The 110,799-nt window shown below is 46.1% G+C and overlaps 1 protein-coding gene across 1 annotated transcript; it reads left to right on the forward strand.

The window, feature by feature from the left end:
* Window positions 1–47,024: 47,024 nt before the first annotated feature.
* Window positions 47,025–89,011, forward strand: ADRA1D (adrenoceptor alpha 1D). The gene is made up of 2 exons (XM_053976827.1): window positions 47,025–47,991; window positions 84,729–89,011. Exons 1-2 carry the CDS (start codon window positions 47,025–47,027, stop codon window positions 85,295–85,297), a joined length of 1,536 nt encoding a protein of 511 aa, XP_053832802.1. The 3' UTR covers window positions 85,298–89,011.
* The last annotated feature ends 21,788 nt before the right edge of the window (window positions 89,012–110,799 follow it).

A 110,799-nucleotide genomic window follows, 5' to 3' on the forward strand; every position in this document is an offset into this window, starting at 1 on the left:
GCACTCCGATTTAATTACTGCTAATCAAGTGAGACAATGTGTAATAAGTCCATCTTGCCAGATGCTTATGTAAAAGCAGTGTTTGCATGCTCTGATGTCAGCCAGGTGTTTTGTGCCATGCATTAAAGAAAAAAAAGAGTAAAATTATTCTCCATCTACTGGAAATGTGCATTTTGTCCACATCTGTTAAAAAGATTAATGATCAGGATCATTAATGAGTCCTCTTGAACTTGGTTTGTGAGAACTCAGATATGTAAATGACAAACATTCTTTTTATTCCCAAATATGTAACAAACAAAAAAAAAATTAGAAGTACTAAAACTAATCAGCATAAAAAAGGAAACCTGCATGAAAGTGAAATTTAACCTCAAAAGAGGTCTTCTAACAATCAAAACTTTTATTTCAAGGGTCACCAGATTAATCTGTGTTTTGATGTTTTCAGCAGTATAATTCAAAAAATGAAAATGTAGGGCATAAACTGGGGGTATAAAAGTAGGGCAGAGGTTTAAAATACTCCTCCAGTTGGGAAAAAAAGTGGGAAAACTTGCATATCAATTCACTTTTCCAGACACTTTTCCAGACACAGCCAGGGCGTCAGTCACCCATGCTTGGACTTCTGCACTTCTTTCACTTCCACCCTTTGTCACTGAGCCTTTCCCAGCAAATAAAAATGTTCCTGCTGGGCTTGCTGGTGTCCCAGAGCTGACCATCCTCCAAGGGCATTGCCCTGTGCTGTTAAATTGTCCTGGAGTTCCTCTGGGCAATGACTCCCAGTGGATCTCAATTATATGAAGATGGAGGGAGGGAGAACTGTTGAGGAGAAACAGCTCTTAGTTATTTAGATTTTCACATGATTTGTCATTTTTGGCTCATGCAACTCTTGCCCATTCAGCTGTGTGGTCTCTGAGTCTTCATTCACCCTCTCGAGCTGTTCTAAATGGAAGGAGCTCATGTCAAGGATTAAATTACATCTTTTTCTATTTTTTCAAATGGTCCAAACAGACTCAGCAGTATAGATACCTCCCACCCCTGTGTTTGGACGCAGAGGTAGGCAAAGCTTTCTGGAGTGAAGCCCAAGTTAGTGGAGAAAGATCTGGTGAGAATCAATAGTGACTTCAGGAAGACAGGCCAGAAGCTGGAGGCAGGTCGTAAACATGAGGCTAAATTAGGAGCTGGCTGTGATTTTATGACCAAATCAGAGAGAATCTGTCTCTCATTTTGCTGCATCTGCCTGGCTGGGTTTTTTTCAGGGGCTTTTCCATGCTCTTGTAAGAAGGCACCCCTGTGGTTACAGGGTGATCAGGGGATCCTGGAACAGGCACAGCTCTGTCCCGAGGGGAGGAGGAAGAGCTTCTCACCAAGCAGAATTAAAAGAGAAACATTCCCTGTCTCTCCTTCCACAGTGAGTAAATCCATGCCTCCCTGCAGTGAGCCAAGTGAGTATTTTGTCAAAGCCACCAGTTGCTAGGTTTTAATTTGCCATGGGAGGCTGTGTCAGATCACAAAGGAAAGCAGGATAACCCCAGCACCAAAGCAGTGCTGCACTGACAGAAAGCAGAGCTGCTCAGCCGCGTGGTAGCAGGAATTTCTGCTGGAATAGGTCATTTGTAGCAGCTTGACACAACACTGGAGACCACACAAATCCTTGTTTTCCATATTCCCAGCATTGCATTCAATTTATTTGCTTTTAATGAGATAAAAGACAGCCCTGGGCTTGAGTCAGCTGGGAGCAGAGCCTAAATGCCTGTCTCAAATCCTCAATGTGCAGCTGAGTGCTGAGACAAAGCTGAGTAATCCTGGAAAATAAGGATGTGAGATTGGGGGTACTTAGGTCTGTTCCAGACTCAGCAGGTGAGTCTGGTGAGAATATGTGAGTTAGTCACCCTTGGATTGCTTTAGCATCCATGAAAAGCTATCCAGACACAATAAAAGGTGATGCATCTCCTCCTAAAGTGGGTTTTCATCAGTGTATCAGGAGAATTCTCCCCTGGAGGCACCAGCTTCTCCCTTTTCCCTCTAATGCAAGGTCACAATAACAGGCTTAGGGCAAGACATCTCATTTTAGATTTCTAAAAGTTAAGGGAGAGGCTCACACCCTGTAACCTCTCCTTGGTGCCACATCTGTCAAACGGGAACAACAGAAAATGAGGATAATGGAAAATGAGAATGATGATTCCGTGCAGCTCAGGGGAGCTTCAGCAGTGAGTGGTTGAAGGCACTAAGGAAGTCTGCTGAAGGTGAGTTGAGTTGCAGTGGGAGAAGGAGGCAGCCCTGCTCCTGGCCAGTCTTGGGCAGCTGTGCTTCAGCTGCCCTCAAATTGAAAAAGAGTAGATTCAGATGGGATGTTGGGAAGGAATTCTTCTCTGTGAGGGTGGGGAGGCCCTGGCACAGGGTGCCCAGAGCAGCTGTGGCTGCCCCTGGATCCCTGGAAATACCCAAGGTCAGGTTGGACAGGGCTTGGAGTACCCTGGGATAGTGGGAGGTGTCCCTGCACATGGCAGAGGGTGGAATGAGATGGGCTTTGAGGTCCCTTCCAGCCCAAACCATTCCATGATTCCATGGAATTCCATCTCTGATTTTCTGCCCACAACAACCTGCAAGGTGCTTTCACTGCCTTGTCCCCTTGGAGGATGCAGCCGTGAGTTTTCTGATTTACAGTGGTTGTTGTTTATGCTGTTGTCAGTACAGAGAGCAGGGATGGTGTGGATGAAGCCCAAGGGAAACCCTCTGCTAATATCCTCCCCTGAAATGACAGGAAGGTCAGAGCCACTTCCCTGCATCTGCCAGAGCCACCCCCCTTTCCCATCCCTCCCCCTGCTCTGGGGACAGGCACAGCACCACTGCCAGAGCCAAACATGTCCCAGGGTTCATCAAAATGCTTCTGAAGGAGTTTGCTGCTGCAAGAAGCCAGATTGCACAAACAGGCAGATGTTTGCAAGCAAATGTCCCAAGGATGATTGAAATCCCAAGGCACTTTTTTTTTTTCATAGCTCGCATCTTAAGTGCTGTCAGGATGCTCTGATCTCTCACTGGAGACAAAATATACAGAAAGGAGCGGCAGAGACAATAAGAGGTGGAAATTTCCAAATGGTGCCTTCTTTCATGATGAGAGAGGGGGTTTGTTTAGAGGGTGCAGCAGTGCTCTGAAATCCCACGGAGACTGGGGCCTTGGTATCTATGGAGGCAAGGAAAGCCTGCTCCTAATCTGATAAAATACGTAAAATATTGTCCTCCAGGGGAGAAAAGGGCCTGGCTGCACTCCTGCACCTGATTTGTGTCAGACAACTCACTCCTGCCATCCAAAGTGGCTGTAGCTTGTTGTGTCCCTCCTGAATAACCTTCTTTTACTCCCACATGCTCCTTCAATCACCACCTTGCTCCTCTCTGCTCAGAGGGAGTCCTAGGACACATTTCAATACATTTATACTGAGCCATCTCTTCCTTGTAACCTCCCCTGCAAAGGATCATCTGGCAATGTCATCTGTCATCTCCGTAATCCAACAGGCATTTCCTGACATCCAGGAAACCAAGGTTGGAATAAGTGGCTTCTTCTAAAAGTCTGTAAGATCCCTGTAAAGGCACAGCTGTCTTCTCCCATCACCCTCAGAAGTGGGATGACTTCTGTAGCTCCTACAGAGAGATCAGCTGCAGGCAAATACAAATTTCCCTCAGTGCCATGTTCATTCCTCCCCTTCTCCTTGGAAATTATTCAGGTTTGTGCATGTTTTCAGGTGCTACAAATCTTTCTTATATCATAGCCCCCCAAACTGCAACAATACTGTGCCAGGGCAGGTTTAGGTTGGATATCAGGGCAAGGTTCCTCATCCAGAGGGTGATGGAGCTTCCCAGGCTCCCCAAGGAATGGGCACGGCCCCAAGGCTGGCAGAGCTCCAGGAGTGATTGGACACTGCTCCCAGGGACAGGGTGGGATTGTTGGGGTGTCAGTGCAGGGCCACGAGCTGGATTTGATGATCCTTGTGGGTCCCTTCCAGATCAGGATATTCCATTATTCCATGGCCTTTCTTCTGCAGAAGTTCTCCACTTCTGTCCTTTCCTAACGTTTCGTCTTTCTTCAACTCCTGTGCAGTTCTTTCCTGTGCCTGGTGCTCCCATCCCTGCAGGGGAATTTTTCCCATGGCTTCATGCAGAAGAAATTGCAAGAATAATTTACCCAGCCTCTGAGGGGACTGGCAAAAATTGCATCCAACAAAGATGGCTTCATAAACAGGGTCAGGGAACTGTTGTGCCCAGCGAGCTGGCCCTGGCGTGGGGATTTATTCCAGCAGATGTGAGCTGGGAGCTCAGCTCTGTGGCCATTGCTGTGTGAGACCCTGCTGAGTCACACTTGGTGTGTTCAGTCACCCCATGATCTCATCCCTTGAAACCACTGCCTAAACAAAACCAGTTTTCATTTTGTTTCATAGAACACAAGTCATCAATGTCACCGGGCTTCACGCTGGCTGAGGGAGCAGCTCCCTGGGAATTTTGGAAGGGACCCTGGACTGCAGCCCTCAGCCTGTCTCTCTACCTGTTGTCTTTCCAAACAAGCCTGGGATAGGCAACCCAGCCAAGCCATCAAGTGTCCAGTTACTGGAGTGAGACTGTCTGGAGCCTCACATGAAATATGCTTGGGAGGAGTCTGAAGCTCGAAGCCAAGGCTGGACAGGGAATTAAAAGGTCCTATTTTGGGTGCTCTTGCTGAACATTCCACTTGAAGGAATTTCCTCCTTTTAACAAGGAACGTGAAATGGACAGACACCATTAAGCGACAATTTTGTATTTCGGTTTTGTGTGTCATCTAAATACAACCAGAAATCTGCAGGGCAGGGTGAGAGGAATGTCCTAAGGACAACTCTTGGAAGACTCTCGACCACATCATCCTTGGGCATTTTTTAGCTTAGGAAAACAGGGTCTCACATCCTGGATAGGCCGGGATGGAGCTTTTTGTTCTTATTTTTTGTACTTCTTTTTAGAATTTTCTTACAGGGTTTTAAAGGTAATCTCTAAAGAGAGGGAGGGAGGGAGGGAGGGAGGGAGGGAGGGAGGGAGGGAGGGAGGGAAGGAAGGAAGGAAGGAAGGAAGGAAGGAAGGAAGGAAGGAAGGAAGGAAGGAAGGAAGGAAGGAAGGAAGGAAGGAAGGAAGGAAGGAAGGAAGGAAGGAAGGAAGGAAGGAAGGAAGGAAGGAAGGAAGGAAGGAAGGAAGGAAGGAAGGAAGGAAGGAAGGAAGGAAGGAAGGAAGGAGGAAGGAAGGAAGGAAGGAAGGAAGGAAGGAAGGAAGGAAGGAAGGAAGGAAGGAGAAGGAAGGAAGGAAGGAAGGAAGGAAGGAAGGAAGGAAGGAAGGAAGGAAGGAAGGAAGGAAGGAAGGAAGGAAGGAAGGAAGGAAGGAAGGAAGGAAGGAAGGAAGGAAGGAAGGAAGGAAGGAAGGAAGGAAGGAAGGAAGGAAGGAAGGAAGGAAGGAAGGAAGGAAGGAAGGAAGGAAGGAAGGAAGGAAGGAAGGAAGGGAAGGAAGGAAGGAAGGAAGGAAGGAAGGAAGGAAGGAGGAAGGAAGGAAGGAAGGAAGGAAGGAAGGAAGGAAGGAAGGAAGGAAGGAAGGAAGGAAGGAAGGAAGGAAGGAAGAAGGAAGGAAGGAAGGAAGGAAGGAAGGAAAGGAAGGAAGGAAGGAAGGAAGGAAGGAAGGAAGGAAGGAAGGAAGAAGGAAGGGAAGGAGGGAAAGGAGGGAAGGAGGGAAGGAGGGAAGGAGGGAAGGAGGGAAGGAGGGAAGGAGGAAGGATGGAAGGTAAGGAAGGAAGGAAGGAAGGAAGGAAGGAAGGAAGGAAGGAAGGAAGGAAGGAAGGAAGGAAGGAAGGAAGGAAGGAAGGAAGGAAGGAAGGAAGGAAGGAAGGAAGGAAGGAAGGAAGGAAGGAAGGAAGGAAGGAAGGAAGGAAGGAAAGGAAGGAAGGAAGGAAGGAAGGAAGGAAGGAAGGAAGGAAGGAAGGAAGGAAGGAGGAAGGAAGGAAGGAAGGAAGGAAGGAAGGAAGGAAGGAAGGAAGGAAGGAAGGAAGGAAGGAAGGAAGGAAGGAAGGAAGGAAGGAAGGAAGGAAGGAAGGAAGGAAGGAAGGAAGGAAGGAAGGAAGGAAGGAAGGTGGAAGGAAGGAAGCGAAGGAAGGAAGGAAGGAAGGAAGGAAGGAAGGAAGGAAGGAGGGAAGGAAGGAAGGAAAGGAAGGAAGGAGAAGGAAGGAATTCCAAGCCTGTGGGACAACAGCAGCTCCTCCTGCCTCAGGTCAGCAGCTTCCTGGGATAATCAGTCTTTTCTGACTGTGTTTTTAGATTTCACACAGCAGCTTCCATCAGCATCACACCAGAGTAGCTAACCAACCATGAGATGTTTGCAGAGACCTTGATATTTTACCTCTTATAATAAAAAATAGAGCCAGACTACTCTGAGAGCCTCCTGCCCCAAAGAAGTTTAGATTTATGCTTTCCCCGGTATTATATGGAGGACTCTTACTCTTCCAAAGACTGAAGATGTGTGGGGAAAACATTAAAAATTAGACTGTCTGGTCAATAATATCATGTTTTTTGGCTCTGTTTGGTTTGTTAGTGGAGACACAGCACTAGGTTTATGCAAGACTTTCTGAGTTTCTCTATGAGACTTTTAAAAAATCAGCTCTTCTTTGTCAACAAACTGGCTTGTAAATTGAAGTTTCAGTTACAGACTCAGTCATCAGCTGAGCACAGATTGTTTCCCTAATCCTCTGCTTTCCCAGCCCATACCAGCAAAGGTCTTTGCCTCTGGATATCTCAGGTTTTTGATACTGCAGAGCACAGCAGGGCAATACAAGCAGCACCACATGAAGGTCCCATGTCCTGCCAAATCTCCCTACACAAGTCAGGTTTGAGGTCGTGGTACTTTTCCATTTCCAGTTCCCTGTGGGAATCCTTCCACATCTCTGGGATGGATATAATTGACATTTCTTCCTTGGTGATCAATAAAACCTCTGTGCTTTGCCTCTCTTTGGACTTTCTCATTCCCTTTCATCATCCTGTTCCCTCCCCATGTTCATATTGGCCTTTGCTGAGACTTTTAGCCATTATCATTCCCAAAGCGTGGACAACTTGTGTGTAATCACCTTTTTTACCTCTCTTGGCTGCCCAGCTGCTCCATGTCCTCACTCTTTCTCTTTTGACACATGGAAGCAAAGAGGCCTTTGCTCCTTGTTCCTCATGTTCTGCAGGATCTGCTTCCCCTGCTGCTCATCCTGGCATCCTGTGACATCTGCTGGAACTCCAGATTTCCATAAAAAAGGACCAGAAAACCACAAAGCCTTGCCTTGCATACCCATGGTGCAAAAATAAACTAAATGCTAACCTTTTGCAGCTCCATGAGGCTGTGAAGAGCAGACCTGCCCACCAAAGCAGGCAGGGAGAACTTTTCCATATCTTTTTATAACTCCCCGCTCTATAATTCGGTGACGCTGCTTAATGTGCTCAAAATTGCACTTTTTCCCTTATAGAAGAAAAGGCTAAATGGCCAGATTCCATCCTGCTTCCCACTTTGACTAGGAAATTGCTCCTTAAGCAGCCTCCTCTGTGCAATCAGGGCTGAAAAAATCAAAGGCACACCCCCTCAGGGTCTATCACATGTGGAGAAATTGATGCCTTGTGAAGGCTGACTTAGAACTGAGACTAGATGGAGTTAAAGAATAAAGCAGGGAATTTTTAAAAGGATCTCCTCCATGGATCCACCTTGGGCAGCACAAGAGCCCAGCCAGGGCTGCACCCAAGATGAACCAAAATGGTCACAAAATGCACGACCGCTCCCGGGGCTCTCACTTTTATAAGTTCTGCTCCATTTTCACATTGCAGTTCATTGTCCCATTCCAGCTTTAGCTTATGATGTCCCATCCTGCTTGTTTTTCTCTCTCCAGCCCACGTTGTTTGTGCTCTTGGGCTGAGATTTGGATCATTTGTCCTTGGTCCCCAGCTGGAGAAGGAATTGTTTTGTCTCCCCACTCTGTGAAGAGAGCTCATCATCCCTTAAAATGAAGCTCAGACCCACACACTAAAGCAGCACAGAATCTGAAAAATAGAAAAGCAAAAAACCTGAGGCATGAAAATCAAGCTCCATGCAGGAATACCTGTCCTGCCTCATCAGTGCTCAGGGAGCAGGTTGTTCTCTGGCAACCAAAAATGATTGCAAAATGCTCTTCTGCCAGCTCATTTCTGCATGCCAGAGGCTGAAGGATCCCCATAAACATGGGTGTCCTCAGGGCAGGATGGAAGAAAGAGACCATCACTTGCTCAGAGTTGTTCCAGTGATGTTCTGTGGCCCTGCAAGTGCTTTTTTGTTGTAGCAGAACTGCTCTTATTAAATTGAAATTTATTTCAATTGGTGAATCAATCTCAGAGAAATTTCAGAGAAATTGATTCATTGGTGTTAAAACAGTGGCTCTCCAAACCAGAGCCCAGTCCAGGACAGAACCAGTAATTAGGGATTACTAAACCAGTAATTACAGTAATTAGAGAACCAGTAATCCCACCCCCAGGATCTGGGGTGCTTCCCGACCAAGAACACCCCAAACACCAACAGGTTTTCAGCCCTGCTTTTCCATGGTTTTTATTTCCTGATGAGGATCAAGCACTCTGGAATGCACTGATGACATGAAAGCAAAAGAAGCAGCAAAACTCCCACAAAATGCTCAATCTGTAAAATGACCAAGAGAATTTAGCACAGACCACACAGAGAAGATTTAGCACAGCTCAAAGAGAGGAACAGGAAACCAACACAGACAAGATCCACCTGGTTCTCCAATAACTAATGGCTTATATAACTTTGAAAATTAGCACAAAATTAAGCAGTGTGTGGTTAAAAGTGATTCCTGATTATGTATCCACATCCATTCCCAAGTGGCAGCATTTTCACCTTGCCATCACTTGTTTATCTCCACAATGCACTGGCATCTTCTCAACCTGAAGGTCCTGAAAAACTGAGGTTGCAAAAAAAAAAAAAAAACCAACCAAAAAAAAAAAAATGTATGGGATGTGGGACTGACAGTGGTGTGAGGCTCTTTGCAGTTTCATGGGCTTGGTTGGTGATATTTTTTGAATCCCAGGCACCGTTTGCAAACAAAGAGAGTTGAAGAAACATCCATCAAAGAGATCAGGCATTTGCACTAATAAATAAGAGGTTTACCTATCAACACCCCCCACAAGGCAGGAAGTAAATAAAATAACAATGCAATAAAACAGTGCTAAGGAGAATATATGTGCTGTGTGGGCGCGTATACAAAATGTTAATGAAAATAAAATTGATGCTCAAAATCAAGGGGAAAAGTATTTCTAAGGTCACTGCAGGTAATTCATAAACTAAGGCAGAAAATCCTACTTTTGGGCTGTTTTTTTGCAGTCATTTTTGTCAGAAGCAAATGATGTTGTGGATAGTTCATCACAGAATGGTTTGGGTGGAATAATCCCCATTTCTCTCCATGAAACCACCAAAAAAAACCCCAAAACCTGACCAGTTTGTACAGCATAGATTAAAACTTCACGTCATTCCCTTCAGCCTTGGGTGCTCTCTCTGGGAATTTGCAATGATTGATGAGGCTTTAGACCCATCCTTCCCACTCCCTTGCTGGGGATCACAGTTTGTACAGCCTGGCCACCCTGGCCAGAGGATGACCTCTGCTAATTACCTCTGCTAATTACCTCTGCTAATTACGTCCCACCCCGTTGTGGGATGGATCACAGCTCACAGGAGCTGTACTGGATGGCAGGGTGAGTGTGGCTGAGCTGAGGACAGGCTTTGTGGGAAGGCTGTTCCTCACATCCTCCCTCATTCCCCAGGATTCAGGGTGAGTTTTCAGACTGGCCTCGGAAGGGTGGAGGGGAAATCAGAGCTACTCCTTGTCCCCACGGGACAGCCCTGCAGGTATTAAAGTTAGCCTGGCCCTTGCCTTTAAATCCAGATGGCTTCAGGATTTAATTGGTAAGTTGTTTGTGCTTTTTCTTTTCTCTATTGAAAACCAAGCCAGCCCCAACCTTATGAGGAATACATTAAGCATTTAATTTATGAAGTTCTGGGACAGCACAAATGGAAGAGGTGGCCAGGAGAACTCTTCAAATGGAAAACCAAAGCAAGAAGTGGCAAAGGGTGTTTTTGCACAGAGAATGCCAGCTGCCTTTATCAGAAATGCACTGGGGTGAGCAGGGATCACTGCAGCCCCCATTTCAGGAAAGGACTGCAACAGGAACCCCTCTGGCTCAGGGAAAGGGAAGCAGCAAACGGGAAATGCCTTTCAGGAGACAGGAGTGAAATGGCTTTGTGATTAGATGCACTGTTAGGCAAATGCCAGCTTGATATCAGCTCTAGGCTGAACCAACTCCCAAAAATCACACACAGAATATCCCATGTAGAAAAGCCTGACAAGTTTTAAAAGGAAATAACTTTTTATTTTACTTTTGAACATTTGGCAAATGTACCCAAGTCTTGCATTTGAACATCTCTTATGAATATTTTTCTCCATAGTCAAGGATTTCTGCTGGCCCTTTGCTTTCCAAAACAAAAAACTTTTCCTTCTGTTTCTCTGCCCAACCCTTCCAAAAGAATTTTTGCCCTGTGACTTCAAAGGGTATCACAGGAGAGGTAGTTTGATTGTGAGGCCAGAAAACCGAGGAATTGTAATGAGATGAACCTGAATAATGGCTCCTGGGAGGACCTGGAACAATTTCTGTGGACACAGAAGGGTATTGAAGCCACCACACAAAAATTATTCACTGATATGTAAACCAAAATGTTCTGAATACAGAACAGTTCAAAGTCTGCATCATCTCCAAAACAACCTCAGGATGATACTCAACTCATTTTTATTTTGCATGAGAGAAAACACAATGGTGGCAGAGCAAGGAAAACCACAACAATTTCAGCCCATACATAAGAACTTCCCTTTGAATAATAAAACTGCCTTTTAAAGTTTAATGCTCAGAGTTCAAAGGATCCAGGCCAAATTCAGATCACCAAGCATGATTAAAGATTTCTTTGACCAGTCAGTTGACATTCTTGTGTGTATTAAAGACCAGCAGATGTAAGGGGGAAGGTTACCTCTGGTGATATTTCATCCCAGGTACAGAAAAAAAAAAAAAAAGCCAACCAAAATGACCCCAGAAAACATAAACCTGTCCTGATTCTGGGAATTGCTACATATTTCTTGGAAAACATACAAGAAATTGTGCATTTCCCCCTCAGCCAGTGGGAGGACACTGTGTGGACAAAGCAGTTTTGAAGTGGTTCACTGTTCTGCCTGTAACTGCAGTAAGATTTGGGGTTTGGTGGGGTTTGGGCTTCTATTTTTTACCCATTAATGATGCTGTTATATGTTCTGGGACCTGTTAAGTGTAAACAGACGTGGGCTTATCAATGCCCCAGCAGTGCTTTCTACTGTTTCAACTCCCTTGAAAAGCAAGCACTTGGGCTCCTGCTTTGTGAGTAATAGACTGGTTTTCCTTTTGAGTTGGAAAATTCACAAGTGGGAATTTATTCTGAGGTGACAGAGGGAGGTTTTGGGTCATGGAGCCCTCAGAACTCCTGCACAGCCTCAGATTCTCTCACCCTAAGTGAAACCCACTTTTCCCCACATCTGTCCCCCCAAACATGCAGGGATATGGTAATTCCTGGAGGAAAAAGAAGAGGGGTGATGGAATAGAAATTCTGCCACTCTGCCTGCAAGGCAGTGGCTGAGGCACCTTGTGGAAAACCATCCCTGCACATTTCCTGCTATGCACCCAAAAATATGCCAAAGATAGGGAGTTTTTTTGGTTTCCAAAAAACTCACCTTGCCTTCCACTCAGCACTAATGCTGGCTTACAAAGCATTTGGCTTAGAAGTAGGGAGGCAAAGAGGTTTTTTGGGTTTTTTTCCCTAAAATTTGTTTCAGACTCTAAATAGCAGATGAACTCTTCTGAAAACCTTGCTTTGATGGTCGGTGATGAGCAGGTGAGCGTTTGGCTGAGTGCTGTAGAAAAATCAAGCCTGTGATGCTGAATAATAGAATATATAGACAGAAAAGAGCTGATCTCTTACTGACATTCCCCTCCAGCACTGCAAAATTGCTCTCAGCGACACATTTTCCTGAATCCATTTCCATGTTAGACAAAGGCTTGTGCTTTCAACCTGCACAGGGGGGAATGGATGAGAGAAAGAGACAGCATCCTGTTTCTTGGGCAAAAGGCTCCTTAATGAGCACAGCCTGAGCTAGCACAAGGATGGGAAGCTGTTTTCCTTCTCCCACCTTCTGACAAAGTCCAAACTGGGAGATTCACATTGCTGGGCACTGCTTGGGGGTCCACCAGAGGATGGTGGGGGTGGTGGTATATTTGGCATAGTGATGGTTGAAGTGCAGGCAATGGCCACAGGGCATAGAGAAGATAAGGTTTGTGCTTGTTTTTAAAGTCAGTTAAAAAAGAAACACACAAATCCCCCACGTTTATGGCCAATAATCCTTTTTCCAGGTCCTGAAAACATCTTTCTCATTAAAGCATCCAGTAAAAGCTGAGGCTGGGGAAAGATGTTATCTCTCACATGAGATGCAGCCTACGGAAATAAGATTCTTTGTTTAGGGCTTGCTAATCTGACATCCTTTCAACCACAGCCCCTGTTCTCTTCATTTATTAAATTCTGTTATCAAACTTATTGGGGTAGAAATCCACAAGTACACTTTTTTTTTTTTTCTTTGCCATTACTAGGAAGATCTTCCCCAAAGAAATGTTGGTTCTGAAATCCTAAACAGGCTCACCGTGCTTGGTTTTTTATCTCCCTCCTGGTTGTGCTTGTGCCAGAGGCAGGGATGCTGCTGCATCCTTTACTGGACCAGCTTCTCCTTCATAAAAGGGCAGAGTACCACCAGCCCCACAAACACACCTGGTTTGCAGTGGTGCAAACAGGATTGGGATTTGCTCCAGGTGCAAAGCACTGGAGAATCTGACACAGAGAGTGGAGCCAGGGACATTCTTTCCCTTTCTTCCTCCACGTGTGCTCCTTGTAACTTTGACCCTCCTTGGCCTGTGCTGGTTCATGCCATAAGCCACGAAATGTTGATGATAAAAAGCCAGGATCAGGTACTCCTGAGAGAAGAGAGCTCCCTTTCAATAGAGCAAATGATTCACTTCATTGCAGGGAGTGAACAATTCACCTCCTGGGTATGAAAGTGCTCCTTAATCTAAATGGAGATCAAAATGAGAGGCTGAATGTGTTCTTACATTAGCAGAGAGAAGGCACCAACCCTACCCATTAACTCTCTGAAGGTGCATAATTAGGGTCTGGAGATAGAACGAGAGCCTTTTGACTGAGAATTAAGGTTGGGCTTCTTTTTTTATAGAGTTAAATGTGAGTTCTGTGGCAAAGATCCTCTTCATCCCTGGAGTCTTGTGATCCCGCCAGAGTGACGTGGTTGAAAATACTCATTTAAGAAAACAAATGACTGGATTTGGTTCAAGAATCAACAGAGGAAGTCCTTTCTCTGCTGTTAGCTGGAGGTTAAGGTAGTTGTGATGCTGCCTGTTGGATTAAACACTGCAAAATTTGCTGTATGTTTGGGGGTAAACAATCACACACTTCCTCTGCCCCTGGCCAGGCTGATGAGGCTGAGGAATTGTGTCATCCCAAAACTGCCCAGCTGCACCAGCATGAACTGATGCTCCTGCTGCAATGCCCCAACCTCCACAGGGACACGAGCAGCACCAGAGTCCCACTGGGCTTATTCAGGAGTAGATGACAGCGGGGGGACAATTTCCTTCCCCTGAGCACATACCCGGTGTCGTTGGGATATTAATAGAGGCTCCAGGGCTTCAAAGTAACAGCAGAATCTTTAATAAACTTACCAGCTGCCTTCAGGCTGTTGTCTACAAATCCCAGAGGGAAACGTGGTCCTTGGACTGCCTCACAGCCCGTGAAAAGTAATTAAGAAATCAAAACTATTGTCAGCGAGCTGAAGTTTGCTATTTGGGGATCTGCTACTCAGCAGAAAGCTCTGAGGTGCCTACAAACCAAAAAAAATGTTGAGAACTTACAGAAAGTGGAACTTACAAAAAATTAGAACTTCTAAAAGAGAATTACCTAAATCAGCATAACCCCCAGCTGAACTGTTAATTCTAACACCTTCGCTTCAGCAGAATATTGCAGGGGGTGGTGCATTTCTTCTTCCTGCAGCACCACAGCTGCAGCAGCTGCACTCCTGCATCTCTTGCCATCAGTGGACAAGCTCTGGCTTTTACCCACTGTGACCTTCTGTGAGAAGCACCCAGCACTTTGCTTTTTCCCTTGGTGGTGTGAAAAATCCCCAGCAGGAATGACGGGTCTGGGACTCAGATTCCAACTCCTGTTGAGAGATTTTCGCTGTCATTTACAGCCTGTGCTGATTTCCATGGGCTACCTGCTATCAGATGTGTCTTTGCTTCTTGCTCTCCCCATTACTATTTCATCTTTACCTTGTAACCAAAATGTCCTCTCCTTTCAAATAGAAGTGCTTTTCTTGCTCCCTCTGTATCAGATATTTTGCTGCTGGAACAGTGAATTTCCCTCCAGTGCCACCTGCCATAAGTTGTGGCCACTCAGCATAAAGTTGGAGTGTTTGTAATGAAAAGAAATTAATTCTCATTTCTTAGAAATGGGTGAAGTTTTATCTGAAATCTCACATCCAGCAAGGAGACATCTCTTCAAGTCAGAAATTAATTGGAGGAACACCAGGGCTCAGCAAGAGTGGCAAGTGTGTTAAAAAGTGACTTTAATGAATTGCTAAGAAAGAAAACAAAGCTTTTTTAATCAAAAAATAAGAAGATTGAAGGGAGGATATAATGGTCTGCCCAGCTTAAAAAAAAACCTAAACCCAAAACAAAACTGGATATAAAAAGACAATTTCTTTGTGTCTAGGAAATACCTTTTGGGGCAGGGCAGAATTAATTAATCTCCTGTGCAGGAAAGCAGATTTTGGTGAGAAACAAAGCCAATTTTACTAACTGTAAAGCATCCAGCCTGTGAGCTGGGGCGTGTGGAAATCCCCAGGAGTGGGTCAGTCACCCCACCTGGACAGATGGACAGATTTCCTGTCCACTTCCCAGCCTGCCTGGCCCCATCATTCCTGCCCTCCCAGCTGCATTCAGAGGCTCACCAGTATTTGATAGTGACACCTCAGCTTTTCTATCAATCTCTCCCAAAATGGCTTGGAAAAAAAAACACCATCTTCAATTTCTCTTTCTCTCTCTTCTAAAGGCCAAAACCTGAGAAATATAACAAATCAAATTAAAACAAACAATAGATCATAGTTAAAATTACTTATTTGAAAGATAGAGTTTTACACCTTAACTAAAATAGCTTTACAAAATAAGTTATATTATAGACATTAATTAATTATTATAGTAACCATATTAGTACTAGTGCCTTGTGTACTGCACTGTACACAGCAATCAATGAACAAGACCATCAAAAAAGATTTTTCTGTTCAGGAGAGAGGGGGAAATGGATTTATAGAAAATTCTTAAAGCCTGACAGAAGGCTCACACAGTGTGCATCTGTATGCAAACCTTGAGATAAGAGATGCTGACTTAGAAATGCCATGGAATAGGACAGACATTGTTGAGAGAAATGGAACCAGGAGCAAGTTTCAAAAAGTAGCCTTGAAATTAGACTAAATACTTTAGAGAAATAGAACTATGAAAGATGCATTGTAATAAGACCCACAAGGGGTAACTTTAGAGGATTGGCTTTAAGGCTTTTACAGCATGGTGTGGCAAAAGCTGATAGGCCAAGAAACGCTTATAATGTGTTGTAATTAAGAAATAGTTAATTTCTGATTATAATGGCGTGAATTATAACATCTGTATTGTCTCACCCTTCACACAAGACTGAAAATAGAATAAAAGTTTTTAAAACACCTCTCAGTTGCCCCATCTCGGAGTCATAAAACAACAACTTCCCCCTCCCCATTCCTGCTTTCTGGTCCCTCAGCCAGCTCTGAACACAATAAGAGGATTTCTCTTCCCATCCAGGTAAGAAGAATTTTAGCAGCACAAAGCCAATTTGCTTTTCTAAGAGTTCTGCTTCCCAGGTGAGATCTATTACAACCTCCAGCAGGACTGTTATTCACCTCTGTATGAGGCTCTGGTTTTGGAAACTGCTTTGAGGGTGTGAGTAGCTTCAGCTCATTGCATTCAGCTGCATGGAAAGTCAATTTTTGCTGTGCTTTCAGAGCATCAGCAGCCACAGCTTGTCTTGGCAACCTGTGCCAGGGTCTCATCGCCCTCACAGGGAAGAAAACAGATTTTCTTCCCCAAATCTATTCCAAAATCTGTGTCAGTGTGGAGCCATTCCCCCTTCTCCTCTGTCTGTTTCTCACCATTGCTAAAGCACTAATAAAATAATTAATAAGAAATTAATACATATATTAATAATTTAATAAATTAATAAAATTGTTAGTGATAAATGAATAAATTAATAGTGATTAATTGTTGGTATTTGGAGGGAATTGAAGGTTCCCATGTGTCTGACAGCATGCAAGGAGTAAGGGACTTTGTGCAGAGGAAAGGGAAAGAAGGACATGAGCAGATCTCAGCTAAAACTGAGCTCATCACACCAGTGATCCATCCACTTGCTGTGATTACTGCAGGAATTATAAGTACCAGAGCCTTAAAACAAATTCTCACAAACAACACTGAAAGTTAGAAGAATGGCATGTTTGTAGTGGGTTTTTTTTTGGAGCCTCAGACACTGTGGCAAAACTTTTTCAGGGCTCTGTGAAGTCCCCAGACCTGTGGCAGGCCAGATGTTCAGTAATTATAAAAAACATCTCGCAGACATATGAAGCAGAATAGCTCCAGTGAGGATACCACTCATCTGCCAAATGAACAAATAAAATCCAGTCAATTTTAATGGTATTGGTTTGTAGTGACATGGGAGTTTCTGTTCACTGCTCTAGAAAATAGAAAACTTTCAGCAGCCCTGTGGAGTAGGGAAACCGAGGAATGAAGCACTCTGAGCAGGTCTCTTCCTTTTAAGCCTCTTTTCCTCAGCAAATCAGGCTGTACAGCCATGCTGTGTGTGTTATCTGCCTTCCTATGCCAACCCTAAAGAAATTTTAGCCCTTTTTAAAGCATTAACCAAATTTGACAAGCAGGGTAAAGCCTGGAAGATATTATGGCACATTAAAGATAAAATTTACATTAAAATACTGGTTGGGAATGATCCCCAGTGCCTTTGTGATGAGAGTGGGGGAGTCTGCAGCTTGTTTCACTTCAGATATTCTCCACTCAAAAGACAAGGACAATATCTGGGCTCCTTCTTTGTGTCCCTCGTCCCTCTGAGCAAGATGCTCTCCAAGCCCATGACCAGTATGGCTCCTAAAGGAAAAAAAGAGCTTTTATTTTCTGCTGATCCTTTTCAGCCCAGAATGGCAAAATGCTGCAGACAGGGTAATGTGAGCTAAAGGCTAAGAAAAAATTAAAGCACAAGTGGGCAAAGAGTGTGGTTTTTATCTTTGCCTTGTTATTCATGCTGCTGTCTTTCTCAGCGCTTCTCTCCCACTTGTCTGGCAGATTAAAAACACAAGGAGATAAAATAAAAGGTTTCATTTCCAAAAGTGGCACTCTTTTTATTTTTTTTTTTTTTTTTTGTGAATGTGTTTCAAGCCCTTTCTGTTCTTCTGTGGATGGGACTCCTGCAGCCACTCTTTCCTTCAAGCATGAAAGGACTTCAGATGCTCAAGAGCTGTGCTAAACATTTGCCACACGATGCGGAAAATCAATAACACCATTTTGGAGAACTCCCAAAACAGAACAATTCTGGTCTACATGCACAGTCCTTGTACCCTGAGATCAGCTCTGTTCTGCTTCTGGGTGAACTGAGGTGCAGAAGCAGCCTGTGAATTTATTGCAGAATAAGCCAATACTCTTAAAATAGTAAATGCAGCTGTAGCTGCCCCAGTGGATGGTCTGCCCTTTTCCAAAACTCAGTTGAGGCTTTTTCCCTTTTCTGTGCTCTGTCCTGCACATCCCAGCTTGGAGATGCCAAGGGATGAGCTGAGAGCCATGAAGTCCAATAAATTTCCATCCACTTGCCCACAGGTGCCAATTTCTGCCTCAGTAGTAAACAAAGAACAAACAGAGATTTCACACATTAATTCTCTACTTTTTGACATGTACAGTGAATAAAAAGATTCAGAGCTTGTTTTCTAGCTGCAAGGCACACATTGCATTCACACCTTTTTTTACTCCCCAAACAGGATTGCCTTCTCTGTTGTCCTGCCTTTTGGGAATGATCCTTGGCAGATGGCATCCCCTGAAACCTCTGTTTAGGAAAGCACCAGCACAGGGTGAAATCACACTCAGGGTGTACAGAATGGTGAACCAGGGCTGGAAACTGTTCCTGGGGCTGTTTGGGGGCATCATTCTGCAGGATGGCACTCCTGAAGCATCCTGAACCAGGGATGCACAGACATGGATTAGCCATGTCCTGAGGGCTGGAACAAGTCCTGCCTGTCTGCAGCCTGTGCTGGCAATGGACCCTTCAATGAGGAGTTTTTTATTAATTAATTCCATCTTTGTCCCCAAAACCTGTGTTGTAAAAACATGCTCAGCCCCAAATGACAGAGGCAGGATTTGCCATTTAGGATTGAAGAGCTGCTGGCAGAGAGCAGAACTTGTCCTGGGGATTTTACACATCTCATTTCCACCTCTGGAGACCACTGAAGCAAGAGAGGCAAAAAAGCAAAACAAAATCACATATTGTCTTTATTTTCTCTTCATGTCCAAGAGAGGAGGAATAATGCAAACACCAATAAACCCAATGGCTCTGCTGGGAGAAAATCCTGTGGTGTTTGGAAGAGGCTGTTGACAGAAAACTGGAAGCATTGAAAGCATCGTTTTGTTGGAGCTATTTATAACCATTGACAGTGCTGCAGTTGGAGGCAGATTAAATGGGAGGCAACTGGAGTTTTAAAGCAAACCCAAGTGTGTTTAGGATGGGAATGGGCTGTGCCCCTGATACCTTAGGTTTTTAAGTTTTTCTGTTCTGTTTTGGTGTGCAGCCTTTAGATTTATATTAAGTGTCACCAGGATCTTTTCACAGGGTGGTGAAGACAAAACAATCCTGTTCTAGCTGGAGACTTGGGGACAATCTCTTCAAACTTCAGGCCCAAAGCACAAACAAGGTGAGAAGAGAGGGTGGGCAAGCAAGCAAGGAGGATGAAACTTCATCATTTGAAGCTATTAATTGGACAGTTAACTCCTTATGCAAATGGGCTGAAGCTTATAAAATGTGAGATCTCATGACCAAGCCCTCTTTTGCTTCCACCTTGGAGCCATCTGGGCAGAGCCACAACTTGGAGCTCCAAGTGGCTCCAGTACTGCCAGGGTGTGGCCTTTGAAGACCCTTCAATAAATATCTACTTTATTGCTCTTAACTCCCTCTAGCCTCTGTTCCAGCTCCTTAAGGCATCACCCCATGCTCTGCTTTAACTGCCCCTGAGCCCTTCTCTGAAGTGAGGCAGAGCCTTTCATGCCAAATTTCAGGCTGATTTTCTTCACTGCTTCCTGCACGGCCAGCTGAGTTGGTCAGGCTTTATCAAGTGTGAAATCAGCAGGAAAGCCCCCCTCAGATATCTGTCAGCAACAGGCTAAAAATACAATAAACTGGGCCATTGGACTGCTGTGCCACACAGCCCAAGAGCAGTGAAGATCCCAATGCCAAAAGCTGTTCCTCAGCCTGTGCTGCAGAGGAACTCATGGGGGAGATGTGCAATGATCCCTCACAAACTTTATGGTCTGTGAAACATTCCCTGTGACCACTTTGGGTGAGCAGCCATCTCCCACAGGCTCTGTGCAGACGTACAAAAATAAGCTCATTTTCAAGCTGCCCTGCCCAAATTCTGCTGCCACTTCTGCTGCCACTTCCTCCCAGATTCTGCTGCCACTTCCAGCTCTGCTGGATGTTGAGATCATTGCATGGGGCAAAGGTTTTTTACATGGAACTATGGCATTGTTAATCACCAAGTGCCAGGAGGGCTTTTCCAGCATAAAAAAAATAATCATTTTTATGTCAATGCATTATGGAGAATTTATTTATAAAGCATTCTGGGGGATTAAAGTATTTTTTTTTCTTTTCTCAGACAGTGGAGCTGAGTGGGCAGAGCAGTGCACAACAGACTCATTTCTATTTCCAGCTCTGACAATGGCATAAAATACATGAGTGAGGCAATTCACTTCTCCAGCTGTTAAATGAGGTAAGGAATCTTGCCTTACTTACTTAAAAAATGTTTTGAGAACCATTGATTTTAAAAAATCTCCAACAGATCAACATAAAAAAATAAAAACCGTCATTACTAAAGCAAGCTGCTTTAAGGCATTCTGCTGATGATTTTCACTCAGAGGCAGCAAGAAAGAGCAAAAGAGTCAGTGGTGACTTTAAAAAACACATAAATGTCATTTCTATCTTTTGTCCTGCTTTCCCTGCTCAGTCCTTCCCTAGATTTCTGCTTTGCACAGAGAAAACTCCCAAGGTGCGACTTTGCCCACAATCAGGTATTTGAAACTAGGCTTGGGAATGATTCTGACTTGTGGAAAAGCAAACACAAGGCTTTTGCAGAGAATCAAACAAAAAACAATAAGCGAAAAATTATCTCTGTTCACATCTGTACTGAAGGAGAGAGGTGCTGGAGGCAGAAGGTGAAGCACAGCCTCTCGAGAGCCTTGGTGGATCCCATTTCTGCATGTTCAGCTAACAGCAGACCCGGGATGGGCTGAATTTTGGGCAACTCTGACTGTGCAGACACTGATGGAAGTGGAAGGGGATGGAGGAGAAAATGGAGAAGGAGTCAGGATGGTCTCTTAGAGACTCCAGGAAGGAAGGGACCTCTGGGGTCATGGAACCTGAATCCCACCACATCTTCCAGACCCCGTCAACACAGCCAGCTCAGCATCCTCCTCAGCCCCCTTAGCCCAGGTGAGATAATGCCCATCTCAAAGAGCCATCTCCCTGCAAAAGAGGAGAACTGAAGCAGTTAAGCTCTTTGACCTGTTTGAGGTTTTTTCCCTCCTTATTTTTCTCCTTTAGGAGTGAGGAGGCTCTTGCCCAGCAGGAAAGGCTGAAACTGAACTGGGTGCAAGCACTGCCCCCTGGAAGTGCCAATATGTAAGAATCCCAGCATGGACTTGCATTAACCACCACCTGCTTTCTCTGGCATGATGAAACACAGATTTCTAATTGGTTTCCTGCAGGTTCTGCCCTTTATTTACCCCTTTCAGAATTTACCCGAACGCATACTAAAATGCTGCTATGATTTTGCTTAAATGAAATTTAACATAATGACTTTCCAAGTTTATATGTAGCTCCGTTTTGGGGACATTTCTGTTGCCTGGCCATTTCCTCGTTTTGTTGTGAAAGTTTAAACTGCTGGAGGGACAGTTGTGATGAGTAACGGGGATGGCTGAGGGAGGGGACAAAATCTTTGGATCCCAAAGCTTTCATAGGACTGGTTGATTCAAACTATTTCAGGGGTATCCAAGGGTATTGATTATCAGCGTATCTGAATAATCAGCCTCATTTTCCAGAAGAAAAGAGCTGCTAAGTTCAGCCCAGTGCTTTGTGGCACACTGCCATTCTCCCAGCTTTTTAAGGTAACCAGTCATTGACCCCACAGGGGTCTGCTCAGGGCTGCTGCAGCCCAGACAGCTCGATCAAATCTCACTGCTTTGGACTCTTCTGGATATGCTACATGGGTGAACTTCTCCAAAATGGATTCCAGTGTGAGTAACATGCCCTGGTGCACAGCTGCTCCATGATATTGGCTCCAATATTTACTCTGGAGCTCCTCAGGGGAGTGAACCTGATTTATTCAAAGCTCATCTGCACAGCTGCTAATGAAAATTGTTGCCAGGCTTGTCAGCATCAAGGGGATAAGTTGAAAACAGAGCACAGCAAGCCTGAGTGATGGTATTTTTTCCACGAGTCCCACCTTATGGGGAATATGAGACTTGTGTGTGTCTTCCCTGCTGGATGCCCAGCGAGGGCCCTGACTCCCCTTTCTACTCCACAAAGGGTAGGAGAATTCTCATTTTTAAATTAAGTCTGGATTTACTAAAAGAGCTCATGAGAGGTTCTGCATCTCCAACCTGTGTTTTAAGTGGCTTCACACTGAAAGAGAGTGGGTTTAGATTAGATAACAGGAAGAATTTATTCCCCATGAGGGTGGGGAGGCCTTGGCACAGGGTGCCCAGAGAAGCTGTGGCTGCCCCTGGATCCCTGGAAATGTCCAAGGCCAGGTTGGACAGGGCTTGGAGCAACCTGGGATGCTGGAAGGTGTCCTTGCCCATGTCAGGCGGGTAGAATGAGATTATATTTATGTTCCCATCCAACCTAAACCATTCTGTCATTGTGTGATTCTACTCCACTGAATTCCTTCTGCTGTGCCCTTTAAAGAGCTGCTTGAAGAATTGGCTGACACAGAGGGAGTTAAAAGTCAGGCACCCACCTTCCAGGCATGTGGCTTTTGCCAGCAGCCCTTTAGATCTTTCCAACTTTCAGTCTTTCAAGTTTTTGAGCAAAAGTCTTATTAAAATGCTATAACTATTGTGCTGGCTGGCATCTTGCTGTTGCTCGGCGTTGCCCACGTGCCCTTTTTCATACAGTTTTTCTCTGTCAGTCTGATAAATAAATTATGCTTTTTTGAAGGCATCTCAGTGTTGACATTGGGCTCCCTAAGTGATCTGTGACCTAACACCTTCTGCATCTTCAGCCCCATCCCAAGGCTATCATTATACACAAGGCAGGGTTTTTTCTGCAAGTTGCTCCCATGGATTTGGCTATTTAAGAGTGATTGGGTGACACTGGAGTGCTCAGATAACACCTCAGTTGTTCTCTGCTGGACTGTGACACTTCACCCTCTGACTCCATGGCCTCTGTGACAGGGCACTCTTTCATCTCCTGTTAATGGCCATAAATCCGTGGTTGAATATTACTGGCACTCCAAGTTTCAGAGCTGGCTCAGCCCATTAGATTGCTAGCAAAATGCACGGATTTTGCAGTGGATTAGGCACAGCTTTCTCCTTGGAGAGCAGAGTCATGAGGCTTATCTCAAATCTGCCCAGGAAAGGATGCTCAGATAAGGAACATGGTTATATCCCTTTGGGCGAAGCCAAGCACGCTGCCACAGGATTCCTAAAATATTTAGGATTACACCCTTATCTTATTTGTCTTAGAGGGAGCTTTGCATAACTTGAAGTCAGCAAGTATATGGTTTATTTTGCTTAATTTCTCATTAATATAAACCTGCTTTCAGTACTAGGAGAGTCGTTGGCTTGATGTCACACCGAAGTCTGAGAAATATTGCAGTTTTGGACAAGTTCAACACAATTGAAAAACTTTGGAATGCTTTGGTTCTGTCACTTGCTTAAGTACACTCTGCTGAAGTAGACACTGATTATTCTCTCTTCCCCTCCCAGCACTGTTACCTCAGTTGCTCTATCACCTTGACATCCTTGATAAATGGATGTAAATGACAAATGCTAATAAATTCCTGTGCCATTCACACAGGTCAAGAAAACAAGCAAACAGAAGATTAATACAACTGAATCAGATACTGCCTGCAGAATAATTAAAGTATTGAAACACAACCTCTTTCTGGTTTTAATAATGGATGTTTGTAAATCACTGTTGCCACATGAGATCATTCAGCATCTCTTCTGCCTTATAACTTTCAGCCTAATTTTAGTAATGAGTGTTTTTCCAGTCAAACAATGTTCCTTAGATTTAAAGTTAGTGCATTAATATGCACATCAAAAATAACTACATCACCTCTAATATCTCCCTTGTGGCCAGGTTTCACTTTGCCTGACTGAATCGTTATGTATAATTAATATTGGTGTGATTACAGTTTGCCAGATTAAACGATGTGCCCGTGGAGTAATAACAGATCTACAGAAGTTCTTTGCAAGCAGGAGGGAGGTAAGAAATCTTGGTGACTTCCTTCTACCTGCTCCAGCCTCCAGATCATGTAATTTTTGTAAAATTTAATCGTTAAGTGGTGTTGGCATCTCTCCAGTTGGTCCATGCCACAGCCGCTAATCAGCACAGGAATTAATCCCTCTCTGGAAGCTGTAGGATGCCACAAGTGTTCTCAGGGTGCCAGATGCTGGGTGAAACTTCACCAGCTCTGGTAGATCCAGAAGTCTTCTGCAGTGTCATTTTTATAAAAATAAAACAAAAACCCTCAAGCTAAATATATTTAAAATCTAATTTTTAGCATTTAGGGTTTTTTTTTTTTATTAAGAGTATTCCTGTTCTACATGCCATAGGAATTGGCAGCAAAGTGTGGTGGCAATATAAGAAATAGTCACAGATTTGATGGAGTCACTATCCCTGGAATTGCTGAAAAAGGTGTGGCTATGCCACTGGAGGATGTGGCTAAGTGGTGAAAAAGGTGGTGGTGCTGGGTTGAAGGCTGGTCTTGATGATCTTCAGGTTTTTACAGCCTTAATGATTTTATGAGTCTGTGATTCTGTGATTTGATTCTGAGAAAAAGCCTTTGAAGCAACCTGTGCCTCAGTTTCCACTCTGATGGACCCCAGTACAGGAACTGAAAGGAATTTGTGGACATAATCCAGCATGTTGGCACTTCACAGGCACTTCTGCCACAGCCTAAGAGTTTCTGTGGGTCAGGTTCATAAATCACAGTCCCAGTGCTCCAGACCATCTGTGCCCTGACCACCACAGGTCCCATTCCTGTTGCTGTAATTCAATAATGTGCATTTTTTTACCACCTCTCTTGGTTTTCAGTTACGCACAATGATCTCTACAAAGATGTGCAGTTTATTTATAGCTTATAAGGGACCCAACAGTCCAAGGCAGACTGCTCCAAAAGAAGCAGCTTGTTATGACTTTCTATTCTCCATCCTTTTGTTTGCTGCACAATCAAACATGTTTTTGCAGCTCTTTTGAATTTTCCAGCCTGTTAACTGCCACAATTGTATTTGCTGAATGAGCCGTGTAACTTCTTTGTAAAAAATTCTACTGTAACTCCTTTTACTTGTACAAAGACATTTTTTCCCTTCACCTCACAGAAAACATCCTAAATTGTGCAAATATGGGAGGTCAAGTGTAAGAGAGATGCTCTGACTGTTCTCACCTTGTTCTTCACCTGCCAAAGAAGAAGTTGGTCTCATCTTCTCCCTCCTCCCTTGTTTTCATCTACACCAATGCAAGCGCAGAATCATGTTTTCTGTTTGTTTTCCATACCCTCTGCCTTTCCCTGTCTCCCTCTATCCAGCTCTAGGAGCTAAGAGCTGCTGAGATCTCTGGATGGTTATAGAGTGGTTTTTTAACTCCTCATGTTCTCAAAAGCCTCATTGCCACAACAGAAACCCAGACCATCATCTTTTATTTTTCTTTGACTCCACTTTCTCCACCACCCCCTACTCTGCTTTCAGCAGGCTACAAACTCAACATCTAAAAATGCCCCCCATGACCAACTCTGGGGTAAAGCAGAAAGCCCTCAAATGAATGTGCTTCACTTTTTTTGTGTGTTCTGACTCAGTGCTCTGACGTTGTCAGCATGCCCCATGTCTGGAAGGCATTTTACCCAGCACAGATGTTTCCCTGCAGTAACTCCATCAGCTTTCTCCTGGTGCTGCTGCAAGTTCTATCAGTGTCAGTGCAGCAGGGCTGGCACTAGGTGATTATGCAAATAGAATCCCAAATTACCAAATTGCAATCACAGTGCAGGTGCTATTAGCACCTGATTCATCCATCACCACCTTATTAACCACTCTGTTTAGTGTGAGCTGTGCCTAAATGCAGCCGTCACTGTGGTGGTTCCATACTGGAGCCACATGGATCATGCAATTGCTTCATAAGTGAAAGCAAAGGGCAGCGTGTCACCTCCTGCAGCATGAGCCAACACAGCAGCAAATAAACAGCCTGGAGGAGCTTTTATTAGCACTGCCACGTTTGGAAACTTTTTTGTCCTGGCTTTTAAGATAAGCACATATTCTATTTGCCATCTGTCGGAGGTGGGGCAGGTATCTTCTGTTGGGCAGTTTTCTTATCTCTTCCAAGAACAATGTCTCCCTCGGGGGAGATATCTGCTGTTAATGGGCCATTGAATGGCTCACTGCATGACTGATAAAGTTACATCATCCCATTGCGAGATGCTCCACCCAGAGGGAGGAGCCAAGCATCCCTACCGGCATAAAATCAGCATTTCTAGAGACAGCAGCTCAGCCTCTTCACTGGATTCCCAGAAGGAGACCAGGCCCATCTACTCTATCACCAGACCTTCAGAGAAAACTGCACCCTTCTACTGGACCATCGCTTCAGCAGCATTTCATCTGCCACTCCAGGAGCAGGAGGAGCAGCCACCATTTAACTGGACTATCACCAACAGCCTGACTCCTCAGGGTGTCAGGTTTCTCACTCTATCAGTAGTTTTGTTTGTACTAATTACAATTTTTTTAATTTCATTTTTTTTCCTAGTAAAGAACTGTTACTCCTATTCCCATATCTTTGCCTGAGAGGCATTTTATTTTGAAATTGTGGTAATTTGGAGGGAGGGGGTTTATCTTTTCCATTTCACAGGAGGCCCTTGCCTTCCTTCACAGACTCCTGTCTTTTCAAACCAAGACATTTCTCTACTCCTAGGTATCATAGAATCAAAGAATCATGGAATGGTTTTGGTTGGAAAGGACATTAAAGATCATCCAATTCCAACCCTCCTGGGCAGGGACACCTTCCACTACCCCAGGCTGCTCCAAGCCCTGTCCAACCTGGCCTTGGGCACTTCCAGGGATCCAGGGGCAGCCACAGCTTCTCTGGGCACCCTGTGCCAGGGCCTGCCCACCCTCACAGGGAAGAATTTCTTCCCAATATCCCATCTAAACCTACTCTCTTTCAGTTTGAACCCATTCCTCCTTGTCCTATCGCTCCATGGTCTTGGAAGAGGTCCCTCTCTATATATGTATAGATACATCTGCTGCAGCTGTAAAATGGGTGACACATCCCAGAAACTAGCTGCTCTTTGGCTTGGGAATATTTAGTGTTCCCAAAATGTGATGTGGCTGCCAGAGTTCTTGATCTCAGTGAATTCCAGTTCCTCTTCTGCCCTTTTGGTTCAGAGTGTCTAAAAAAAATATTTCGCTTGAAGCAATCTATTGCAAATCAATCAGCCCAAACCAATATTTTATTTCTTTTCAATGCACACATAAATATATATTGGTATGTACATAAATATATATAACACATAAATATATATAGGTATGTACATAAGTCTCCTTATATGCTTTGCTGGGACTTTCAGCACGGTGGTGGAAAGCAGGAATGATTCCTATTGAATTCAGGTTCTGCCAAGTTTTCATGATATTTTCTGGATTCCTGGATTAGAAATGGAGGTATGTATGTGGTTCTTGACCAACTCTCTCTGAATCCCAGGCACAAGATTTTCAATAACCATGGAGAAACCTGTTAAAAAAACCAAGAAAAAAAATTGTTTAAAATACTTCTAAATTGTTTGTGGATCAAAAACTATTTCATACAACTCAGGTTGCTTCATCTCCTTTAAAATCCAGAGTATTTATTCCTTCAGGCATAGCATTCTTTTTTCCCTACTGGACAGCTGATCTGTGTGATTTGTGTATCTGGGTTAAGTTGGTTTATCTGAGAATTTTAGAGGGAATCAAAGGGCAAAATGTGTTCTGACGCCTAATTTTACAAGTACATTTGTTCTGCCAAACAATTAATTCTTCAAATTCTTCCAAATGGGAAATCATGCTTTCTGGCCCATGAGCAGACTCGTTATTTCTGACCATAGAGTATGAAAAATAACAGCCCTTTTCTGCAGCTATCAGTCCATGTGACACCTACAATTTACAGCATTTGTAAATACAAATGGAATTAATGCCAGGTGAGGTTTCCAAAGGGCCTGGGAATCGGATACGGTTTGGAAAGGCTGCTGAGGAAGGATCACAGACAATTCTGTTTAAGGGACTTGCCTGGCACAGGGTCTTGAAAACTTTTCCTCGCTGAGGTAGCGGAGCTGGACTCAGCAGTTTCACATGTCTGGGTAAGAGCTGGCAGGATTCACCCCTCCTTAAATTCCTGCGTTTTTACGGAGCTGTCTGGACATGTAGGAACAAGATCTAACTATAGCTGACTTCGTTCTGCTCTTCGTGCCAATCAAAACATTCGAGGACTTGGGACATTAGCACCCTGTTATCTCTTTGTCTGTACATATTGAAATCTGCGCAAAAGGGGAATTAACTCTTTCCCTCTTGCTTCCCATCTTTTTTTTTTTTTTTTTTTTTTTTCATTTTCTTTAATTATTCTGCACTTGCAATTCATTCTCTTTAGCATCTTTAGCTTGTATCATTTGGATTCTTGGCATTGAGGATTATCATAGGATTTAAATGAACTTGATATTCACCCCTTCACCCCCTCTAAAAAACATTGGGAAAACAGCTGATAAAAGCAATTATCCTTCCCTGGAGTTGTTACAGAGCCATCTGGGCATGGCCATGAGCAGCCTGGTGTAGTGAAACCTGTTTTGAGCAGGGTGTTGTATTGGGTGGTCTCTGGAGGCTCCTTCCAACCTAAAACTTGAAGTTGTGGTTCCATGAAATTCTGGTTGAACTCTCACAGCCAACGCCAGTGTGTTGGGCAGACATCCTCATTCCCAGGCAAGTGACTGGGGACCTAAGAAATGTGGTCAGATGAATGTGGCACAGTGCCTAAATTCTAAATCCTTGTTCACCTGGCGTTGTCTGTGGTCCCCTTCATTAGAAGAGTTGCACCACCCAGAATCTGGGAGAGCCATTGGCCAGCCAAAAATTGCTCATGTGTTACCCATTACCATCAACAGCCCTCTGTCATCTCCTTTCTGAATTAACAGAAGAGCTCATCACAAACACAAAACATTCTGTAGACCAAAGTCTCCAGGAGTTCTGTGCCAAAACCAACCATATCAGTAGAAAACCTTCCCATTGTCGCTCTAGGCTCCTTTTTTTTTTTTGTTACTATCCAAATTATACATGTAACAAGAGGTAATAACAATACACCAAGCCCTGAAAAATCATATAATGTGGAAATATTAAAATAATTTCCAGTAGATTCACAGCAATATGATTATACACATTTTAAGAGTGTTATGTCATATTAAAATGGTTTAAGAGAGAAAAAGAGTTGTTGTGAAGTTGATTGATTTTTATTTGCAGCCTGGTGCATTCCCATCTCTGCAGGGCACTTTCCTCTTTCACAGCAGTGAGAATTCCTGACAAATGTTCCTCGTGTGCTGCTGTCATTCATCCATTCTCCCGCATCACCCAGCTGATTATTCCTTCTGGGGCTGGAATTTTACATTATTGAACTTGACTTTATTTTTTTCCAGATGATTTTCCCAATCCAGACAATTTTGGATTTCAGTCTTGTCCTTCTGCGTGTGCACATGGGTTGCAAATGTGATCAGTCTGCAGAATTTCTAACTCATTAATAAAAATTGATGACTGGTTCCTGCCCTATGGAGATTTATGCTTTTGTTTCTTAATACATCATTGTGGTCTGATACTTCTCAGAGAATAGTTATGAATGCTTTGCTATTTTTCAGTCAAATTCCAGTACAACAAATAGCAGCATTATCTGATCTTTAATTCTCAAAATTGCTTAGGACACTATCCAGACCTTAAGTCATATCTAATATCTATGGGGTTTCTTCCCCAATCTTCCAGGCCTACTGTTTTGTCAAAAAAAAAAAAAAACGAAATCAAAATTTTTCAGCACAGGTTGTCCTTAAAAAATTTTAAAAGTTTTGGCTGTTATTCATCCCTCTTCTGTCTTCGTCACACTTACAGACTGAGGATTTATTTCAAGATTATTCTGAAAACTGGAATGATGCTGACTCACAGTATTCTTCTTTCCAAAGACTGGCACCCTGTAACTCTTTTCCCACCTCAGCCCCACCCCATGTTCCCAAAGGTCATTTCCATAACTCAGTGGGTTATTCCAGTTACCATCAATAACACACGCAGGTGAATGGTGTCAAGTCCAGATGCTTTGAAACACCTTCTTGATACAAACATTTTTCCTCCCATTTTAGTCTGACTTATTGTTTCTTTTCAGTAATATTAATTCTGACAAGCTTCTTACAACTTCCTTGAGTTGTTTTCCATGTTGCAATAGTCTGTATATCTTACTTTAACAGAAATTTCCTAAGGCATTGCCAGTTCTCCACAATTTTTCAGCTTAAAATTTTCCCTTCTGGGTCTTAACTTCTTCCATTTGAGCAAATGCATTTTTCTGAAGACCATCATCAATATCTAGCCCTTTTTTCCTAAGGCTCATTCATGCTGATTTAGTCTCATCCAGACTCTCCTCTTTCTTCATGTTCTTAATCTGTTTCTACCTATTCTATTAAAAGCCGTAACATCGTTTTTTCTTTGCTTAGATTTGGTTGGTCGGGCTTATTTTTTTAGCTGCCCATCAAAAATTAGGGCTTATTAACATCCAGATTTTCCCAGGTTCTTTACATACCCTGCTGCACTCTCCTTTCCAGACATGTCAAAGAATTCCTTTCATTACCAATAGGTATCACTGTGATTAATTCAGCTAATTTTCCAGAAATGGATTCAAAGCTGCATTTCACACAGAGTTGGAAGACTGTTTTGGCACTTGATGAAGATGTCATAGAAACACAGAAAGGTTTGTGCTGGGTGAGACTTTAAAAATCATCCAATCCCACCCCCTGCCATGGGCAGGGACACTTTCCACCAGCCCAGGTTGTTCCAAGCCCCATCCAACTTGGCCTTGGACACTTCCAGGGATCCAGGGGCAGCCACAGATTCTCAGGGCACCCTGTGGCCTTACCACCAGTTTTTGTTAAGCAAAGAGCCTGTGACTTTTGAAAAAATCCTGCAGTTTTCTGAGTGTTTCAGGTGAACCATGTTCCTTTCTTCTTGATTTGAATGCATCTAGTTAAAATCATATTCTTTGAGTGGGGTGTCCATAATGATTCATGGCGATTGCCAAGACTTAGAGGCAAGAATACAATACAAATGTACAAAATTAATAAGCCAGCTTGGATGAACATTTGGATGAACATCCCAGTAATCTGAGTTTGTATCATACCCTGGCATGTCCTGCTTTGGCTACACGTCTCAATTCCATGACCATCACTGGGATCTGCCACTGAGGAGCCAACCCAGTTTCTGGAGAGAAGCTCCAATTAGGCAAATCCCTCAGCGGTGTCATTTTTCCTAACAGGAGCAGGCTGCTTTGAGCACATTGTTTGGAAGGATATAACCTTGTTTTGCTGACTTTGGGAAAGTCAGCAGTGCAAGAATCCATCCAAGCTGTCCAGCAGATACTTAGGAATTAAGCATGTCATATGAGGAGGAAGCAACACATTTTCTAATCTTTGCCAACCACAGGCAGATTCATCTCTCTTGCATTTCTTGTCCTGAGATGATGACCACGATAAGAACTGACTTAAATCCCACAGACCTTGTTTTTGCTTGCAAATTGGCTTAAGCTCATCCCCTAATCAGGTAATTGAACCGTTTATGTGTCTTGGCTGAATCCCAGTCCGGGTTCATCTCTTATGAAATTATTCCAGGTCATTAACCAGTCTGGTGATCCTGAACGAGTCATTATGGGAAAATACAATGCTTAGGGCCAGAAAAGCAAAGAGGACGAAGGCAGACTTCAGTTAAGAGCTTTAGAGCCTTTGTCTTAGTCTTGGGACAGATCTGTCAGTCTGCTTCCCAGAAGACGTCCCAGATTCCCCTCCCCTCCTGCAGCCTGGCTTATAGAGCTGAGCACCCACTGAGCCTGCATGGGGTCAGGAGTGGGACCAGGACCATGGCAGGGCCACCTCCCTTCCTGCCAGTCCTGGCACCCACTGAGCCCATCACTCTTGTCCTAGACTATTGTTTGGGGTAGATCAGGGCATGGAAGGGGCAGCACAAGTTAGTGACACACATCAGTCCTAACAGGGCCCTGCTGAGGTGACAATATCCTCAGACCAAAGTTCAGCTCTCTCAGACTTCACAACCTGCAGCCTTGGGCAACTGAGGCTCAACAGAGACCATGGTGGCCCAGGAAATCTAAACGTAGAGACAGAAAATTTGGCTCCTTTCCCTGAAGGATCTTGGTTAATTCCTTTTTTTCTTTGTCTTTAACTGTGGGAAAATATGCAAAATATTTCTGAAATTCTTTACAACCCCTTCCTTCCACGTGCCACCACGTGGCCGGGAGGCATCAAATACGTGCATGTTGTTGAAAAGGGCTCTCCATTGGTGATGTTCCTGGAGCTGACTTTAAAAATTTCTGTCTTATACAGAGTCAGGGAGAGCCAGAACATGGCATGAAAACATGACACATCCTCCAGCCCATTCCCTCAGTCTACCATTGCTTTCAATTCAGAATTTCCTGATTTATGGAGTGCCACAATGGTCTGTGTTTGCTTTTCCACTGCTAACTTTCGTGGTGTTTGTTGTTTTACCCTATTGATCTCTAGGCTGGTGCATAGAAATCCAAGATATTTATGGAATTACCTATTACAGAGAGGAGAGTTTGTGGCATTTTTAGATGTCTTGTGTGACAGGAGATAATTCCTCCAGTCCCTAAACTGACACACCTGAAGGCATTGCTCCAGCTGGACGTATCACACCGTTCTCACCACATTCAGCTTCAGCTTTTCAGGCTGCTGTAAAAAAAAAATCCAAATTAGGTTCTCCTTCATTAATCCAGCTCATTGCTTTTAAAGAATTAGCCAATGCCCATGGAACTATTCAAAAACACTTACCTGAACTATGAACATGAAAGGATTTTTTACACTAAATTTTGCCATCAGGTCCCTTTTTTTGTCAGTTCCGTATGTTTTTAAGCTTCATTGCATCAATACCATAAAAAGAACATAAATTCAGGAAGAATTTCTTCCCAGAGAGGGTAGAACAGGCTGCCCAGGGAGGGGGTGGCTGCTTTCAGCATCCATGGAAGTGTTTGAGAAATGAGCAGTGGCACCCAGTGGTCTGGTTGGCAAGGTGGTGTTTGCTCAAAGGTTGGAGACTTTTTCCAGCCTTTAAGATTCTCTGAAGCCTGGTGGAAACTCAGGAGACCAGAAGTCTGCTCCACATGTTATCTGAGTCCTGCTGCTTGGCCTGTAGCAGGTTGTGGTATCTCTGGTTTTCATCCAACAATTTCATTATTCCATTTTCATGGGAAATTCTGGGCAATGAGATTAGTGAATCATCACATGCAACGGCCTCACTCCTCCTCTTTCCCCAGTATGAGCATGAAGAGTGGCCTTGCTGGGATGACAAAAAAGTCTGGGGAATTTTCTCTGGCAGTGGCAACAGCCTAAGAAAGAACCTAGGAGCAGAGCAGGTAGGTGGTCACACACCTGTATCCTCTGCTGAGCATTTGCCACCTAAACTCTCACCAGAGCATCCAGGCGCATTCTCTTCCTGCAGCTGGAGGCAGAGTTGATATCACAGAATCACAGAATCATAGAAAAGTTTGGTTGGGAAGGATCTTTAAAGACCACCTCATTCCACACCCTGCCACGGGCAGGGAAACCTTCCACTAGTCCAGGTTGCTCCAAAGCCCAGCCTGGCCTAGAACGCTTCCAAGGATGGATCATCCACAACTTGTCCCGTTATTTATCTCTGTCTTTGGTATCCTCACCAGCCCTTTTGCTCTCCTTTAATGCATTTCTTGGCAATTTTGACTGAATTTTGCTTTAACAGCCAATCTGCAGCCAAAAGAATATCCAACCTTAGATAATCATAATTTGGCAGCTGTGCCACAGCCATCACTGTCAAAATGTGTCCACTGTGCAGGAAAATCCAGAATTTCTCACTAGTGCAGTGCTGCACCCAACTGTTTCATAAAATAAGAAGTGATCAGAGGTGGGCCACTGTTCTACAAAGAGATTTTCATATATTGTTGTGCTGAAAATACACAACTTGGTGTTAGAGCTCTCCTAAACAAGTTATTTTCCTAGGATTCAGCAAGCTAATAATTCATGCTAATTTTGCTCACGTTCACCCTCTCTCCTGACCCCTCAGCACTCTTCTAATGTAACCCTAATACATGGAATTATCTGGAATGAGGAAGCATCCCTGGATGGTGAGAAGCTGAATTCTGGTCTGTGTTGGCTCTAGGAACTGGCTGTAATATTCTCCATAAACAAATAGAACTTAAGGCAAACATTTGCTCCTCACACTTTCCCCAGCAAACACGGCTTCAAACATCAGGAGGGAAAAACAAACTCCATGACCAAGCTCTCAGCTTTCCTTAACATCTGTGTTCATTTTTCGTGTTTTATTTTCCCTCATCCTGGAAGCAAAGCAAAGCAGGAGAAAGCATTAGCATCTAACCACAATAATTTCCTGAATTCCAGAGAACTGCTGTCAAAACCAAGGATTCACTCACTGCTGGGACATCTGTGTCAGATTATTGCACTTCCCTGTTCACTCCTGCATTTTGGAAATCAGCTGCTGCTCCAACCCAGAAGCTGGGAAAAAATGTGTCGGGTTCCTACTGTTTTTCTGTGTATTCTTACTAATTTCCCTCTGCCTCACTTCCCAGATTTCTGCCTCTAATCTGTACCATTTTCTCCCACTGGCTGTCAAGCTGCTGCTAACACACAGTTTTCCAGAAATGTATTTTAATTCTTTTCCTCTCTGTATATTTTTATTCTAGTCCCTACCAAAAATGATGATGATATTTTTAATGATGACTGATTCTTTGACCTGATTCAGCTCTTTACGTAGCTGACGCAAGCAGATAATTCACTGTCTTCTCCAAAGCATTTTCCATGAGTCTTTGGGAGTCACATCTTTCGTCTGATTGATTCATTAGATCTCAAGATCCCTGATTACCAAGATCAGGATTCATTTCAATAGGTCCTTCTGGGAGTTTGCTCCTGATTTCTGGATTTCCCTTGAGAAACCCTATGGATTAATAAACAGAAGAAATCATGACCCTTACCAAATGCCCTGAGTTGATTTTTAATGTCCCTTCCAACCCAAACCTCTATGACTTCCAAGGAAATGCTTGACAGGGAAAAAGAGGGAGGTACATGGAATACCCCCAGGCAAAGATGGCCCCTGTTAAATGGTGGCTCTTTGCACATTGGTGTTGTCAAAATATCCTCAGACCAAAGTTCAGCTCTCTCAGACTTCACAACCTGCAGCTTTGGGGGGCAACTGAGCCTGGTTCAACAGGGACCACGGTGGCCCAGGAAATCTAAATGCAGAGACAGAAAATTTGGCTCCTTTCCCTGAAGGATCCTGGTTAATACCTTTGTTTCTTTGTCTTTAACTGTGGGAAAATATGCAAAATATTTCTGAAATTTCTTTCCAACCTCCTCTTTCTACGTGGAACGTATAATTTGAAAGGCACACTCGGTCATTGAGGTTACTTCCTCACTGGTGGGAGATCTGATCCCACTTTGGGGTTTGGATCTAGCTGGTAAGTCAGAAAATAAGGTGTATGCTACAATCACTGTGTGGTTGCTTGAAAACTTTCAGCTTTGTGTTTAAAAGTTCACCCAACAGTACTGCCCAAGGCCCCTTGGAGCAGCAAAAAAGAGGAGGAGGTGACCATCTCCCCTTCTCAGCAGCCATTGGTAAGGCTGCTGCACTTCCATGGGATTTGGGAATCACATGGACGATTCTCAAACCCCATCAAAGTTCATTTGCAGAAACAGGACTTGCACCAAAATGCAAAAGCACCAGTGAAGGAATTTGGAAGCTGCAGCTCCATAACCTTCCCCACCTGAACAGCCATCCTTACACTGGCAAGTCTGACTCAAGGCATCTCATTAAAGCTTTGGAAGCCTTGCTACATCCTTGGACGGGCATTCACCTGGAAAATACATCTGCATGCAGCCCCTGGCTCCCAAAGCAGCTGCTCTTCCAAGCTCCGGAGCCCCAGGCACGTTTTTCTCTCTCTACTGCCCGTTCTCCTCTTGCCAGCAGAAAGCCCTGCCCTGAAAGGCCAAGTTCATGGGCTGCAAGGACAGAGCAGCCTGGGATCACTTGGGAACAGCTAGTAAGAAACTGATGCTGCCATCCAAATACCAGAGCCATTGCAATAAGGTCATTCCTTCAGCAAAACGTCTCGTAATGGGCCCTCTCTGACCCGTTCACCTCCAGACCAGAGAGGTCTCAGTAATGTGGTTTTGCTTTTACTGGCCAGGACAAATCTGTTGTGCCCTTCTGGCTTCTAAAGCTGAACATGCAGCCCTGCAGTTACACGAGAGCCAGGGGAAAGAGAACAAGGCAATCCCACATGTGCCCTGCTAAAAACAAACATCTGGCTAATTCCTTCACATGGCCATTGCTATGTCTGTTGCTAAATTCATTGTTCTTTTAGCTCTGTGGGTTGCAGCACATTCAATATTCGGACCAGCAGCTAGAGACATTATTCAAATACATCTCAAATCTGGATATTTACTCAGGTGCAATCTCTTTGTTGGAAATAATATTCCCAGACTAAGCATTAACATCACTCAAGGGGACATTTGTTGTTGGATTAATAGGGGGATTTGCAGAACATGAGGGTTCAAGTAAAAAAAATCCACAAATGCATTTCTGACTTCCATGGGAACGTCAGGGGAGGCTGAGCTGATCAACAAGGTGCTGAAACAGGGATGAGAAGATGTGCTGCCATGGGATTCCACTTTGCAATGGATTCCATTTGATCAGAAATAAATAAAAAAAAAAAAAAAAGCCAGGCATTACAGAAGAAATGTAACTCTCTCAACCCCTCACTGCCCATGTTACAGAACCAAAGAGGTCCTGAAGATTCTGGTGCAGAGAGATGGCTGAGCTCAGCTCCAAACATTGCTGTGAAAACAAAACAGAGAAACCACCACCAGGAAGTAGGAGACACACAAAGCTGGTGACTGAAGACTTCAGTGCAAGAGAAATTGTCTTGCAGGTGAAGTTTTCACAGGGAGCCACCCTCATGTCGTGGCCGTGCCTCCACCATGTGTCCTTGCCCTCAGGTCATGGGCTTCAAGCACACATTTTATTGGCTCCTAACCCAAGGTGGACTTGAGGTGAGGAGCCCAGTCAGGGGGTGACCTTCCTTAATGCCACAGAAATAAATGAGTCTGAAATTTATTCCTCATCCTTTAGTGTTTTAAGTGGCTTGTTATAAACCCAAAGCCTCACACACACTGAACTTTTTAGTCTGTCACGAGGTAGCTCCTAAAGTAACTCTGGTTAATTCCAACTGAAGGCAAAATTTAAGAACACCACCCAGTTTGCAGTCTAATTTTAGTCTGAGCCTGTGCCACTCATTTTTGTGCCATGTTTTAATATTTGCTATTACTTACTTGTGTTGAATTGAAGTGTGGAAGCCTGCAAGCTCCTTGTGCTCCCTTGAGAAAGCAAACAAGCTCCTGGGAAAAATGACAATGTGACTTGAACTTATAGAAATAGTACATATTTATTTATCTTTATATTTATGCATTGTCGGAGTCCAGAGCATCCCTCTGGCTGCCCTGGCTGTCTCGAGACCCTGGCATGAAGTCAAAAACATCTGTGGCTTCGATTTTAGCCTGTGGAAAGCTGTCCATTTGGTATGGGGAACTGCAAGCCACAAGGGTTTTAGTGGTGTGATATTTGAACTAACACAGGGTGGAAAAGTAGAATTTTGGGATTTTTAGAATGGGGTTCAAGGGGGTACAAGATGGAGGAATCTGGGCGTGTCCTAGCCTTCTTCTTCTTCGTCTTGTCCTCCATGTCTTGGTGTGATGCTGGCATTTTTCTATTGGTTTAAGGTAGAGATTCACTGTCTAACATGGGTTATGGGAATTGGTGAAGAAATTGTAAGCATACACACGTAGTTTTGAGTGTATAATGTGGGAGCCGCCCAGGACTCGAGGCCAGACTCTGCTATGGCTTCTGTACTATCTTCTCAGAGAGAAAGAATATAGATAAGAAGAAATAAACAACCTTGAAAGCACAATCGGAAGCATTCCAGGCTCCTTCTTTGGCTGTGTTCGGGCTAGGGAAGCAAAGACTCTTTACGATCTCTCTTGGGGTCACCCTGACCTAGGAACCTCGAGAGAAATCCACAATGCATCATAAAAAGAGAATTCCAAAAAGGCTTCAGTTGGTGGGGCTTTATCAGAATCAAGATAATTATCTTGTTTCTAAAGCATCCTCCTGGCCTAGACTAAAACTCGTGGTCACCTTTTTGCCCCACTTCTGCCAACAGAGCAGCATCACCCTGGTGCCCTGCAAGTGTCCCCTGCTCCTGATTGCTAAAGGCAAGTCCTCAAGCTAAACACTCAGGATCCTCTTTGCAAATCCTCCTCTCCTCCCAACACCTCCATTTCTCTACCCAACTCCCTGTCCACCAAAAGATCAGCTGTTGGGACAATCAGTGACTTTTTTGAGCTTTCTGGTTATCTTATGACTGGCAGGATGGAACGATGTCGTGACAACTTCATTGTGGGCCATACAAGAAGGATATAAAGCTATTGGAGAGCGTCCAAAAGAGGGATGTGAAGATGGTGAAGGGTCTGGAGGGGCCATATGAGGAGTGGCTGAGGTCCCTTGCTTGGTTTAGCCTGGAGAACAGGAGACTGAGGAGGCTCTGACACTCATCAGAGTCTGCAGCTCCTCCCCAGGGGCAGCTCTGATCTCTGCTCTCTGTGCCAGTGCCAGGGTCCAAGGGAAGGAACAGCTGGAGCTGTCCCAGGGAAGGTTTAGGTTGGATTTTAGGAAAAGGTTCTTCCCCCACAGGGTGCTGGGCACTGCCCAGGCTCCCCAGGGAATGGGCACAGCCCCGAGGCTGCCAGAGCTCCAGGAGAGTTTGGACAGCACTGCCAGGGAGGTACAGGGTGGGATTGTTGGGGTGTCTGTGCAGGGACAGGGGTTGAACTGAATGATCCTTGTGTGTCCCTTCCAGCTCAGGATATTCTCTGATTCTATGAAGTCCCAGTTTGGTGTCCTTTTCCAAAAAAACATTTCTCGGGCTTTTATTTACGAGCCAAAGAATCAACCATGAGAGGCATGACAGAGAGGTGACAAATCAGAGGGGCTTTGGTTCAGGGCTCATTCCATACCTGCCACATGAAGCAGCTGATGGCCTGGATTTCTAACTGGTAGGAAAATACAGAGTAATGGCAAATAAACGCTGACATTTCAGTGAAGTGAAATTTCGCAAAGAAATAAAACTGCCAACAGAAATATTTTTGTGTGATAACAGAGCAATTCTTTGTTGCAATTTTGACCTTTTGTTGCATTTTTATTTATATATTTGGTTCTGCTGTGATTTATCTCTTATGCTGTTATTTATTTCATTCTATACATCAGTGATTGCTTTTTTTACACCATCATTAGCCATTTTTCTGCTAATTGCTAATTCTTCCAGTAATTCTGAAGTAATTTGCCTTATGTTTTGCTCATTCTTCCCTGAAAAAAAAAAAAAAAAAAAGTGTTTTGTAATGTGGGTCTAAAATGCTCTGCCTGGTATTGGAATGGTTTATTATATGGCTTTTAACAGAGCAAAAGGCAAAAAAAAAAAGAACATCCCTGAGGAATGCTTCATTTTGAGCACATCAACATTCCCACTGAAATAACAAACATGTCCCACCAGCCCTATAAACCACACTTATCTGCTTGTTCTATCTACACTCATCCCACCTGCTGTGGCCTCCCAGGCAGCAGCATGGCACTTGGAGCTCTTCCCCTCCCACACAGCAGCTCCAGCCTCTCTCCTTGGCTCCTGCCCACCGGATCAGGCTGGGGCTGAGACCTGCACCTCCTGAGTGCCCACATTCCTTGTGTGTCCATAGGCACTCGTGGCTGATGGTCTGGAAGATGCTTTACCACCTCACTTTATGCCCTGAAAGGTGCTTTGCCACCTCACTTCATCCCCCCCTTTTTTTTTTTTGGAGTTTGGAGGGGCTCCAATTTGCCTCAGCCTCCCTCCTCCACTTGCCCTGTCAGCTCTTGCATCCAGGAAGCCAAAATAATTTCTGGTTCTCAGAGAGCTCGCTGAAAATCACAAGAGGGACCTGCCAAAGCACCTGCCCTGCACTGAGAGCACGGTCAGAAAGGAGTTCATGAGTTTGGTCATTCTTTTCCCAAGGGAGGGCAATGAGACCCCGCCTGCACTGCTGCCTCCAGCTCTGGGCTCCTCTGCACAGGAAAGATGTGCACGTGGTGGAGGGGGACAAAAGGAGGCCACAGAGATTCTCCAAGGGCTGGAGCACCCCTGCTATGGAAACAGCCTGAGAGATTTGGGATTGTTCAGCCTGGAGAGGCTCAGGGCTCCTTCCAAGGCCTAAAGGGGCTCCAGGGGAGCTGGTGATGGACTGCGGACAAGGGATGGAGGGACAGGACACAGGGACTGGCTTCCACTGCCAGAGAGCAGGGATGGATGGGATATTGGGAAGGAATTGTTCCCTGTGAGGGTGCTGAGCCCTGGCACAGGGTGCCCAGAGAAGCTGTGGCTGCCCCTGGATCCCTGGAAATGCCCAAGGCCAGGTTGGATGGGGCTTGGAGCCACCTGGACTGGTGGAAGGTGTCCCTGCCCATGGCAGGGGGTTGGAAAGAGATGGTCTTTGATGTCCCTTCCAACCCAAACCATTCTGTGCTTGTTTTTCCTTTTTTTTTTTCCTATTCAGTTGCTCCAAAATTAAATTTAAAAACTGCAAGAGGAAGGTAATAAATTGCTCTCTTCATCAGCTGGCAAGGAGAAAAGAAAGTTTAGACTAGACCAGAAAGCTTCTAACCCAGAGGACAGGGAGTCCACTGAAGGAGGAGAAAGCCACCATGAAGGGGGGTTTTGGAAAAGAAAAATCCATCTTCAGGAAAGGGGCTTGGACCCGATCTCCACTGTGTGCTCTGGGATCACAGCACTCGAGTAGGGGAGCAAACAGAAAACAAACAAAAAAAAACCAAATCATACCCAGAGCAGCCACATTCAGATGAAAAGGAGAAATCTGGGAAAAAATAGTAAATGTAGTGAGATGTGATAGTGGCTGGGATGGGCTGTGGGAGCAGAAAGCAAAGGGAAAGGGAATTGGAATCCATATCTGAGCATGTTTAGGTAGATATCATTAGGGGATGCTCAAAGTTTCTTTTCCCCCACCTTTATCATTCAGTTAACAAAAACTATTTTCTTCTCCTTCCCGCCTCATTTATTAAGCCATAAACATTCTCAGCATAGCCTGATTTTTCCTAGACTTAAATAAAATTGCGAGAATACAAAAATACCAACAAAACATGCATTAATCACAAAGACTTCACTTACATCAACAAAAATAATTCACCCCAACAAAGTCAAAATAACTTCTTAGAATCATTTAGGTTGAAAAAGAATAACATCACAACACCAACAAAGATGGACAATTTACGCACACCCCATCCCCTCATTCACAATTAAAATCAAAATTCCCCACATTCCTAATGCTCTGCAGCAATTGCCCAGCCCAGGTTTTGCTCATTACATCTCCCAGTTATTGTCCTGATCTCAAATTTCTCCAGATCCCCCATGTTTGGAAACAAAAGGTGCAGCAGAACAGGTTTGGACCATCCCTTGCAATCACTTTTAGCTCATTTTTTTAATGTGCCTGAAGACCTGGGAGCAGCCCAGGAACCAGCAGAGCTGGACAGGACCTCAGAGGGACAAGCAGTGAAGATTGATCCTGGCTTTCCAGAGGATTTTTGGATGCCCTGCCCAAGGCAAGGCAAAGCCATCTTTACAAACACTTAAATATTATGAATTTGCCCCTGCTCTGCATTGGCTGTGAGCAGGATCCATTTCTCCCAGCTCTGGATCCAGGAGATGCTGCAGGCAGGTGCACCATGGATAATCTTCCTTTGCAGAGCAAGGGCAGAGTCACAGAATCATGGTTTGGGTTAGAAAGGACCTTAAAGATCATTTATTTCTAACTCCCTGCCATGGGCAGGGACACCTTCCACCCACTCTCCTTGGTATAAACCCCAGAGTGTTTGCAAAAGTTGATCAAAATCCTTTAAGCTCTGCTGCTTTGAACCAAAAAATTGCCTTTCCTTTCCAAGACTTGGGCATAACATGTAATTACAGCGTGGCAAACACTGTTCATCAGGAGTGTGTGTGTGTCTTTTTATCTATCTGAAGAGCCCTGTTCACATCATCAAATGGCACTACCTCAATCCCAGGATAACCTCTGCCCCAAAAGGATAAAAAAAGAGGGAGGAAAGGGATGAAAGGCATTAAGAGGGAAGAGCTGAACCTCCTGACCGGCAAGATCCCAGGTGCTCACACATCTCTGCATGTGTTTACCTCAAATTCCTCCATGCAGACCTTCCCCAACACCTTTGTTTGGGTTTAAGTGCATCAGCACAAACCTGTTCCTCATTAGTTTAAATTAACCATAATGGCCCTGATTTGGAGAGAAACAGATGAAAAGCAAGGAGGTGACAGGATGGCAGTGAGCTCTGATGTGCTTTAGCTGAGCTGCACTGACAGCACAGGATGTGATCTCTCCCTGCCCTGGTGGGGAGGGCAAAGGCACCAGTGCAACCTCAAGGGTTTTCTGTGTGGTTGGGGCAGATGTGGCAGCCCCCAGGCTCTCACCCCCACCAAAAATTGCCCCTTCCTCTCTCCCATCCTGTCCTTGCACCCCATTCAAGCCCTGCAGTCCATGCCAGCTCCAGCCTCTCAGCAGCAGGGACAAGTTGTGTTTGGAGACATCAGGAGAGGAGGAGAGCTCACCCAGGGAGGGCAGGTGTGGATTCTTTTGCTGCTTTTTTGCCAGGATCGGGATTAAATGTGTGAGATGGTGTTTCCTGTTCAGACTCAGATCTTTATTAGTTCTTATCTCTGTCACAGTCTCACAAACCCTGAGTTCTGCAGCACTTCACTCTTACAAACTAAAAATGGAGCCCTGTCTCTCTCTCTCTACACGGCCTTTTAGGATAAACTGTCCAATTAAGAAATGACACCTAAATTATTTTTACTTTTAACCCAATAACCTAGGACTCATGGCCCACAATGTGGACTTTTTTATCCAATTACACAAAACTACCCAAACCCATGGAGAAGAAGGTGAAGAAGAAGAAGAAGGTGGAGAAGAAGGAGAAGGAGAAGAAGAAGGAGAAGAAAGAAGAAGAAGAAGAAGAAAGAAGAAGAAGAAGAAAGAAGAAGGAGAAGGAAGAAGAAGAAGAAGGAGAATAAGAAGGAGAATAAGGAGAAGAAAGAAGAAGAAGAAAGAAGAAGAAGAAGAAAGAAGAAGGAAGAAGAAAGAAGAAGAAAGAAGAAGAAGAAGAAGAAGAAGAAAAAGAAGAAGAAAGAAAGAAGAAGAAAGAAGAAGAAAGAAGAAGAAGAAGAAGAAGAAGAAGTCGTCTCTGCCCTAAAACATCCATCTTGCTTTATATATATCATTATATTCTACAACCTTAAACTCTTAAGTTTTCCACCCTGTGATATTACACATTTTTATTCAAACTCCTCACCCACAATCCCAGTTCCATCATTCCATTTTGGAAGCCTTCTCCACGGCCTCAGGCCAAATGCAGTGTTCTCCTGGGGGTCAGTGCCTGTCAGCACAGAAAGTCTGGAATTCTCAGCATCCAGGATTCCAACAGGCAGGATCAGGGCAGACACAAAATCTTCACCCCAACGAACCTCTCTTTTCTTCCTACGTGGTTAAAATCCCGCTGTACATGAGAAGCTTCAGTCAAGCCTTCACTTTGGAGTGAGGCACATGTTTTCTTTATCTCTGGGTGTCACTGGATAGATTAGATGAGATAAATATATCTCCACAGCAATCTGTGTTGCTGCAAAGATAGGGCTGCAGAATTCCATGGATGAGATCTTCCCATGCTGAGTTTAGCATCCCAGTAAGAAACAATCCTTCATTTTGGTGGCTGACACGATTTCATCAAAACATAAGGAAAATGAATTTGACCTCAAATGTTGGGTGTTTGGGCTTTTTTTTTAAACTCACATTAAAAAAGCTGTTAAGTGTTTGTTGGGTGGGTTATTTTAAGCAAAGCCATCCTTATGAACACTTTCCTTTTGAAGTATTTGTTCCTATTTTCTTGTATTTTCAAGTTCTCTTGTTCTTAGTAGGGCCAAAAACCCAGCTCAAGGAAATTGGGTGAAATCTTAAGGAAGAAAAAAAGTGCATTAAAGAAATGAAGAAAATAAAAAATGTGTCATTTCCTGCAATGATTATCAAGGGAAATAAAGGAATAAAGAAGCTATAATATTTTTTGTCCACTCTCATACCCGGTAAATCTACAGATCTCTCATGCTCTGACAGCACCAGTTAAATCATCCCACTCTCCACTTGGCCTGCCCTTTAAAACAACTATTTTTTTAAGGAAAAAAAAGTTGAAAAATCATGGATAAACACACTCCAAGGAAATATTTCCTGTGTACAGTAAAAAGAAGCTGAGGGAGAGCCCCTGTTCAGCAGCAGGGCCAGTCCCCATCACAACGTATGGAGGCAGGTCACCGGGAGGAAACCAGTGTAAACAGGATCTGCTTTTATCAGTGGGAAAAAACCTCAGCCCTGTTTAAATTAGCCAGAAATATGTTCCTACATATTATACTTCTATGTTATAGTCACAGGCTGCTGTGTCCCAGCTTTGCTGCAGGGTTCAGTCATGGTAGGGAGCTGTCCCCAAATGCAAGACCATGGCTGTCCCTTCTGCTTTGGGAAGGAGCTCGTGATGGGATGCTTGCATCCTGAGGAGGATGCCTGGGCCGGGGGGTCAGGACAGGGAGAACAGAGTTTGGCATGGGAGGGGTGCTGGATGCAGGACCACAAAGGAAACCTGGCAAGGCATGCTTCTGGTGGGATGCTGGGGGTGAACTGTCAGACTGGCAGGGCATCCTCCTGCTGGGATGCAGTCCCGAGGGTGCCGGTATGGGTGTTTTCCAGTGGGATGGTGGTTCCAGTGGGATGGTTTCCAGTGGGATGGTTTCAGTGGGGTGATGATTTCAGTGGGATGGTGGTTTCAGTGGGATGGTGGTTCCAGTGGGATGGTTTCCAGTGGGATGATGGATCCAGTGGGATGGTTTCCAGTGGGATGGTGGTTCCAGTGGGATGGTGGTTCCAGTGGGATGGTTTCAGTGGGACGGTGGTTTCAGTGAGATGGTGGTTTCAGTGGGATGGTTTCCAGTGAGATGGTGGTTCCAGCGGGATGGTTCCAGCGGGATGGTTCCAGCGGGATGGTTCCAGCGGGATGGTTCCAGTGGGATGGTTTCAGTGGGATGGTTTCAGAGGGATGGTTCCAGCGGGATGGTTCCAGCGGGATGGTTCCAGTGGGATGGTTTCAGTGGGATGGTTCCAGCGGGATGGTTCCAGTGGGATGGTTCCAGCGGGATGGTTCCAGTGGGATGGTTTCAGAGGGATGGTTCCAGCGGGATGGTTCCAGCGGGATGGTTCCAGTGGGATGGTTTCAGAGGGATGGTTTCAGTGGGATGGTTCCAGCGGGATGGTTCCAGCGGGATGGTTTCAGTGGGATGGTTTCAGCGGGATGGTTCCAGCGGGATGGTTTCAGTGGGATGGTTTCAGAGGGATGGTTCCAGCGGGATGGTTCCAGCGGGATGGTTTCAGTGGGATGGTTTCAGAGGGATGGTTTCAGTGGGATGGTTTCAGTGGGATGGTTCCAGCGGGATGGTTCCAGTGGGATGGTTTCAGTGGGATGGTTTCAGTGGGATGGTTCCAGCGGGACGGTGCCTCCCGCGCTGTCCCCGCAGCCGCGGCACCCGCGGGCGGGCGGGACCCGGGCCCGCCGGGCAAACCCTGCGCTCTGCTGCCCTCCGGCGGTGACGGGCGGGAGCGCCGCACCCCGGGACTGCGCCCCGGGACTGAGTGATCCTCCTGGGGCTGCACCCCGGTTCTGAGTGATCCTCCTGGGGCTGCACCCCGGGACTGAGTGACCAGTCCTGGGGCTGCACCCCGGTTCTGAGTGATCCTCCTGGGGGCTAAACCCCAGCTCTGAGTGTTCCTCCTGGGGCTGCACCCCGGTTCTGAGTGCTCCTTCTGGGGCTGCACCCCAGTACTGAGTGATCCTCCTGGGGGCTAAACCCAGGAGCTCTGAATGATCCTTCTGGGGCTGCACCCCACTGTTGAGTGACCATTCCTGGGACTGCACCCTAGTTCTGGGTGCTCCTCCTGGGGCTGCGCCCTGGTACTGAATGATCCTCCTGGGACTGTACCCCACTGCTGAGTGGTCCCTCCCGGGGCTGCACCCCGGTGCTGAGTGATCCTCCTGGGAGCTGAACCCCAGTTCTGAGTGGTCTCTCCTAGGGCTGCACCCCAGTGCTGCGAGACACTTTCTGGAGCTGCACCCTACTGCCGATTGATCCTCCTAGGGATGCACCTCAATGCTGCGAGACTCTCCCGGGGGCTGCCTCCTCCCAGAGCGTGCCTGAACCCCCTCCATCATCATCTTGCCTGGACCCCCTCCATCATCATCTCGCCTGGACCCCCTCCATCATCTCTCCTCTCCCCGCCTGCTCTGCTGCCGGTTTCACTCTGCTCCGGGCTCGCCTCGTCCTGCAAAGCAGCGCTGCCGCCTCCTCCTCCTCCTCCTCCTCCTCCTCCCCGGCGGCACCTGACGCGCGGGGCTCCCGCCCGCCCCCGGCCCGTCCGGCCCCTCCCGCCGCTCCCGGTCCGAGCGCGAAGCCGCGGAGCCGCCGGGCGCTGCCGGCCGTGCCCAGCGCAGCCCCCGGAGCATGCGAGGGCGGCGGGGGGGCTCTGACCGCGCTGCCCCCCCGGGCGGGCCGGCGGCGGGGCTGAGCGGCGGGCACAGCGGGGACGGGGGGCAGCGCGGACGGACGGCGTGAAGCGGGCGGGGGGCGACGGGCAGCGCGTCCTGCCCTCCCTCCCTCTGTCTGTCTCCATCCCTCCCTCCCTCCCTCCATCCCTCCACCCCGGCCGGGGGAGCGAGGTGCGGAGCGCGTCTTGGCGGGGGCTGCCAGCCGGGGATCATGCTGGGGGAGCTGCGCCTCGGCACCGCTTTCTCCTCGCCCTCAATGGAGCCCGGACTTTTTCTACAATGACTTTCCCCGAGCTGAGCAATGGCAGCTTGAGTGGGAACCGGACGGGACAAGGCAGCCAGAGCGCTGCCAACCGGTCCTGGGGGCTGCAAGGGGACGAGACCCCCGAGGGCAACGGCACCACGCTGACTTTTGCCTTGGATGTGCAGGCGGTGGGCGTCGGGGTCTTCCTGGCCGTCTTCATCCTCTCGGCCATCGTGGGGAACATCCTGGTCATCCTCTCGGTGGCTTGCAACCGGCACCTGCAGACGGTCACCAACTACTTCATCGTCAACCTGGCCATCGCCGACCTGCTGCTCAGCACCACCGTGCTGCCCTTCTCGGCCACCCTGGAGGTGTTGGGCTTCTGGGTGTTCGGGCGCATCTTCTGCAACATCTGGGCAGCGGTGGACGTGCTGTGCTGCTCTGCCTCTATCATGAGCCTGTGCATCATCTCCGTGGACAGGTACATCGGCGTCAAGTACTCCCTCAAGTACCCCACCATCATGACCGAGAGGAAGGCGGGGGTCATCCTCGTGGTGGTCTGGCTCTCCTCCATGGTCATCTCCATCGGGCCACTGCTGGGCTGGAAGGAGCCGCCGCCGCCGGATGAGAGCATCTGCAGCATCACGGAGGAGCCGGGCTATGCCCTGTTCTCCTCCCTCTTCTCCTTCTACCTGCCCCTCATGGTCATCCTGGTGATGTACTTCAGGATTTACGTGGTGGCCAGGCGGACCACCCGCAGCCTGGAGGCAGGGGTCAAGAAGGAGAGGAACAAGTCCATGGAGGTGGTGCTGCGCATCCACTGCCGCAGCGTGCTGGAGGAGCCTCTCTCCAGCACCCGGAGCAAGGGGCACAACTTCAGGAGCTCCCTCTCCGTGCGGCTCCTCAAGTTCTCCCGGGAGAAAAAAGCAGCCAAGACTCTCGCCATCGTCGTGGGTGTTTTCATCCTCTGCTGGTTCCCCTTCTTCTTCATCCTGCCTTTTGGTAAGTGACCCCATCCCAGCTCCGCTGCCTGGGGCTGAACCCCTGAGGACCTGCTCCCTGGGACAAACTTTTCAGGACACAACTCATGCATAGAAATGAGGGATAGGTGACTGATAGGTGAATAAACCAGCGATGAATTAATTCAATTAATTAACACTTACTCAATATTTATTAAGCGAAGTCATATAATCAATCAAAGTAGATAGCAAGTGAATAAAATAGCAGCATAATAATTGCTTTAATTAATTCATTCTGCATTCAGCATTTCAACTAAAAAAGTTTAGGCTAAGGAGGAAGCAGCTCTGTTTCAAACAGGCTGTTTCTATGACACAGTGGTCTCCAACAACAGTTTTGCTGTCTTCTCGTTCTCCCAGTTTGGGAACTGCACCTGGATATTCCCCTGTGGGTCCAGGGCTCCCACCTCTGTTGGAGATGAGTGAGGTTTTATTCCTTCAAGGAGTGCATCAGAGCCTGAAGCACAAATCTTAACTTCCTGGCTTGCTGCTGTTGTGCAGGGACCTGGAGCAGGACCGGGTGTTATCCACAAGGGTGATGGGTGAAGATCCCATGTGGTTTTCCAGGGCTGATCCACCACCCCCAGGAGCTGTGGCCCTGCTGTAGTGCCCGTGTGCTGATTTAGGGCTGTCTCTCATGTTGTGCTCTAAAGTTTTGGCAAGTTGGTTGTGAAAAGGATGCTCCCCCCTGCGTGCAGGGGAGGCTGAGCAGGCACAGAGCCCACCAGGGACCTGTGATGTCCAAAGCAACGTCCCCTTCCAGCAGCAGGGACCCAGGATGTGCAGGGAAGCCAGCGCTCCTCATCCTGACAACAGGCACCCAGCTCAGGGGACCTGATTAACCCTCTGGAATGCTGTAGCTAAACCTGGAGCTGGGAAGAGAGAGATTAAAATAATTCCTGAGTACCAGCAGCAGCCTTTGCACAGAGCTCAGCAAAGCAGAGAGGTCTGTCATTCCATCTGCCAGCTGGGACCCACGTGTCCCACAGCCCATGGGGGACTTGTGTCCCACCAACCCTGCAGCCACAGGAACATTCATCACAGCTGGGGCTGCACTTTTTCTCAGGGTTTTTCAGATCCTCTTGCTCGGGGCTGCCTCTCAAGTCAGCGGGAGCAGCATCTGTGACTGCAGGACAGATTTTGACCTGCTGAGGTTTTGAGCTCCCTCCAGCACTGGGGCTGTTTCCCTGGGCCGTGTCCCCAGGCACAGCTGGAGCCCAGGGCTGTGGAATCCCTCCAGTGGGATAATCCCCTGGGATCCATGGTGCCTGGAGAGCTGAGGTGTCCCTGGAGTGGTGAATCAGGGCTGTGCATGTCTGCTCTCACTGTGCTGCTTTCTGGTGCCTCTGCTCCGGGGTCTCCTGTGGGTGAGGGTGGTGTTAGGGGGGTTTGGCTCAGCTCTCCACGGGGGTGAAATCATTGCTGTGAGGAATTTTCACCCTGTGGGAGCGTTGCAGTTGATGGTATAACTCAGGCAGAGAGCAGTAAAACTGCACTGAACTCCTCTCCCTGCAAGACCAGGGATGAATTACCCCATTTGACCGTGCCTCGGTTTCCCTTTCAGTGATCAGGTGTATTGGAGGGAATGGAGGGGAGGTGGTGTAACCTGCAAATAAACAGTTTGGGATTCATGGGGCTCAGGGAGATGCCAGTCCTTGAAGGCTGAGCTCCCTGAGCAGCCCCATTCTGATATTCCCTTTCTTGGCCAACCAGGGCAGGAACCAGCTCCAAACCTCATTTGCACCTTTACACTTTAAAATCACAAAAACTGAATGATTTGGGATGGAAGGGACTTTAAAGATTGTTTAGATCCAACCACCTGACAACCTTCCAGCTGATGGAGCTGGAAATCGGGATCCTGTTCCTCTGAGTTACTCCCACTACTTTGAAATAGAGAAGGAACCTCAGGAAAGTATTTTTCAGTAGGAAAAACTAATTTTATTTTGTTTTACCATATCTGTTCTGCCTTGAGACCCTTGTCCCAGCTTCTCTGCTGATGTAAATCAGAGAAGTCAAAGGAGGCACACTGATTTCCACAGCTAAAAATCCAAACTTCATTCTTTAGGTGCCTCCCACGAACCCATTTGCTTCCTCCGAGCACACAACTGGCCAAGTCCTTTATAAACATGGCTTTGATCTTTGCTTCCTGCCATATTATATGTATAATATAAACACGGCAAAAGTTCATTTATTTTATGACTGCAAAATGTGCTGCCTCTGATTTCCCCTCCCTCCCTTTATTAATGGCAATTTCCTATTCAAATCTGAGAATCATTCAATGCTGTCAAGAAGGGAACAGAAACTTCTAATCTTGGATTTTACAGCTCAGGAGACAGGTCCGAAACTTGCAGAAATCGGTAAATTTTACTGTGAATCCACAGCTGAAACATGCTGGGGCCAACTCTGCTAAAAAAAGAAGGTTGTGAGTGGTAAAGTAGAATGGGTTTTATTTATTTCACAAGACAAAATTAGGTGAAATAATTCAGGGCCAACTGAAAATGATATTGATACACACTTTAAATGAAAGTGAAACTCCTGTGAAAAACAAAATAACTTTCAATTGAAAAGCAATGTATTGTTTCAACTTCAGAGTAAATTGGAATTTATTAAAACTCAGAGAACATTTAAAATTGAGCCTTCAAATTGTATCCAAGTGAAATGAATAAGTGATCTATTTTCTTCTGAAAATATCCAAATGTTTTGACTTCTTGTTTTCTCTCTTTGACATGAATTTGCTGGAAGTCATCATTGAGTCACACTGTTCACTGATGTCTGATTAAAATTTCTAGTGAAATTAAATTTTTCAAGTGACAAAAGACTCTCAGCTCCACTTTAAAGTCCTTCAGCACTCGGAAACTTCCGCACTCGCGCCGTCCTCGGTGTCTCTGAGTCTGCACACATCCTTGCCACTCTGCAGAGTAGCTCCCACATTTGTTACACAGGAGCAATATTCATCACACTGGTGCCAAAAAACTGAAATAACCCAAAATTTCAGATAGCAAGAACTATGTGTGTGCCAAATGCTGTCAGCCATTTCTCCATGCTCAAATAATCTACAATGATTTTTCTTTAAATCAGCTCGAACTCCCCGATACCGCCACAGTCTATTTATCAGCTGAGTAATTTAACTCCCTCTTGGATGTGTGATCGCAGTCCCTGAGCACGGGATGTTGTCACCAGGAGTTTAAATGCAATTAACAGCTTCTGTGGCTAATGAGGATCTTTAGCAGCGAGTTGTTCATCCCAAGATGAAATCCCAGTTTGTAGTTCGTGTTTGGGTCCTGTCTTTGCCGAGTGTGGAGAGCGGTGGAGCTCTCCTGGGCTGCTGGGAGGTGGTTCTGGGTTTGTGGCAGGGTTCCTGTTCCCTGAGCAAACACCTGCCAAGAGAATTTACCTGGAGACTTTTCAGAGATGTAGGGCTAGGAGTTTAAGGCTGGTTTGTAGCACAGAGTTCATGTCCCTGTGGTTGTCTCAGGCCATGGAGATGCTCCAAGGGCTGGGGCTCTGCTCTGGAGCCAGGCTGGGAGAGGAGAAGGCTCCAGGGAGAGCTCAGTGCCTAAAGGAGGCTGATAAAAGGAGGCAGAACAACTTCTTATATGGGCAGAAAGTGATAGGACAAGGGGCAGTGGTTTTGAACTGACAGAGGGCAGGGTTAGATGGGGTATTGAGAAGAAATTCCTCCCTGTGAGGGTGGGGAGGCCCTGGCACAGGCAGTCCAGAGAAGCTGTGGCTGCCCCTGGATTTCTGGAAGTGTCCAAGGCCAGGTTGGAGCAACCTGGGATAGTGGGATTTGTCCCTGCCCATGGCAGGGGTGGTGTTGCTGGTCCCTTCCAACCCAAACCATTCTGTGGTGGTTCTGTGACTACAAAAACATCCAGGCACAGCTAATGAGCTGATGGTGTCTGCACTGCAGGTATTTGCTGAAAAAGTGGGATATATCCTAGTCTGGATTTTTTACTCGATGATCTCCGAGGGCTTTTTCAACTTTAACAATTCTGTGGCTCTATAGATGTTTCACTGGCTCTTCTGATAATGGAAAATCCTGTTAAAAGTTAGGTTCTGGATTTGTCCTTGCAGTAGGACACCTATGCCAGGTGGTCAGGGAACCAGAAACCCCTATAGGTAGATAGTAATCTGCTTTCTCAAACCTGATCCAGGAGGACATAAGTAAGAGTAGGAGGAGGGATGGAGGCCTGATTCCCATCACTCTTCAGCTGGGGAGCACCTGAAGCTCAATGTGAGTTCTCAGGCAGGCCCATAGCAGGAGTGGAGGTCAAGACCTTCTCTATCAGCACCTCAGAAGGATCTAGGAGGAAACAGCCATCCCTTGGGATCAAGGATGGACTAGCTGGTACCCAGGATGGTGATTTATGTACCTCAGTGCCTGTGTTTTTTAAGCATGGTCTAGTCTGGGCTCCCATAGTGGGCTCCCGTGTTTGTTATCCTTTAGATTTGGTCAGAAATCAAGACTGGTGTGAGAAAGAAAGACACGTGGTGAGAAATGAGGAAACACCTTCGTTAGTGCCACACAAGGGTGAAGGGAACAACCTGAGGCTCCCTTCACCCTGTCCATCCACAAGCAGCAGGTTACCCAGACTGGGAATGCCTGAAGAGATCCCTGAGCATGGATAAAACCCTCCAGGCTGACAGTCTAATCTTTCCCTTGGGTTGGTGACCTGCTGTGCTTGCAGTGGAAGCTGCTGCTCATTTCCAGGTGCGTTTCAGAAGAACAGTGAACTGGCTTTTCCACCTGCACCCTGAAGGAAAGGCAGCTGCTACACCAGCCAGGCTCTGAAAGGTCTCCTTCAAGCCAAAATATAAATATATTTTTAGTTGCTGTTTGACATAGGGCAGGAGCCCTTTCACAAAGCTTTTTGCAGAGCTGCAGCAGTGCTCAACTTCAGGAAGAGCCACTTGTAGAATAAATGATGGGGAAAACACTGTGAAAGCACATTTCATGTGATGTGAGACCGTGTTCTGGTAGAAATTGAGAATCTAATTCTACTCTGATAAAAGAGCATTTAGCATGGTTTCCTAATAGAAAAAAAGCTTATGTTATCACTCTGTGCCTGTGATGAACTCACCATCTGGTGAACTCTTTTGTGATTGAATCACAGAATGGTTTGGGTCAGGAGGGACCTGAAAGTTCATCTCATTCCACCCCCTGCCATGGGCAGGGACACCTTCCACCAAAGCAGGTGGCTCCAAGCCCCATCCCCTCTCCTGACCTGGTCACACTGCTCTGGATGGAGCCCATCATCAACCCCTGTCGCATTTAAAGAAGTGCTAAAAGTGCTCTGATATCCCACATTCCTATAAAAATGGACAGATGGGTGAAGGACTGAAAACTCCTATACTCTCCCTCACAGAAGGAAGGTTCAGAGCAAGCTCAGCACGTGGTTAGACATCAGAAAATAATGAAAATCTGCCACAAGACACAATCCCAGGAAAAACCTAAACTTCTTTAGTGTTGTTGTGCACAGGACCTGATTAAAAAAAAAAAAAAAGGTGATTTGAAAGTAGAAGGATAAAAGTACATTTAATTACTTTGATTGTCAGGGCAGTCCTTGTATCACCTGAAACTTTCTGAGTTATGGTGGAAGTGGCAGAACTGATGTGGAGAAAGGAATGCAAATTGCTCTGGAATAATTATCTACGTCCCAGAGCATCAGATCAAACTGGAACAAGAGCAATTGGGATGACCCATGCCATCTGCCACAGGTCCCCCATTGGTCCTGGTCCACAGGAACCATACATTGATTAAAAACACCAGCAAAGACACCAGTGGTGTCAAAAGCTGCTGGTACCAAGCTCTGGTTGCATTTATTGAACATCATCCAGGCAAGAGGCACCACAGGATGTTCCCGTCAAATGGAACATCCAAATTACCATGCCAAATTACCATAAATTTATTAAATTATACAGGATGGATGGATGGATGATGGATGGATGGATGGATGGATGGATGGATGGATGGATGGATGGATGGATGGATGGATCTTCCAGCCCATCTCCCATTCTCAAGAAGAGAACACTTGGCCCCAAACCATTCCTGAAACATTTCAGGACTATTCTTAAAGCATTAAATGAGGGGAAATCCATTGTTTTCCCTGACAGATTTTGCTGTTGCTTCAGCAGCCCCCAAATGTGATTTCTGCTTCTCTTTTTCCCACGCAATAGCATCAGGGCTGTGTAGCAGCCTGCCAGAGTGTCATTCCTGGGGCATGACAGCAGGGATGTGTGCAGTGGGAAAGGCACGAGGACACGTGGGGATGTGCAGCCCTCTGGGGTGGCACTGGGGGAACAGTGGATTCACCTGCAGGGATTGTGTCTGTCTCGAGAAACTCTGTGGAAAAACAGCCTGGGAGCTGGGTTTCCCTCCAGGGAAAACACATTTCCATCCTGCAGGAGGGGCACAGGAGGCAGTTCCAAGTAGGCACATGGATAATGAGCCTATGAGTAAATTATGCAGCCAAAGCATTAGACAGTGTTGATTCCCTCCACGTGCCCGAGTGCAGAAGACACCAGGGTGCAGAAAAACAGGGAAACACTCCATGTTTGTTTGGAAATAATCAGCCAAAAACAATTATTTGGAGCCCAAGTGTTTCCTACCTGTGTGGGAAGCCAGGGGTGGACAGAGGGGCTCTGCACAGTTTCTGCTGTTGTAACAGCAGATGCCTTATTCTGGACCTCAGTTAATGATGTGGGCACCCAAATTTGAACATCCGCTCTGCTTGTGCCTGACCAAAGCAATGCAGTGATTGGAAGCAGGACCCAGATATTCCATGACTTGTGCAAGGGATTATTCTGCTTCCAGTCCACCCACTACACCACCAAATAAAACTATTTAAAGCCAAATGTCCATTTTTATATGGCAGAGTCCTGACGCATCTCGAGGCAGTTGCTATAAGGAGTTGTACCACAAACAGGGAAAAAATAGACCCTGAAAAAACTGAAACTACTGGGATTCAGTGAGCAAAATGTTACAAAATCTCTCAACAGGAGTTTTGGAACCAATACCAGAATACACCGCATAACAGTAAATTCATCTATATTAAGCTGGGTTTGATGGCTTCATTATATTTGACAAAACAGGTGTATTTCTTTGGGAAAGCAACATGAGTTATCTTCTGATGGATTAATAGGAGTTTTACCTGCTGTGATTACTGTGCTGTATTCTAGGTAGGGCTGATTGCACCTTTTAATATTATGGGACCCTTCTGGGATAAAGTCCCAGTTTCTGGTGCCAAACATTATCTGTGAGGCGAAATTTTCCGTTCTCTGTCTCTGTAACAAACTAAGTTTGTTCTGCCAAATGTGAGACAACTTGAGATGAACAAACCTGTGAAAGATGACAGGCAAAACACAGATTTTGGTTCTTTGGGTCTCTATCCTTGCAGGTACAAAGCAGGAGATTTATTTCCATCATTCCTTATGGGATAACTTGCTGTATTGATTCTATGATTGTAGTGAATCAGCTTTGTTCGCTGATTAGGATTTTTTCACTGATATTTAGGAAGAATTCCTTCATGGAAAGGGTTGTCAAACACCAGCAAAGGCTGCCTGGGCAGTGGTGGAATCCCCACCCCTGGAGGGATTTAAAAGCCATGTGGGTGTGGCACTTGGAATGGTTGGATTTTGTGATTTTACAGGGCTTTTCCAACCTTAATGGCTCTGTGATTCCCTGATTCTACTTCTGCCTGCCCTGCGTTCTCTGGTTTGGTGCTCTGTGACACTGTCACATGGAAACAGAAGGCTGCACTTCTCCCTGCACCATAATTTATGGGTGAGATCAGCCCAGGGATGGATTAACTGGAGTGGCTGGAACAGGAGATGGTTTTTAGCTGCTCCTAATGAATAGCCTTTCTTCAAGAGGGCTCATAGCTGATGCCTTTGGAGCCAAGCCCAAGAACCACCAGATCTGGTGGCAGAAAACCAACTGCCAGCTTGATCAAGAGAGGGCATTTCCTCCTCCTGGGCTGTTTCCAACCTGAGGCAATTCACAGCTCAGGCATTAAGGCCCCTGAAATGCATCTTTAATTTTACACCCTCCAGTAGCTGGGGAAAAAAAAAAAAAGGAAAAAAAATTACAAGGGATTCCTGCTGGGAGAAATTCCTGCATTGGACAAATCCAAGCAGCCTTTCCTGTTGTTCACAGTGAGCACATTGATGGCATTCAGTTAAGGAAGATCAACAGGACTGGCCCCAGACAGCTCTTTCCAACACAAATCTGCTCAAGAAGTGTGCCTGGAGCTGTAGGCACATAGGATTGTTGGTGCCACTTGGTTTCAGGACATGGAATCAAACTTGCTCCTCTTGTGTCCAGGAGTTTGTTTATTTGTCATGGTTTATGGGATCTGTATTTCCCACAGTGAGTCAGAGGCTGGAGCAAATCACAGGGGCTTCCCTGTCTTATCTCCTGAATTAAAGAACTCCTGGCTGTATTGCCCTGCAAGGCTCTTGCAATGCAGGACTGAAAGTGCTGAGAAACCCAAGAACAAAGCTGTAAACCTTCCAAAAAAATGTCCATGATGGGGAAAAAAAACAGCCACAATGCAGCCCTGCAAGAGCTCTCCAATTAAAAAATTGCATCAATTATGCAAACACTGAGCAGGGAACAGCCCCCACTGCACAAGAATTTGGCCCCAGACTTTGCTGGAAGGGCTGTGCCAGAGTTCAGTCCAGGAGACAGGGGCAAGACCTTGGTGAAAGTATCTAGGTGGGGAAAAGATAAAAGAGAAACTTGTTTGGAATTGGGGAAAATCATATCCTAAGCCTGAAACTGATGGCTTGTAGCACAGAGACAGTGAGGAATGGGGGTATCTTTGTGGCAATGAGGCAAAAGGGGGTTAGGGCAGCAGGACCAGGAAAGGGACAGGAATTTCCCCTGCAGCAGGAGGATGATGTGGAGCCAGGCGTTGCTGAGGGGAGGATGTCACCAGCACAGTGGGCTTGTGTCACATCTCATCCCTGCCTGTTTTCCAGCTCAAGTTTCCCCAGAGCAACTCCACAAATCACTGAGTAATGACAGGGATCATGGAGGGCACTGACCCCAAAATCCAGGAACTCAGTTTTGAGCCCCTAGGTCACCAGAAGAAGCTGGAAATGGTGTTATTTCCTGCCCTCTCACCTGAGAGCCCGGCAGGAGACCTGACAGCTGTATTCCCTCCCCAGCTGTGTTCTCAGAAAGGGAATTTGGAAGGGCATGGGGCACACAGAAAACAGCAGTGGTGACACCATCAGCTGCCCCTTGTTCTGGTTTGAGAGCAGAGGACTTGGGTTCAGAGCAGCTTCCAGCTTTTGATCCTCAGCCTTTGAAGTCAAGTTCTCTCAAAGACACTTTCCAAACGGCACCAAAAAAGGTTTTCTATGGGGTCTTTCTGTTCCCAGGGTTCCTTCCATAGGAATTATCTGGAAAGTTGTGAGGATACAGTGTGAAGTCCAGCTGGCAGGCTTGTGGGGGTTTGGGGAAACAAAGCGGAGTGACTTTACATCACAGGTTTTGTTTTCTGTGCATTCCTCACTCAGATATTTTCATATAATCACAGGTTGGTTTGGGTTGAATCCCAAATACCATCCAATTCCACCCCCTGCCATGAGCAGGGACACTTTCCACTATCCCAGGTTGCTCCAATCCCTGTCCAATCTGTCCTTGGTCACTTCCAGGGATCCAGGGGCAGCCACAGCTTCTCTGGGCACCCTGTGCCAGGGCCTCACCACCTTCTCAGTAATGAGAAAGAGAATGAAGGAGCAAAGTGGAGGATTTTCCAAATATTGCATCTCTTCCCTCTCTTCTGCCTTGTAAAAGCCAGATTATTTGGGATTAAATCATGCTGTGCTTCACTTCCAGTGACACCCCACAGCTGCAGCACTCCTGGGCTCTTTGCAGACTGATGTATCTGAGATCCTTCATGATGCACAAGTCCATTAGTGACGTGCTTCAGCCTCTTCTGTGTCAGGGGCTGTTCAAACAGAGTTATTTCTAGACTGGAGCAGCTCACACTAGTGGATCCAGATGGAGGTGGGAGGCAGCACAGCACCCTGTAGTATCTGCATGCAGGCAGATTGCAGTTTTGCCAGCATTTAGGCAAAGGAGTGGTGCAGATACTGGCAGAGAGCTTCTGCTCTCCTGGGAAAGCCACCCAGGAGAAGGGAACAATTCCCATCGCACCTGATCACCTCCCTTGCCACCACCCTCCCTTCCTGAGTCCCCTTCCTTGAACACCTCCTTAATCAGTGCTTCCCTTCTCATCCATGGCTTTGGTAGACAAGGAATGTGATAATTTCTGGTGTGCAGGTAGACAGAGAAATTGGGACCAGACTCACAGCTGAAGGTTTCTGTGGAGGGTTGTCTGTGAGCAGGTGGATGTCTCATCTCCCATCATTGTCCATGCTTACCAAGCCTTGATTGCTCACCAGGCTTGGATTGCAATTTCCTTCCCTAAAATATGCCCAGTGCCATCCCTAAGGTAGATGAGGAAACCACGAGAGGTTTTGGTTGCAAAGCAGGATGGAGGGAAGCTCCATGCTCTTCCAGAAGGACAGCCAGGGTCCAGGAGGGACATCCCAGGGCATTTATCTCCAGTGGTACAACATGCATGGGCAACCTCAGTGTCTGCTTTCAGATGACTGGATTGCACCTGGATTGCTTTCCCCAAAAAATTAAAAAGAAAACCAGACACCCTCGTGGGAAATACATCCAGTAACCTCCCCACACTAACATTTCATTATCTGTCCCAAAAACTGGAGTTTAGGATCAGCCCTGCAGCTTGGCACCTTGGCATGTCAACGCCTTTCCCTCAGATGCATCTTTCCACAGGCGGGTTCTGAAGCTGTGCCCTGAAAATTAAAATAAAGGGGTCACTGCTGCCTGCTCAGATGGCCTGAGAGAAGCCAGCCTGGCTTCCTTCACAGTGCTGCCAAGCATTGAAGGGCACACCTTTGCTTCAGTGCAGGAGCTGTAGGAAGTATGTATAAAAGTCTCTGAAGGAAGGGCTTAATTTTTGCTGACAGGCAGAAATAGAGAAGAAAAGTAATTTGTGTGATTTTACTGGTCTGACCTAAGCATTTCTTCTGGAGTCTCCATCACTTGGCCTGTGCTCCAGGAAAGCAGGACCCCACTGACTTTCTCAGCAGATGGAAAACATGGATTTGTCTGCCAGTTTGGCTTCTCCATTTAGGACAGGTAGTGACACTAAGGTCTTGGACAGGGAGGTGGTGCACGCAAAGTTTATCCTTTCACAGCTTTAGGTCTTTGCCCACCTGCTACCACTGAGATGTGAGAACCAGAAACACACAAGGCCAGGTTGGATGGTGCTCAGAGAAACCTGGGAGGTGTCCCTGTCCATGGCAGGGGGCTGGAGCTGGATGATATTAAGGTCCCTCCAACCCAAACCACTCTGCAATTCCATGATTTTCTAACACATGTGATGCTCAGACTCTTCCTGGGATTCGTTAACGACCCCAGTGGGCAGCATGGCTGCTGCTCTCCTGCGGGAAGGGTCCATGAACTTCCCCCAGAGGTCAGGGGAATGAGGACGTGGGCGGTTTCGTTTTCCTGCTGCAAGGACAGGGCAAGGGAAAGTATTTACATTCAAAACAGAACTTTCCCAGTGTCTGTGGCTGCTCGAGTCGAAGGCAGGGAGGGAAGGGGGCTGAGTGGAGAGTGTTTACATTAAATGGGGCCATCAGCCTGTCAGGGTGAATTCCACACGTTCAGCTGGAAAAGGTCTGTTCCTTCCCTGTGTACTCTCACTGCACACCCCTCAGCATGCACTCAGAGAAACCACAGGTGATTAAATTAACAGCCTAATGTATGGAACAGAAATAATTTGCTCCAAAACCGAGCGTTTATTGCTCAAAGCAGAGCTGGGTGACTCACAGCAGAATTCAGATCAGCCATTGGAGAGCAACACTGCAGAAATAGGATCACGTCTGCCACCCCACCAAGTACATTGGCAAACCCTCAGGTGCCTTCTTCCTCATCTTGTATCTCCTCATCTTCTTCTCCCTTTTCCTGATTCTCCTCTTGTCTGTACCCCTCTGTGGCTCTGGTGGCAAATACCATGGGCAGTTGTCACATTTGGAGAAAGGATTGTCTGTCTCTGCAGTTCCCCATGGATCAGCCGTGATCCCATTCAAAACCTCATGGGCTTCATGTGTGTCCCAGTCCCTGAACCTCTGCTGCTGTGCCTTGGGAGAGGCCATTCTGGATCTTACTGCATCCAGTTCTTGGACATTTTATTGTTTGCAGTGGGAACATATCCGTGTCTCCTTGCAAATTCATTAGTTCTGTGTCCGTGACATCTTCTTTAAGTAATTGGATTATTTCCTTAGATTTCACCCTTCTGGCAAAAAACTTCTTAGAGGTCTTCTCCCCCTGTAGCCTCTTTTTGCTGAATCCATCCCAGCTAATGAATTGCTCCTGCCTTTACCACCCATATTCCCCCACTGATCCATCTGGATTTACTCCCCTTTAGGTCACTGATGCTTTGAGTGCTTTGGGAGACCAGCTTTGTACTTTGCACTCAAACTCTTGAAGATACAGCAGAAAAATGGGTGTCTGGGCAAGCAGTTCTGTGTGGTAATAACCCTGATGTCCCTGTTAGCAGTGGTCCTGACAGATCACACTTCCCACCTGGAGAAGAGATGGAGAAGAGAACCACCTGGATTGTGTTGGTGGATGTCCCCTGTGGCTGCCTCTGTCTGGGCTATGCAGTTTGGTGCTCTGCCTGTGAAGCTGGAACTGGGTTTGGACAATTCTGGGTCATGCCACAGAGATCTCCAAGGGAAAGTGTCCAAAAAAATAAGTGGTTGCTCCCTGCCATGCCCAAGCTCATGCTCAGGGTTGTACCACAGGGTTAATTCCATAAGCCCATACTTTTCACAGCTGTTTTTGCTCCATAAGGGATTTTCCATAGGATCCTTCTTCCAAGCTCAGCTGGAGACATCTCCCAGGTCACTGGAGGAGTCACACCTTGAAGCCCTGAGGTCCCCATCTGGCAGTGCTGGAATGGGGATGAAGAAATGCTGCTCGCCTGCCAGATGTGAGTCATCCTCCCTCTCCAACACTGCCTGATGGTCACCATGGGGACCAGGCCAACCACCTCAGCAAAATGGTCTGGGAAAGTCCATTTTTCTGCCTCCCTATTTATTTCTTGACATTTTTAAACACCTTCCTCTCGCTCTTCTCCAGCCCAGGAGTGGCTGCATTTCAGGTTCACGGGGGACTAAGGAACCTTTATTTCATTCCAAACTGCCTCATCATGGAGGCAGCGCTACCACACACGTTTGGAAAAGGTGTCAGAGACCATGAGAAATCACTTTGCTTGTGAAGAGACAGAGGGACTGAGCCAGCTGTAGGTGAGGAAACCCTCTTCAGGGCCTGGCAGGCACCCAGGCAATGCTGTGGGCACTTTTAAGGGCTCTGCAAAGCAAGACACTGAATTTAGCTGTCAGCATTGGGCTCACCACTGTTGTCACCCTGGTACCTGTAGAGATCCTTGTACACAGAGATTTTCTTCCTTCTCAAGGTTAAATCCTTCCTCCTTGAGTGATTGTTGGTCTCCACCCCACTCTGAATGTCTTTTTTGTCCCAATTCTGCTGGTGCTAGGCTGATCACTCAGAAAAGTTTCAGTGCTAGCAGGTTTTCTCTTGTTTTCATCCTCTCCTTGGTTATCCTTTCTGTTTGTTGCTCCATTTTATTCCCTGCAGGAAATAGAAACACTGTGGCAGGTTTTGACAGGTAATCTGGAGTTTGGGCCCTGCAGGTTTCAGCAGAAACCACCAAGTCTGACGTCAGTACTAAGCCATCCATTCCCCCAAATACTGGCACAGAGTAAAACCAATCCCACTAGACAGATGCTTCCATTAAATTTGGGAATGTCCACAAAACCACTCAGAAAAGTCCTACAAATGAAAAGCAAATTGAGCTGTTTATTGCCATTAACAAGCAGGGAAAAAAAAAAAAAAAAACAACACCAACAAAAGAACCCAAACAAACAGCAAAACAACAGAGAATGCAAGAATGTGATCATTTGGGAACAATTCATTATTTGTTATTCCTACTAATAAAATCTATTTAGACTGCAGTTGTGTACAGGAACATGAGGGTAGGAGCTGGAATTCCTATTGTAAAATGATGATTCCTCACTCCAAAGACTTCACTGCTTTGTTTTTGTGAGTTTAACTGTGCAAATTGTTGACCTCTGGGTGCCATTAGGTTGTGGGGCTACCTCGAGTGCTCCACAGGAGATGCACAGAAGAATATCAAGCATTAAAATGTCTATGTTTTCAATGAAAAGTTGGAAAGTGAGGATGTGGAAGCACCCAGGGGAGATCCAGAAGGCTCATAATGGTCCTTTATCAACAGATCTAGAATCTAGTGAGGGAAGAGTTGGGCCAAAAGAAAATTAAACTCTCTTTTTCAAAATGATCCATAATGTCCTATTTCCTCTTGAATTTTGATTAGGTTTGGTTTGTAAACTTAAATGTAAGCAAATTTTAATATAAAGTACTTCCACATGTGTGTTCCTCCCTACCCCAAAAGAAAAGTTTTGCTTAGAAAAGTTTCAATATTGAAACTTTGCCTTTGTTTTCCAAATTCTTTCTTTCTCTCTCATCTAGTTTGGCAAAAATAATTTGACGAGTTTTCTCCACGTGAAAATTTGTTTTTGCCTCCTCCAATATGTGAATGAAAGAGGCCACCAATAAATTTATGGCACTGAGTCAGGATCAGGCACAGGGACAAATCCCTCCCAGTGTTACCTCCAAATCCCTCTCTGGTGCTCTGGGCATGGATGGTATCACCCAAACCTCCTCAAGCTGGCCAGAGCTGGGACAGCAGTGCCCCAGGAGAGCAGGTTCATGACCTGGGAGATTCCCAGGCTGCAGGGCCAGCCCGTAACTTGGGCTGTTTCCTCTCTCTCAGTGGGAACATCCAGGGATTTCTCAGTGCCAGGACATCAAAGAGGAGATTATAACCAGCTGTCTCACAGGCCTAATTGATAGCAGGCCTCTTTATTCCACAAGGAGGTCTCTGAGGGAACCAAGGGAGGTCCAAAAGAACAACAAAGGATCGTGGATGTTCCAGGACGATGTGTGAGGAGGGCAGAGACCACCTTCACCCCAGGGTCTCCTCCAGGGAGCAATCTCCCAGCTGGTCCAACCCCTTCTTCCTTCCCTGAGGGCAGAGTCCTTTAGTGGACTCTGGATTGATTTGTCACCCAGATTTATGCCACCCAACTCCTCCATCTTGTTTGCATAGCCCAGTGCAGGGGCAGGGCAGGATGTCAGTACAGGCTGGGGGATGAAGGGAGAGCAGGGTGCTGGTGGAGGAAGCACTGGACACGACCCAGCAATGTGTGTCCACAGCCTGGGAAGCCAGTGGCATCCTGGGCTGATCCCCCAGCGTGGGCAGCAGGGGAGGGGGGGACTCTGCAGGTGAGACCTGCAGAGCTGCTCCAGCCCTGGGGTCCAACAGCAGGAGAATGTGGAGCTGCTGGAGCAAATCCAGAGGAGGCCAAGGAGATGCTCCAGGGCTGGAAGAGCTGGGTGTGCTCACCTGGAGAAGAGAAGGCTCCAGGAAGGCCCCAGAGCTTCTTCCAGTGCCTAAAGGGGGCTTTTAAGAAATATGGAGAGAGGCTCTTTACAAGGGCTTGTAATGACAGGACAAGGGGCATCAGTTTTAAACTAAAAAAGAGTAGGCTGAGATTGGATTTAAAGGCAAAATTTTTTACAGTGAGGGTGGTGAGGCCCTGGCACAGGCGGCCCAGAGAAGCTGTGGTTTCCCCATCCCTGCAAGTGTCCATTTTCCAAGGCATGATTTGACCATCTCCAATAACTGAAAGACCTTTCTTCCAACAAAAGGTGAAATTGTCTGAGTTGGAAGCATTTTGTCCCCCATTCTCATCAGAGACCAAAAGAATAAGAGACTCAATTTGCCATTGCTTGCAGCATTCCTGTTCTTCCAAATCTGTGGCCAACTTGGTGCCCCATCCAGCCTGGCTGGGGTGGGAAGTGTTGGCTCTTCCAGCAGCCAGGAGTGCAGGGCTGAAATGTCTGATGGCATCCACGCTGCTGCAAAGCACAAACCTGCCTCTATTTGCATTTTCAAACCCTGAAAATGGCTATTCCAGCTCCAAAATTGGTGGTTTAGCTGCCTGCAGGTGATTGATTGCATCTCTTGCATTAAATTGCTGGGAAGTGATGAGTTATATACGTAAAGAAGGAGCTGAGAAAAAAAGAAAAGACCATTAAGCAGAGGTTAAAGTGGGAACAGAGAACAGATCCATCTGTGTAACCTCTCCCTTTCTCCTTCATCGATGAGTTATTCCAGAAGGTCCAGTGCTCCCCAGTGTCAATCCAGAGTCAGCAATAAATGCAAACCGGTCACATTTGATCTCCTTGCTGTAACATCTGGGGCACGGACTCAGCCTCCTGCACATCTGCAAAGCACTTGCCACTCTCCTGAGTGCAGTGGCCCAAAGTGAGTGAAACATTTTTGCAGAATTTACGAGATTCCCAAGTAGCTGGTCTGGATGCTGGCCAGCGAAGGAGGATTCCGTTGGGAAACGCCAGTTGGAAAACCAAGCGGAAACATCCCAGGTTTAACAGCCTCCACTTCAATCACTCCTCGTAGCTCCAGGGCAGCCCTTCCATGCCAAGTTTCCATGGCTTTCTTACCATGCAGCCATCAGAGTGAAACCTTGGCAGCTCCGGGCTAACCCGGGATTGACTCCTGGATCCAGCGCCAGGAACCTGGAAGTCCTGAGCATCCTGGCTCCAGAAAGGATTTCCTCGTGCTTCAAGGCTTCCTGCTACAAGTATGTTAATTTGGAGGACTTTAGGACACTCCAGATAGCCAGATTCATAAATTCCAAGGACTGCAGGATTTCCATTGCCTGAACTCCTGTGTGGTTCAGTCCGGGGAAAGCCCAGGGGATGTGCTTTGCCAAGGACTTTGCATTTTCTGCACTCTGTGGCTATGGAAGCTTGGGAAAGAGGAGACAGCAGGCTGTGCCACAGTGCAGATCCATCTAGTGGTGGTTGACTGTTGCCACAGTTTTCTCCATGGATTTACAAGTGTTTCCATGTCAGCTGGTAGCTGTCAGGTTCTCAGGAACCCCTTTTAAACAACAGTGTGCACTGCAGGGTCTATTAATTTTATTTTTTTTTTTTAAATTCATAGTTCCTCAGAAATTTTCATTGATTTTTTTATTGTTGCTGTGTTGGGGTTTTTTTGAAGTTTTTTTGAAAGGAGACACTGAAATTTCCCCCAAACCACACATCTGGATTTCCAGGTTGCTCTGTTCCTGAGCATGGGCTGACACATTCTGCAAAAGAACCAAGTCTTAACAATTCCATCTCGTCACATTAAAATCACAGGGATTTGGGTCACTGGCTTGGTGGAATTGTGGATGATTCAGGATGGGAACTGTCTTAAAAGATGATCTTATCCCTCTCTTGACCACAGGTCAGAGGAAATAGATCTATAAAATGAGCATGTGGTGGAGTATTTCTGTTACATGGGAATTTCTGGCTGTCCTGATGTTATGAAACTGATTGCAGTGTGCAAATCTGCTTTTGCTGCTTCGTGTAATCCAGGCAGAATCTGCATCACTACAAGTCAGTTCTGAATGAGTTCTCACTGAGTGAAAAGCTTTTCCATCCTACAGCAGTGCAAGTATAGAGTGTGTGACATAAATTCACCCAGAATCCAATTCCTGATTAATACTTCAGCCTCTGCTGCCTCCTCTTTCCCGACAGCCCTATTGCCCCAGTCTCATAAGTGACTTTTTTTTATCCCAGACTCCCATACACACAACACACACCTTTCATCCTTCCAACATCCTCACCCTTCCAACTCTCTGAGAACACAACTGGCATCCCTGGAGCTTATCCCTGTTTTAAATGGGTGTGCTGTTATCAAGGAAGGACTCTGAGCTGACATTGCCATTTCTTTACCAGGTCAGGACTGACATGTCAGCCTTTCACCTGTCCATGTTCTCCCCTGCGCATGGATAAGGCCACACCTGTTCAACAGCTTGCAGCTTTGCTTTCCAGAAGAGATTTTATTTGGATCCAGGATGACTCCAGGCTCAATTTCATGCCTGACAAGGAGCTCCTCCTTTTCTCCTCAGACATGGGCTTAATGGAATTAGGCAGGGTATTGATATTTTGTAGCCACTTTTAAGAGGTATTAAAGATGTTATCAGACACGGGCAAGCACAGCTCAGCTAATCTGAGCCTTTGAGCTGTGAGGACAGTAGAAGAAAAGAAATCTACCTGGAAACACTCATCCCTAGAAATTCATCATTGGGCAGCCACATGGCTGTGTGCAGTTTGGAACTAAATAAGCCCCATGTTCATGGAAAATTCATCTGTGGAGTGAAGGGATTTGGGCCTTCCAAGTGTAACAGGAGGATCCAAAAACACTCAGGGCTGCAAGGGAAAGCATCACCTCCAGATATCCAAGGTTAAAGGCAGAGGTGCCAGGCCTCAAATACTCTCTGATTTGGGGCCCATATACAGCAACAGGAGCCCAGACAAGTTTTTCTTCACCCCAACATGCACAGAGGCACATCCAGGTTTTAAGAGCTTGGTTCAGTAGGAAAAACAATGGATTTCTTTACACAGCAGAAGAGATGTGTGCCTGCAAGCAGTAATTCCTCCTCTGGTCCTTGGGTCATGCACTCTGGAACTCAGACCACAGCATCCCCCTGATGCTGTGTGGCCTGATAAATAACTGGGAGTGGCATCCATTGGCATGTGCAGGTGGAAGAGCTGGGATCAGGGCACTTGTGTGCTCTCCTCTGGAGGCAGGTGGCAGAAGGTTGCTCTGTGTGCCATCAGGCTTAGCCCAACATCCAGGTACACTGATAAAATAAATAAAGTGCATTTATTAAGGGCATTCCCAGCCATGGTGGCTTGGAGACAGCAGGGACACATGGTCAGGCCAGGCTTTGCAAAGCCCCTCAGAGCTGCAGCTGGCTCCTCAGCTCAGCAGTCTGTTGTTGATTAGTTCTTATCTCTGTTACAGTCTCACAAACCCTGAGTTCTACAGCACTTCACTCTAACAAACTAAAAACGGAGCCCTGTCTCTCTCTTTACATGTCCTTTTAGGATAAACTGTCCAATTAAGAAATGACACCTAAATTATTTTTACTTTTAATCCAATAACCAACCACCTGAGCCCACTATGTGGACTTTTGTATCCAATCACACAAAACCACCCAAACCCATGGAGAAGAAGGTGAAGGACCAACCTCTGCCCTAAAACCTCCATCTTGTTTTATATCTATTACTATATTCTAAAACCTTAAACTCTGAGTTTTCCAACCTGTTACACACTTCTAATCAAACTCCACACCCACAATCCCAGTTCTATCATTCCATTTTGGAAGCCTTCTCCACGGCCTCAGGCCAAATGCAGAGTTCTCCTGGGGGTCAGTGCCTGCCAGCACAGAAAGTCTGAAATTCTGAGCATCCAGGGTTCCAACAATCTGTGTGGTTTCTCAGGGCCTCGTGTATCCCCTTTCCAGCCATCCAGGATGAGTCTGGCACTGCAGCTCCAGCTGGAGAGCTGGCACTGAGGAATGTGTGTGTTTGTTGGCCTGCAGTGCTTGTGAAGATATTTCCTGAAAAAGAGCCATCTCTTTCTCTCCTAGCCTTGTGCTGACCTGCTTCCCAGGCACTGCTTTTCCACCTTCACATCCAGGCTTTTAACCCGTCTCTTCTATATCTCATAATTGGCATCCTGGCCAGTTCATCAGAGATACGTTTGTATTTTATTATTTTCTGAATATTAATTTGATTTTGGAAAGTGGAGCAGCTCCAGCTCTCCAGTCTGACCGAGGAGAGCAGCCAGATTTTGAAAGAACCATCCCTCAAGGATTTCCCCTTAACACCTTGCAAGGAGAGTCCCAGGGGATGTTCGCCCCATCCGAGTCACAGGGGGGAACACCTCAGGGAGAGGAATCCTGTGGAGGGAATGGAGAAACAAGGTGATCCCCTACCCACCAGCAGGAGAAGCAGTGCTGGTGATGGCAGCACTGGGATGGAAAAGCTCCTCCCAGCCCCCAGTGCTGGATCTTGCAGGGCTCCAATGCCACTGGCAGAGTTTGCCAACTGCTTGCAGGCAGGGCTGCCCTGGGGTTGATTTTCTTCTTTGGGGCATGGCCAAGGATGAGCTCGTGCCCTTTGGCATCTGCTCCTGAGAGTGAGATGTCACCAGAGGGAGGAAAGCACAGGAAAGAGTCCCTTGCAGGTGATGTTTCCTTGCCCTGACAGGGAGCAGAGAATATTCTGATGGGGATCTTCAAAGAGTGTCCCCAGAGAAAGCATTAGGTGTGAGAAGGAGAAGGGAGATGTTTATTTATAATAAGTCTTCTGGTTGTTTGAGGATTTTTGTTTCCCTTGATCTTGGTTATCCATATTCTGCTGGATTGAGAGGGGAAAGCTCACACATCAGGCGAAAGGCATGTTAACAGAAAAGCTCTTTTTCATTATGTTTTCCATTAATACATCTGCTTTTCCAGCTCCTTAGAACCACTCCCAGGTGAGCTGTGTGTCCCACAGATACAAGGCTGTATCAGCAGTCAGAAATCCAACACCACAGGGACAGCCCAGGCTGCTCCCCACAGCTGTCCCCAGAGCTGCAGGACAGTTTTAGCATCTCATAGAATCACCACAGAATGGTTTGGGTTGGAAAGGACCTCAAGCATCATCCAGTTCCACCCTCTGCCATGAGCAGGAACACCTTCCACTAGCCCAGGGTGCTCCAAACCCCATCCAACCCGGCCTTGGAACTTCCAGGGATCCAGGGGCAGCCACAGCTTCTCTGGCTACCCTGTGCCAGGGCCTCACCGCCAACAAAGAGAGGAATTTCTTCCAAATATCCAGTACTCTGAATGTCACACAATGATTTCCTCAGCAAAACAAAAACAAAAACAAAAACAAAAACAAAAAAAAAAAAAAAAAAAAAAAACAAAAAAAAAAAAAAAAACAAAAACAAAAACAAAAACAAAAACAAAAAAAAAAAAAAAAGAGCTTTAATGTTGCTGGGACCTGAATGAGTGCTCACAGCTGGCTCAGGGCCCTGCTCATGGCATTCACAAGGTCCTTGCAGACCTTGGCACCTGTGTCAGCGAGTGGCAGCAGCTTTCTTTGTGAGGAAGGGCCCAGAAAGGCCTCTGCAGTGCTTGTTTCTTCCCAGCTTTGCTCGCTCTGGGTAATTACTGGCGCTCCAAAGGATATTAAGTCAGGACGTGAGAGCGCTGCTCTCAAATACCAGCAGTGCAGTTCATTGTAATTAATTAAATGCTGACATGATCCCCCAACAAGCAAAACCTTCATTATGCTCAAATTAAACCCCCTGACACGGATGCTTGACTCACTGTCAGTGCCTCCAAGTGCAATGGAATGCACAGAAATGCAGACACACAGCACACGTGTGGAACACAGGGAAAGATCTTACAGCAGGGAATAAAGGTCACTGCTATTCCTAATTAAAGCAGTTTCTGGAGCAGGCAAGCAGTTTCTTAAATAGCTCTTGCCCTTATCATGTCTGAAGTTCTCTGTGTCAGGAGAATTTTTACAACTCTTTTATATTCAAGACCCACCACGTTTTGGGATGGAGTTCCAAGGTTTGGAGGGACTGCTCTGACTGTCTGCAGTGATTCGCAGACACCTGCTGCCCTAAGCACCTCATTCAATAATTTTTTCAACTCCCCCATAACTCAAAATACAAGTTTTCTCCCTGAAGAGACACTCAGCATTAACTCAAGACTGCAAATAATGGAGAATCCCTGCCTCCAATTATGTTTTTCCCAATTGTTTTATATCCTTGCTACTACAAATGGCTGCTTTCTTCCCAGAGTAAATTTATCTAGCTAGAACTTCAAGCCATTAAATTTTTCTACCATTCTTGGCTAGATTAAAGATACATTTGCTGTCAGGATCAGCTTCTCCTGTATTTCACCATGAAGTGTGAGCAAATCACTTCAGTTTTTCCTGGATAATGCAAATACATCAAAACCCTTTAATCTCATGGTCTAAGTTAAGTTTCCCAGACCTTTGTGTTGCTTTGTAGAGCTCCTCTGAGCATTTTCTGTCTCCTTGGCTCCTTTTCTGCTCTGTGGGCACAGAAAAGGGACGTGATTTTTCCATATGAGTAACCTCCATTTTTCAGTCTTTCTTGGTCTGTTCTTTCTTTCTCCCGTTCTTGGCATTTTACGATCTGAGCGTGAGTTTTTATTATAAATTCTCTGTGACATGTTGCTCCTAGGTGAATCACACCTGCCTTTTTGCCAGCAGCCCTGACAGCTATTCTGTGAGGGAGGCGACTGTAAGAGCAAGTCATCAACTTGTTCCTGGAAGGAAAAAACATTCCTCCAATGAATCATTTAACCAAAATATTCGCAACGTGCTACGGTTCAGGTTGAGCACAAATACTGATCCAGAACTGACATTATTGCTAATATGTGCAGTACTGGGGTTGGTGCTGGGAACTCTCGTGTTCAGAAGTTATTTTCATGATTAATGCCCATGAGTTTAATGAGAGTTCAGTGTGTAACAGCCTCTAAAATCTGTGCCACAACCTTTATGCTAGGGATCATCACACGCCTCAGCTTCACACAGTAGTACAGGATATTTAATTATGAACAGGTTGATAATATTGAAGAAGCAGGTCAGTGGTGTTTTCTGAGCCAGATGGCTTCGGTTGCCCGGGAATTTGCTCGTTTCAATGTTTTGGATATCTGGAGGAAATTTGTAGGGGATCTGCATTGAAGGCAAGCTCAGTCCTGCCTCACAGCAAGAGTAGTCTCCTTACCCAGCCTTAAAGGCATCACACAAAGAGGGGACTGAACAGAGCTCTTCTGACCAAGACACCCTGGGGACCCCCCCAGCGTCCCCCAGGATCCCCCCAGATTTGAGACAGCACTGCTGGTGGAAGTGCACAAGCAGAGCCAGTCATACATGGCATGGGTCTTCTGTTCCCTTGAAATCAGAACACATCAAAGTGACCAAAGAGGGAGGTGGCAAATCAGGAACTAGTTGGTGATGATGGAAAAAAGAGAGGACAATAATTTCCTGGGATGATTCCTTTCTTGATAAGGGCTGTCCACAAAAGCAGCACTTTCTCAAGGAGAGTTTGAAAGCCTGCCTAAGAGTCACTTGCCTGGAATGAGAAGTAAACATGCAAAATTTGAATATCCAGGAGCTAATTAGGAATCAAGGCCATATCAAGGCAGGGAGAGTACCCCATGGGCCATGTCTGATATTTCTGAGCAGTGAGTGAGGAGCATGGGAGCATGTGGGAGCATGTTTCCTTGTTTATCCAAGGAAAAGGTGAAAGAGAGGCAGACAGAAACTCATGGGCAGCATTCAAAGTGCCACGAGAATGGAATGCAAATCTTCATCCTTTCCCTTCAGGTTCAGAAATTAAAAAATAAATAGGGATAGGGCTGAGATGGAGCAGGAAGCATGTCAGTGGAGAGAGAGCCTCATTATCATAATGAGACACTTTGAGACACTCTTCTCTCCTCAGCAGAGATCCCATCGCCCTGTGCAGGCATTTAAACCAGGCAAGTGCAGCCTGGTTTTTGCATTCCCTTTCCTGAAATACCTCCTTAAAACTCCCTGTGGCTGTAAAGCTTGCACAAAACCCCTGTGATGGGATGGTTTGTCTGCTCCCACATTTCTTGGTCCTTCCCAGCATCGTCTCTGTGCTTGTCCCAGGCTCAGCTCTATGGAAAAGACAACAAGGCAGACAATTTTTGCCTCTTTTGTCAAAAATACATGGTTTAAGTGCATCACTGCTGAATAACCAGAGAAGAGCAACCTGCTCTAGTGGTGGCATCCCTGCCCATGGCAGGGGGTTGGAATGAGATGATCTTTAAGGTGCCTTCAAACCCAAACCATTCCATGATTCTGTGGTCACATCATACAGGCATGACCTTCCCTGTGGAGATGAGGGAAAGGACCAAGTCAGAGGGGTCCTCCACAGGCAATCAGTGCAGCATTTAACAGGAGAATTTATCCCTTCAAGTTAAGGGCTTCAGGAACTGTTGGGAGTGATGAGGATGTTGTTATCTCACCACTCCTGATATATTTTTGGAGCTCAGTTCCACTGACCCATTGTTTTCTGAGAGAGGGGGAAAAACGTCTCTTTTTGAAGTGCAATGTGTTTAGAGCTTCATATCAGCTGAAAAATGTCTTTCAGGGCTGGGGAGAGACAGAACAACTCTTTTCTATCTCCCCTGATAATTTCCAGGTTGGGGGCAAAAAAACCGAAATATGGTTTGGGGTTTTAAGTTTCCCTTCTTATCACAGGAAAAAACGTCAAGAAAGAGAAAGTGAACGATGAGAAACCGTGGATTTTTCCATGCAAGCTAAAGCCAAAAGGGCTGTGCCTTGGAGCCGAGTGCGGAAACAGGGCAGGCGTTGGAGGATTTTCCCCTCCAAGCCTGAAAAGAAATAAGAAGCTGGCTGGCTGGTCTTGAATAACCCCTCCTGAGCCTGCGAAACCAGCCACAATTTTTCGTCAGAGCTGAAAATATCCACCTCCCCCATCCTTTTTTTTTTTCCCCCCACCCTTTCCTCCGTGACGCCACGGTGCGGCTCTCTGGAGGATGCTGTCCAGCATCCATCAGAGCTGGCAGTGTTGGGAGGGGACACGGGCTGCAGTGCCAGGCTCCACGGCCAGTGACGTCCTGTCTGCCCAGTTCTGGTACAAACAGAAAAGCCCTCGGGGCTGGCACAGTGGAAATGTGCCGAGGAAGCTCCCACACTTCCTCCCGATATCGTGTTTTCCCAACGCCGACATCCCAACGTTCTCCCCAGCATTCCCAGCCATCAGCCACCACCGTGGCTCACTCTAGGGTCCTTCCAGACCAGTGGTGTCACCTGTGTTGTGGTGCTGGCAGCACTCACCTGCCCCAGTGAGTTCCGCTCACCCTGAGCTTCAAATTGAAGTCGGGATTTGCGCGTTTTGCGCTGGGTACAGATTTTTTTTTCCCTGAGCTGGGTTGGTCCCAATGAAAAATTGCCTTTTTCCTCTGTGCAGCGCAGATCTGGCCTCACTGTACATAAAATGCCATGTGTTCCCAGCAGGATTCAGCCCTTCCAAGGCCTACCCTGCAGCCAAATCTGATCTACATATTTACGAGCTTGTAAACAGGACGGGGCGGGTGAGTTCACATTCTTAGAAAACCAATTGCAGAGAAAAGAACTTCTGAGTTGGAAAAACAAAGAGTGGTCTTGGGCCCAACCCAGCAAACATAGTGGTTTTTCCAAGACTTGGATGGCTTGCTTGAGAATCATTCCCCTCCATTCCTTTTCCACAGGATTTCCCAAGCTTACCTTTTAATTTGGGAAAAAAATGCACATTCCCAATGTTTCTGAGCAGAGTGGAGGAGGCAGCTTGATAGAAAAGAGACATTTTATCTTGGAGGTGAGTGGAAGCCAGACTTGTATTTGCAGAAGCAACCAAACAACAACAGTTCCTTGCAAAGGAAAGTTTAAGGAAGGAGTTAAAAAGGAGTTGAACAGCGGAAGGCAACTGGAGGACTCACCACGAAGTACCACTGTCCATAAATGCAAGGAGCAGTCTGGAACAGTAATTCCAAAACTGTGCTCTCCAGATCCTGACAGTCCATGAAGGCCTGGTAAATGGTTCATGGAAAACTGCAGTATAAGGGAGCCAGCCAGCAAAAAATTTGAGGATTAACAATTTGTCAGAGAATCATGGAATGGGCTGGGTTGGAAAGGACCTGAAAAATCTCATTCTAGTCCTGGCCATGGGCAGGGACACCTTCCCCTATCCCAGGTTGCTCCAAGCCCCGTCCAACCTGGCCTTGGACACTTCCAGGGAAGGAGCAGCCCACAGCTTCTCTGAGCAAGTGGTTCCAGAGCCTGCCCACCTTCTGAGCAAAGAATTTCTTCCTGGTAACTCATCTAAATCCCTCTTCTTTCAGTTCAAGAACATTTCCCCTCATCTTATCACTGCCCCTGTAAAATCAATGGCCATTGTTGGATTTTTGCCCATGAGACATTCTACCTGTGGCTTATTCCTGCTGAGATGGCAGCGAGTCAGCTTGTCTGTAAATGCTTCCCTTCTCCAGCCTGGTCATCCTGGCTGTGCTTCCCCACGGTGTGCTCAGGGAAGAGATTCCCAGGCTCGGGCACAGCACAAACTCGGGATGCTCCAGTTTGGAGAACGGAGAGCCCTGGGAATGCTCCTCTCTGAGCAAGCTCTGCACTGCCCTGGAGGGAGCTTAGCAACCCCACAAGGCCATTGTGCTCGTTCAGATCCCGAGCCAGATGGAAATTTTCTTTTTAAAGGCTGCCCCGAGCGTGTTTCCTTTGGTGAACCATCCCAGCACGGATCTCAGTCGTGCTCAATCCAACATCAGCACATGGATTCCAGTCTCCTTCCTGCTCAGACAGCAGGACAAGAGCTCTTGACATGCAGCTCGGTTTCCCTGACTTTTTCCTTCTCTCAGGAGACTCTTTTTTTTTTTTTTTTCCTTCATTTGCATCTGGTAAATAAGAACCTTCCTGATATCTCCCTTTGGATTTGCCAGACTGGTCAATTTTGTCTTTTTTTTTTTTTTTTTCACTAATTTTATTTATGTCCCTTTGCTGAGTCTTGTGATTCTAATATTTGTTTTAAGCTCCCCTCTGGGGCTGGAGTCAGGCTATTATTTGTGAATCAAGGAGCAGGGAGTTGGACACACATGTATCTTTCCCAAGCATAAGGAACACTGCAAAAAATATTACCTTTAAGGGAGTCTGTACTAAAAGTCAGATGTCAAACACCTACATCTTTGTCTCCTTTTTAATTTTGTGATTAATTTCAAAGTCCATCTTCCTGTTGACCACGCTTTATTCAGCACTATCTGTGTCCTGAATCTGCTGCCCAGGCCTCCTTCTTGGAGGATGAAACAAGCAGCTAAAAAGGCTATTTCAGGGCAGTGTTGGAGTTAACAGGCAGCATTATTTGAGGGTCTGGGTTGGAATTAGATGGTCTTCAAGGTCCCTTCCAACCCAAACCATTCTGTGATTCTGCCATGAAAGCATTGCCTTAACCATTTTAAAGATTTATTAAAGAGTTTGGTTTGCAGTATCCAAGCCCAGCTCTGGTTTCAGAATTTCTCTCCCTTCCCTCTGCCTAGTCCTGCCTGGGTAGAGTCCACAGAGCTCCTGTTAAAAATCAAGAAGCAGTAAAAACTCATGGAATCACAGAATATTGGGTTAGAAGGGACCTGACTGACCATCTGGTCCAACTTTTCTTGGCAAAAGCACAATCTGCACAAGATGGTCCAGCATCATGTCTAGCTGAATCTTAAAGGTGGAATCCATCACTTCCCTGGGTAAATTATTCTGATGGCTGTCATGGTGAAAAATTGTATGCAATAGGAATATCCCCAGGAATAACTTGCACCCATGACCCCTCATTTTTCCCAGATGACTCCTTGTAAAAAGAGAGCCACAATTTCTTGGTAGCTACACAGTGATAAAGCCTCCCCCTCAGCCTTCTTTTCTCAAGAACTTAGCAAGCTCAGTTCTCTCAGCTTTTCCTCTCATGGCAGCTCCCCAGTGCTTGGATCATCTTCCTGGCCACTCTCTGGACCCTCTCCTGCCTGCCCACATATCTTTTGCCTGGTGGGGACCAAAACTGAACACACTGAGTAGAGTGGCACAATTCCTTCTTCATCTCTGCTGGTGATGCTCATGTTGATGCAGGTCTTCCTGCAGGGTGGCCCCCGCTCCTGAAGTGTTCACTTCCTCATTCTCTTTGGTATTGATGCCTCAGGTTTTGGCTTTTATATTTTTCGGATTCTGTGCTGCTTTAGTGTGCACTTCTGAGCTCCATATTAAGGGATGGTGAGCTCTCTTCACAGAGCAGGGAGACAAAACAATTCCTTCTCCAGCTGGGGACCAAGGACAAATGATCCAAATCTCAGCCCAAGAGCACAAACAACATGGGCTGAAGGGAGAAAAACAAGAAGGATGGGACATCATAACCTAAAGCTGGAATTGGACAATTAACTCCAATATGTAAATGGAGCAGAACTTATAAAAGTGAGAGACCCCGTGAGCGGTCGTGCATTTTGTGACCATTTTGGTTCATCTTGGGTGCAGCCCTGGCTGGGCTCTTGTGCTGCCCAAGGTGGATCCATTGAGGCCTTTTAATAAATCCCTGCTTTATTCTTTAGCTCCATCTAGCCTCCGTTCTAGGTCAGCCTTCACAAGGCATCAGTATCATCAGGAAAATTCATCAGGATACACCTGAGCCCATCATCCAGCTCACTTATGGAGATGTTGAACAGCGTTGGGAGCAATATCGATCCCACTGGTGACAGGTTGCCTGTTTGGGAAGAAGCTTTTTACCACCTCTCCCTGGGTGTGCCCTGTCAGCCAGTTCCCCACCCACTGCACAGACCACTTTTCCAGACCAAAGTGCATCCATTTCTGTGGAAAACCATACGGAAAACCTTGGAGAAATCCAGTCAGACAAGATGCACCACTCAGAGCTTCTTCTGGTGGTATTCACTCTGTGCTGCACGTACAGTTTCTCTGTACAGACCTTGGTATCAACCCCTCTGCAGTACCAGACCACAATTCCTAAGTAATTTCTTTGTTTAAAACATGACTTTCTTCTTTAGGGATCCCTCATAAAAGATGGAATGAGGCGCATTCCTTGCAGGGCAAGAAGGTTTTGTGCATGGGACGTCCAGGTCTTTGGAAGGAGGATGCAATGGATGAAATGACATTCTGGGGATTTGCTGAGGATGATTTCAGCTGTGAGTCCCCAGGTGAAGGGTCAGTGCCCTCCCAAGAAAGATGGTAAATAAGAGGATTTGGATTATTTAGCCTGGAGGAGAGAAGGCTTTGGAGTGATCTAACTGTGGCCTTCCAGCACCTGAAGGGAGCACACGAGAAAGATGGAGAGGCTATTTACAAAATCATGGAGTGACAGGAAAAGAGAGATGGATTCACATTGGAAGAGAGTAGGTTTAAATTGGGTATTAAAATAAATTCTTCCCTGTGAGGGTGGGGAGGCCCTGGCACAGGGTGCCCAGAGAAGCTGTGGCTGCCCCTGGATCCCTGGAAGTGTCCAAGGCCAGGCGGGACAGGGCTTGGAGCAATCTGGGACAGTGAAAGGTGTCCCTTCCTTTGGCAGGGGGTGGAACTTAAATGATCTTTCAGGTCTCTTCCAACCCAAACCATTCCCTGATTGTATGATTGAACCTTCTTTGTACCCCCTTGTTGGTTTTTGGTTTCTTTTTTTAACTTTTGTTGAGGTTGGGATTGAAGGTACTTGAGATGATAGTTTGCGTTTAGACTTAGGTGTTCATTATTTCTTATCTGTGTTATAGTTTCACAGCAATGAGTTCTGTAGTCTTTTATTAACAAGGTACAAAATGGTTGACTATTTTTTTTTATAAGGTCTTTTAAGGTTAAAGTATTTAATTAAGAAATGACACAAATTATTTTTACTTCTAACTTAACTAATTACTTGAAGTCTGCAATGCAGACTAATTACAAAATTTTACTTATAAAGAAGAAGGGAGAAGAAGGTAAAGATGAATAACTGGTTTCTGCTCTAAAATTTCTATTTTGTTTGATATATATTACTATATTTTAAAAACTCTATGTCCCCCTCACCTGTCTCTAATCATATCAAAAAAAGCACATTCCCAATAATATCCAGCAAAATACAAGTTTAGCTACAGCTTGCTCAGGAATCAAACTAACTGAGAGCAGCTATGCTGTCAAAAAAAAAAAAAAAAAAAAAAAAAAAAAAAAAAAAAAAAAAAAAGAGAGAGAGAAAAAAAAAGCCAGTTTATGATCTCAAGCCAGAGCAGAGGAGGGCAGAGTAAATACTTCACAGGATCTTGCCCAAAGCCTGTCTTGTGCCCCATGCAGTGCCCCCGTGGTCCTACAGCATAATTCCTCTCTTGTGAAGTTCAGGTTCTCTGGTGGCAGCCCACCAGCCTGGATGTGCAGTGTGGAGCAGAAGCTTTGCATGCCATGCCCTGTGATGTGGCACCAGGGCATCTGGACGTGGTTAAGGGAGCAGAGTCTGCTGGGGCAATGCTGTGGCGCTGCAAAGCCAATTCCTTGTGTTCTTTTGAGGATGGGCCCTGGAGTAAATTGTTCCCTGGACCAAATTCATCTGGAGGGGTCTGGCTGGACCACGCTAAGCAAATTAGCACTATTCACAATTCTTGAAATTGCTTGTGAAGTTTCTGTCAGGGAACAGTGTAGATGAACCTGTGTGGCTTTTCACTTCACCTTCCGCTGGTGAAATTCTTCCTGTGATCAAAGTCCTGTCCCACACATGGGAGAAACTGATGCGTGGGAAGCTTTGGCAGCTTCTCAGAGAGCATCAGACTACCAGATGATCATGACATCGAGGGTGAAATCCATCAGGAATAACCTTGGATGCCTGTGATGTGGTTGCCCATGAGCCAGGAGTCTGAGTCCAGTCATCTGAAACCTGCTGTGATCCATCTGCCTGGTGGATGAGATGGATCACTCCACTCCCACCACAAAATCTGCCCTCTAAGCCAGTGACTGTAAGAGGAGCCCCGGGACCTGCTCAGGTGCCTGAACTCAGTCAGGTGATTCACACAAAAGCCACAGTTTTCAGGAAATTTGATGCCTCATAAACATCCTCACATCAATTATTCCCATCAGTGGTCCAAATTCCCAGGATTACTCTGAGAAGATCTCCAATATTTGAGGGGAATAAAGGGGAATTTGGGTCAAAATCCTACTGATGTGCAGCACCTTAGAGAAAAGTTTTGGAGACATCACTAGGACCATACTCCTAAATGCTGGGGGACAGGTATGGGAGCCATGAATTTGACAGTGAATGACCAGAACAAGGCTCTGATTCATTATCCTCCTCTTGCTGGCACACAAACCACACTCAGACCTCAAATTTGAGATCCTGCTCGAGAGTGTTGATGTTTTTCAGAGCCCTTGACTGGTTTCTCCTCCCTTTGCAATCTGCCAGACAAATGTTTCCCTGATCTCCATCACACCTAAAGCTTCCCTCCCTCCCCACCAGGACACACACCAGGTCTGGCATGGCCAGGGGCTCTCCAGGAGCATCTCTCCAACCATGACCTGGGACAAAACACTGCCTAGAAGGTCAGCAGTGGTCAGGGGAGTGGTGGCTTCTCCCTGCTTCTCTTTGGGCCAGACCAGGATGCAGAAGTTGGACGTGCAGGCAGCAGAGAGACATGCAGGCAGCTCACTGGGGCTTTCATTGGGAAGCTGCTGCTTATCTGTGAGATTGTTTATGGGGTTGGCTGGAGGGCTGACAGGCCTGAGGAATTCCACCCGATATCCCAATGCCATCGTCCTCCAGGGAAAAATGCTTGAGTGGCTGTGAACATGCTGTCCTCCTCCCCAGGCCAAGCAGCTCTTGGATCCATCCTAGCAGGGCAGTGAACTCCCTGAACACTCCAAGACACACCAAGGAGGTGTTAACCCTCTAGGGACCCTGATATGCCTACAAATACCCAGTGGAGGTGGCTAATAGAGAACGGAGGAGAAGGTCAGGGAAGAGCAGTCAGAATCTGAGTCCCACACACTGGGAGAAGTCCTTGCTGAAATCCAGCCCGTTCTCCCACAGCTTGGCAGCTGTTGTCCATCATGGGGGTCTAGGAAGGAGCTGGCAAGGAGAGATGCTAGCCGGGTATTGAGCAGAAAGAGGCAACTCATGATTATTTTGGAGCAGATTTGATTAATTTGCTTTGTGAGAGTCAGAAAGAAAAGAAGGAAGAGAGTGAGGGTCAATGTTGGTTGGATACAAGGAAAAGGTTTTTGAGTATGAGGGTGGGGAGGCCCTGGCACAGGGTGCCCAGAGAAGCTGTGGCTGGCCCTGGATCCCTGGAAGTGTCCAAGGCCAGGTTGGACAGGGCTTGGAGCCACCCGGGACAGTGGAAGGTGTGGAATGAAATGGGCTTTATGATCCCTCCCAACCCAAAGCATTCCATGATTCTCTGACTTCCCTTTGGCCAGGAGGACCCACAGTGAGCAGCTGTGGTACCTCCTATGCCAGGGCTTTTTCTCTACCAGCTGCAATTCTTTTGACTTGCTGCTCTGGTGCCTCCCAAGCGAGTCCTCAATCCCCTCCTGAACATTTGAGGCCACATCCAGGAGAAGCTCAGGAGAAGCACACCTGTCCCCACCACAGTTCTAATCCTACATATGGATTTCTGGAACTTCCTAGCTCAGAGACAGAGTGCTTCACACATTGGTAATTTTTTTTTTTTTTTTAATTTTCCATTATTTTGGCCAATCAATTTTTACCTCCTGCTTGCAGGGACATCCACAGCTGAGCAACCTGTTGTGAGATGAACCATGCTCTTCTTAGCTGTTCGCCTGCCACCTCCAGTGGAAGGTTTCACCTTCCCTCTCCTGTGATGACACCTGTAAGGTCCAGCTCTCCAAAAGCTATTTTTTTGCAAGCCTATTCCTGATATAAAGCCCACACCAAGCAACAGCAACACCTTTTTCAGTGTTGAACAGTCCTGCTGGTCCTTGCATTTCCAGTTTGGGGCAGCACTGGGACACGACTTTGTTCCTCTCACCTGCTCCCATGTCTGCAGCATTCCTGCTCCACGGACTATTGAGGACAGGCTGAAAAGTAGGGACCTTTTACAACAAAGATGCCCTTGCCAACTCAGCCTGCTCATGAATTCTGGCTGTACACTGGGAGCCAGGGCCAGCATTTAGATTGGACTGGCTCCATTTGCATTGGTGCATTCGTCTTTTTTTTTTTTTTTTTCCCTTGTTTTGCTTTATTTTTTGGACTGCTGAACACTGGGACCAGCAACTCTCAGAACAATCCAAGTGATATCACCTTCCAGTGAGTCATGGGGAGGGCAGGGTGGAGAAGGGCAGGCGAGGAGAGATCATGAGATTGTGTTAGCTCAAGCAACCTTAAAAAAAATGGGATATGTGTTTGGATACATGGAGGGCAGATTGCATCCACTGCCACCCACCACAGAGCATCACAGCTTTGGGAAGTATGCCCATGGCTCCAGAGATTTTTACCTGCTTGGTTTTCCCCAAATATGAGCATGGTGACATTAACAAGTAATAATAATTAAAAAAAAAAAAAAGATATGAGCACATACTTTATTGGCTCGACTTTTGCATCACCAAAAAAATGAAGTTCAATCTTCAGATCATATTTGGTCTGTAACTTGAGTCACTTTGCAAGGTGCAAGGAGGCTTTTCCTGAGCTCACCTGCAGCCTTCTTAATTTCTTAATTTCTGAATTATATCATATATTATAATTATATGATGAATATAATATATATATCATATTGTATATATAATATATAATATATTATAATTATATTATGAATTATATAATATATTAATTATATATTATATATATACTTAGTCCTGAAGATAATTATTTAGGGTTACAACAGGACATACAGCCCTTGCCCTGACCCAGCTCTGTCAGATCCAGATCTTGCAAGATGCGGGATGATCTTTTTATAAAACAATGGAAGGAATAAAGTCCCCAAGTGGACTGTTAAGACCCCAGCATTATTATAATTATAATTTCTGATGGATGTCCCTAAGGTGGGTGTCACCATCTCCTCCTCCCTCACCCCATGAGGTGTTGAGCTGGATGCCCAGGAGAGGTGTTCTGATTTTGAGTGCTCAGCAAAAGCTCCTCTTTAAACAAGACCAGGTTTCCTGTTGGATTGTGACACAGATCCTACAGAAATAATGTTTCCTGTTCTTTGATGTTGCCCTGTACTGGCCTTGGTGCTCTTGGGGCCAGATCACCAAAAATTGCTCTTACACCAAGGTAACAGACTGAGGTGCTGGTCCTGCACTCTGTGTTGCTATTCCTGATCTTCTACTCACATTTCTGGACCTTGGACACATCCTTCTGTGCTTCCTGAGCTCTTCAAGTGTCCATCACTCAGTACTGACTTTCACTTATTTCTATAGAAAATGTCACAAAGCCCAGCCCAAAAACCCTCAAGGTGTTGTTGCATATTCGAGTATATAAAAGCAACAGCTGATTTCTTTGATTTTTTACACATTCCCTAAAAAAAAATCCTCAAATCCTCATATGTGCAGCTTCCCAGTGCCCATCAGAAGATTCTGATGCTCCAGCATGTGCAGAGGAGCTGTTCTGGGGATTCCCTGCCCACTTCTGTTCATCCCGGGGAGAGGGAATGAGGAAACTGTGGATGCACTCAGGACACGTCCTTTCCAAGGGGGGGCACGCTTATTTGCATGGTAATGAGGATGCTAATGGGCCTCTTGTCTTCATATGCACACAAGGTTCTCGCTGGGCGAAAACCAGCCAGAGCTGAAATTCAGAGAATTCATAGCTTCTTTTCCTTTTCAATTTGTGTTTTCTATCTGGATGCAAAAGACAAAGCACGTAGTACAGAAACTGCATTGTGCCCTGGACTGCTAAACACCAGATAGAAGTTATTATTTTAGCAACCATCAGGCTGTTTAGGCAAGCACCAATCTCTTAAGCAGCCTGGCTCAAACAGTAATTACCAATTGAATTTAAAAAGAGACCCTTCTTTTATTTGCTTTGTTACCATAGTTTTTTGTTTTCCTTTCCTCTCTCTTGAAGCTAAAAAAAAAGGCTCCACAGAGCTGCAGCTCCTCTGAGAACCCAGAGCATGCTGCAAACAGGGTTCACAGCAACACTGTGAAGAGTTCGTGGTAATTAACCCTTTCTCTGAGGGGAAACTGAGGCAGGGAACCTCTCCCTGACAAGGGATTAAGCAGGATTGCATGTTCAGTGAAGTCCTTTGTCTTCCTGGGTCCCATTTCCTGACACATCCGTGGTTCCTGTAGGTCCAGGGGGGTGAACTGGGGGCACTGTGAAGAAGGGGGATGCTCAAAGCCATGGTGGGATGAAGACTGGAGATGTTGTATGGAAGGCAAAGGGGGATGGCCCCAGCGCCACTGGGGTGGTTCAAAGCTCCTGGCTGTCACTCAGCGAGGTGTTTCTGATGGGGTTAAAATCAAAACTGCTGATTCCAGCAGCCCAGAGCCAACCTGGAAATCTCAGCACTGTCCCCAGGAGGATAAACTGCTTTGATCTAAAACAACCAAGGTGGGGTCATGGCCTCGACAGAAGTGAGCCCTGTGTTAAGGGAGCTGACAGGAAAGATGGAGAGAGATTATTTATGGAGTGACAGGATGAGGGGGAATGGCTTCAGACTGACAGAGGGAAAGGATGGATGGGAGATTGAGAAGGAATTGTTCCCTGGGAGGTGAGGAGCCCTGGCACAGGGTGCCCACAGAAGCTGTGGCTGCCCCTGGATCCCTGGAAGTGCCCAAGGCCAGGTTGGACGGGGTTTGGAGTGACCTGGGACAGTGGGAGGTGTCCTTGCCCATGGCAGGGGGTTTGGGACAAGATGATCTTTCAGATCCCTTCCAACCCAAACCCATTCCATGATCATTGCTCTGTTCAAAGCCACTGGCTGCACCACCAGCAGCTGCTCATTCAGCTGCAAACACCTTCATTTCCAGGAAGGCTCTGAGTCTTCCCAGCACAGAGATGTCAGTCCTGCTCATTGTCCTTATCCCATGCCCCCTCCAGCACCCACTGACAGCCAGCCTGAGCTCCTGCCTGCCTTGGGTGGGCCTTCAGCAGATATTTAATCTGCTTTGCCTACCCAACCACCATAAAATGCTGGGATCTGTCTTCTCCCACATACCCGTGATGGAGCTGCCCACGTACCTAATGTTGAGTCTGGCTGGAATTTCTCCACTTTTTAGGGATGGGTGTACAAAAGCTTTGCTGGAACCAGTTCTCTGAGTTTCCTGGAGGATGATTTTCCTCCAGCAAGCAGCCCAGGGAGCTTTTATGTAGTGCCAGTCATTAATTTCTGGCTCCTGGCACCTGTTTTACTGTTTTGACACCAGGCTTAGGAGAGCAGGGGAAAATAATAATGATATCTGGAGTTAATGTTATTTACTAAAATACAAATTAACGCTCAGTCACATGGTGGCATGATTTGTCATTTGGAGCTAAAATTAAAAGAAATTAAGGCTGAGTCAGAAAGTTATTTCGGATCCAAGTGGGGAATGCTGTTCTGAGGCCATGTGGGAGCAACACTGACATCTTCTGGCTCAGTAAAAATGTTATCTCCAGCTTTTTCACTGAGAAAAACACTGGTGAAACTCTGCAAAAACCTAAGGAGGGACGGGGTGGACAAAAGTGTTTTAAAGTATCAAGGACAAGCTTTGGGACAGTGGATGTTACCTGAGCCCACTTTAACAGCCCCCCTTAGCATCACCACAGAATCTGAACAGAGGATGTGTGGCACTGAGGACCCAAAATACACGAGAAGAGGAGGTGAAGGGGTGTTGCTCTTCTCTCAGTGCAGGTGACAGTGCTGTGGCCATAATTTTATGCTAAAATCTATAAGTCTGGAGGCCATAAATTACCTGAAAGTCACATTCCACTAGGCCAGGTTTCTCCAAATCCCATCCAACCTGGCCTTGGACAGTTCCAAGGGTGAGGAGACACAATTTCTCTGAGAAACATGTTCCAGGCTCTCACCACCACCCACACCATCAGCCTTTTTGACACATCTCATCTCTTCCAGACTGGATTGACCGCCACCCTTATCACCTTACCCTGCCACATCCTTCCGCTTCCTCTAACCATATTCCTTTCAATCTCTCCCAAGGTTCTTTCTTCCCCTCCCTGAAGCCCTCGGAAATCGTCTTCAAGATCATCTTCTGGCTGGGATACTTCAACAGCTGCGTGAACCCCATCATCTACCCGTGCTCCAGCAAGGAGTTCAAGCGCGCGTTCATCCGGCTGCTCAAGTGCCAGTGCCACCGGCGGCGACGGCCCATCTGGAGGGTCTACGACCACCACTGGAGAGGGGCCTCCATCAACAGCTCGGTGCAGGACTCAGAGACAGACCTAAGGCCCAGGATTAACACCCTGAACAGCTCCTTCATATTTAACTCCTCCTTCCAGGAGAGAGCCAGTAAGAGGCGAACGCTCAGCTTCAAGGGCTGGAAAATGCTCACCCCTTTCCAGAAACCAGCATCCACCCAGCTGAAGGAGAAGATGAACAGCCTTTCAAACAAAATCCGGGGTGGCTCCAGCAAAGGGGGGGCCACAGCCACCTACAAGACAGAGGTGGAGTCTGTCTCCATCGGGATCCCTCATGATTTCACGGAAACCATCGACTACCAAACCCATGACTTAACAGACTGCTGTGGGCTGAGAGAAACAGATATTTGAAGCCTCTGGGGCAGCTGTCGATGGTTTCTTTAGAGGTATCCAGAAGAAACATGGAGGGATACCACCTGTGGGTCTGTCAGGCAGGCTGGAAGCAGAGATCAGGTATTAAATGCAGTCGCCCAAAGGTTGTCCAAGCATCCCCCACACAGAGCTCAGCCCCTTCTGTGGGATTACGGGTTCCTCAAATTAGAGCCAATGGCATATCCCATTCTAACAAGCCACAGCAGGAGGAGAAGGTGTGGATATGACCTTAGGGCAAGAGCTGTCTCCTCTGGTGGATGGTTGTCTTTGGCTTTGGAAGAAGCCGTGCGATTAAGGGAAACCAGGATGTCTCCTTTGCCTTAAAAACACCACAGTGAAATCTAGTGGAAAGATTGAATCCCAAAAGTTGCCAACCCTGCCTTAGTACATGTGGTCACGTCTCCATCCAGAGGCAGCACCCAGGAGGGACACTGCCAAGCAGTAGCTGGCAGCTGATCCTTTATGTGGGTGGGTTGGGAGCTTGGAGGTCCTGAACAGGACATCCAGACGAGGCCTTGGCTTTGGAGGGAGAGCAGACTGGGGAATTCCCAAGCAAGGTGGAGGGATCCCAGCTCTCAGTCATCATCTCTGCAGTGGCCACAGCTTTGGCCCTTCCACATCACCTGGTTTTAGGCCAGAGGAGTATTCCAGGTGTGTGCACTGTTGCCAGGGGGCGTGCAGGTCTCTCTCCTCTAATTCCATCCTGTGAAGCATTTTGCATTTCACTTTCCAGTGAAACACTTGCAACCCACCTTGCTTTAGTGAGCATCCACCTGTGGCACACAGAGAAACCAGCTCCTTTTGGCGTCAGTCATCCCCAGACCTTCCTGTCCCCTTCTTTGCTCTCGTTGTTTTTCTCAAAAAAACGCAGGATAAAAATGCATCCCAGGGGCTTCACTCAGGACAACAGGAAACAGCCTCAAACTGTGCCAGGGAAGATTTAGGCTGGATATTAGGAAGAATTTCTTCATTCAAAGGGTGCTCAGGCACTGGACCAGACTTCCCAGGCAGCGGTGGAGTCACCATCCCTGGAAGTGTTCAAAAGACGTGCGAATGTGGCCCTGGAGGAGATGGTTTAATGGTGAAGGAGTGGTGCTGGGTTGATGGTTGGATTCCATGATCCAAGAGGACTTTTCCAACCGTAATGATTCTGTGATTCTGTCATGTGGGTCCTCAGCCAGCCTGTGCTGTGGCTCAGGAAGAGTGGGCTGGCTGAGTTGGGAAGTTTGCATTCCTACTGCCCATAGAGTCCAAGCTGAAGTGGAGCTGAGGTGCAGTTGGAGCTCCCTAAAGTAGAGGGATCTTCTCCCCAGTCAGGGTCACACTCACGATCCTTCTCCCAAGGGACTTCCCACATGCTTGATGCATCAAACCTTTGGTGGCTGCCAACAATTGCCTTGGTTGTGTCAAAAGTAATGACAATTAACGTGGGTTTTTCCCCTGTTCACAGTCCCAGGGTGTGAGCACCCCGTGGGAGGGCACCACGGCCTCCTCCAGGAAACTCAAGGAGCTGAAGCCCACCTTGACCAGGCAGCTCAGGAAATGGTCACCCAAACTCTACTTGGCCGTGGATTGCAGGCGCTGGTTTCAAAATTCAGAGAGGTTTAATCCAATTTCAGATAATGAGCCCCAAGGAGCAACCATCAGGTTAAGCCATGAGCTGGAGACACGTAGGTGATGGAGGCAGAGGAGGTGAGGTGCCTCAAGCCAGGGAACTAAAGAACAGGAATGGGAAGTCCTGAGGGGTGGAAGCATGGCACTGAACGTGTCCTGGTTGGAAACACTCCTCATCAGCACTGCCCCTCAATCCCATGAGGAGCCGTTCATGGAAGTGCCTGCAGCACATCCGGCTCATCCCACTAAGGGTGGCTGCCAAAGGAAGATTAAAGGCTGCCAGGCACAGCAAGGAGAATGTCACCTTTCTTTCTGATGTTCTGATTTGCTTTGAAGGAAAACAGAACGGGAGGGAAGTTGGAATTTTTAATTTTTTTTTACTATTTTGCGCAGCGCATATTGAGACAAGGTATCTGGAGCTGGCCCTGTCTCAACACCCTTTACTTGATGCAGGACAAACTGGACCAATTATTACACAAATACCAGCAGATTTTGTCCAGATATTTTCCTCCCAGCAGCAAATCCCGGCACTTACACTGAACTCAGACTCACAACCACCTGCATGTTCTCCAGCTCTGCAAAACCAGCTTGAGGTTGCCAGCTCTGCCCTACCAAAGCAGGGGACTTCCCAACACCCCATGGGAACTTCTGTGGGGAAATACTTTTTTTTCCCCCTTTTGTATTTGGCTTTGAAGGGAAGTGAGACCTTACAGTGGTGATGGGGTGGAACAAAAAGTCACTTTTTAGTGTGAGGACCACTGGTTTCCTGGGTGTTTTTGGGATCCTGATGGGAGGCACTGGGGATGTGGCAGAGAAGGGACCAGGGAGAGGACGTCCATGACCAGACAGAAAGACATACACACTTCACTGTGTTTGTATAAATGTGTCATTCCCAAAATACCAGGCATTCTCCTACAAGTAGGCAAACATCCCTCTATAAATGAACATTTAGCAAATGCTGGCAAGCAGTGCATTGCCATAAATGAGCTGCTATTACTCTTCTCCCTGATCTTTTCAATATACTTTTTCTTTTTTCCAATACTGAAATATTTATATTTACAGCCTCCAGCCCCTTGAAAGCTTTTCGAGAAGGGAAAAAAAAAAAAAAATCAGTCTGGAGGTTTGCTGCCTTTCCATCCCAAGTCTTTACAGACCTACAAGGGAGAAAAATAAATCCTGTTTAAGTACACACATCACACACACACACACACATAAATGCCCAAATTCTGGCTCAGTTACTCACTGTATTTGATCTGGCCCCAAGAGATGCCCTGGAAGGTGCTGTAGGAAAGCCTTGAGCTCTGCTGTGCTGCATTCAGGCAAAATACTTGTTTTTCACCCCCCTTTCATTTGGCATCTTGCACCAGAAGCAGTGCCAGGACTGGACTCTGAGGCTGCTCATGCAGAGCTTCATTTAGAGGAGACAGGGCTGTCTTTGCTGGCAGGGAGGAAGGAAAATCTTGTATGAAATATGACCTGAGTGTCTGGAATTGAGCATTTCTCCTTGAATCCCTTAATTTCTCCCAAGCTCTCCCAAGTTTGGAAAAACGGGCTCAGACTTTCAGGAGGTAAATTCAGTCCAATCCCACAGATTTCCCTGGATCCACAAGGGTGTGACCAGCTGAGGGAATGGCCCTGTTCCAGCAGATTTTCCAGGCAGGCCATTCCCCAAAGCACCTGCACCTCAGTTATCCATCAGATCCCACCTCACTGCACTGGCTCCGTGTCACAGTTGCATTCTCAGACCTTGCTGCTTCAAGGAACCAAGGGTTGGGGGTGGAAAACGAGTTTTTGTGTCGCTGGACTCTCCCAAGTCCACAAGGGAAGGAAGGTCCCTGTCAGCCTGAGCTGGGCTGCAGCTGGGTTGCATTACTATTGTTTACAGTGTGTATATAAGTGTACATTTTCTTTAGCAGAACGTTGGAATTTTTTATGTATAGATTTTTATTTTTCATCCCCAGATGTATTTATTAGCCAGAGTATTTCTGTTTTGTGTTTCGGGTTCTGCCAGATTGATGTAAGCTCTATGAAACAGAATGCACATATTTTTGTTTGTTTGTACCAAATACATGCACAAACCTGTCTAAAAGCGTTGCTGTAAATTGTTGCTGTGTCTGATTTTTAAAACAAGGGTTATAGGGGATGAAGGAGGGAGGAAGAAAAATGTGAAAATTATCCACTCTTGCTTATTTCTCCAAGACATTTTTTTGCAATTTCACAAGGATAATCTTTCCCACTTGGAAGAATTACTGATAAAAGCAAGTCAGGAGAGGACACTCTCAGTTTCTTGACACACAGAAAGGAAGGGATTGCACCAGCCACATCTAGAGAGCAGGTTTAGATTAGATATTAGGAAAAAAAATCTTTCCAGGCCTTCTGGTGAGGTGCCCAGAGAAGCTGTGGATCCCTGGAAGTGTCCAAGGCCAGTTTGGACAGGCTTGGAGCAACCTGGGGCAGTGAAGGTGTCCCTGCCCATGGGAAGGGGTGGAATGCGATGAGCTTTAAGGTCCCTTCCCACCCAAACCATTCTGGGATTCTTATTTATATGATGCATATCTGAGAGTGGAAAGGGAAAGGCAAAAGGGAAAATCAAAAGGAGATCTAGCATGGAAAACACTGGATCAATATTTGATAGCAGTCAGAGGTGAAAATTATTTTGGGGAATTTGGGGGAAGAAGTGGAAAATAGAAGAGATTGAAAATTACCTTGAAAATATCTTTGCACCTCTGAATATGTGAAATTTGACTCCTCTTTGCTTTTGTGATTATTCAGTTCAAAAAGTGTAGAATGGACTTAGAATGGACCAAAGTTACAGGGTAGTTCCCATCCAAGGAACATTTAAATCAAATGGCACTCTGATGACTGAGAATTCAGGTCTGTAAAACCAGGAGTGCTGGGGAGAAGACAAGCAGTGAATGAGTGTTCACTGCCTCTCGTGGTACAAGAACTGACATCAAACCCAATTATCAAAATGAACCGAGCGAGGTATAATTCTTCACATGGCTCATTTTTGAAGGGTGGAACTCATCACCACGAGATATTCCATCTGTCTGTAGGGGTTAGAACAGCAATTAGGTGCCTTGGTGACAGATAAACCCATCAAGGGCAGTTGGAAACGTTTATATAATCTCTGAGCTGAGAAATCCCCGAGGCAGCAATTGCTGTCAGCTGGGAGGATATTTCAAGGGATATTTCACTGCTGGCTTTTCTTTCCCTCTGTTCCTCCTGAATTTCCTGTGGACAGAGAGGGGACTCAGGATGACCCAGGCTCTGGGAAGGCCCAGCCCTGTCTGTGTCCCTTCCCTCTCTGCACACTGGCAGCCCATCCATGCCAAAATCCCACCCTGCATTTCCCTGCCCACAGGCAAAAACAAGGGGAAAAAATGGAAAACCTAAGTTTAGTCCCAAATGTACTTCGCGTCATCAAGGTCAAAAGATTTTGCCACCCCTGTGTGCCAGTTCCTGCTGGGAAATTTCTTTTGCCACTCAGAAATTGAAAACCATCCCCTCAATAAACAGACTTTTACAATCTTTTTGCAGGACAGGGATTGTAGCTGGGACTGGGAGTTGCCCCAGAGGTTTCCCAAGAAACTTCAGCCATCCTGGACGAAGATTTCCATTTTTTTTTTCCATTTTCAGACCTCTAAGGGTCCCTCCCTGGAGAGTCACAACACACAGAGTGACACTAAGGTCACTGACAAGTAGGGCTGGGGGTTTTTTTGGTACCTTCTGTGGGATTCAGCTCATGGATTTAAACCTCTCCATTCAATGAGGTGGCTGTGAATGAGACATGTTTAGATTTCATTAGAGAAAAAAAAAATAATTAATTCTGGATTGAATATGGGCATTCCATGCCATTTGAGCCATTCTAGGCTATCCAAGACATCTGGACACATCAGGAAACAGGACAGAAAACCTGGCTCAGGATCATGGCAGAAGGACCTGGGCTGGGACAGAGAGAAACTCAAAGTCTGAGCCCTCCTTTTCTCTTGGGAGAAGAGGACGCAGGATATTTACTGTGCTTGAGCTCATCACCAAAAGTCAGATCAGAATGGACCACACCACCCAGCCCCTGTGACATCCCAGGACACAAGAGGCCAGGAAGGACAAATCAGAGAGTGTAAGTGACACTGAGGTCCCAGGAGGCCATTAAAAATAAAGGTTTATAGCAAAAATGTTCAGTTCTATTGAGTTCAATAAACCAAACTTGCCCAGATTTAAAGATTTCCTGTGTGCAATGCTGGTGGATGACAGATGGGGTTTGAGGGAAGGGTTTAGGCATCAAAAATAGGTTTTGTGCACTTTCTGAGAACGTTATCTGGCATTTATCATGCCCAGATCTCCAATTTAACTTTTTATAATACAGCCTCGAGCAGGGCATTTCACACAGTTTGGAGGTTGCTGGACTTTCTTCACTTCTCTCCTTTGCCTTCAAAAAGACTGAGGCAAGGAGGGACTCAGCCCATTTTAGTCCAGCTCACCATGGCTAAAAATCTCACTGAAATAAAGCGTTTGGGATTTTCACAAAAAATCAAGGCCTGATCCAGCTCCTGTGCTGAAAATTTACTCTTCTTTCCTCCATAGATGCTGCTTCCTGGATGAAAAAAAAATTAAATAATAAAAAAAGAAAAAAAAATATCCCTAAGGGCTATAGATGATTGGTAAATGTCACTGAAATGTGGCCATAATTAAGTGGCAGCAGCACTGCTGAGAGGCACAGCACTGCCTGTTCAAACCCCTCTGCTCCCCCCTGGCAGATCCAGGGTTGCTTTAAGACTTGGCAGAACGAGGGATGGATCAGGAATTTGACTTCAGCTGTGGCAGGAGAGTGTTTTTGGAAAGAGAAGGTCCCAAATCTTAGCCCCACCCGAGGAGTTTTTAGGGGAGGAACACCATGGTCTTTCTCCTTGTCAAGAGAGACTTCCCATTCCCAAAGTTTGCAGGAGGTGTTTGAAAGTCACAAAACTCACAGGAACACAAGAAAAGACCCCCAAAAGCCCCAAACCCAGCCTATGCCAACAGGAACACAAAGCCAAACTTCACTCAGGCCGACGTATCCCAAAAGCTCTTCCTCATTTGCAAGCTGGAAATTGGAATTTCTCCACACATCCTTGGGAAAAGAGAACCCCCTTGTGTAGCCCTGTTTTTCTCACAGCAAGGTGCTTTTATGGGTTTAAAAGTTTTGCTGCTTTGACAGCACAGCTGTTAATATGTGAGTAAATTGCCATTGCTTTATGCCTGTTTATTACTGCAGTCCTCAGCAGGTGATTCATGGGGCAAATCCAATTTCACTTTGATGGCTGTGGGGCTCTCTTTTCTCAGCTGTTTCAGAGCTTCAAGCTTAAATGCTACTTCTTAAAGCTTTAGGGGGCAGGGGAGGGGGGTTGACAGGTTATAAATGTGGTTTTATAGAGGTGTATATTCATATATTTGTATTAATAGATATGTCTATTCAGATCTACACATAAGCACAGATAAATACGTGTAGAATTTATCCTTCCAACACTCTCTGTGCTCTCCTTGCCAAAGCACTCATGGGCCTGTGTCCCATGTCCTCCTCAGACTACCCAAAATTCCCAAAATTTCCTAAATAATGTGTTCAGTGCAGCTGCTGAATCACCACCCTAAGTGATGCAAAAATCAATAATGAGTGTTCTGATAGTCCATTACTGAAATCACTTGCCCAGCTAGGATGTGGATTCTCCACCACTGGAGTCCAGGCAAATATTTATCACGGGTGGCATTTCTGATAGGAAGGAGTTTGAGGCTTCTGAGGCTCATAATTCCATGTTCTGTATGTTCCATGTGAGCTGCATAATTCCATGTTCTGCACTGTTCCATGTGTTTGCTCTCATCTTTTTTTTTTTTTTTTTTTTTTTTTTTCTTTTTTTTTTTTTTTTTTTTTTTAAGGAGCTTGTTAAAAAGAGGGACAGCAACTTTTTAGATGTGTAGATACATTGATAGGATATGGGGAAATGGCATTAAGCTGAAAGAGGGCAGGTTTAGATTGAATATTAGGAAGAAATTTTTCCCTGTGAAGGTGCTGAGCCCTGGCACAGGGTGCCCAGAGAAGCTGTGGCTGCCCCTGGATCCCTGGAAGTGCCCAAGGCCAGGTTGGACAGGGCTTTATTCTTCACAACACACTCCCAAGGAATTAGAAATTGGGGTTTTTTTTCAATTTTTGTGCCTTGGCCATCTATTTCTGGTTGCACAACAGGTATTTATCCCACCTCCAGCTTTTCAAACTGAGCAAAGATGAATAATTGTGCCAACAAATTGCCTGTGGAAAGGAATAAACACACCCCTGCTGATTAATGTACCAGGGGATGTGATTTAAGTTTCTTTTCCAGTCTCAACTTTGTCCAATCAGCCCCTAAATTATTGTCTTTGCTCTGGCACAATGCAGTTCCTGAGAGTCTCACAGGCTCCTACTGATCCCAGCCTCTTGGGAAGCAGGATTCTGTCATTCAGCAAGCAAAGGAATAGAAAATCCACTGGCAGGGAGATGAAAATTTTAAAAATTAAAATTAAAAGCGAAATGAGCACAGGGAGTTATTAACAAACAGAGCAAATCTTCTCAAAAAATGTGAGGGCAGGGGGGTTGAAATGCAAAACTTGGGAGAAAAGAGAGTTATTTTGCAATGCATGGTCTGGTTGAGGGAAAAGTAATGGGTTTAATGTGAAAATTTGTTCTCTTGCCCTGCTTATACAGGAGGTCAGGCTCAATTATCAGAATATGCTGTCTGCCCTTAAAAATAAAAGTTTTTCTGCCTGACTTGGCAAGTCCTGCTGAGCTTAAAGTATTGTCCAGAGATTGCACCTGTTTTGCAAAGGAGAAAATGATGCATTGAGGCATCTGCCACTGGCCCAAAGGAACCTGAAGAGAAAGGTAAGGACTCGACTCTCCTCTCCTCTCCTCTCCTCTCCTCTCCTCTCCTCTCCTCTCCTCTCCTCTCCTCTCCTCTCCTCTCCTCTCCTCTCCTCTCCTCTCCTCTCCTCTCCTCTCCTCTCCTTTTCCAGCAATTTACTTAATTTTTACTTTATTTTTAGCACCCATTCTCTTTGCATTACATTTTTCTACCAAGGGCCCCCTCAGCTATTTTTCTGCTGTATATTGGCCAGATCAGTTTTTTGGGGTTTTTTTTTGGTTTTTTTTTTTTTTTATCCTTTTCACTTAGGTATTTATTTTGGAGGGATTTATTAGCAGAGAGAAGAACCTGACTGGCAGCCTGAGAGGTCTCTCTCATCCCAAACTCTCTTTAAACCAAGGAATTGGATTTTGTCACTCAGGACATGCAAAGAAGGGGTCACCAGTGGGCCTCAAATCACTGGATATTTCTAATTTCTTTTTCATCCCACATCTACTTTCAGGATCAAAGCTATCCTGTGGTAATAACTGCTTCCCATCTGCTGTCCATGGATGTGTGTAATTAATTCACAAATTATAAACCATCATGTCCAGCCTCACCATCCCTTTTCCAGTGAAGGAATCCTGTCCCAGAATCCCAGATTTGTTTGTGTTGGCAGGGACCTTAAGAATAATTTAATTCCACCCCCCTGACATGGCTAGGGACACCTTTCCCTGTCCCAGGCTGCTCCAAGCCCTGTCCAACCTGGCCTGGAACACTTCCAGGGATGCAGATCCTAGCCTATGTGAACAGGAGTTTTTTCAGTTCCCTCCTTCCCTTGACCTTTTCTAGGTCTGTTCCCTCCTTTTTAGGAACAAATGGCCAAAGACAACCTGACTATTTCAGTAGCAGCTCCTCCAGGGATGTTATTAAATTCATAACACCATCATGCACATGGAACAATGATATTTTTCTTTATTCACAATTCCTTTCCAAGCAATCCCTACAATTTTTTTTTTTTTTTGGCCTTTCTGACCACGGAGCTGAGGTTCCCATTCCAGCAGCCCTTCCCTGGGTGCTGCTGCCTTCTCCTGAGTGCACGACCACCTCAGCATTAAATTCACCACCTGCTGATCCAATAATGAGACATCTCTGACACAAATATTCACAATTAGCATTAGCTTTGACTGCCCTGAATAACCAAGGATTGTCACCAAACTTCATTATTTACATTCTTTCCCCAGGTCTTTTTGGAATACACAGACAATTGTGGGACCTAATAAACTTTATCCAGTGTCAGAAATTACTTTAATCATACTTTTTTTATTTTTGCTTCTTCTCTGTTTATTCCACCTGTTATCAAATCTTTATTCCACCTTTTACCTTATCCCGTGACAGCTTAGAGGGAGGGGAACTTTTTCAGGATAAACTGCTGAATGTAGAAACAAGGCTGTAAACACAAATAAACCTTTATAAAGGAAGTCAATATTGACTATATGGGAAAGAAAAGTGGAAGAGGAATGGGTAATAGAGAGGAAATAATATCACAGGAGAGGTTTTTCAAAGGCCATCAGCATATGGCTGCTGTGTACAGTATATCTCACATTCCAACTTCTCTAAATCAAATACTTTTTTCCATGGGTGCAATGGGCAGTTTAATAGCAAAATCCAATGTCACAGGCAAGTGCAAAGTAAAAGAATTTGTTTGTTTATTTATTTTAAACAAGAAAATTGTGTTTGTGTCAATGTATTCCTGAAAATGCCACTAGCAACAGAGGGGAAAAAAAAATCATGGGCAGACAGAATGAACAGACATGAACAGAACAGAATGATAGACATGAACATACACAACTCAGAATTAGTTTATATCTTTTAATAATTTAATTAAATCGGCAAAAAAACCCAACCAAAATCCATAATTGCGTTAGGTTAGAAATATCTAACAGAGCTTAAAAATATTCCAAACCCCAGGTTTCTCCAAGAGGTAATATCTAATGGAGGGAATAAAGTATCAAAATAACAGAAAAAGGATTATGAAATATCTTCAAATGAAATTGGAATCTCTTGGCCAAGTGCAGAACAAAAGGAGGAAAAGGCTCCCAGCTCTGGAGCTCATTCTGGGGCAGGTTGAAAGAGGATCTGGGTGAACCTCTTACTTTGGGAGTCTCAGATCAAACAGAGCAGCCAGAATATCAGCATGAGTTGAAAAGAAAAGGGGACAAAAAATGAAAGAGAAAGAAAAAGGACCTTAGCAACTGCATAGGCCATAAATAATTAATCAATGAAAAAACAAAGTTAAAGCAGTATTATGCTTCCCCATCCAGGAGAGACATCTGGGCTTTCATCCTGGAGGTCAGCAGATCTCCAGGAGATTTCCCTGGGATAGGGACAGTTTGGATGAGGATGCCACCTTGCTGCAAGGCCAGGCTGCCGTGCAAGGCGACCTGGACAAGGGAGACCAGAGGCCAAATAATGGTCAGGAGTTTGGAGGATGCACTCCAGGAGATGCTGAGGGAGCTGGGTTCATCCACTCCACAGACAAGAAGGTTTTAGGTGGAGATCTGCTGCGCTGCTACAGTGGGGGTGCAGAGAAGACAGAGCCTGAGACACTCAGAGGTGATGGGATCAACATCCAGCAAGGGGAATTCCAAATAAACAAATAAAAAGTATTTTCTGTGGGTCCAGTGCAGCCCTGGGCCAGGGATCCAGAAGGGCTGTGCAGCTACACCTTGGAGATACCTGAAACTACCCAGAACAAGACCCCGGGCAGCTTGATATTGGCCCAGTGTTGAGCAAAGGACTGAATTAGACACCTCCAACGTCATTAATTCCCCAGTGCTACCATCCTTTGGAAAACAGATCCCATCTGTGTGAGGCCTCCAGCTTTAGGAGATGGGTTTTTCTGTAGGCCACCATTTGTCTTGGGTGAAATTCCTCTGAGGCTATGGTGTGAAATGCCATCCCTTCTTCCATGAGGTGCAGAGGGCAGAGCTTTACATTTTCTCCTGGAGAGAAACAACCAGATTAGAGGCTCTGAAGAGCCTCGGAAGCAGCAGCTCTTATCAGGCCTCAGAGCAGCTGTTCATACACTCCTCAAACAGCCAGACTTGGCTGGGCACAATTTTAAAGATATTTCATTGAGAAGCACTGGCTGCCATCCAGGATATTAAAAAGATAACCAAAAAAAAAAAAAAAAAAAAAAGTAAAAGTGCTCTTCTGCCCTGCTGGTTTTGATTTGTTTGCAATCAGGGGGAGAATGCAGTCCCTGTTGTTTCATTTCAGATGTGCTCTGGAGATCGGCACACCCTGCACCCCGGCAGTACTCATAAATCAGGGGTGACCTAAGTTTTCATCACCCAAATTTGCTCTGGCTGGTCGGAGCTTTTTGTTACATCTTTCCCATCATCAAAAGGGTCAGAAGCTGAAAGGGCACCAAGGTCAAGTGATGTGTTTCCAAGGGAAAGACCCTCCCACCTTGCTGATATCCCAGTATTTATGTCTGAGTCTCACCACGGTGGGTGCCAGGAGAGAGGAGAGGAGTCCATGGAGCACAGCAGGAGCTGGTTGTGCCTCCCCTCTCCAGGACACCCCACGTGGGTGACATCAAGCTCACATTTCCAGCCCCAGCAGTGTCTGGGAGCCATCTGAGGGCACAAAGATCATTTACCCAGGAAACGGAGAAAGTTAACCAAAAATGCCACCCTCGGCTGGATTTTTCTCGCTCTCTCCAGAAAAACAACCAAAAAAAAAAAAAAAAAAAAAGTGTGTAAATATCATCAGCTAGGAAAAAAAATGCTGATGACTGGAAGTGAAATTTGCCATTGAAAGTGGAAAATAAATGTGGTGCACTCAGAAGCATCTAGACTTAGAGACTGAGTCACTTTTATGCTAATACATCCTCGCCGCCTCCCCAGTGGATGTGAAAAATGGTCTTATTTCTTGTAATTGATGTTTATGATAAAAGCACTTCCACATCCTCCATGTACATACACAGTTACTCAGAAAGAAAATTTACTTTTTCTCTCTTTTTTTTTTGTTTTCTATAAATTCTTCCCTGTTTTCTCTTTGGAACGTGTGGTTTTCATGCAAAGCAAACAGCAATATGTGCTCAGGTGTGTAAAGACAGAGGTTGGCTCACACAGGGACCACACTTCCATCACCCTTGTCCCTGGTCACCTGTGCCTGGTGATGTGGCACCAATTGACTCTCACTGATGGGGTGCACAATTTCATTTTTTATGTCCTTCTCCTCCTCTTTATCCTCCTCCTTAATGACCCTGAGCTGAGAAGAAAGTGGTTCCAATTCCTGGAGGGCTCCGATCTAAGAGAGTTGCAGCTCAATAGAGGCTCAAAATGCAGGACTCACCTGCAGAAAAATCAGCTCCAAAGGAAATAAATAAAGATCTGGCTGTTGTTCTGATCTCTGGGAGGGCTGGCTGTGAGCATTCCCACATCAGAGCTCACTGATCCTGATCTCTCCCGATGTTTTGTGTCTCTCAGTTGTGGCTGGCTCAGATCTCTCTCTAATTAGGAGTTTTGAGCCACACCAGCACCTTTCATTCTCTCCCTACCTCCTTTCAAAACCTTGGTGGTGCTCAGAATACTCTCCATTCATGCAGGGATTGGGAAAATCGCCCACTCCCAAATTTATTCCCCAGCATCCAGTTTATCTCTCATCTCCACAACAGCAAGATCTGCTCCAGGCCACCATCCCTCCTCCACTCCTACACCAACAACCTGGAAATCATTAAAATGTGCATGATTTGTGGTCTCCTTGCACCCAGAACTCCACGACCACTTCGGCTCTTGCCCTGGCACTGAGGTGGAATGAGGCCAGAGGATAAAGCAGAGCCAAGGATTGTAAAGGGATCTCGTGTTTCATGGCACTGAAGTGTCGGAATCACCCCCAGATTGGGGTGACCCCGGGAGATGGTAAAGTCTCTCCTCCAACCTGGGCCTTCAAAGAAAGACTCAGTAGTCTTCAGTTGTCTGGTCTCAAGGCAGTTTATTGCACGTTATCTCAAGGCACACACACTCCCTGGCATTCTCCCTGACTCCTTCTCCCTCTGCGTCTCTCTCCGTCTCCCCTGCCCAAGGGCTGGTGCCATCTTTTATATCACACATTACCTATTAAATGTTTATAGTTTTTCCCCAATGCCTATCACCTATATTGAACAGTGACTTTCTACTCTAAACCAATCTGTGAGTGCCAACATCACCATGAACGTGGGGGTTAGGAAGGAGAAAGAAGGAGGACAGGGCACGCCCAAATCCCTCCATCTTAGAACTTCTGACCCCCATGTACAAAACTCAGACCCCTCTGTACAAGGCCTAAAACCCCCCTGTACAGCACTCAAAAATCCTTCCTTTCACTTTGTGATTACTTCTACTATAATATCTAAACTTTTGTGATTTCTTGTTCTTCTTGCAAAGTTGGTAAATTGTTCCATGGATCAGATTCAAAGCCACAGGGGTTTCTGGCTGCCTGCCAGGGTCTCAGAGGCTTCTGACCTGGACCTGGAAATCCAAGAGTGTCTGAGGGACACCTTGGGTTCCAACACTGAAGGACCTGCTGGAGAGCTCATGTGGCATGGACATCACAAAATCCCACCAGATTAAACCAGAGACACCCCACAGGGGCCAGTTCCCTGCCAGGTACATGAGAGGGAATTCAACATTTTGATTGCATCCCACACAGAATCAGGGAATATCTCCATTTGGAGGGGATCCAGAAGGATCATCGAGTCCAGCTCCCTTGCCCAAACCCATCAGTGAAGAAAGATGAATAATCACATGTGAAGGGACAAAATTGAGAGCAGATTCACCAGAAACTGCCTATGTCAGGGGAAAAAATAAATTAAAAAAAAAAAAAAAAAACAAATAAAAAAAAAAAAAAAAAAAAAAAAAAAAAGAAAATCCAGCAAAGAATATCTTTGCCCTTCCATGAATGATTCAAACTATGCAGAGAAGCTGCCAAATGTTTCATATGGCTGATGCTACCAGGGGTTTTGACTGCCTGGAAAAGGGCCAGTGCTGTGACCAAGCATCTAAAGCTTGTGTTTGGTCAGAGCAGCAGCACTTGTGGCTCTCAAAAGCAAACAGCCTCTCCCAGGCAGGCACGGGGCTCCAGAGGGGCTGCCACCACCCATGTGCCCCTGGCATGTTGAGATGACAGCCACTGGCAGGAAGGGATGTGAAATTAAAAAAAAAAAAAAAAGAAAACCACTCTTTTTTTGACAATGGGAGCAGAGGAGCAGGGACTGTCATTCCATGGGCCAGGAGGTGCTGCAGTACTGAAAACAGTGAAAAAAGAGAAGCTTTTTTTAAACAGACAGATAGTGGTAGGACAACAGGGATGGTTTGAAAGTAAAAGAGGAGAGAATTAAATTAGATATGAAGAAGAAATTGTTCCCTGTGAGGGTGGGGAGGCCCTGGCACAGGGTGCCCAGAGAAGCTGTGGCTGCCCCTCCATCCCTGGAAATGCCCAAGGCGAGGTTGGACAGGGCTTGGAGCAATCTGGGCTAGTGGAAGGTGTGGAATGGGGTGGAATGAGATGAGCTTTAAGGTCTCTTCCAACTCAAGCACTCCATGATTACAGAATTCTGTGGGTCACTGGTGGCCTTGGCAGTGCTGGGTTGGTGGTTGGGCTGATGATCTGAGAGGTCTTTTCCAAGCTGAATGATTCTCCCTTGGTGGTACTGCAGGAAGACAGCTCAGGCTCTCTGCTCTGCTCCTCTGGAAGGAAAGCTGGCCAGGTAACCCAACCCCAAGCACTGTTTTCCTTTTGAATCTTCAGGAAAACAAGTCCCAGCACTCCTGTGATCTGCTCCATCCCAGGACATCCATCAGCCTGAATTATTCCCTGTGCTTTTGCAAATTAACCCCTTACTCGTGTTGCAGGCAATGCAAGTGTTTTTCAGTCTCTCCCCATGGCTCAGATGTCTCAAGGCCCTGGATGCCAGTTGCCAAAAGCTGAGTGACCCTGATGTCACTTTTTTCAGGACAACACACTGATTTTTATGAGGGGGTGCCATCAGTATTAGGCAGCACTCAGTATTCATAACCTACTCTGGTTTTGTTGTTGTTGGTTTTGTTTTTTTGTTTTTTTTTTTTGCTTTCATGACTGCAGCTACAGAGGGAAAAGAGGCTTGTGTTGAGCTGTGTGTCCTGGTGCAGAGGTGCCACTCTCCACAGGCACGGGTCAGATGTGAACTCTGGCCAGCCCAGGATTTGCTTGGTTTCTCCTCCGTGTTAGTTTGCATTTTATCAGTCCCCGATTCCCTCTGCTGTGGTGATGCTGATTACCCAGGCTTGTTTAGGTGTCGCTGAGGTTCCTCCTTGCTTTTCACCTAAATTTACTCTAGGTCATCAGAAGCCTCATTGGCCTCTATTTCCCAGCCATGGATCAGCCCATTAACCAGCACAGCACACCTGAGACTGATCCCTGAGCTGGGACCTTCTGGGACCTTTTCATTCTCCATTTCCCTTCTCCCAGGACACCTTAGAGCCACCACAGTGGTTTCCCACTCACCCTGTGGCCTTTTTTCTCCCCTGGGAGGCTCTTTAGACCTTCATAAAGACCTCCTGGGCATCCAAAGGTACCATGTCCTCCAAGTCTCCCCCACCCACCCCTTTCCTGATGCAGTCCTTGAGTCCTAATCCCTCTGTGAGACCTCTGTCCTCTGCTCTGTTGGGTCTGTGCTCTCCTGTTGTGAGATGTCTCCCTGAAACCTCCTTATCCTGGCTTTAAATACCATTGCAAACTAATTTCCCCAGAATATGTTTAAAGAGGGATGCCCTGTAATTCCCAATCTCATCTCAAGGCTTTTTGAATATAAATGCAGCATTCCTCATATCCCAGTCCTTCATTCTTTTCCTTAGTAAACTGATCCAGTCCTGCCAAAACAGCTTAAAAATCTGCCCAGGCAATCTGGACACCGAGGAGAGAGGTGGGGTTTTTCATGCTGGAGAAGAGAAGGCTCCAGGGAGAGCTCAGAGCCCCTTCCAGTGCCTGAGGGGTTCCAGGAGAGCTGGAGAGGGACTGGGGACAAGGGATGGAGGGACAGGACACAGGGAATGGCTTCCCACTGCCAGAGGGCAGGGATGGATGGAATATTGGGAAGGAATTGTTCCCTGTGAGGGTGGGCAGGCCCTGGCACAGGGTGCCCAGAGAAGCTGTGGCTGCCCCTGGATCCCTGGAAGTTCCCAAGGCCAGGCTGGACAGGGTTTGGAGTCACCTGGGATAGTGGGAGGTGTCCCTGCCCATGGCAGGGGTGGCACTGGATGGGCTTTAAGGTCCTTTCCAGCCCAAGCCCTTCTGTGCTCCTGTGAAAATTTCTCACTGAAATGTGGAGCAAGAACACCTGCCCAGTGAAAAATTGCATTTCTTCCTGGTGGCATTTCCATCCAGCAGCCCATGTGCCTGCCACTGCCTGCAGAGCCCCTGCCTCTTGGAGATCTCTCTTCCAAAATCCCATCCAAATTTAGAGGGAAACCTCTAAATTACCTCATCATTTGCTCTCCCTCCCTCTCCTCACCCACAGAGGAACTCCCACCTGTGTTCCCTGGGAGGACAGGGAGAGTGGGTTGGCACAGCCACGGTGACCCAAATCCTCCAGGAAAAAGAAAACCTTTCCCAGCCCAGGCTGAGCTGAGTCGAGAAGATCGTGCAGAACGTCCCAGCTGTCCCCAGAGCAGGGCTGAGCAGTGCTGAGTCCCCTCAGCAAGGCTCCTTCTCTCCCACTCCTGCATTTCCCAGTGGAAACATTTGTCCTGGAGCAGCAGGCGCGGCTGCAGTGACGTTACTGCATAGCAAGGACGTGACACGGAGCAGGCTGGGGGACAGGGTGGGGCTGCAGGGCTCGGGGAAGGGATCCTGCTCCAGAACTTGCCTGGGAATTCAAGGTGGTGTGGGCACTTTGCAAAGTCCACAGCAGGGGCAGCTGAACAGAGCTCTGGGAGTGATATGTTTGTGTTTTATCTGTTTATATATTTATATATTTAATATCTATATTTTATATATATTTTAATATATTTATCGAATTATTTATTTATATATTTTAATTTTTTATATTTCATATTTATTTTTATTTATGATGTACTATATATTTTGTATTTATTCTTTATATTTATATATTTATGTCTTTTATATTCATATATCTATATTTAAATGTTTATCTGTTTAGAAATTTATCTATAATCTATTTATAAATATAATCTATTTATATGATAGATTATATAAAAATAGAATATACAATAGAATTCTATTCTATAATAGAATATAATAATATATATGTATTATATATACTATATATTCTATATTTTATTAATATAATATAATATAATATAATATAATATAATATAATATAATGTAAGGTAATATAAGGTAATGTAAGGTAATGTAAGGTAATATAAGGTAATATAATATATAACATATAATATATATTTTATAATATTCTGTTCTATAACATATAATAGAATTCTATATAATATATAATTTTATATAATATATAATTCTATATAATAGAATATAATAAAAATATAATCTATTTATATTTTTATATGTGTGTGTATAATAATCTTATATTAAAATTTTATTCTATAGAAATTTTACATCAAATTCTATATATAAGCCTTAAAATATGTCCATATTTTAGATCAAAATATATTTGTATATTAAAACTGTATAAAGAATGTGAGTGTATATATATTCATTAGGAGTGTATTTATATATATGCTTATGTATTTTTTATATATTCTATAGAAATGTTACATCAAATTCTACATATAATCCTTAAAATGTGTCTATATTTTAGATCAAAATATATTTATATATTTACATATAAAAATATATAAAGTATATGAGTGTGTATATACATTAGGAGTGTATTTATATTTATGTATCTATATCTATATCTATCTATCTATATATATATATATATATATATATTTTTTTTTTTTCCCCCCCAAGGATTTTAGTTCAACCAAACAAAACCGGTGAACAGAGAGCAAATCCAGATGAAATCCCCCCTCTTCCACCCACCTCTGACTTGTCACTGGCTGCTCTCTACCCAGCCTCAGTGCAGGTCACCTGAGAGAACAGGTTCTCTGGAAGGGGAATGCCTTAGTGCTTCTTCTTGTGGAGTGGGCTTTGGTGAAGTACTCCAAAAAGGGCTTTTCCACCTAAAAACATGGTCCAAAGAGGTGCAGGACAGAAGTGGGTTTGACCAGAAGAGCCATCCCTTGCTAAGCCACACACAAAACACCAACAGCATCGCCTCCAGACAGGATCCAGCCTGCAGAGAAAGTTGGCCTAAAATTATTCCTCACCTGAAAAGGTTTTAGGGGAAAAAGTTGTCATTGCTCTGCCCTGATTGTGCTGAAAGCCTGGCCCAGTTAAACCAGTTGTGTCAGGAGGCAGCTTGATGTTCCTGTTCTTCAGGGATGGGGGAGTTTTTTTGTTGTTTAAAAGTGGAGGGAGAAGGGTTTCGTTGAGCTCAGCATCGTGAAGGAGTTGTGGAGAATCTCCCTGCCTTTCCCAGCCATCCTGTCAGAACTTTGTGGGAATTAAATTGATGTTCTAATGCAGAGGGCAGCAGAAATTAAAGGATCAAAGCTCTCAGGATGTCCCTAAGCCTGGGCAGAGAAGGAAGGTGTCAGGGTGTGGCTGAGATGGAATGAGGTGGAGGAGCAGGGTGGTGCCACCAGCACAGGGACCAACAGGCAGGACACGGGGTGGTCACCTCAGACATCCTCAAAACAAGGCCTTTTAAGGATAAACTGTCCAATTAAGAAATGACACCTAAATTATTTTTACTTTTAACCCAATAAGTAAAAGACCTGCGGCCCACAGTGCGGACTTTTTTATCCAATTACACAAAACCACCCAAACCCATGGAGAAGAAGGTGAAGAAGAAGGACCAGCCTCTGCCCTAAAACCTCCATCTTACTTTATATCTATTACTATATTCCAAAACCTTAAATCCTTGCCCTGAAATGTCCAGTTCAGGCTGGGTCTGCTGGCAGAGAGATCCAAGGATCCATGGATCATCAACAAATCCACTGCCAAGCCAAGGACCCTGCCCAGCCTGTGGTCCCTCAGCAGGACAACACCGAGAGCAGAAATTCCAAGGTGAGATGGATTCTCCTGCTCGCCCTACAAAGGGGTGCAAACTGATGATGAAGGAGGACACCCCAAAACAAGGTCCTTGCTCAGGCACGTTTTTCTGACTGCAAATTGCACCGAGAACCAGTGCAGCCCCAGCTCTGCAGAGACCAAAATATCCCTGTGCCACCCCGTGGGACAGCTGGAAAGGCCAATTACCACCTCTCCATGAGCCCTGGGGTGTCTGGAACACCAACCACCACCTCCCCATGATCTCTGGGGTGTTTGAAACACCAACCACCACCTCCCCATGAGCTCTGGGATGTCTGGAACACCAACCACCACCCTCTCCATGAGTTCTGGGATGTCTGGAACACCAACCACCATCCTCTCCATGAGCTCTGGGGTGTCTGGACACACCAGCCCCAGCAAGGAAGTTGAAGGTGATGGACACAGCCAGCACACATCCCACCACGTGTGAGGGAGGTTCAGATATGCTCAGGTAAGCAAGGAAGGGGAAGCAATGGGCCAGATGAGAGAAGGTGGCAGGGAAGGACTGGATGGAGTCTGGAGAAGAGGACACTGAGGGGACACTCAGGGGACACTGAGGTCTGCAGCTACTCCTGAGGGACAGTGCAGGGACACTCTGATCTCTGATCTCTGCTCACTGTGACAGTGCCAGGATGCAAGGGAACGGCTGGAGCTGTCCCAAGAGATGTTTATGTTGGATTTTAGGAAAAGGTTCTTCCCCCAGAGGGTGCTGGGCAGTGCCCAGGGAATGGGCACAGCCCCAAATCTGCCAGAGCTCCAGGAGAGTCTGGACAATGCTCCCAGGGCCAGGGTGGGATTTTTGGGGTGTCTGTGCAGGGACAGGAGTTGGACTGGGTGATTCTTGTGTGTCCCAGCTCAGGATATTCCACAATTCCTGGCTTTTGCAGGAATCTTTTTCTCCTACCACACAGGAGCACAATGGTTGTCATCACAAAAATTCAACCCAGTGGCCCAGGGAACAAGAGTGGGACCAGGAGCAAGCAAAGACTGCTGACTGTATTTATGAGCACAAGCACATCCAGGTGTCACCAAGATGGTCTGAACATCCCCAGGTCAGGAAGGAAGCATCCATTTGGCTTTTGAAGTAGGGAGGAAGCATCCATTGGGACTTTGAGGCGAGTTACCTGTGAGCAGGGACATTCAGGGTTTGCTGCTGTGCTGCAAATGAAGCGAGGCAGGGCAGGGAAGGGAAAATTTGCTTTTCTGTTCCAGTGCCAGAGTTTCCTGGAGATTTACAGCCCTCAGCTGGTGACTCGGAGCACAGCCCCGCTGTGTATCCGTGTCCCCATCTCAGCATGGGTTGAGTGCCCTCTCTCCTGGCCAAGCCAGCATCTGCACCCATCCACGTCACCCACAACAGCCAAAAATCCTCCCCTGAGTATCCCAAATCCCCTCCCAGTTCCTGGCATCTACCAGCTCAGCCCTCACCCCCTGCCCAGCCAAACATGACATATTTAGCTCCACTATTTTAATTTTTTTTTTAATCTCTCTCCTTATAAATCAACTTTTCCAGCCCCTGCCTCTGCTGTTGCTGTTGTCTTTTCTCTTGGCAGTGCTCAGTTGCCAAATGCCTGACAAATGGCCCTCAGGCAGCCACCCTGGCCAGGGCCACACTGCCCATGAGAAAAGAGACACTGTTCCTCCTTCTCCAAGCATAAGTCCCCCTTTTTTTTTCTTTTTTCTTTTTCCTTTTTTTTTTTTCTGCTGTTCTCTCACTCCTGTCTTACAGGCACTTACAGCAAACCACCCACTGTGAACCCACCAGGATAACTTGGGTTGGGAAATCTCTCCCTGTGCTTCACAAAAGGATTTTGGAGGGCGTTTTGCATTAGATCAGGTTGTAGCTGCTGTCAGAGTCCTTTGTTTGGAGAAGTTTCACACCAGTTTCTCGCCCCTTGTGGTCTGTCCAGTGGAAGGTTGTCGAGTCTTAACTTCTTTTTTGCCAGGGTCAGGATTAAATGTGTGAGATGGTATTTCTTGTTTGGACTCAGATGTTTATCAGTTCTTATCTCTGTTACAGTCTCACAAACCCTGAGTTCTGCAGCCCTTCACTCTTACAAACTAAAAATGGAGCCCTGTCTCTCTCTCTACAAGGCCTTTTTAGGATAAACTGTCCAATTAAGAAATGACACCTAAATTATTTTTACTTTTAACCCAATAAGTAATGACCTGTGGTCCACAGTGCAGACTTTTTAATCCAATTACACAAAACCACCCAAACCCATGGAGAAGAAGGTGAAGAAGAAGGACCAGCCTCTACCCTAAAACCTCCATCTTACTTTATATCTATTACTATATTCTAAAACCTTAAACTCTAAGTTTTTCACCATATGATATTACACACTTCTATCCAAACTCCACACCCACAATCCCAGTTCTGTCATTCCATTTTGGAAGCCTTCTCCACGGCCTCAGGTCAAATGCAGTGTTCTCCTGGGGGTCAGTGCCTGCCAGCACAGAAAATCTGAAATTCTTAATAACCAGGGTTCCAACAGAAGGTGTCCCTGCCCATGGTAGGGGGTGGAACAAGATGAGCCTTAAGGTCCCTCCCAACCCAAAACATTCCATGACTCTACATCCCTGAAACTCAGAGAAATCCTCCATATCCTCCACAACGCAGCTGGATCCTCACACAGGACCTGATTTATCAGTTATTTCTCCAAAGGGACACCCGAATTCCCTGGGGGATGGGAGGCTCCTGAGCCAGCCACATTCCCCACACACCAAGCCCTGGGTGACACAGGGGGGCTGCAGTGTGGCCAAAACCTCACACACGTGGGCTCTGAGAGCTGGGAGATCATCCAGCTTCTTGCATCCACCTTCCGCAGCTCCTGCCAACCCTCCAGGGATTTCTCAGGCACTCCAGGGCACTCCAGGAATGGAAACAGAAGCCACTGATAAAGGATAATATCTGTGCTCACCCCTCGGGGCTCCCACTGCTCTTCCTTCACATCCTCGTGTGTGTCAGTTCGCAGGTATTTCCTGGGAAGTGTCCCATTCTTTCTGCTTCTCGAGAATATTTTAGTGCCACGAGATGGCAGCACAAAATCACCTTTCCCGGGGTGTGCTCAGCTTGCAGAAGGTGCTCCGGACCCTTTGCCACGGAGAACTCAGTGGTCTCACCTCAGGGGCCACTCCAGGAGAAGAAAATATCCAACCCTTCCAAGTGCAGAGCCAGAACCCAGGTTTTCCATCCCTTTTAACCACCTGCAGTTCCAGCACCCACTCATTGCCAGCACTGCTGTTCCAGAGTTTGTCTCAGAATCTCCCCGTGGGTCCCAGTCTCCTTTTCTGCTCTGGGTCTGTGTTTGCAAATAAATCAGCACCAGGGGAATTCCCTGGGCGCTAAGCTCTATCCTTTATTCTATTTTACAATCAGAATCCCCTGGAACAACCTGGCTGGTGCCCACTTGCACAGTTCAGAGCCCAGTATGGATCCTGGGGCACTCCTGTCAGGGGGAAAGGGCTAAACTCTGCTAATATCCACAGCCCTATGCCAGAAAATCCTGCTGGAGGCCTTAAATGTGCTGCTGCAGAGTCCGGATGGTCCCCTCAGTGCATGGACAACCACAGGTCACTTCATGCCACCAACCAGGCTGGACGAGAGCTTAGAGCTCTTTTCCAGCCTTAATTCCGTCATTCTGGGATTGGCCACAGGGTGACACTAACGGGGGTCTCTGCTCACCACGGATTTGGGCAAGGAGGGGTGCGAAGGCAGAAGCCAGGACCTGCCCCGTAATTCCACCACTCTCCCGGTGCAATCGGGGCTCTGAGCATCCACTTCAGCTTTTGTGAAAAAAAAAAAAAAAAAAAAAAAAAAAAAAAAAGCACTTTTTTAAAGCATTTCTTGCTACCAAGTTCAAGGAGCAGAACTACAGAATTGTTTAGGTTGGGAAATTCTGAGACCATTGAGGCACCACATCCCCAAATGCCACATCCACGTGGCTTTTAAGTCCCTCCAGGGACAGGGACACCACCACTGCCCTGGGCAGCTGTGCCAGGGCTGGACAACCCTTTGCATGAAGAAATTTTTCCTAATAATTTTCTTAATGAAATTTTGTGGATGATTTTTCCTGGATCACCCAGGAAAGGGGCAGCCAGGGACAGCCATGCCCATTCCTCCGTGGTACCATCACCCAGGGGGGTTTGGAGCCCCACCTCTGCCAGCACCCTGCTGTTCCCACCTGCTGCCCTCCCCACACAGCCAGCCAAGGAGGAGCAATCCCTAATTGGTTCTGAGTAATTAGGTGCCTCTTACCTTCCCAGCACCCCCATCTGCCTTCCACCAACCTTCATCACTGAGCTCTTGGAATGAACATGCCACAGGTCTTGGAGGGAGAGCAGTGTGGAGGGTCACAGAGCCCCGTGGTGACACCACCTCTCCTTGTCACATGCTCAGGGTGGCCTTTGCTGCTAATTTTAAATACCTCTTAGCAAACAGCTGCTCAATTTAGTGTCTCTGGAACATGAGCATGGCTTTAAAGGCTGGATTGCTGGTGAGTGATGGCAGCAGAGGAGTGAGGGGGATTGGCCTGACCCAGAGCCCTGCTCAGCGAGGCCAGACACCATCATCATTCTGTCTGGAGAGAGCAGGAAAAGGAGCTCTGAAACTCTGACCACCAGCACAGCAGCTTTCTTCCCTTGGATGTCCCATGATAAAGAAGCCCCAGGAATCACAGAATCATTTAGGTTGGAAAAAACATCCCAGGTCATCAAGTCCAGCCTTTGACTGATCCCCACCTTGTCACCCAGACCAGGGCACTGATTGTTCCTTGAACACCTCCAGGGATGGGGACTCCACCACCTCCCTGGGCAGCCCCTTCCAGTGTCTGACCACCCTTTCACTGAGAATTTCTTTCACTGAAGAGAAAAAGCAAAACCTTGTTTTTTTCTTGTGTCATAGCCTTACATGCCCAAAAGGATTTGGTTTTCTCCTCAGATTCCACTTTGCAACAGATCTGGCTGCTGGGAAATCAGCTCTGGCTCCTTGAGGCTGAGCTCTGAGTGACTGAAGCTGGACAGAGTTTTTATCTCTCTTCAATCAAGTGTGCTACACTCTCCTCCTGCAGCCCAACTTCTTTTCAACTCAGTAACAGCATGAAAAGAGATAAAATGGGAGAAAAACAGCAATAAATTCAACATACCACCAGCCTTCCCAGCTCTCCAGCAGCCAGGAAGGCATCCCACCTCCACACTACAGCAGGGAATCAGCACAGCTCAGCTGAGCTTGGAGAGAACCAGACAGAGCTGGTGTCTCCTCTGCAGACATTTATCTTGGGACACACTGACTCACCCTCTGGAGGGAGATTTTTCCCTCTCTCTGTCCCTTTTCCTCCCCTCTGTAACTCATTTATCAACACAACTCCCACCCCACACACACACAGAGGGAAGGGAGGCTTCACATGGGGCAGCAGATGCCAGAGCAGACACATCCCTCACTCCTCACACGCAGCTCTGGCCAGCAGCCACCCAGATGGAGAAATGGAATGCAGGGAGATAAGGCAGTGGCTAAACGCCCATGGTCTTCACCCTGAAAACTTTTATTTTTGGAAACTGTTTAGATATCTTTAAACTATGCTGATGGCTACATTGTGTTCACTTGACTTTAAAGAAGAACATGATTTATCTCTCTGAGGAAGTCAAAAAAAAAAAGTCTTTTCTCATTCCTGAAGGCAATTTCCACATGATGCAGACAAACCCTTGGGAGTCACTAACATCTGGACTTAGTGACACACATCTGCACAGTCCAGGGGCTGCCTGGGAGGGGGGAGTGCTCCTGTTACACTGGAGGACACACAATTAAAGCATAAGGCAACAAAAGAATACCCTGAGCTGGGAGGGACCCACAAGAATCATCAAATCCCA

The sequence above is a fragment of the Vidua macroura genome, chromosome 4 (genome assembly GCF_024509145.1).
Source record: "Vidua macroura isolate BioBank_ID:100142 chromosome 4, ASM2450914v1, whole genome shotgun sequence".
Lineage (NCBI taxonomy): Eukaryota > Metazoa > Chordata > Aves > Passeriformes > Viduidae > Vidua > Vidua macroura.

Excerpts from the sequence above, each read along its gene's own strand:
- ADRA1D (XM_053976827.1), top strand. The coding sequence starts at position 47,025 with ATGACTTTCCCCGAGCTGAGCAATGGCAGCTTGAGTGGGAACCGGACG. Across the intron at positions 47,992-84,728 it reads CTTCTTCATCCTGCCTTTTG|GTTCTTTCTTCCCCTCCCTG; the intron begins GTAAGTGACCCC and ends ATCTCTCCCAAG.